Genomic DNA, 130,916 nt, shown 5'->3' with positions numbered 1-130,916 from the left:
ATTTGGCAACACAACATTACAATACATCCAGCATGGAACACTCTTATACAGCTGACATGCATTAAAATGTGAGGATTACATGACATCTTCAATTACTCTGGTCAACCTACAGAACAACAATACACTTTCTTGTCCCCTTACTCATTTAAAACACCATCTGCTCCCAGTACACAAACACACCCCACTACCCCCTTTCCCACCGTGCAGTACAGCGCACCACAACTAGCCTGCACGTTCCCTCCCCACCTCTTACATGGCCAAAAAAGGTAAGTCAATGACTGTCCAGGACAGCCCCAACCCTGGTGCGGTGCAGCGAAACAGCCGAAAGGCTGACAAATTGCACCGAACGTCCGCCTTGGGGCTTTTTGACTGCCCCGCACCAGGGTTGATAATCATCACGGAGATGATTGACAATTGAAAATGCTATGAGGTGGATGACTCATACGTCATCCGACCTAAATGCAAACCTGACTGATTACAAAAGTGCAAACAATACAGCAAAAACATTCAATGTATTAACATATTACTATATCTATCTACGAAAGGTGTCAGATGACTGTCTGTCCTACTGAACACAGATATAATGTGTTGACTATATCTATCTAAGTGATCCCCCATGGCAAAGACACAAGTGATGTAAAACACCCAAAACGTTACACATGACACTACAGATGTCAACAATGACTTCCAACCACTTCAGCATGTTACAAATATTAATACCCCAAATACCAGTATCCTCAAATACTTGTACATATTACAAATCTCTACACAATGACAAGCCCATTGCTCCATTACAACCTAGCCCTGAAATTCAGAAGACGCTTCATATCAAACCCAGAAACACACATTATACATTTTAGCTTCCAAAAAAAACAAATACAAAAAGAAAGACACTGCAGTCTTCTCCTACAAACACTCATATCACAGGGCGATCTTCAGCTTCAAACTCCTTACCCCTGCAATGACATAAAACATTTCTCAACACCTGCAACCACCACACGGCTGCTGCAAAACATATCAAATACAACCAAATACACAACTGTGATACCCACTGCCATGCACCCAGTGGAAGACCTTAACTGTGCCACACACAAACATCAACATCAATACACATACACACTTAGCAAACTACTCAAGCGATCCATGACCACGGAACAAACTTCATCCTCAGCACACTTCCATTTCACCTGCTCTTTCCCAGAGTTCACCACATCATCTTACAGAACCTAGAAAGACAAGACACATCATGACAAAACCCTTGAAATTGCACAACAGACTCCATGCACAACCACTCAAATCCTCTCCAATTATAAATATGAAACCACACTTTCAAACATGCCCTTATCCCTTTCCCCACACTCCAAATAGGATGCTCACGTCCTCTCGAGGCAACCGGCACCGAGGGGAGGACACCACAGGGAGGGACCGGACACCTGTGATTCAAAGCCGTGGTGGGGAGGGGGGGGACCTCAAAGAACGGAGCATCTCCACTGACCCCACGCCCCTTGGCCCCGGGAGACAAAGGCCACACACACACACACGGGCAGCCTCGCCCGAGGCATTGCACTGGGATGGCTTGACCGAGCAGGAGCGCGTCTGCACACACGCAGTGACGCCAGGACGCACGGACATCGGCTTCACAACCCTCACCATCGCAGGGCGACTCATTACCGGAGAAACAAATTTTCACGTACAGTTCCACTCACGAGGCACAACACGCAAGGTAGGCAAGGGGAACCAAGGCGTCGTTCAGACAACACATCCCCAGCCAAACATCACCGTCCCCTCGGACCGCTCCCCACCTCCCTTCCCTAAGTGGGATGCTCACGTCCTCTCGAGGCAACCGGCACCGAGGGGAGGACACCACAGGGAGGGACCGGACACCTGTGATTCAAAGCCGTGGTGGGGAGGGGGGGACCTCAAAGAACGGAGCATCTCCACTGACCCCACGCCCCAGGAGACAAAGGCTCCCCCCCACACACACACACAGCCCCTCAACCTCAACAAGGGCTCGGACCTGCCAACCCTTCAGCAGATACGTATCTTTTACGTGCGGAGAGGGGCAGCCTCGCCCCAGGCATCGCACTGGGATGTCTTGACCGAGCGGGAGCGCGTCCGCACGCACTCAGCGACACCTGGACACAAGGACGGACAGACATCGCCTTCACAGCCCTCGCCGGACCACTCACTACCGGAGGTGGCGGACTCTGCAAACAAATGGAAGGGAAACAATATTCACGTTATGCTCCGCTCACGAGGCTCCACACGGCACAATACGCAAAGTAAGCGACGCGAATCAAGACGTCGTTCACACAACACACCCCCGGCCAAACATCACCGTCCCCTCGGACCGCTCCCCACCTCCCTTCCCTTAGTGGGATGCTCACGTCCGCTCGAGGCAACCGGCACCAAGGGGAGGACACCACAGGGAAGGACCGGACACCTGTGATTCAAAGCCGTGGTGGGAGGAGGGGACCTCGAAGAACGGAGCATCTCCACTGAGCCCACACCCCCTGGCCCTGGGAGACAAAGGCCTACCAACCCTTCAGCAGATACATATCTTTTACGTGCAGACAGCCGCGGCTTTGCCCCATGCATCACAGTGGGGCATCTTCACCGAGCACAAATGCCAGACACGTAAATACAGCAATGCCAGGACAGACAGATATCCTCTTCACAACCTTTCCCGTCACAGGGCGACTCACTACCGGACATGGAAGCCTATGGAAACAAACACAGAAAGAACAATTATGAACAAGTTTTGAAGTTGATCTTCACTCACATGGCTCCACTCAGCTGAATATTCAATAGAAGCAAGGGGAATTAAGTCACATTAAGAGAAAACACTCCAATTAAACATTACTGGACCTGTCCCGACCAAATGCAAATACTCCAACCCATACAGAAGACTGCTATGCTTTCACAAAAGTCCCATGCTATTGACATATTACTGATATAGCTTCTGTTAAAAACACATTTATAGTGTCAGAAATAACCCACAATTTCCCTCCCCCCAAAGAAAAACTACATAAGGCATTAATCAGGCACAGTGTGCCCCACCTGAAATCATGGAAAAGTACACTACACACAACTAAAGAAACACATACATTACACTATCTAAAAACACATCCCATATTCTAAAATGACAAGAACAACACATGCCACCTTCAACTGCTAACCCACAACAATACTTTCCAGAACACCAAGTTCCATATACATATCTCGTTGCATCTCCTTGGAGCACCAAGAGGCTGAATGACTCCCTCTCACAGGAGGCCAGCTTAAATACCCCTCAAGCTCCACCCCAATTTCCCAGCATACCTTGCAAGCCAAAGGAAGCTATAAATAGAAGCTCATGGCACACAGAAACCCTTTAGTTCATTCTTACATCAGCAGCAGCAAGATGTGCTCACCTTCATTGCAATTCAAATTGACAGAGCATTTAAACATTCTCACCAGGTAAGACTATAGTTACCTTATTTCATACTTCCTAAAATGAAGACACTGCCAGCACCATGGGGTACAGTCAGGGGTTGCCACAAGGCTTTGTTTGGGATTAGGGAGGGGAATGACTGGGGCAGGGTGGGGGAAGGGGAGTCGTGCTCTGTGGGTGGAGGAGCATGACTGGGGAAGGATGAAGGAGGGGAGCAGTGACTGGGGCAGGCAGGACAGGGTAGGGGAAGGAGTCACTGGGGGCAGGATGGGAGAAGGGGAGCCATGCTGTGTGGGTGCAGGAGAGTGACTGGAGCAGGATGAGGGAGGGGAGCAGTGTCTGGGGGGGGGCAGGATGGGGGAGGGGAAGCAGTGACTGGGTTAGGACAGGAGAAGTGGAGCCGTGCTCTCTGGGTGCAGCGCAGTACTGGGGCAGGGTGGGGGAAGGGGAACTGTGCTCTGTGGGTAGAGAGGAAGCAGTGACTGGAGCAGGAAAAGGGAAGGATAGCATTGACTGGGGCACAACAGGAGAAGGGGAGTTCTGCGGTGTGTGTGTGTGTGGAGGGGAATGACCGGGATAGGATGGGGTAGGGGGAGCAATGACTGGGTGAGGACGGGAAAAGCGGAGCCATGCTCTGTCAGTGTAGGGCAGTGACTCCGGCAGGGTGGGGGAAGGGGAGCACTGACTTGCGCAGGACAGGGGAAGGGGAACCATGATTGGGGCAGGACACGAGAAGGGGAGCTGTGCTGTCTGCGTGGAGGGGAGTGACTAGGTCAGGATAAGGGATGGCAGCTGTTCTCTGTGTGTGGCGGGGGAGCAGTGTCTGGGTCAGGACAGGAGACGGGTAGCTGTGTGCTGTGGGTGCAGGGGAGTGACTGGGGCAGGACAGGGAACCGGTAGCTGTGCTCTGTGGGTGGAGGGGAGTGATTGAGCAGGATGTGGGAGGGGAAGCCACACTCCATGGTTGGGGGTGTGATTTGGGCAGGACAGGGGAGGGGGTCGGGCAGGACGTGGGTGGAGAGCTTTGCTCTGTGGGTGCAGGGGAGTGACTGAGTCGGGATGGAGGACGGGGAGCAGTGTCTGGGGCAGGCAGGATGGGGGAGGGGAAGCAGTGACTGGGTCAGGACGGGAAAAGGGGAGCTGTGCTCCGTGGGTGCTGGGGAGTGACTGGGGCAAGGGATGGAGAGCTGCGCTCCAGGGTGGGGGCTGAGTGGGGAAGAATGGGAGAAGGGGAGCCATGCACTGTAGGTGCAGGGCAGTTACAGGGGAACTGTGGGGGAGCTGTGCTCTGTGCGTGGAGAGGAGTGACTGGGCAGGATAAGGGATGGCAGCCGTTCTCTGTGTGTGGAGGGGGAGCAGTGGCTGGGTCAGGACAGGAGAGGGGGAGCCATGCTCTGTGGGTGCAGGGCAGTGACTGGGGCAGGACAGGGGACGGGGAGCCACGCCCCAGGGATGGGGGTGTGATTTGAGAAGGACAGGGGAGGGGGCTGGGCAGGACGGGGAAGGGAAGCTGCGCTCTGTGCGTGGAAGGGAGTGACTGGGGCAGGGTGGGGAAAAGGGAGCTCTGCTCTGTGGGTAGAGAGGGAGCAGTGACTGGGGCAGGACAGGAGAAGGGGAGCAATGACAGGGGCAGGACAGGGGAAGGGGAGCTGTGCTCTGTGCATGGAGGAGAATGACTGGGGCAGGGTGGGGGAAGGGGAGCTGTGCTCTGTGGGTGTGAGCCATACTGCAGAAGGGAAGGGCAGTTTTGCTGAAGAAAGTCACCAGCACCTGCCTCTTCACCCAGCAACAAACTGGTACAGGCCTTAGGCACACACATATCCCGGGTGCAGAGCAAGTGGCCCACGGCCCCACAGGACATGCCTGCCTGGGGGTCACCCCTACCACGGGGAGACGGACGGAGAGGAGGTGCCTGTGCAGGGCACAGGTGCACTAGGGTGAGATACACGGAGCCCAGGCTCACAGCACAGCCCAGCACAGCACAGAGCAGGCGGTGCAGGGACCGAGCCGCCCATCCCCGCTGCCACAGGCGTCCCGCCCAGTGGGCCCCAGGCACCGGCCACTAGCTGGGACAGAGCCTGATGCAGCCGGGGGAGCCGGCCCCAGGCCAGGCACTAAAACGGCCCCGAGCCAGGCACGGCCCGCAGCAGAGCCCGCCCTGCCCGGGGAAAGCAGCGCCGGGGAGTGGCCCAGGGCAGGCTGCAGAGCCCGCTCCGTGCCCGGGGCAGTCCGTCCTCCTTCCGTCCGGGGCGGGGCTCGGCCCGGCCAGCGGCTACAGGGGATGCGCCCGGCGCTTTGCCAGGGCAGGGCCGAGCCGCGGTAAATCTGCCCCTGCCCTGCGCACAGAGCCCGGCAGCGGGCACGGGCAGGGACTGGGAGCGCGCGCGCCAGCCGCGGAGAGGAGAGCTGGGCGTGAGGGGAGGGCACGGCCAGCAACGGCCGCTTAGCTCTGGCCTCACAGCCGCACGAGAACTGGCGGGGTAGCGGGAAACTACGTCACCCATAGTACCTCGGGCCCCGCACTGGCTGATGGGAGAGGACGGCCGAGAGAGAGGGGGAGAGAGAGAGAGAGACTACGTCTCCCATAGTGCCTCGGGCCCCGCACTGGCTGATGGGAGAGGAAGGCCGAGAGAGAGACTACGTCTCCCATAGTACCTCGGGCCCAGCAATGGCTTACTGTTAAATTACCCACAATGCCCTTGATCGTGCCCTGTCTCGCGCCCACCGCAGAGGCGCGCGGCGGTCTGCGCTCAGTCCCCGCGCGGCTCGCTGGGGTGTGTCGAGTTTGGCGCGGCTGCCCGCGGGACTTAGGGCAGGAGCTGCGCGGCGCAGGCTCAGGGAGAGGGCGTGTGAGGGCTGCGGCAGTGCTGCACGTGGCAGCCCCGCCGCTGAGTCCGGCCGGGAAAGGCGCCAGGCCAGGCAGGCAGGCAGGCCGGCCGCGGTGGGGCCGCCGCCTGCAGCACGGGGCAGCCCGTAACAGCCGGGAGCCGCCGCGAGCGCGCAGCGGGGGCGCTCGGCTCGGGCCCGCAGTCCCAGGATATCGCGCTCAGAGAGGGCAGCGCGCTCACTGCTCCCCGCCGCGCTCCGGCCGGGTTTTCCTCTCGCTGCAGCTCCTCTGCCGCCTTCCTCCTCCTGCTGCTGCCCGGACTCCGCTCAGCCCCTGCTCCCTGCAGCAGCCTTCGCCCAGCAGGGCCTCGCTCTGCCCGGTGTTTGTAACTGCTCCACGCGGCGGACAGACGGGCACATGCCCGAGGGACTGGACGGCGATGTTGCCAGCCTGCCCCGCCCCGCCCCGCCCCGCTGCAGGGTTTTTTTCTATGTTCCCACCATCCCAGGGATAAATGTTCAGTAACTGACGGACTGGCCAACGTGCAGCGCTCTCTCTTGGAGCACAATTAGCTGTGAAAAACAGATCTTAGAACAAACCATTTTGCAAAGAGACTATGGAGGGTAGGAAATGCAGGTGATTAGCAGCGTCTGCCTTTGATACAAAGATCCTGCTCCTCTGCCGTCCCTGTGAACTAACTTTGAGATGTAATAATTAGGAGAGGCTCAGCCCCTGAGGAGAGGCTGCTGCCGCCCTACCTCCTTGTGCATTCTATGGGATCCTTGTTTTGAACTAGTAACACAGTGGAGTCGGGTGGGCCTGCGTCCCCCTTCCCCAACCACACTGGTGACCCTTTGAACTGTTTTGCTGCCCCGCCAGGGGGCCCTGAACTAGGTAAAGCTTGGGGCCTGTTCCTCCAGCCCCAAGCTGGGACTACCCCTGCTGAGGCAGCGTAGTGAGGGGGTGCAGCCTCCCTCCCAGACTACCCGGGTGGGCTGACTAAGCCCGTCTACACTGAACCCTCACCCTTAACCCTAATTCTAAAACCCTAACAGTAGCCAAACCCCAACCCTAACCCTTAAGCTTTCTAACCCTTAACCCCAACTCTGAAACCCAACCCTTACCCCTCAACCCGAACCCTAATCCCAACTGCTTAATCCAAACCTTGAACCCTAACCATCACCCGAACCCTAACCCTTAAACCTAAACACTAACCCGTCCCAACCCCGACCCTTAACTCTAACCCCAAACCCTAACCTCTAACCCTAATGGATGGTGTTTGGGTGCCCTGAGATGGCGGACAGTGTGGGATGAGCTGAAGGTTCTTTTTGGGGCCTGAGTATGAGGGAGTGGGTTGGGTTGGGCGAAGGGATAGAAGCTGAGCCGTCTACCCCGTTGGAGAGAAGAACTGGGGTCGGGGCCTGAAAAGGGCCGGGCCGGGCGAGCTGTGTGGAGGGTGGGGCTGAGATGTGCAACGTGTCCATAACAGATCACACAGCATGAGATTGGAAACTACAACTCCCATGATGCAGCGCTCATGATGGCATAAACTCGCCGGGAACAAAGACAAATGTCATGGGGCACCGAGGCCTTCGGAAGCCGGAGGGTCACGCTTTGGTCCCAGCGTCAATTAGCTCCTCTCAAGAACAGGGCCGAAGCCTTCTGCGCCTCTGTCCGTTTCCTAACGGCATCGTGTGTTCTGAAGTCACTTCCTTTTCCTTCAGCTTCCGTTTCCGGTCTCCCTGCAAACCGGAAGTTGTAATGCGTAAAATGTTTCCCGGGTCCCCGCCTAAACGAACTCGGCTGGGCCGGAGGGAGGAGTCACGCACAGACACTACTTCTCCCGTGATGCCACAGGCGGATGGTGAGAGATGCAGTCGGGAGATACCCTCTGTGTCTCACAAGGCGCCGAACCCGGCCATGATAGGGGTTTAGGGACCATGGCTGGAGATGGACGCCCAGGGTAGGGCGGGCTTACGGAGTGGAGTCCTGGCTGGGGAGGATGAGGGGTAAAAGACGGGGACTGGTGGGTGCGGCGGGATTGAGGCTAGATCCATCTGGGGAGACCATCCCAGATTGGGACCCGCTAGGAGTGTTTGGGCAGGAGCAGGAGGGATGCAGGGATAGGATTTTGAATGAGGCGGAGAATCGGGAGTGGGTGCCCGGGAGGGGGGACGACACAGGTATCAGGGGCCTTTAGCTAGATGATTGAGGGTAGAGATGGGTGTGAGTGCATGGGGATAGGGGAGCAGGAGATTAAGTGGTTTCAGAAGGGGAAAGGAGCATGCAGAGGAAGCCAAGTTGATTGGGGGGGGGCTTAGTGTGGGACACTCTTACGATCTTATTGCCCAGTCTTGGGCTAGGTCACCACTCTCCGTGTCCCTTACCGTATGGTTGACTCCTCCCATTGGCAGCACAGCTCCTGGCTGCTCCAGCTATAACTGGTGTTGCACGGGTTGAGGGGAGTTCTCCTGGCAACTTGTGCATCCCACCACTCGTGAAAACCAGATGTTTCTGGCTCTCCACTCCATGGTAGGAGAAAGCACAAAAGCTATATAGGCCAGGGGAGCCCTACCTCTCCCACAATGCACCACTTAACTCCTTTTATTCTTTTTCCATCCAAGCAGCTTCTTAGTGCCAGCGCAGACCCTTATCTCACTGATCTTTGCCCTTGCTCCTGCACTAACATCTCACCACACAGATGGGGCAAAAGGGCACCTGCAGAGACCTTGGGATTTCTCCCCTCCAGTGGAATACATGTGGTTCAGAGTGGAGGGGATAGGGAAGAACCTGCCGCCTCCTCTTTCTGCAGGTTTTGTCGTTTGTGACGCAATAAAAACTGCTGTGGTGGGTACATGGAGAGAAACCATCTCTGTACTAATGGTCACATGTAAGTGGCACAGTTAGGGCTGTTGGAATTAGAGTTGCTAGACTGCACAGTTCTCCACCATCACCAATTGGTTAAAAAAGCCTCAACCAACCAAGGAAAGAATGCAGGACAACCTCAGCCCCCTTCTTCTCTTCTGCAGACTAAACAAGCCTAGTTTCCTCAGCCTCTCCTCATGTCATTTTCATTGCTCTCCACTGGACTCTCTCCAATTTGTCCACATCCTTTCTGTAGTGGGGAGCCCAAAACGACACACTACTCCAAATGTGGCCTCACCAGTGCCAAATAAAAGGGAATAATCACTTCCCTCAATCTGTTGGCAATGCTTATACTAACACAGCTAAAGATGCCGTTAGCCTTCTTACAAATAAGGGCATGTTGTTGACATATCCAACTTCTTGTCTATGGTAACCCCCAGGTCCTTTTCTGCCAAACTGCTGCCTAGTCAGTTGGTCCCCAGTTTGTAGCAGTGCATAGGATTCTTCTGCCCTAATTACAGGACTCTGCACTTGTCCTTGTTGAACCTCATCACATTTTTAGTTTTCTTTGGCCCAATCCTCCAATTTGTTTAAGTCACTCTGTATCCTGCCCCCACCTTACTGTAATCTGCAAACTTGTTGAGGGTGCAATCCACCCCATCCTCCAGGTCATTAATAAAGATATTGAACAAAACCAGCCCCAGCACCACCCCCTGGGGCACTCTGCTTGTTACCGGTTGCCAACTAGACATTGAGACATTGATCACTAGCCGTTAAGCCTGATCTAGCCAGATTTCTATCCATTTTATAGATGGATAGGTGATGACCCTTGCCTTCTCGCTGTTTGGGAAGTTCGACTGACCTGATGGTGGAAGGCATGCAAAAGGAGTGGGTCCCATTCCCACCTTCGGGAGTTGCACCATGTGCACCACTCATAGATGTTTAGGCTTTTGCCACAGTGCTACCGTGTTGCTGTGGTTTGGCCTGCCATGTGCACAGAGCCCTGGGCCTGCACCCACAAAAAGGAACCTCTGGGCCGCCTTCCCATGTGTAGCATGCAGCCCCTGCTGGCCACAGTAAGAACGAGGCAGAAGCTGCCGTTTTGCTGGAGTTGCTGCTTTTATTAGTGTCCAGTGCCTCATACAGCTTGTGCCTCTTCCCTGCCCTCAGCCAGCCCCTCTCCGCTGGCTGATCATGCCGCACCATGGCCATCATGCTGCGGTGGACTGCACTTATTTCACGCACTCAGCACCAGTGGCTGCTGTTCCTCTTCCAGCTCTTCAGGGGCCGGAATCTCATATATGACACAGAGGGAAGAAAACAAGCAGCCAATGAAGGACACGAGGCTGGCAAAATACATCACACCATTAGCACTGCCCACCATTGATGTTATGGGTCCCATCACTATAGAAACAAGGATCTGAGCTAGGAAATACTGGCAGCTCAGGAGAGAGATATCCATGCCCATCCCCCTCTTGGTACCATCAACAGTCGATCCTGCGAACTGTTCAAAGGAAAGAAAACCATGTGAGAAAGAGAGAGTAGTTTAGCAGAATATTCAAACTGATAACATGGTAAAAGAATATGCTAAAGGAAAAAACATTCATATGCCGTATTCCCTACATTTAACAGAGAAGGACACATTTTCTATACCTAGCATAGTAGGGAATTGTTGAGAACATGGCTGGGTTGAAGCAGTGGTTTTCAACCTTTTTTCATTTGCAGACCCCCTAAAAAGTTTCAAATTGTCATGTGGACCCCTTTGGAAATCTCAGACATAGTCTGCGGGCCCCCGGAGGTCCGCAGACCACAGATTGAAAACCACTAGTTTGAAGGATTCCATGAGTTAATTACGTCATGGTGTTAGCGTACTAATATCTCTTCTCTGCCCTAGTTTCTATATATTCCCTTAATGCTGGAACACCAAGGCAATGCTATAAGAGAAAGCAGTTCTGCATAAAGGAAACACGGCTCAGCAGAAAGGCAAACAATCTTCTCTACCTTTTGAAACTAAAACTTCCTGAATTGGTCTGTTGAGGAATCTCTTCTCCCCTTAATAGAAGTATATAAGTACCATTGATGCTACTAAAAGTTGTCTCTCTAGTCAACAACAAATGGAGAATAGCCTTCTTAATATGATAAATCTCCTGGTGAAAATTCTGAATGTGAGGTTGATCCTGATACCACTGAAGTCATTTGTAAAAGTCCCATTAATACCAGTAGGAGCAAGATTGGGCCCAATATGTACAGCCAAACACTTACTAGCTAAACAACAGAAGGATAAATACAGGACTACTCCAACAGACACCTGTAGCCCATTAGCTAGAAGAACAGTGACTGATCATGTTAATACTCATTACTTGAAAATCCACTCACTAGCAACGAGCACAAAAGTCCGAGTGGGAGGGAGCTATAGTCATCCATTTATTGCAGATTTTAAGCCTTCATTTAATAAAACAAATTTTTAACTCTTGCAGTGGAGAAAATAACTTCCAAATGAAAACTGATGCATTTGCTGTCTTCCTGAACGTGCAAACCAACAGCTCCAGTGTCTCTGCTCCTGTTCCTATCTTTTCTAATAAGCAGTAGAATTAAATTAATAAGACTGGTCTGTTTTTAACTGATGTTACACAGAACCCTGTACTCACAAAGATGCTACCAGAATCATGTCCTTTTTGCTCTATAGATGCTTAGGAAAGCTCTCAATTCTCTAATACATGTCCAGTTAATATTAACAAGGTTTGAAATACTTAACATAGTAAAATAGGAATATATCAAAAAAAGAAACAAGACTTACAATTTATAATGTATAAAAATAAATTTAATTCAAGTTACCTAGGAATCTGAATTGGACAGCTGCCCTAACAGATGATTCCAATAAGCATAGATTTTGAGAGTCTCGGTTACTATTGTATAAAGACCCACACTTTACTCAGTTAATGTTTTTGTGTAAATGAGGAAACATGAGAATTTAACAGTGGGATGCTAAAAGAACTAAATAGATATTTTTGAGTAAAATAATTTAAATTGTAAATTGATAAATTGTCTAATGTCCTTATTTAATGCCATAATCTGCTTGAGTGAATGATTTTTCCCCCTAAATTTTTGCCTTTGTTTCTACATCATGTTTGCTTCTTTATTTACATGCTAGGAATTTTCGAAAAATATTTGTCTAAAGAGGAGAATACAGCTGTGTGCTGTTCAGTTCATACTACTTGTAAAATTAATGCAGGAGAACATTTACTGACATTAAATTCCAACTGTTTGACAGTATTTGACACAAGGATTTGTGTGAGCTTTAATTGGGTATGTCTGTTTATCCAATAAGCATACGGTTCCAAGACAGCTCATGTCAATACTACTAAATAAGGCTTGATCCTGTAAAGAGGTACACCTGGCATAACTTTCTCCCAGTGGAGTTCCATTACTTTAGTGCTTTATGATCCCATATACCCATGGTTCTCAACCAGGGATACACACACCCCTAGGGGTATGCAGAGATCTTCCAGGGGGTACTCAACTCATCTAGATCACTTTTTCTCACCCTGGGGGTTATGGGACAGATTTGTTGGGGGTCACAAGTGCAGGTCCAGCATTAGAGGTGACAAGCAGGGCAGTTTCCCAGGGCCCCACGCTACCGGGGGCACCAGGAAGCTAAGTTACCTGCTTCAGCTCTGAGCCATGGGGCTTGAGCATCAGCCCACTGCGTGGGGATCTGACTTCAGACAAGGTTCACAAGTGAAAAACAGGCTCAAGTATCACACTGAAATATAAGTACTATACATATATATATTCTAATTTATTTATAATGATATGGTAAAAATGAGAAAGTAAGCACTTTTTCAGTAATAGCATGCTGTGATACTTTTGTATTTTTATGTCTGATTTTGTAAGCAAGTAGTTTTTAATGATATGAAACTTGGGATATGCAAGACAAATCAGACTCCTGAAAGATGCACAGTAGTTTCGAAAGGTTGAGAACCACTATGTGTACAATGCTTTGCGCAACCAGGGCCTAGTAGTTTAGCCTTGAGTAAGAGGCAATGCATTGTTGTCCTGCCCCCAGAAGTACACCACAGTCTTGCCAACTATCACAGTTTTATTGGGAGTCTTGTGATGATTAGTGTTGTCAAAGCTTCTGGGGTGAAATGAATATGTGAGAATCTGAGCTTGTGTGCATGTATATATAAAGGACATTTCTAGCCCCTACCAAATTTCATATTTTTGCCTCCAAACATTGCTAAAACTGTTCATATAAAAGTTGCATGTTTTTTTAATCTTTTTAAATACTGATAAAAGTGTATCTTTTTCACTCTCCTCATTCTCAAAAATGGCTGAACTACTTTAGTGCAAACAATAAAACAAATTTATCCTTGGGCAGAAATCAGAACTGGAAAATTCAGCCTTAATAACACAAATTTGAGAAAGTATGACTAACTGAAAAAGGATTTACGATGGAAATGTTTAGGCAACCTTATCGACAGCTGTAGTAAGTGCTCCAGCAGTAATGAAGTTTGCCTGAGATTAAGGTTATAGCATCCAGCTGGTATATATCACCTGCAGGAACAGTATTTCTGTTTAGACCTGGTATTTCCTTTTTGCTGTATAGTGCTGCGTGTCAAAACCATTTTTAGAGATTCCTAGGCCCAGATCCACAAAAGGGATTTAGCCATCATGAGGCTCCTATCTTTTAGGTGCCTAGAAAATCACAGGAACACCACTGCGGTCCACAACGCCTGAGTGGGGCACCCAGGCTCCTATACAATGAATGGGGAGAGACTGACACCATAGAATACAATCCACAAAGCCTGCCCTGCTAGGCAGGGAGCCACCTAAGCTAGCCAATGGGAGAGGTCTATGAGAAGGATGCATGCTAATCCCTGTCCCACTTTTGAAGTTTGGTGCCTAAGTCTGGACTGTAAGACCATACCTACTATCTCTGCTTGTGAGTCACAACTCAGGGGAAGATAGGCATTCGGCTGCCTTTATGGAGTGCGGGGCCCAATCCAGCAGGTAGCCTCTCAGCATGCCTACTTTTGCCTGGATAACGTTAATTTAAACCCGCATGCAAGTTCACACAAAACAGCTGGAGAAGGTTCTTCCTTATAACCTTTAGCTGAGCGGTTTGGGTACACCCAGAATGTGCTCTGGGGCATAGGATTAAAATTCAAAATTATCTGGACAAACTGGAAAAATGGTCTGAAGTAAATAGGATGAAATTCAATGAGGACAAATGCAAAGTACTCCACGTAGGAAGGAACAGTCAATTGCACATAAACAAAATCGGAAAGGATTGCCTAGAAAGGAGTACTGTGGCTAGGGATCTGACGGTTATAGTGGATTGCAAGCTAAATATGAGTCAACAGTGTAACACTGTTGCAAAAAAGTCAACATTGTTCTGGAATGTATTAACAGGAGTGTTGTAAGCAAGACACAAGAAGTCATTCTTCTGCTCTACTCAGCACTGATAAAGCCTCAACTAGAATATAGTGTCCAGTGCTGGGCACCACAATTCAGGAAAGATTTGGACAAATTGGGGAAAGTCCAGAGGAGAGCAGCAAAACCTATGAAAGGGCTAGAAAATGTGACCTATGAGGAAAGATTGAAAAAATTGGGTTTGTTTAATCTGGAGAAGAGAAGACTGAGGGAGGACATAACAGTTCTCACGTACATAAAAGGTTACAAGGAGGAGAGAGAAAAATTGTTCTCATTAACCTCTGAGGATAGGATAAGAAGCAATGGGCTTAAGTTGCAGCAAGAGAGGTGTAGGTTGGACATTAGGAAAACCTCCTAACTGTCAGAGTAGTTAAACACTAACAAATTCCCTAGGGAGGTTGTTGAATCTCCATCATTGGAGGTTTTGAAGAGCAGGTTAGACAAAATCCTGTCAGGAAAGATCAAGTTATTATGTAGTCCTGCCTTGAGTACAGGGACTGGACTAGATGACCTTCAAGGTCCTTCCACTCCTATGATTCTATGATTCTACCTGAAGGGGAGAATGGACTTGAACAAGGAGCTGCCACCTTTCAGGTGAGGGCCCTAAACAGTAAGCTATAGAGTAATTCTAACCCTTTCTCAGCCCAATTAATATTTAATTATTCAATTATTTAATTAAAGTGGGACAACTTCAATAGGAGATACTGAGCCCTATATCAGAATATTTTATAGCCTCCTATTCAAATCTCTTCTTATCAGGCAGAAGGGGACTATACATACAAAATGATGGGATCTAAATTAGCTGTTACCACTCAAGAAAGAGATCTTGTAGGCACTGTGGATCATTCTGTGAAAACAACTGCTTAGTGTGCAGCGGCAGTCATAAAAGCTAACAGAATGTTAGGAAGCATTATGAAAAAGATAGATAAGACAGAAAATATCATACTGCCGCTACATAAATCTCTGTTATGCTCACATCTTGAATACAGTGTGCAGTTCTGGACACCATCTCAAAAAAGATATATTAGAACTGAGAAGGGCAACAAAAACGATTAGGGGTGTGGATTAGCTTCCAGAAGAGGAGACATTAAAAAGACTGAGACTGTTCATCATAGAAAAGAGACAACTAAGCCAGTATGATAGAAGTCTATAAAATCATGAATGGTGAGGAGAAAGTGAATAAGAAAGTGTTATTTACCTTTTCACATAATATAAGAACCAGGGTTACCCAATGAAATGAATAGGCAGCAGGTTTAAAACAAACATAAGGAAGTACTTCACACAATGAACTGTTAATCTGTAGAATTCAGTGCCAGGCAATGTTGTGAAGACCAAAAGTATAACTGGATTAAAAAAATAATTAGATAAAATCACGGAGAATAGGTCCATCAATGGCTGCTAGCCAAGATAGTCATGGATGCAACTTCAAGCACAATGCGTAATTTGTAATGAAAGAGGTGCCAGGGCTCAAGCAATCTTTTTACTTTTATAACTGATGTGGGAAGCCCAGAGGTGCCGGGGCAACAATCCACCAAGTCCTGGCACAAATTAAGCACTGCCTGTGCTCTGGGAGTCCCAAATTACTGGGATTGGACAACGGGATGGATCACTCAATGACTGCCCTTTTCTGTTCATTCCCTCTGAAGTATCTGGCATCAACCACTGTCAGAAGACAGGATACTGGGCTAGATGGACCATTGGTGTGACCCAATATGGCCTTTCTTATGTTCTTACGCTTCCTGATCAGATTCTGCCAAACACCAGTATAGGAGCATTAATAGTGCCCTGGCCAGCACAGACTGAGCTATGAACAAATAACTTAAAAATAAATCTTCAGCTTCTCAGCATTATGCAGCAGAGGGCAAGGGAGAAGGAAAATAAGCATCAGAGAGAGTTGGGAAGAGGAGAAGGGCAAAGAAAGTGCAGTAGAGATGAAAAAGATTCAGTTCCTTTTCTTCACATGGCTGGCCACACAATAGAAAGGTTTTTAAACAAGTTAATTCTATCTGATTGTATGTGCAGCAGAAAAAGAAAAGGAGCAAAAATTTCTAGTTTAACATGATCGTTCCTGGCATCTAGAAGGCTAAGTCTTAGCTGTGGATAGCGTAGAAACTTCTGCACTTTATGGTTTAAAAAACATGTAGTATTGGGAAACTTACCTTTTTACTCTGGTAGTAATCACACAATAGAGAATAAGGGAGCGTGCAGAGTGTTGAAAATAAAATACCATAAGTTATGCATAGAGATAGAACCACATAGATATTTGTGGAGAGTGTAGCCAGGCCTGTACCAAGTCCAAAGGCAAGGTATGCTATGAAATACAGGGTGCGAATACTGAAGTATTCTTCCAGCTTTTCTAGAACAGCTGTAAAACAGAATTTAAGAGAATAAATTGCACAGAAATATATAAACAGATTCTGTTTATTTTTTAATTTTCTGCTGTAACTACATCCCAGTTGCCCTGGTCTTTAACCTTCTCAAAACATTAAAATTATTGGTTTATTTAATTATGAGAAATAACTTTCCACAAACAATAAAGGGAACTTGTGAGATAGTATGCTTCTTTTTCTTAAACTAATGTCATGGTTTTTGATTTTGCCAGTTGTTCTGAATTCTGCTTTAATGCAAATACTTGTAAAGTTAGCATATGAGATACTGCATAAGACTGGAGTGATCAGCTTCCGGTACTGTCAGCTTTTCAGATCAGGCAGGATAGGATCTTTCAAGCAGAGCATGTCAAGAATTATGAACTGAAGAATGGCCTATGTCCTTCCTTTTATGCACATTAGGGCTTTTAAGGAATATATCCCCGTATTCTTCGAACCTTGTATTTTATAAATCTGTGGTTTATGGATACAGCTTTAACAGCTATGAATGATTCTGCCATCTTTCTTCATGTTGAGTAATGCTTTACTTTGCAAGTAGTCCTGTTGAATCAATGGCACTTCTTCTGGGGTAAGGTACTATCACTCCTCAGTCTGAGAAAGGTTGGCAGAATTGGACCATAACAGATTATTTGAGAGGAATTAGTATAATGAATAGGATTTAATTGGAAATATTTTATGTTGTCTATTGGACTATTTATGTTGGTAATAAGTGTTGTACAGATCAATTCCCTTATTTAAGGGGACTGAGCATACAGGAAAGCTGTCCCAATGTGTGTTTGACATTCCAAGCATGTGAGTAACCAAAAAGTATACATATTTCACATGGTAAGTAATTTATATAGGCTAGATGACCAATACTCAATGTCACAGGGTGGACAGGCCCCTTTAAGGGAGTTTGGGCACAGCACCTGGGCCTGTTTTTCCCCTGATGCAAGGGACAGAAAAACCCTAGGTGAAACCCTGACCAGAGGGAGCATATAAACAAGGTGAGGTCACAGGACTAGAATCAACTGAGTACAGGCCGAAGTGTCACCTGCTTTTTTAAAAAGGGGATTGCCTTATCTTAATTTAGGTGAGATTCAGGGTCAGCATATGATCCGGAGGGAAGTTCTCCCCATCAACCAGGTGGAAGGCCTGTGAGAGATACCTAGAAAGAACAGAAATGCTGGGAGATTTTCTGAGGGCTAGAAAGACTGCATGAGCCCTGGGAAGGGCAGATGGATTGACTTATGAAACCATGCTAGCCAGGTAAGCACTGATTGTGCCGTGGATGGGCCATGTAAAAGGTTTCAGTTTGTTTTGGCTTAACAAAACAAGCCCCAAGAGGGGGAACATGAACTGAATCACCTATTATGCAGTGGCTGAATAGCTCTGGGCACAGGAAGGGAAACTGACATAGCACTGTATCAAGAGTGGTGAGAGAGCTGTGCCCTGTGACTCATGTCAATTACTACACCAAATAGTCCCATTGATTTAAATGATATTACATGTGGGGTAACATACTACTCATTGTGAGAAAACGATATCCAGCATATCCTATAGGAAATATAAAAGATCATTCACTAGCAGTCCTATGTCAGGCAGGAAAGTGTAACTATCTCCATTTTACAGAGGAGATACTGAGAAACACCAAGCTTAAGTGATGTGCCCAAAGATTACAGAGTAAATTAGCAGCAGAACCAGGACTGGAATACAGAACTGCCTGTCTTCCAGGCCTGTGCTAAAGTGCTAGACCACACTGTTTCCCAAGTATGGACAGTATGAAAATCAATTGTCTTGACTGATTCAAGCTTGCTGAGTTGCCTGGTACTGGGATTCTTGAGACTCAAGAACTGTGTATCACAGTATTGCTAAGTCTTGCAATAATTAGCGTTTTCCTTAAAATCCAAGCTCCTGCAGTCAAGTGAAAGTGAAAATCTGAGCTTTCATGTATATAAAAAAAGTTTCTAGCACTCATGACTGCAGAGAAAAATTGGAAAATGTAACCCTAGTGTACCCTAGAAAGCAAAGAAAGAGAACAAATTCATGATTTTTAAGCCAATCTCATTATTTTTGGGAGGCTGACTCGGGATTTTTAAATGCTTGGAGTTGGCAATGCTGGTATTGTAACAAACTGTGTACTGCCTATGTATCTAACATTTGATATTAGATTCTGCTAAGGTGTATTATTCTTACTGTTGCTCTCTTATTAACTTATGGTAAATTATTATCGTATGCTATTTGTAAAGCACTTTGCACACATAAGACACCTTATTAGTGCTAGATATTTTAGCCAATCTTACCCTAATAGTATGTGTTCCCATGGGTGAATTGAAAACATGTAATATGTGACTATTAGACTCAAGACAAGAGGATAATAAAACACAAGTGTATTAAAAGAAAATAGTCTATATTCCTGCATGCTTGCGTATCTATGGTAATGTAGAAGTGGCAAATCTTTACAAATTTCTAATTCTTCTCTTGCAGTCACAGGGGTTTGGAACTGCACATTTCTTGAAGAACTGCCACTTCTAGAGCAAAATAACTTACGTGGAAAAAATCAAATATATTTTAGGGGCTCTGTATGTTCTCTTCTCAATGTGTATGCATAATTATTTAGTGTTACTATTTGCCATTACACAGAATTCTACTCCCCTGCCCTGAGGCAGGACCAAGTATACCTACACCATCTCTGAGGTGTTTGTCTAATGTGTCCTTAAAAACCTCTAACGACGGGGATTCCATAACCTTCATTAGTAACCTATTCCAGTACTTAACTATCCTTAGAAAGTTTTTACTAGTATCTACCCTAAATCTCCCTTTCTGCAGGTTTAACTGATTACACTTCTTGTTCTACCTTCAGTGGACACGTAGAACAACTGACCATCATCTTCTTTACATATTTGAAGACTATTATTAAGTTTCCCCCCTCAGTCTTCTTTTCCCAAGACTAAACATGCCCAGTTATTCTAATCTTTCCTTATAGGTTTTCTAAACATTTTATCCTTTTTGTTGCCTTCCTCTGGACTCTCTCTAATTTGTACACATCTTTCTTAAAGTATGGTGCTCAGAATTGGACACAATATTCAAGCTGAGGCCTCACCAGTCCCAAGTAGAGTGGGACAGTTACCTCCCCAGACCCACATAAGGCAGTCCTGTTAATGCACCCTAGAATTATATTAGACTATTTCACAACTGCACCACATTGTTGGCACATATTCAATTTGTGACCTACTATAACTCCCAGATTCTTTTCTGCAGCACTACTGTCTAGCCAAGGGGTCAGCAATGTGCGGCACACATGCCAAAGGTGGCACGTGCACCAGCGCTCTGGTCAGAGCCACGCCACTTCCGGCCCCAAGCAGTGCTGCCCCCCACGCCCATGTGGCCCTGCCCCTTCTCCACATGGGCCAAGTGGCACCCCTGGCCAGGAGTGGCATGGCCCCTGCAGGAACGGGTCCTCAGACCTGCCCTCCCACTGCCGCTGGGAACAAGGCTGCAAACACACACACCTCCGCCTCCACTGCCACCAGGAATGGGCCTGCAAACCCCTACCCCCCGCCACCACTCCAGCACTGCGGGGAGGGGCGGAGATTTGGCATGGCCCTTGCTGAAGGTTGCCAACCCCTGGTCTAGCCGGTTATTCCCAATTTTATATTTATGCATTTCTTTCCTAAGTGCAGTAGTTTGCACTTGTCTTTACTGAATTTCATTAAGTTGATTTCAGATCAGTTCCCCAATTTGTCAAGGTCATTTTGAATTTTAATCTTATCCTCCAAATTGCTTACAATTCTTCCCAGCTTGATGTCACCTGCAGATTTTATAAGCATACTCTCCACTTCATTATCCAAGTCATTAATGGAAATATTGACTAGTGCTGGACCCAGGACAGACCCTTGTGGGTCCCCACTATTAATATCCTCCCAGTCTGGCAGCAAATCATTGAAAAACTATTCTCAAAGAGTAGTTAATCAATCAGTTGGACACACACATCACAGTAATTTCATCTAGCCACATTTCCCTAGTTTCCTTATGAGAATGTCATGTGGGATGTCTCTGAGAAATTACCATCTCTCCTGGACTCCTTTTGCACTTAGATTTTCTTCCATGGGACCATACATACCAGTTCTCTGGGTCTGTTATAAGTCTGCTTTTGTGTAGTCCATTGTCTTATTATGCTGCTCTCACTCCTTCCTTTCCTTGGAATCATGAAATCTTTCATTTCATGATCACTTTCACTGAAGTTCCCTTCTACTTTCATATTCACTACCAATTCCTCCCTGTTAGAATGACGTTTAAAATGGCTGCCCTCCTGGTTACTTCCTTCATGTTCTGTAACAAGAAGCTGTCCCTAACACATTCCAAGAATTTACTGAACATGTTAACACCCTCAGTGATTTATCTCCCAGACAGAAGAATAATTGGGGAGAAGATGGTGGGGAGAGGCATGGAGGGAAAGAAGTAAGAGGGTACACACAGCTGCCATCACGGGGAAAAGAATGGAGGATCCTGATATGGGTGGGGAGATGAATGCAGGGCACACAGAACCTCTAGCAGGCAAGTTACAGTGAGTCCCTGCAGTGTAATGGCAGCACACAGGGAGCTTATGTGGGGAAATGGAGGGATGCAAGGAACCCTTGCTGCGTTCAATATGCGCGGCTTACACAAACTATGAAGTTGCAACCCTCACACACCCAGTTCACCTACCTCACAATAGTGTTGTGAAGCTGTGAAGTACTTTATGAACAGGGCAATACAATGGCAATTTTTTTAGTTTGTCTGTGCTGTCAATGCTAACAAGTATTAACTAACAGAGACAGTATATGGATGGATAAGAATTGATAATAAAAGAAAAAGATTTTAGGGCAGAAAAGCCTCCAAGTAGCACATTAATCTGCAATATAAATACCAAGTCCAGAACAACGTTCTATACTGAAGAAGCAGCTTTTCAGAAGCAGTTCATTCTTCTCTCAGCAGTATGGAAGAAAACTTTGCTTAGTACCTGAATAGAATGCAGCACTGAATGCATAGATACACATTCCCCAACACCCCATGGTGACCCCAGCATTGTATTTTCGATATTCATCAGAGTTGTGAGGGGCTTTAGGATTGCCTTGAAACACCACTTCTCCCATGAAATCTGTGTAGAACAGCAACATTCCCTCAAATGAGAGCCAACCTAGAAGAAGCCAGAAGCAATATTTGTTTATTTAAATTTGAACAGTATCTGTAAGCTCCCACTCCAAGCTCTGGGTGCTCTTGGATATTTTAGAATTCACAACAGTAAACAAACTGTGGAATATTCTATAATACACTCCACAGCTTGCCCTTATCTTCATGGGAGTTACCTGAGACACTGTCTTTCTCTCTATACTATACTCTTGATCAAATCTTGATCAAAGTCAGTCAGCGTTTTAAAGGTTAAAGCCTACTCACTGAACACCACCTGCAATCCTCATAGGCAAACTGCATTAGTCAGATCGCTGATCAGAGCAAGAGAAATTACAAATGGGTTACAGAATTCTGAACTAGCTTCAATTTCTGGGTGAATTGAAGATGTAGCTTCACATAGAGCACATCATAGTGGTCTAGTCTTGAGATGACAAAGTCATGGACAAGTATAGCAAGGTCTGAGAGAGGTAGTTGACTGAGTTTTCCAAAACCAGATGGGAAAAGTGCTCTTAGGTATGGCAGCTAACTGGGACTCCGGCAGCAGCAGCCACCTGTTCAATTAAATTCCATAGTTGCGAATGCATGTTGCAAATGATGGCTGTACTCCATCCTTCAGGGATGCAGATGCAACAGTTCATCTGGGTTCTTTCTGCCAACCTATTAATATGAACTCAGTCTTCTCTAGACTGAGTCTGACCCATCAAGCCTTCTAAAAGCATTTGATCACTGCATCAACAGATGGGAGGTGATGGAGCTATAGAACTGAGTGCCATCAGAATACTGTAGACACCACAGCCCATGTCTCTCACAACCTTTCATAGAAGCCTCATATATGCATAGAACAGGAGTAGAAAGAGTTGAACCCTGTGTTGCCTCACGTGAGAGAGTGTCTTCAGCACAAATAAAAGAAAATAATCACCCATCATTACTCTTACAGCATATCTAAACACTGTGTGGCAAGCTGGGGTAGAAATCTACAGAGCGCAGACATACCGCACACTAACTGTCAGTGCACAGGGACCACACAAAAAGTCTAGGGAATGGACAGTTAGTGGATGGCACACTGGAACACTGAAGATTTACACCCCAGTTTGCTGCACCATAAGTATTCATTTAGAAGTGCCTTTAGAGGCCTCTTGGCAGATAAACACTCATTCAACAAGAAGTGCAATACCAGAGGATGATGTCAAGGAGGCTAATTTGTACAATAAATTTAATGATAGAATTTTCAATTTATAAATTCTGCTCCTAATTCAGTTTCTTGTGTGTCCCAGTACATATCTGAACCTAATCAGAGGCAGGTTTCGTTAGTGCTGATTTTAAAAAGGAATTATTTCCTTGCTAAAAATAAAGGCATTAAACATTTATTCTTAATTTCTATCAGAAAATAATCTAGTTATAGAAGAAACATAAGAGACTTTCTGGAGTTTGCAATACTATCAGTCACCTCAGTGGAGAAAATTAGGTCCCAGTTAGTCAGTAGAACCTCAGCAAGGGACAATCACAGTAGAGCAAAAGCTTTAAAATATTAATCTATACTGATTCTTAAACCATTTTCTACTGAAGGAAAAAATGATTAATTTCATGGTGAGAAAAATGTGACACTGTGCAGGTTTACCTAGAAAGTGATTGATGCAGAGATTACGCAGAGCCTTGGGCATGTGGCAGATAGTTGAACAAAGCAGTTTCATGGAAAGTGGTTGCTCAGACATCTCACCTGATCCATTCAGCTCACTCTCATACTTCACACCATTCAGCAAAATATTAGCAACCTGCACCAGAAGAACTCCAAATCAGAAAACAATATAGAAACATCTACAAAGAAAACCATGTAATATTACATTTCTTTTTGGTCACTGAGAGGATTAAATGTGTAGCCATAAAAAGTAAACTTTGAGAATAAAGATAGATTCAGTGGGGATGCAAGCAATGGAGTAAGAAAGTTAATCATAAAACGTGTGTAAATTGCAAAGTCGTGTTTTGTGTACTGATCTGGCTTTCAGTGGATTTGAAACAAGTACTTTACACTCTCTGGAGTTCTTTGGGAATCAAATTTAGTAAATAAGTGGATATGAATCCCATTTAAATTAATAGGAGCTGTACTCACCAAAGTGCTGCATTTGGCCAGAGAAGTACAGGTTGTGCAGACAAAAGGGGCCTGTTCTAATTTATACACTCATGTTCGTTGCTTTTCCTGCTATTCCCTACACACCTGGGGTGAAATCCTGGGCCCACTGAAGTCAGTGGCAAAACTCCCATTGACTTCAGGGAAGCCAGGATTTTACCCATTATGGTAAATTGCACTTATTTTGCACAGCCACTGAATGTCTGGTTGGACCATGTTAAAGTACTTCCCATGTGCACTTTTTAAGACCAACTTACATCTAGCATGTAATTCACACCACCATTCATGTCATGCCTGAATTTGGCGAAAAGATTTCCATTGGCATTGCACCTGCTAACATCAGGCTGTCCTTGGCTGAGGTTGACTCATGTGTACAAAGGCCTGCCAAATGCATTCCCTACACAAACAAGCCTATTCACAAGCCTGAAAATAGTAATGTGATGGCATGTGTAGTAATCTTCATAAAAGGATGCTCACAGAGAAATCCACCCTCACCCACAGGAAGGGGAAGATATTGGTTCTAGATATTGAGCAAAGTGCAATTTTCACCATCACGTTGGTTATCATTTCATGGGCTGTGAAACAATTGTGGCTAACATTATTAACCTCAGAAATGCTGATGCGGAAAGACAGAAAATTCGCCTCTGCACTTTATGTCATAGTGCCTGTGGGGTAGGAAAAGGCCCACATTATTCTCAGTACTTTGGGCCTTATGCAGGTTCCCTGGCAGAGAGTCCTCATCATAAATAATTTTCTTCAATCTCTTACTAATTTTTGTTCCCTAAATCCCCACCCTCTTATCAATATACTCATATCATGAGTTCAGATATTGTATACCGATAATAGCTTTCATAAACAAGCTGTTACAAAGAGCCCTTCATCACAAATGCGTATAGACAAACAAAATGAGAAGTTTACTCACCTTGTGCAGTAACTGACGTTCTTCGAGATGTGTGACCCCATGGGTGCTCCACTTTAGATGTCAGCGCGTCCCTGCATCGTCGATTGGAGATTTTTGCTAGGAGTGCTCATCCATGTTGCACATGCACCATACCAGTCTCACACGCCGTTGGTGCCTTTTTCGCCACATGCGTTCCGGCCCTCCTCAGTTCCTTCGCTACCGTGGAGCGCTAATAATTGACTCCAAAGTAGAGGGGAGGCAGGCAGGTAGTGGCGCACCCACAGGGACACACATCTCAAAGAACTTCAGTTACTGCACAAGGTGAGTAACCCTCTCTTCTTCTTCAAGTAGTGTCCCTGTGGGTGCTCACTCCACTTTAGGTGACTCTCAAGCAGTACCTTCAGATGGCTGGAGGGACTTTGGAGCCACTAGGTCCAGTAAAGAGATGTTATTTAGAACTCTATGCTCTTTACCAAAAAAGGTTGTCCTGACCCCAAAGGGTCAGTCACATTACCAGATCAATATAAGTTTGGATCTTATCCAAAATACCACGCTGCTAACCAATCCTTTAGTAACTAAAACTAAAGGTTTATTATAAAAGGAAAGAAATAAACTATAAGAGAAATGTTAAATGATTAACGCAATCAGATACATACAAATGATTTGAAAGTCCATATATATATATTTGGTCTGCAGAAGAGAAGAATGAAGGGAGATTTGATAGCAGCCTTTAAACTACCTGAAAGGGGGTTCCAGGGAGGATGGAGCTAGGCTGTTCTCAGTGGTGGCAGATGACAGAACAAGGAGCAGCAGTCTCAAATTGCAGTGGGGGAGATCTAGGTTGGACATTAGGAAAAAGTTTTTCACTAGGAGGGTGGTGAAGCACTGGAATGGGTTACCTAGGGAGGTGGTGGCATCTCCATCTTTAGAGGTTTTTAAGCTGTGGCTTGACAAAACCCTCACTGGGATTATTTAGCTGAGGTTAGTCCTGCTCCTGAGGTCCCTTCCAATTCTATGATTCTATATCAGGTTTCCAATAGAATTGTGGAGTCACAGGCTTCTATAGTCCCTCTGGTGTACATCCAGTACCTGTATGGGTCTCAGTCCTTTGACTCACAGCTTCAGTTGCAGATGAGTTGATCCAGAGGTAGGTGAAGGCTGAAGACTAAAGACTGACTGAAGAGAAAATGGATGTATGTACAGCTGCCTTTTATGTCCCTTGGCTTTTTCCATGCTGCTTGTGGAAATTTACAGAAATAAGATGGAGTCCAGGGTCACATGAGTAAGTCCTGGTGACTCATCAGGTGTAGCCCTGGCTTCTCCCCCTGGGCCCCTTGTACCTGTGAGTTACCTTAATGGGCCATTAAGCAGGCTAGTGCTGCAGCCATCCTGTCTGGGATGTCGCCTAGAAACACAGCATAAGCTGAAATACAGATACATCAAACATATCCATAACTTCCAATACAAATATGACACATGCACATAAACATTATCATACTAAGCAAATTATAACCTTTCTAATGCTACCTAATGTAGTAGAAAGTAAGAGCCTGAAACATAAGGCCTAGCATAACACGCCAGGTATGAGGCCTGAGCTAAAATAATGGTCAAGTCCCTTATAAAACAAAGTTAGCAGAAGCCATGCTGTGAAAACTGGCAGGCTCACAGTAATTGGCAAGAACAGAGCTTGTGTAACAAACATACATTCCAAAAAGTACTAAGTATAAGCACATTCCAGAAAGGTACCAGGACATCCTAATACCCCAGAGATAACGAGGGTGTACTGACCTCCTCAAATGACACTCTAATGGATAGAAATGTCTTGTTAATATGATGAATAGGAAAGTTTTGATCAAATCATCCAGTACAAGGTAATGGGTGGTGGTATACTATGTCAGAGGGTGGCAACTACATACATCAGAGGGGCAGAACACAACTTGTCTGTAGCAATGTATAAAAGAACATGACAGAAGAAAAGACTTTGTCCGGCTGAGGGGGATAACGGAGAGTCTTGTCATTAACTGAGCTGTTCCATTGTGATGAAGCATTTATATGTTAAGTGTACCTGTAAGATATAGGTCGCTTCTCATCGTGCTTCATTGTAATAAACCTGGCCGGGTGCCTTCGTTGCTCAGCGGATCCGTGGTCATGTCAATTCATTCAATTGTGGGTGTTATCTTGGTTACCTGCACAGAGCCAGGACAGCACATATGCAGGGGACACACACACGCAGCCAACAACTGATAACACCACAACTGACAACACCTGACATGGTATGTCTCATGAATTATTGTAATTTTGACATATGAATGTTAAATAATATCATAAATGGTTCCTCTAATCCAGCCAGTGTCACACTTGTCTCAATAGGTACTCATGAGATGGGTCCCTGAAGAGGGACGGGAAAGGGGTTTGGGTAGTAGGTGTGGAGATGAAAGGGATAGTGTATCCAGATCAGACAGACAAATCTCCAAGACCCATTTGTCTACAACCAAGAAGTTCGGTGATGGGTGGGTGAAAAGGTATTCTGTGTCCTTGGCAGGGACATAATATTTTTTGTCATCCCTTTTAGAGGTGGGAGGAATGGTAGTCGGTGTTTGCCAGATGTTATTAGCAGGCTCAATCAGGGTGTCATCCATAGGGAGAGCAATTTTCGAGGAGGCTAAGATTTGTAAGATTTTTACGAGCTTACGCTGTGAATCAGCTACTTCTTGGCGTGGGATCTCTAAATTATCGACCACTCTTTTAAACAAGTCCTGGAATTGTCGAAAGTCATCAGCAGTGGTGGTCGGCAGAGGGATTATGGCCTCATCTGGGGACAAGGATGAATTGTGAGGGGGTGATGTTGTTTCCTTCAGAATACTCTCCCCTGTGACCTCTGATGGCACAGGCTCAGTTGCTGTTGGGGCGGACTAAGGTGGTGACCTGGATCTACACCTATGGGAAGTGGAGAGTCTGCTGCAGGAGGAAGAATAAGAGGACCATGTGTCCCATCTTGGCCACTGCATATGGTAAGCCGTGGGTGGCGCAAACCATGGGGGCCCAAGTTATGGGTGTGGTGGCATTTTGAGGTGTGGATGTTGTTTGACAACCTGCCCCTTAGGAGAGGATAGCTGAGGGGAGAATGCTGCCTCTTCTCTGTCATACTCTTTGTTACATGAGAAAGATATGGTCGAAATGGGCTCATCCTGAGAAAAATGTGTAGGAGAGGTATCCGTGCAATACAGAGGAGATATGGAGGAGGATGTTAGAAATTCCTTCTCATGTTCATGGTGCCTGTGCTTCTCTGTATGTTTCCTCAGTGCCATTGCAGTTGGTGCTAGGATCTTCTCAGTGCCAGAGGTTGGTTCAGAAGGGGCCGTCGGCACTGTTGGCACCTTAAGGTGAGATTTGGCAGTTGTTGGTGCTGTGACTGGTTGGCGCCAAGATTTCTGACGGTGCTGATGTTGGGATGGTTTTAGTTGTTTTGTGGACCGTTAGGTTGCGGCTTTGCCATGTCAGGGTGGGGGAAGGGGTACCCTGATTTATCCGTCTGCTCCGTACCGGGGCGAGAGGGCTCTTTAGGCACTGTGCTCGATAATATACCCGAGGAACCTGTAGCCTCTTTGGTACTTGGTCATTTAGCCGCTAGAGTCCATGATCTTCTTTTAATGTGTTCGATGCCAGGTGGGGTTAAGTGCCTTTTCCTACTGATCTTATGTTGTGAGACCGATTTTTCCAGACCAGGACTGGAGGCAGGTCTAAGAGATCTCTCCATTAGAATTAGCTTCAAACGGAGGTCTCTGTCCCGCTTGGCTCTCGACTTTAGATTTTTGCAGTGGGGACATTTCTGGGAAACATGTTCCTCTCCCAGGCATCTGATGCATTCAGCATACCTGTCAGACACTGGCATTGCGTCCCTGCATGAGGAGCAGTGTTTGAAGCCAGGAGAGCCTGGCATGACGCCCAAATCCATATGGGAAAAAACTAAATAACCTAAGGGTAAGTATAAAGTTTTTTTTGTTTGTTTGTTTTTTTAAAAAACAGGTAACTAGGGTAAAAACTAAGTTAAATTTGAGGGAAAAGCTAACTAAATACCTATAAAAATAACTAGAAGGATATTTTGGACAAGCTGTGAGGAACTGCTGGAGGCTCCATCTTCGACCACGGACAGTTGAGAAGGAAATGAGGGGGGCCAGGGCACCAACAGCACCGCAAGACAGGTACAGCACATGCGCAACCCAGTCGAGCACTGCTAGCAAAAATCTCCAATCGATGACGTGGGGATGCGCTGACACCTAAAGTGGAGCACCCACAGGGACGCTACTCAAAGAAGAACAGTCAGTTATTATAATAAAAGTGTATATTTAAGCATTTTAAAAGAGAGGCTAAAACTATCTCAAGAGACTAAGTGAATGTTCAAATTATACAGTCATAACATTGCTTCTGGAGATATTTTTTCCACTTACCTGTTGGCTGAAGGTTACATTCCTTCTCCTGCTACTTTCTGGAAAATTTCCTGTTACAACATCTGGAATGGCCAAAGTCTGAGGCCTTTTCAGAATTCCTACTGACGGTGGCTTTATTGCATCCAGTGAGCCCACCCTTAGTGCATCTCTATCTGGCCCTGGATTTACAGAATTCTCTCCTTGGTCCAGGATTCCACTTTCTTGACAGTAAAAGCCATCTGGCACCCTGGGAAAGCTGACACTGATTGCCTGTCTAGGCAAGCTAGCTGGGATTGCTAAATAGCCATCATACCCTCCTGTGAAGCAGTCTATGAGCACACTGTCAATATTTGAGGTCCCAAAAGATGATGCAAATTCATTAATTCCTGTCAAGGAGTTGTCTCTGCTGATAAAACTGCCATATTTGGGTGTGAGTGGGCTGAGAGGTGAAATTGGACTTGTAAAACTTTCATATAAATGAGCTGAGTTATGAGAACTAAGGTTTTCATTTACCACTTCCTCAAACAAAAGAGGCGGAGAAGGAGGAAGAGGAAGACTTGGACTCTTCATCACTTTTTTCTTCTTTCTGAAAGAATGCAGGGGTCTTTCTGGAATGCTAATTAAAGTCAAGACAGTAGTGACAGTCAATATTATTGCTGTGAAGACATAGATGACACGAAGCTGCCCTCCCACAGCTCTTCCAATACTGGTTTTATCCCAGTTTATTCCTCCAACAACATAACCAAAGCCACCTCCAAGACCTGATGGGAAAAATAGATTAAGATTACCTTCCCCAACAAATCCCTAAAGAAAAAGGCAATGCAGCACAGCACCATTTGAATCATGAGTTCTGAGCTAGATTCCCAATTCCTAGCTAATCACTTTAACGATTTGTATCTCTTAAATACAATAAGCAATATAATATCCTGCATCAAAAGCACAGAAAAGATGAGACAGAGAGGGGAAGGGTGCTGATGCTGCACAAGTAACTGATATAAAGAAATGGAAGCCAGCTCTATTTGCAGATTTGCCAGCTCATTTTAGGATAAGTCACTTAACCTTTGTGTGTCTCAGAGTCCCCATCCATAAAATGGTAACAATGATGCTTAACTGCCTCATGGAGTAGCTCTAGGATTGAGTACATTTCTCCTCTGAAAAATGAAGAAGTTAAAATTGATCTTTCTTACTCAATAGGAATCTGTTCCCTGTGTGTATTCAGAGTCAGATTAGCTCATTTTACTGAATAACAAGCTGGCTACACATTTGAAATGGCAATACTGTTTAAAACAAACTCCATATACATTATACAAGCTCCATTCATGTGAGGACAGCCTTTGGCCAATGTTCTTTCTTTCATTATACACATATATCGGATAATGCAAAAGTGTGTTTTATAAATCTGAGGAAAGAGGAAAACTAGATTGTAGAGTCTGACAATGACAATTCTCTAACAATGAGAATCAGGGTCAGCAGGTTTAGGACACCCAACAGGATTTGCCTCCTCCAATAAAGCTAGTAAAAATGGTATGTTCTCCTAAATACAGTACACTCACCTCCCTCCCTCCCTCTGTGAATATTTTTGCTGCCACATCTGTGTGAGTGGGACCTCATGATAAGCTGCTCAATAATTTGTTTTATTTCTCTTTTTACATTTGTTGTGAAACTCTTTGACAATAAAACCCAAACTGATAAAGGACAAAATATCACAAACTTAGTATGATTTACACACTCTTTATGTTTTAAATTTCTGAAGCTACCTATTGAGTTATGCTTATAGTAGAGGAAAAGAGACAGTTCCTCAACCCAAAGCTGTATGTATCATTACAGTTCAAAGACCTATGGTAGATGCATTTGTGCCATGCTATTCTATATTGGGCTTGTCTGCTCATAGCTAAATGGCTACATACCATGCAAGAATAAATAAAAGCACATACCTGCTAATGAAGCATGGATGTTAAGCCCCTTGTCTTGATCCACGGGGCTACACACATCCATCATGTAGGCATGACTGGGATTGTCTGCTGAATCTGCACTAAAGTCCATTAGGACAACCCCACAGATTGTAAGAATGATCCCCCACTTATGGTTATTCACAGTGTCAGTCAAGGTGCTGCCAATGTCCCTTCCATTCAGCATAAGTGAGAGCCCCAATAATGCTCCTAGGAACAAGGAATCAAATTAGATCAACCAAAAGGAAAAAATCATGAAGGCTGCATCCTTGGCCACTTTCGACTGTTATGCTACCCCAAACTCAATACAGCAGGTAGCATCATTCACAGTCCGATTACCACAGACCAGTGATTCTGTGTGTTTATGGAAAGATTTTGGATCTCTGTTCCTGACCTTGTTCAAGCTAACTGAATTATTTGCTCCTTATACCCACTAATGAGCACTTTCCATAGTTTGTTTGTTTGACTGGAGCATTTCCTTTCTGCTGACAAATCTTCACATAGATCTTTGAGCAGACAGGATACTTCCATGCATTTATCTCTAGTTGCCCATTCAGGAGGCAGTGGGAGAGTGGCACCTGAGGCTATGTCTGCACTATAAGCTAGGAGTGTGGTTCCCAGCTCATACACACATTCTCACACTAGCTCTCATCAAGCTATTGCAGTTATAAATCATAACATAGCCACAATAGCACAGGCAGTGGTGGCAAGGCTTAGCTGTACTATGTACGTACCCATCAATTTCCTGCAGGATGCACTTGGCCTGGCTAAGCCATGCCTCTGCTATGTTACCCATGCTGGCACGGTTACACTACTATTCATAGGTGTGCGTACAGGGTGTGCCCAGGCACTCCCTAACGCAGGGGTGTCAAAGTTCTGGGTCGCGAACCTTATTGATGTGTCCCACGGCGCCATCTCACTGGGCGTGAGGGTAGAGCTGCCACTGAAAGAGAGTAGGGCGTGCGATTTTTCGGCAGACGGCAAGACAGAGCGAGTTGCTGCCGAAAAAGAACATGCCGCAATCTGCCATCGAAATACTACTGCTTGCGATATTTCTTGGAGGAGGCTATGACACGGCGCGAATTCCACCGGAGGGTAATTCAAATGTGGCCCGCCAGTGGAATTGAGTTTCACACCCCAATAAAGACCATGAAAAGTCCCTGGGTGCACACCCTAATGAAATGTGCTGCGCATGCCTATGCTACTATTTAGACTTGTGCTAGCTCAGTGAGAAACAGTACAAGCATGCGTACGTGAGTTGGGTATCACAGCACTAGCTCAAAGAGTAGCCTCAGTGGCACTGTTCCACCCTCCTCAGAACCCTACAGATGCCCCTCTACGGTGGCTCCACCTGGAAGGAGCTTCATGGTAGGCTGCGGGCAATAGCAGGGGACTGCAAAAAGTGCTGCAGATAGAGGAGGGAATGCCGTTTGAAGCATTACCTGCCTCTGGTTCCCTTCCTACCTGCTACTGCACAACAGGAGGCAGACGCAGCTAGTGGCAAACTGGAAGGCTCCTGCTCCTAGAGTTTACTGGGGGTTTCACTCTGGGAAAGGCCATATGGGCAATAGTCTATTTCTCTGTCCAGTGATAAGCCCCTTTTGCTTTTGACGGAACAAAAAGCAGAGTTCAGCAAATGGGATGAAGTGTAAAATGTAACCAGAACAGCACTGCACGTGCTTTCTCATTTTCAAACACTAACCAGCTAAAATGCACAGCATGCTTCTTATGCAGAAAAGAAAACTGGGGTAGAGAAGGCCAGAGACTTTCCCAGAGCCAGATGGCAAGTGTCAGGGCTGGAATTAGAAGTCAAGAGTTCTTAGAGCCCAGTCCTATGCTTTGTTCACCAGATGTGGCACTCACAGCCTGCACAGCTGAGGGGAAGGAGAACAGATTTTGGATGGGGCTTTTCAGCTCAGTGCACTGCACCAGTAAGGGTTGGAGAGAGGACGGGAACAGGGCCTGTCACTGAGAACACGGCCATGGTTGAGTGGAAGAAGAGGTTATCACTGTCTGTTTTACATTTTTTGAAATGTAAAGTTAGGGGTTTTTTTAAAACACACCTATTGCCAGGACCAGAATGAAGGGCCGCCTCCTGCCAAATCTTGATGTGCATCTGTCACTCCAGGCCCCCAGCAAAGGCTGCAGCAGAAATCCTGAAACAAAAATGACTCTCGAGTAATGGACACGTCTGTTACCATCCTGTTTCAGAAAGACTTCCTAATGGGAAATTTAAAAGGCAGGTCGTTAAGGCAGCATGTGACCTTCTCAATCAATAGCAGTGCCCAGAATTTTGAAAGGTAGTAAACATTGCTGTGCCTAATTGATTTAGGAACCTAAATCTTATTTTCAAAAGGGATGGAGGCACTTTAAATTTTGGCTCCTAAATGCCTAAACCACTTTTGAAAATGAAATTTAGGCTCCTTATCAGTTAAGTATTGCAACGATGAGCATTTAAAAATCTGGGCCCTAGGCTTTTGCACTATTTACTTCTTTGAATTTCTTCGAGTGGAAGATGTGAACTATAGTACATTCTGTGATGTTCGATTGATACCAGCCTGACCCACTTCAATCCACTTCAAACTAATAGTGGAGTTTGACAAAAAGTATAAAATGAATGGGCAATTATTTTATCCTGTAAGTTGCTCTGTTCTATAGGAACAACTTTATCACATTAAACTGCAACTTCCTTCGGAGGTTAGCCTGGATGTAGCAGCAGGTCAGTATGTAAGTTTGAATGCTGCCTGGATTACACTGGGCCATGTAGGAATTCAGTGACTGAAGAAAAGAATTATTGCTTCTCTTCTTCTGAAATCAGTTTTAAAAGTACAGAGACAGAAGGATGTTACCCAAGTTGCGGGATAACCCTTTTTGCTGCTCTTCCTGTACAGAAGGATACATGTATCATACACCTTCCACCCCATGACATGTCTGTGCAGAGAAATATGCCACAACCCTAATAGAAACTAAAACTGTGGACAAAGAAGAAGATTTACTTCATTCCTGGGATGCCTTGTTTAACGCAAAACTACCCCCACCATCCCACCCAGCGTTCTGACAGGCCCAGAAGGGGTTAGTCTCCATATTCTCCCCCTCTTTCTGTTGGGCCAATAGAGGTTAGTTCCTTGACTTATTTTTAATTAATTTTTATATATACAAATAGTGTCGCCAAAATTCTGGAAGAATGACAGCTGCAAATAAGAGATAGATTCAGAAATCAGTAATGAGAAATCTCTCTTTGGTCACATCTAGCCCACCCCACCTAGGGCTAACAAGGTATATTCTCCATTTTTTTCTCTGAAATTATGGTAGCGGTCCCAACTTCCACATCACATGTGAAACCTGTATAGTAAATTAAGTAGGGAAGAAAAGAAAGAATTCAGTGACAAACTAATCCCTTGTGAAGTGGAAAAGCAGGAGGGTAAAATTAGTGTAAAGAAAGATTACCTAGTATTGGGCTGACAAACCACACCATTCCATATAACTGATCTGGCAGCCCCATCTGAAGCAGCACAGGGGTCACATAGGCTGTCTCCATGGCATAGCTGAACTCAATCCCAAAGAGAATGCATCCATTAAAAATCAGTTCTAGGAAAGATCTCTGAGGGTGGAGATCCCCAAAGTCAATCAGATCAATAGGGCATGGTGTATTTGGGGGTGGGGGAGGGGAGGGGCGGATGTGTTTTCTCCTCTTTGGGTGTCTTTTAAAGTTGTTAGCACGATGACTGATGTGGCGAGTGACAGATCCAGAATAACCAGAGATCTGTGACCTCCAGAATTCCTGACAAGACAGGCTGGAAAAAAGCGAATTGCTGGCAGGTGTTGCTGCAGCTGAAGGCATCATCGTGGATATTCCTGCAAGGAAAAGAGCTGAGGTTCAGTACTGGTATGAAAGAAATGGAACCTGATTTTAGCTGCTGAAGTTCTAGCCCATTTCTAATCATGGAGCATAGTGAATGCCTCAGCCTTTCATAGGACATAAGATTTTAATGTAGAAAATGAAGGCTGCTCGATTCAAGAACTTTCTGTGCTAATAACCTAGTAGGACACATACTGACCCCTACGAGTCTTTCCCCTCACATTGCCCTGGCAGGTCACTACAGTTTATGGATGATAAGGAATCAATACTGTGAGGGGGAAGGAAGTTAGATTGCCAGTGATGAAGACAAGTCCCCACTCTGACCAGTTGCAGTAGAGCTATTTGCTATGGTTATCATGGAAGCTAAGAGGTTGTTCATTTCCTCCCCCACAGCATTTTGTGTCTTCCTTAGATTGTCTCTCACTCACACGTGCATGCATATGCCTTTTTATTTTAAAATTAAGAAAAACAAAGAAAGGACAAAAGTATCATTCATGAGAGTACAGCATCTCTTCTGCTTCATAAACTGGCAGTGTGATGTACAGATACAGTACAGAGAAAATAAAATCATAGCAGAACCATAGACAGACCACACTCCTTTGCTGTTCATTGGATTTTAGTTTTTAAATTTATTTTTGAGACAGGATTATGTGTGGATTATGACAGACTGCATTTATCAGGGAAGGTGTTTGACACCTCCTCTTGCAGTTCCTCAACTTATTTTGAGATTCACCTTCTACAGTAACATTTTAATTTACTTCTTCAGCTCTGTAAAGCCCATAATGATTTTTTCACAAAGTAAATGGAAATCGGCTTCAGTTTCAGCACCTTTTCTGCTTTTTGAACCTTTACCTTATTTCTTTATTCTCTTCTCTTTTAACTCTTCCCGGTGTGGCACAGGTCTCAACACTTTTATGAAAACAGGAAGGTTCCTGGATTCTTTGTTGTTTTCCATCTAGCTTTTTGTGTGCTAAATATTGTCTAAGCATAATATATAACTGACTTCAGAAGCAACCTCCGTTTGAGGTGTCTGAGTGGTAAACTCTGGTGCAGACCTATGGGAGGAGAGAATATTTGCAATACAGTGAATTGTATTTGCAATACGATGTTCTACCCTCCTTTTACCCTAATGCCCTTTTAGGTACATGTGCTTTGCTAGCTTATTTGATGCCAGGTGAAAAGTATGTGCACCGATTCTTTCCTAAGGAATTTCAAATATATCTTAGAGATTGATCACAGACTGTTATTGCTATGACCTCTTCTGGCAGCAAACATTCTGCAAGGCCTCGAAAGACTTAACAGCAGAGGAGTTTGTCATACTGACATTCCAGGTAGCTGGAAGTAGAACATAAGTACACTTGCTTATTTTTCCTCTCAAATTCAGTGCTTTTTCTGCTCTGCTTTGTGGGTGCAAAGGGAGACAAGACTGGCTGCAGTTCCTTGCTGAGGATTCTCTTGCCCACAGGTATCTCCAGCAGATGCAGAACCAGTGGGTCCAGCTCTTAGGCTCTCCTCGCTGCAGCCCTTGGTGCGAGGTGTGTGTTAGAGGTAGGGAGCAGTGCTGGATCGAGCATATGTGTTCTGTCAATCCCCAACTAGCCAATGGCCTCTTAGGGACTAAAGCTAACTGGCATGAGTTAGAGAAGCAGCCAGGTTGTTCTAACCAGCACCTGAAGCCAGGTAAAGAATTAGGGAACTGTAACTGACTCCCTGACAGTCCCCTCTTTTACCCCTTGCTTTGTTGAGCCCCTTAGTCTTTGCCAGTCTTTAGTTGCTCACTTTGGCAAGGAGCAGTTTCTGGCATGTTTTGGTGGCTCCTACATAATTCACTGACTAATTTCACTATCCAGGCCCTGGACTAAGCAGGCTAGCAAAAATAACTTCTTGTCAAAACTTTTCTATTTCACTGTGCCTTGGTGATATTACTGTAATTCAACAGCATCCTTGCAGGTCAGCTTTTTAGTATCAATACCCATAACACATAAACAAATGACTTTCTACTTACAATCTAATTTTTATAGAGAATGACCAATAGTCATCTACCATCTGGTTTGAACATCTCCAAAAATATAGCAAACCAGAATCTTAACCAAACCAGGGTATTTGAGCATCCATGGCTCTTCTGTTTTAATGGGAAGGTGTCATATGAAAGGAAATCTGTGCACTAATTTTAGTGATAGTGATGTCTTTGTTTTCAAAGCTTCTGGGGTAACAAATCATTAATATGGCCCTCTGAAGACCTGTAACTGACTTATTACTGATACATAGCTAAGCTCACTGCCTACATTTGCATCCTGGCTACTGCTATTGGAATGCCTTACATTTGGATATCTTTACCAGGGGCTTATCACCAGTGAAAAAGGTGAATTATGTCTTAATTAAATGTGATTACGCACAAAATGCTGCTTAATGCTACTTTCTCTATTTGAGAGTAATTTCTTAGCCTTTGATGATGTTATAGAAATAAATGTTATGGATACTTCTTTCACATCTTTGCTTATGTGAGAAATTACTGCTTCCACCCTGACTGTCCAGGCATGACATACTAACATTAAGGATTAAAAGATACCAGTGCTTTGGAAATTCCTACATGTGCTTTTGCCACCTTATCACCCATGTTACAGGTTTTTTTTAACAATGCAGAAAGTGGGCTAGTTAATGTTGATACATTTGGAAGGGCAAAAGAAATTAATTCAGAAGTGAGTTTAAGTGACTCCAAACACATCTAATTTGCTGTAGTTCACATTTTATGCCAGTATCTTTACTGAGGGAACCAGGTTAAGCCCAGAGCACCAGAGCTGCATGACTGCTGGCATGGATGGTGCTCAGGGGGACGAGGGAGAAGAGATGTCTCAGTTTCTGGATGTAGTTGCAAAGGGCACAGTGTCCCTAATGCTGCTGCCATTGTCCCTGGTTCAATGGTGGAATGGGTAAAAATAGGAGTTAGTGGGCCCACTTTTCCCCTGGCACCATCTGATACTCCCACTGCTGCAGCCTTGCCTATCAGAAACTTATTTCCCTTCTGGAAGAGTCCATATAACATGGAACGTTGAGCTATGGGAGGTGTACATCATGCAGTAATTAATTATTTCAATTACATTGAAAGAGCAGCTTCAAAATGCTTAAATAAAAAAAAAAAAAAAAAAAAAAAAAAAAGGAGAACTGGGAAGAATTAGAGAAGGGGAGAAAGGGAACAAATTGAGAATCAAAGAGGAAGAATTGGATATAGCCAAACCCTAGACCAATTAAGAGCTTTAAAAATCAATAGGGCCACCTTAAAAATCAATCCTCCACTTTCTAGGCAGCCAATTTAAGAAAGGAGGGTGAGCATAATATGGTCAAGATACTTCAAGCCAATGATTCAGCTGCTGCATTTCAGTATTGCCCACTCATGCAACCTTATTTAGGAGTATCACAATATTTGGTGTTTTTCCTTAATGTTCCAGGTATTCTCAAAGTAATGTGATTGTTTTTAAGCGTACTTTTTTCACATGGCGTTTCTAGCCTTCAATGAGGAGAAGGTCATGAGTATGTGACCCATAAAAGTTCAAAAACCAGAAGGTCAATAAAATGAACCCAAAATGTATTTTTTTTTTTTTTTTTTTTTTTTAAAAACCATGATTTTAAAGTAAATCTCATAACTTTTGGGTCTTGATTCATTTTTGAAAAGCTGGGGTTGGCAATACTGAAAACACTGGAGAAACCCTGCTAGAAGGGAATGAGTTTGCTCTACACGTCTTCAAAATTTCACTTGTACTGAGCTGCACACAAGTTCTTTTTGCAGCTGAAACATAATGCTCACTGAATTGTGGACATATAATGAGGAGACTTGTGCAGTGACCCTACTGGGAGGCTGAGATTGCCTTTCTGAGATCACAAAAATGAGAAGCAATTTAAGACTATTAAAAGCAATGTAAGCCAGGGTCTTTGGAGGACATCATAGCTGTTTGATGGTGTTCTCATTCACTATATAGTGCCAGGTATTTCTTGATCACAAATTTGTCTGATGTAACAATGAACAAAAGCAAAAATGCATTTTCCCCCATTTTAACTAAGAGTGCATTCCATTCATGTGACTAATAAATGGTTTTAAAATAGGCTACAGAAGCCAAATGATTCCCTTCCCACCCCCGACCGTGAGTCAATCACAGGTAAAGCCAATTCCATTGCTATTATGCAGATTTTTAAACAGTGTGATCTGCCTCAGCTCTGCCTGCTTTTACTTTTCCAAAAAGTAAGTGATAATGATATCAGTTTAGAATGCAATGACAGAAACCTATTAATATTGTAAAATTATTGTTTCAAAGTGGCCATTACAGAGCAATTTACTCTCACTTTGGAGTCTTCTGAAACTATTTCTTTACCACTGATCCCAGAATCTCTGCTCCCTAATCTTCAGCCAAGAGGTCACACCAAACACTACAGGCTGGATGTTCTTCCATTGAGTTCAGTAGAGCTATTCTATGCTGTGAAATTAGAATTAGTCCCAGTGTTTCTTGGAGATTAGGTCCCAGGGAGACTTCATGAGCCTGGGATCTCTAAAGAGAGCACTGTTGAGAGCTAGGACTTAGCTGATAAGAGACTGGTGCAGATGACTGGTAAACTGATATAAAGCCTTTCACCTTTAAGTCATCAATCTGATTCCAGCCCTTGTGGTTAGTGGCCAAAAGTTGTTACCATGCTACTCCCCTTCCTGATGTTTGACGGCCTATATGAAATGAGGTTATGGTCTCAGCCTAATTCCTGGAAGGAAAGTACATATACCATAAACCATTATCAACACTGGCAACCTCATCAGCAATTTTAAAAGTTTAAGCACTGAACATCTTCTTGAGTCCTAGAGGCGGTCCCTTTTTTAATATGAGTTACTTGTACATGGCCAGCTACGTTTAGCCAATGCACTTTACTGCAGAGAGTGAAACAGCAGAATAGGTTCATCCTGGTGTAGAGGATGACAGATCTGATGAATTAACTAATCCATTGTGATTTCTTGCTACTTGCTGCCAGAACTCCAAACAGCTCAAAAGCAAAATCTGACCCCATGCTGCCTTCCCTGCCTGCAGAATCCCACTTCAGTGGGAACTGAGAGCTACATGGCCTCAGTAACCTTTCTGAGGGATAATTAAAAATAAAAGTAGCACCCAGTACAGTACTCTCCTATGCAAAACCAATTTAATATTTAGTTTTCCAAGACACTTTTGATGAAAGAATCTTCCAACTTTCTAACACTTATATTACATAGACCCAGCCCCACTTCCCACTGAACCCCCCACATCTTATACACAAGCATCCTTCAGCCAATGTTTTGCCTAAGCTATAGTCTTGTGCTGTGATCCCATCCATTCTAAGTGTAAGAAATCTATGGCTGTTAATATCCTGACAATACATTCACCTGCTAAACTGCATATGTGACATGGAGAGAACTTAGTGCCATCTCCCATGACAGAGTTAACAGATGAAATCCTGACCCCACTGAAGTCAACAGGAGTTTGGCCATTGAGTTCAATGGAGACAGGATTTCACACAAACTTTATTACTACTTTGCAAGTCACCACTAGCGGGTGACACTCAAACGCTTGCACAGGTCTGATTCTATCCAGTAGAGGGCAGTAATAAGCAGGTAATAGCCAGCACATTATAGACGCAAGATCACACTAGATCAGGGTTCTTGGACAAGAGACCTCTACGGAACACCAAGTGCTGCAGGCAATGCTGAGTCAGTAAATGGCATGTGCACCACCGAATAGTGCTGAGCCAACGTCCAGCCTGGTGCTAGAGGCTCTGTGCTGCTGGAAGTACAATTATTTGGATGATACGTAAAACTGGGGTCTTGATTCTTTGTGGCTATTACAAAGTTGATTATTACCATTACAGTTGTATACAAAACATCAGTTTATGGGTGAGGTGCACAAACAGAACAATTCCTGCCACAAGAAGCTGTCTAAAGAGACTGCAAGTACAATACAAAACCAAATGTATGAAGAATGGTGTGAGGCACCAGAGCGGAAATACATCACAGAAGATTGGGATTTAGGCAGCTTTTGTAGGAGGGGAGAGGTGTTGAAAATATTTTAACAATGGTTTTCCACAAATTTTTCCTCTGCAATCTGTGGTAAACCCCATACTTTGGGCCCATGTATTGCAGAAAGGCAGGTGAGTCACTGAAAAAAAATCTCTATTCATATTTTGATACTCAATCAAGGCAGGAGGCAACTGCACTTGGCAAAACAACACATTAAGCTGAACTTTTCTGAGAAAGTTTATACTTTGTCCTTCAAAAATAGAATGACAATACTAATAGTACAGTGCAGACCTTATAGAAGATGCCTAGGGCATCATTCCATTGTCATCAAACTACCTGCAATTTGATGCAATCTGGGCATTCCAAAAGCAGTCTATTTATTCTTCAAAAGAATCTTTATGAACCCCAAGGATAAAAATTATCCCTGGTAGAGAAGATTTGACTATACTGAGGGAGTTGCCAGCTGCCACAGTGATGACCATAGGACAAATATCTAGACAGGCCCAACCAGAGGCAGGACAGTTAGTCCAACACTCCTTTCAGTTTGGTGGTATAATTTAATACAAGTCCTAGCAATCCCCCTCCAGCAGTGGGATGCCATGGTACTATACCCTCCCCAGCTAAGTATTATTATTGTCTCCCTACATTGCCCTGCAGTGTCAACTAGACACTGGATTCCATTTCATTTTTTGGTTCTGAACTGTTCTATAATGTTGCTGTGTATACCAAAATAGATGTAACATTACAATCCAGAGGTGACTGCATTTCAGTGGTGGGTGAAGTGATTCTCTATATAACTCAAAAATATGTAATGCACTTTGAGATCATTTGGAATGAGAGACTCCACATAAATAGGAGATATTATTGGATTCAGCAGCTTTCAATTTGAATGTCCTTTACTTATGGAGTTTAGGAGGCTGTGTCCCATCACCAATAGTAAGATTGCTTTAACCTAGAGTTTCAATTCAGCTCCATCTCACAAGGGGTAGAACACATCCTCCTCAGCACTAAATTCCCTAAATTAGCAAGTCAACAGGTGACATCTACCTGGAAGTTAAACACTTTGGGGGATAAACTGCTGTTACTGTATCTAATGTAATCAGCATATAACTCATTACATTTTTAATTTTTAAATATTTTTTTAAATGGACAATTTTTTAGTGTTACAACTGTAATGAGTATTTTACCCTTTAGAACCATGCCATTGTCCTGTGGGCCAGGCTCATGAAGGATGCGTGTATGTACATTATATACATAGGTTCTTAATACTCCATTTAACCAAAAAGGGATTTGTTTTTTAAATTGGAAAATTCTCTTAGGCCAAGACTGAGATTAATTTTCAAAGCACTGAATGTGCATCTAATATTCATTTCACATGAAAATGTCAGTCTAGAGCTCTGTGCAATGGACTGAAAATACCTCCATGTTTCTAGTTTCAGTCGAGCATTAAATCTACTATCAGTGGTATAGCAATGGAAAGGCTGAGAATCCATCACTCCAGTGGGGGAGGGGAAGGCAAATGAGTCTAACTGCAGATTTGCCCAGACTGCTAGGTTAATTAATTTTTTTGTCCATCACGCAAGACAAGCTTTGAATTGCAAATATAAAACATAATATTTCCCAGAACTTTGTACAAGATATACAAGGGTTCTTAATCCTTTACCAAATGTTCTGAAATATAAGGTTTGTTGATCAAAATGTGTGACTGAATAAACAGTTTACTAGTAAAATCCATTCCGTCACTCTTTCTATTATCAGGAAGGCAATTTTGAGCCCAGGTGACCTGTTCACCAACATGAAGCATTTGAAGCAGAAAACCACAAACCATATCAGCCCTTGTGAAATCTTTGCAGTAATGGCCATCCTGCCTTTACACTGAAATCCATGTCTTTCCTTTTTATGAAATTTAAGTCAGGACATTCTGGCTTCTGAAGGCTCATTCTCTCTGGACTTCCCACAACAGGAGAGCAATTATTCAGGGAACTGCACAGTGATCTTAGCACTAACTGCAGAAAGAGATGCGACTAAGAACAAAAGGTATCACCCTGTCCCTCCCACTCCTTCTTTAAAATGTCACCCCACATACAGTATTTGTAAGCCTTACTGTCAAAAGGCCCTGAAGCAAATGCCCAGATCAATGAGAGAATGGATTGGTATAAGGATCCCAGAAAGCAGCCCGCATTTATTCCATATGAAAGAGTGTTACCTGCAATTATAGATGGAGCAGCATCCTTTTCCAAACGCTTAGCTGTGCCTGGATTATCTGAGGTTCAGTTCCTAGGGCTGTCACTGCTGCTGTTGCTGAATCCTCCCCTCCCTGTACACGGAGCCTGCGTTCTGGCTGGGATGGGTGGTGATGTCATCACTCCTCTTGCCCTCCTTTCTCCCCAGCCTGCTGGGGCTCTGCAGAAACCATCAGCTGTTCTCGGTACCTCAGCTATTGTTTCTTAAAGCGGCAGGCTGCAAGAAGAAGCTGCCTGTATTGCATAATAATGGGACAGATTCTGACAGGAGAAATAGCTGCATTCTCTTATTGCTAAATATTTCCAGGCTTTCCAAGAGAAAGTTTTTGTCCCCACATAGGGTTTGTAATAAAGTAAGATCGTTTTTATTAGGAGGCTGCTGGCGTGTTAGCTGCTGTTTCAATTTAATGGTTTAAATTAAGTTATATTTAAGTTATATCAAAGGCTTCTAAAGTAAGAGTTGCCTTTTTGTATATTTGATAGGAAATGTATATAAACAAAGTCATTCACTGAATTAGCAACAATGCTTTTTGCCATAAAAAGTGCCTCTTTGAAATTACCCAGTACTTAGATTTATCACCTTGCTGGTCAACTGGCTTTTAAAATATCCTAAAAACAAATTATTGGCAATTTTAACTTGTATGCAGCAAGATTTTCAGAAGTGCTGTGCATCTGCAGTAATACACATAAGATCCTTTTAGAGCCTCTCTGAAAATGTCCAAAACCTAAGATGGCCAAGAATAGAGTTCTTAAAAATTTGACTTGAATGCCTACAGAGATGTCATTGGTTTTGGAATTTACAGAAAGTGGTACCCAGATATTGCTATATTCACTGTGTGCCAATGGACAGAGTTTTCCTACACTTCTCTGGATTCCCAGCACTTACCAGGGACTCATAACAGGCCTGTGGAATAAAAACAGGGTTAACCAGGGAATCTGCAAACATTCCAAAAGCATACAACACGCGTCAGCTGCTCAAGGGGCTTGGGTTGGAGGGGCAAAACCTTTCTTCAATTTTAATATAATTACTTATGATTACTGAAGGAGAAATGTTGCCCAGGAAAGAATGAACCCAAGGAAAGGAGCTAATTCAGCATTCATTCACCACTTAATCCACTTTAAGGAAATGGAGGAACACTTTAACAAAAAATGTTTGCCAGCATCAACTGATCTCTGAACCCTGATCTCAGTCTGAGTGAGGCAGGGTGGGATACATCCTCCTGGCCACCCATAGATGGAAATGGGCATTTTTCACATCTCTAACTACATGGGTATCCAGAAGCACTTATGTGTCCCGGCCAACACAGACTGTGGGCCATCTTACTGATCTGAGGACAGATGCCCTCAATGGAAGGTCATATTATGGAGGCGACAATTGTTCAGAATACATCCCTCTCACCAAGATCATCTCAATTTTTCCTGGTTTTCAGAATGTATAGTTAGATGGGAGATCCCCTTTGGCAAGTCTGTCACTTAGATTCTTTAGATTAGACTGTGTATATTTCTACTGGTGCTTCTAACAATATAATTGTGCACTTTATACACAAATCTACATAAAGATACATTTTTTATTTAAGCAACAGTCTCAATTAGTCTCTTATTTCTCTGGGAAGTTTGTCTTGCAAATTTGTTTTACATCATCATTATTATGCTCTGAGCTTCTGCATGTTCTCACTGCTCACAGTAAACAAAGATTGCCATTCATTATTTAATTCACCCTGCATAGCTTTTTTTTTTTTTTTTTTTTTTTAATAAGATATAGAACTCAATCCAGAATCCTGCATTTTATCTCCGACATTTTACATATGGAGATGGCTATAACATCACACCATGGAAAAGAGAAACAAACAAATTTAAAAAAATGAAATCTGAGATCGTGTTGTCATCACATGATCCCATGAGCTCTAGACTTGTGCTTACTATGCCCACACTTTACTTTGATTCTTTTTAAAACAATATTAAAATTGATGGTCTAGGTTTACTTGGTCCTGGCTCAGCACAGGGGGCTGGACTTGATGACCCCTTGAAGTCCCTTCCAGCCCTACATTTCTATCTTTCAGTGAGTGCTTGTTCAAAATGGAAGTTAAAATGAGAATGCTGCATACTGAACTATTGGAGGAGCTGTTGATTGCACGTCTCTTCTGGCAACCAACAGTACATGTCTGGGATGTACAAGGTAGAGTGAAATACAAAAACCATTTGGGACATGGGCAGGCAAGTAGGCCTTCCAGTGAGACTTGAGGAATTTTCCCTTGAATAGATGTCAGCTTCTCACATTAGTGTTTCTGAACCTGTATGTTTTTCCTAAACCTTCCATCTATTCCAAAGAGTGTATACATTCTGGTGGCCCCCAAACTGAAGCATACTGAAATGATTAAGATGTGCAGACCATTTCAGACCATTCTCTTGCAGCATCCTCAAACTTCCTAATTCTTCAACAAGTGATTCCTTTTGTCACTCCTAAAAGCCCCATACAGGTGCTTCCTCACCTCCATTTTTGCTTGAGAGTTTAAAGCACAAAGAAAAAAGTCACTAATTTAGTTATAGAAGCACTAGAATCTAGAAGAAGCTATGAAAGAACCATTTGGAATCTAAATATTGTAATACTGATGATGGTTAAGATTGACACCAAATGTGTCAGCTCTAATTTTGATTTTATAATGTGCTCTAACTTTGGTCTTCAATGTGCTACTTTGAATTTCTTTTAAAATATACATATATATCCTGAGATTAAAACATTTGTAGGATGATTCAGGCCATATATTTTTCATGACTAATATTCCACTAATCAATAGAGTTTATGCACATTTAGGTCAGTATATTTTTTCTAATTACACTTTTAGTGGAATATATTCTCTTTTAATATAAATTTCAGAGTTTTACATTAAAGGCAGAAGTCTTGCAGGCCCCAGAGAGAGAACATATCACTCATCCTGCAGAAACAGCTTTTAGAATAGTCAAAAGTGGATTTATCATAAAGGGTTATACTTGAACTTTGGGGCAGTGTTTTGTTTTCATTCTGCTCTTATTCAAGGTGAGAGCCACACAGTACAAAAGTTGCTATTTTAAGGGAATTTTTTCAATCCATCAATTATTCTATAATAGGGATGCCAAGATAACAGCTAGAGTAGCATTCCTTGGTTTTCTAAAATTCAGCTATGGATCATCACGTAGAGACCATCCCTGCTGAAATCATGGATTTCTAGATTTTCTTTAAAGCCCAAGGGGATCATTAGAATAATCTACTCTGACTTATTGCATAGCACAGGTCTTAGAAGTTCACCCTGTTATTCCTGTATCAAGTCCAGTAATGTGTGGCAGAACTACAGGATCTTTTAGAAAAACACACAATGCTTTAAATAAAGACTTCAGGTGAAGGAAAATCCAGTACTTCCACGGGTAAGTTGTTCCAATGGTTAGTTACTCACTATTAAAAGTTTCCTTATTTCCATTCTGAATTTGTGTAAACTAGCACTATACAAAATCATTACAGTATTTATTAAATTGATTTTTAAAATGGTTAACTGCTGAGTCTCAAATTGTTGGCAGTGTTGTTGTAGTTGTGTTGGTCCCAGGCTCTGAGAGAAACAAGCTGTGTGAGGTAATATCTTTTATTACATTATTGTAATGGAATGCTTGGTGGGTTAGGTGGCCTAATGGTTAGTGGCTTGGTCTTACAATCCAGGCCCTCTTTTAATCAGAGGTGTGGGGAGGTGGGCTGGTGGTTTGGGTCTCTCCTGTAGAAGGGGCGGTAGCAGACTCCACCCCAGGGCCATGGGAGGGGCAACGTGTCTAGTCTCTGAAGATGCCCTCTGAATTATCCTCCCTGGGTCACCTCCTACTGTCTGCTTTTCTCCCCCAGCTTCCAATTTGATAGAAGGTGAAAAGAAAAAGCAACCAAACTGTCAGCACTAACCAGACTCAGCATACAGTCTCATTCCCTAAGGGAGGCTTCCCCAGCACGCTTGTCAGGAGCCTTCAAGGTAGATCTGTCCTCCTTAGCTTTTCCACTTCCGAGCTAGGTTGCACCCTTTCTCCAACTGGGACACTCTGCAGGGCTGGAGAGACAGAGCTACCTGGTCCCACTACTGTGCTTTAACCTTTTCTAGCCATGGGTGTAGTTTGGAGGGAAGGAGGGAAAACGTTGCCCCCTCCCCAAACTGCAAGCCTTGGGCAGGTGTGGAATTTGCGCCCCCCCCCCCCCACGTGGCTTCATTGGCCTGGCTGAAGTTGTCCCCCCCCACCCCCCCAATATAGAAGTCAAATTATGCCTATGCTTCCAGTCCAGTATAGGCTGTGTATACACCACCACACATTTATCTTTTAAAAGATTGACCTCACACACCTTGTCTCATATTCTGGGACAAACACAGCTACAACTACCTTTTAGTGGTGAGGTGTGATAGGGAGTGGACTTCATCTGGTGATGTCAGCTGCAGGAATTAGCAGTGTCCACCATGATGGAGTTGGGAGGAGGAGAAGAGGAATTTGGTCTCCCTTGCTGGGACATAATATTTTTTGTCCTCCCGCATGCAGGTAGGTGCCACCAATGCTGGGGTCTGCCAAATGGTTCTTTCTGGGACTAGAATGGCCTTGTTAAGAGGTAAGCTGGTGGTGGCATAGAGATCATTGGTGGTGCCCGTGGGTGGCTGTACCAAGATGGTGGTGGAGCCATCTGAGGGTATGCTCAAGGGCCCTGTTGATATTGGACACTGTAAGGAGCCTGGGAGGAGTACTGTGATGCCACCTCCAATTCACTGTCCAAACCCTCACTAGAGAGCCAGGGAGCAAGACTTGATGCGGAGGTTGCAGCACCAAGGAGACTCCAGTATGTCAGATACAGTGAGATCTCTCGGGTGTCAGAAATCTGCTGGTACTGACTCAGTGCCTCTGGCGGTGCCAGGGAGGACTGAGATCTTGTCAGTACTGGTCACTCTGGTGCTGGATGAGGCATTGATGCTGGTGCCATTGTAGGATCACATACCAGCAATGCCGTCTTAGAAGAGTGCTTGCTCCTCGCTGCCCCTGCTCATTGGGTCCAGAGGCTTGTCAATGGTACCTGCCGCTGAGCACTTCCCTGAGCTCTGGGTACTGGACTGGACAGGTCTCAATGCAGACAGTACTGAGGATACAGAGCATGCTGGACAGCATCTGTGGTTATATTGGGACACACTGTGGGGACTTCCCACTCCCTTTTTTGACAATTTGTGCGAGGAGTCAGAGACTTGTTTCTTCAACTTGCAGCCTTCACATGTTGATGGCTATGGGGAAGACGTGCATCTGCCAGGTGACTCATGGAGAAGGTGTGGAGAGGGCTGGAGAGCCACCTCCATGAAGATAATCTTCTGTGTGAACTCTCAATCCTTAGGAGACTGGGACCTGAGTTGCTGGCAGAGATGCTTTTGTTGAATGTGGCCTTCCCTGAGGCAGTAAATGTACTGGGATTGCTTGTCTGAGACAAGGATTGCCTCTTTGTAAGAGAGGCATTTCTTGAAGCTTGGTGAACTGGGCATACCCTACTGGGGGAAGGATTCCCAACAAGGAAAAGAAGCAGGGAAAAATAAAGGGTTTTCTTCTTTTATTGTTTGAGGAAAAAAAATAAAGAAAAATGGAAAAAACACAACTATAACTACACTAAGTACTAAGAAGTTAACTAACTATAGAAATGCAAATACAAATCAATGGTTGTAATGGACTGCGAATAGCTCTGTCTCTAGCCTAGGGCGATTGAGAAGAAACTGAGGGGAATTAGCCCACGTGCTGGCTACCCTCCTGGTGGGGCATGAGGAGAGACAGCACATGTGCAGGCCTACCAGACACTGCTACTGAAGTTCTCTGATCAGCAGTGCAGGGATGCAAGCACACCTTCAGTGGAGCACCCATAGGGACACTACTCAGAAGAAACTGCTTTTGTCACCTTGTATTTGGAATCATAGACATCCAAGGAAACTTCCGGAGGAAAATAAGTGAGATTCTGCAAGTTTATGGGAGGTTTGAGGGGTAACAACAGTTCTTAAGGCAACTGATGCTGCTGGACTAAAATTATATAAAGAAAAATGAATGCAAAGCTAAATACAACTGCAGCCCTGAGAGCATGTGATCCAAAAAAAAAAAAAAAAAAAAAAAAAAGATAAAGGGAGTCCAAGTTAGAGTTGAAATGCAAGCACCTAAAAATTGTATTAGGACTGATGCATCTCTAACAATACAAATTGGGAGCAACATAAATACCAAAAAATCTCCCCTTTAAGCAGTTCATAAAGAATTTGGCTTTTAACAATCTCTATGTGGATCTGGAACATTGCACAGGAATCTATTTATCTTATCCCCATTTTTGGCACTCTGATGTCTCCAACTCTACAGCCATTTAATAAATTATTTTTCCTGCAGACCTACTGATTTGGGATGCGACTTCCAGGATCTATGCTCTAGCCATCTTCCATCCCACTTCAGTCCACAAAAGATACCTGTATACTATGGGGACCTACGAGTATAAGGCACAGGAAGATGATGTTTAGGAGCCACTTTGTTGGCCCAATCCTATTTTTATGAAATGCATGAAAGAACAGAGCCACAAACACCTCCCTCCCCCTTCCTACCAAAAGGCACTTCAGCCTGATACACTGTACCTTTAATCAAAAGCTAAAACTTCAACTGACTCTTATTGTCCTACCCTTTAAAATGTTCACTTCAGTCTTTTATTATTGCTATTTGCTGATCAATAAACAGCCTATTGGGCTTTCAAAGAGATCAGTAAATATAAATATTGCTTATTATTGGTAAAACAGCAAGAGTTCTGTGGCACCTTAAAAAAACTAAAGTTTATTTGGGCATAAGCTTTCATGGGCAGAATGAAGTTTCCATTTCATGCATCCGACGAAGTGGGTTTCTGCCCACGAAAGCTTATGCCCAAATAAATGTGTTAGTCTTTAAGGTGCCACAGAACTCTCGCTGTTTTGCAAAAACAGACTAACACGGCTACCCCTCTGGAACTTATTATTTGTGTTATGGTAGCAGCTCGGGGCCCCAACCAAAACTCAGGGTTCCATTCAGAAAAGGCACTGTACAAACTTTTAGTAACAGACCATCCATCCAAATAAACAGAACTCACAAAGTCTGGGATGGGCCAAAGGAAGGATTATTCTCTTCATTTTATATTTAGCTAAATGAAGCCCAGAGAGATTAAGATATTTGTCCAAGGTCACATAGGGAGTCTATGGCCAAGATAGAAATTTAATTTGAGTTTAGTACAGTGCCTTTTGCACAGGCACATGCACTAGCATGTTACCAGGATTCCAGTATTAGTACTTTGGAGTATGTAACCAACTGAAATGTATTAATAGTGAACTCTGCTAAAGTTATGAGGCCTTCTAACTGAACTCAGCAATGTGTATTAATCTGATCATCAAAAAGTGTAATACTTATTGCATGGCAGAAGTGCTAGATGTCTGAAGGTGAAGTACCATATTTTTCATTTCTTGGATGAGGTTCAGTTAATTAATACTTATTACTACTTTGGTAGCACCAGCAGCCCATCTTGTGCAGGCTGATCACAAACATCAAACATAACTTTTGAATTCTAAATAATCACTGCTTTGGTGTTCATTAGAAAGCAGAAACTGATTTGCTTCCAATTCACTCTGTACAGAGGATGAAAAATTAGGGTAACTAATGAAAAGTAGACTCTCCTATAGTCATGTATATCTGACTCGAAACCATCTATCTAGTTGTGCACATAACTGGCCTATACGAACACTTTCTTACCACTGTGACTCATCCCTCCCATTTCTTTCTGTACTTTGTGTTATTTTCAATTGTGAGCTGTTCAGAGCAGGGACCATCTATGTGTTTATACAGTGCCCTGCACAAAGGGGTCCCCAAGTCTGATCAGGGCCTTTGCAGAATACCATCATAAAATTAAATAGTAATAGTGACAATAATCCAACACAAATCAATCAGGATTGTTTTCCAGAAACTTTTTCAGACTATAGGACTATCTGAATGGCACCTCCTAGCTGTTCTCATGAAGTCCTGATACAAAGGTAGAAGGTCAAGGTCACATAGGCACTAGGCAGAGGGATATGGCATTTTGAAGGACTTTGTGGCGCCCCTGATCAGAGGGATGAAGGTTTGGACTTGTTGTTTACCATGGAAGGGAAGGACTTTTGGTTTGGTTGGAGACTGTACCAGCAGAGGGAAGGAAAGTGAGGCACAGAAGCAAGAAAACAATTATAACAGGGAAACTGAAGCATGGACTTGCTTGTACAGTGGATGATGCATGGAGGATGAATGGCTACATTAGAATGTTATAAAACTAAACTCTCCTCTCTGCACAGCTAAAGTGAGAGTGAAGTCCTATCCAATCCATCTTCATAGGCCATTAAAGGAGTTAAGGAACTGTGTTCAAACTCAATTTTAAAGTGATCCCAGTTAAATGGATTTGTAACATGACAGGGTCAGCCAGCATGAATAGGTGCAAACTGTATTAGAATCCTGTGGTGTGGCCTACAGAGAGGTTGGTTTTATATCATTTAAAGTGGGGCACATGTTTAAATGCAGTTTGAAGTCCAGAATAGCTGAGACCAGAGTGACAAGCCTTGTCTACACTAAGAGTGGTTCAGTTCCATTGGCATTAACAATGTCACGAGTCCTAGTGCAGACCATCCACAGGCTGCTGCTGCTAATGATTGAAGGACTGTGTCATGCACTTCTGCTCTGAGCAAAGTGAGTTGACACTGTGATCAAACCTGATGGCAGTCACTGGCCCTATTCTAATTTCAAATGACACCAGTGTAAATCAATGGTAATACTACTAAAGTCAGCTGAGTCACCACACTCAAAACAGATGCATGTAGGAGGAAAATCATGACCTAATATTCCTGTCATTGCCAACACTGGTGGAGATGAACTTAGGTGCATTCTCAGTGAGGACAGTGTGGCTCTGAAGCAACAAGTAGATTTCATGGCCACTGATGCACCTACTTCAGGGGAGAAGATGGGAAGACCCCTATATACAAAGATCTTCTGGCCTCAACTATCAAATAACTTTCTCAGGCACAAAGGTGCACAAATCTCCCCATACACAGTGCCCACCTGTGCATAATCTCAAACCACATTCCTTTTCCAAAACCTGGATGGAAATATCATCCTGCACTACTATGCTCCTTGCCTGGGCATACACAATCCCAAACAAAAAAGGTTAAACACTCATTTTTAAAACATAGCCCTACCTGGCATACTGACTGTTAGAGTTTGAGAGAAACATCTGCTTTAGGAGGTATTTTCATGGGAGTGTCCCCATTTTCCAAGGGAAGTAGAACAGCACAACACATGTCAAAAAGGAATCCCACGAAAAGTGGAAACATGGACAAATGGTTAAAGATAAGTGAAAAAAGAATAGCACAAGCATGTAGGGACAAAATCAGAAAGGCTGAGGAACAAAATGAGTTACTCCTAGCAAGGGACATAAAAGACAATCAGAAGAGGTTCTATAAATAGGTTAGGAGCAAGAGAAAGATGAAGGAAAATGTAGGTCCATTGTATAGTGGGAAAGCAGAGTTAAGAACAGATGACATCAAGAAGGTTGAGGTGTTTAATGCCTATTTTGCTTAAGTCTTCACTAAAAAGGTTAATGGTGACCAGATACTTAACACAGTTAATATAATAAGTGGGAAATGTGCTTTCCCCATTTTGGCTTGCATAGGTTAAAGAATATTTAGGTAAATCAGATTTAAGTCAGCAGGGCCTGATTAAATGCATCCTAGGATACTTAAAGAACTGGCTGGAGCAATTGCAGAACCATTAGTGATTATCGTCAAGAACTCATGGAGGATGGGTGATGTACCAAAGGACTGGAGAAGGGCAAACCTAGTACCTATTTTTAAAATGGGGAATAAAGAGGACCAAGGGAATTATAGACCAGTCAGCCTAACTTGGATAACTGGAAAGATATTGGAATAAATTATTAAACAATCAAGTTATAACCACCTACAACAGGGGTGGGCAAACTTTTTGGCCTGAAGGCCACATCTGGGGCAGGGGGGAAGGGGTGGGGCTCTACAGGGGAAGTGGCTGCTGCAAGGCGCTGCTTGGGGCCAGGAGCAGTTCCAGTCAGGGTGCCGCTGGGCCCACATGGTGGGAGAAGGGCGGGAGGGGGTAAGGGGTAAGGTTGGGAAGCGGGAGTGAGTATGATGAAATACTCAGACAGGCCGTATGTGGCCCATGGGCTGAAGTTTGCCCATCCCTGACCTAGAGAATAGTAAGGTAATGAGAAATAGTCACCATAGATATGTCAAGAACAAGTCATGCTAAATGAGCCTAATTTCCTTCTCTTACAGCGTTACTGGCCTGGTGGATAAGAGGGGAAGCAGAAGAGATGATACATCTTGATTTTATCAAAGCTTTTGATACAATTCCACATGACATTCTCATAACTGAACTAGGGAGAGAATGCATATAAAATTTGCAGATGACACCACACTGCAAGGGAGGCCTGGGGAAGGGAAAGGAATTGCTAGCACTTTGGAGGACAGGATTAGAATTCAAAACAATCTTGACAAATTGGGGAATTGGTCTGAAATCAACAAGAGAAAATTCAATAAGGATAAGTGCAAGGTACAATACCTAAGGAAAAATCAAATGCACAAATACAATATATAGCTTGGTGGTAGGACTGCTGAAGAGGATCTGGTGGTTACAGTGGATCACAAATGAGAGTCAACAATGTGATGCAGTTGTGAAAAAAGCTAAGATTCTGAAGGGTATTAACAGGAGTGTTGTATGTAAGACATAGGTAAGTGCAGAGGCCACAGGGTCACGTTCCCCCCGTGGCCCGATTTAGGCCCTGCACCCCGCTGCATACCGCCAGAACAAGTTGTGATTCCCCCTCCCCCCCACCACCAACAGTTACGTGTCATCTCTGGGCAAGTGTCGCACTCTTCTGGGCACTGGTGAGGCCTCAGCTGACATACTATGTCCAGTTGTGGGCTCCACACTTTAAGAAAGATGTGGACAAACTGGAGACAGTCCAGTGGAGAGCAACAAAAAGGACAAAAGGTTTAGAAAACATGACAGAGCAAAAGGAGTGAGAGGAAGTGAGGGAACTGTCTCTTGCAGCCTGGAGCAAGCATGTTAAATGACTCATGAGCTCAGAGAGACCTGGTGCAGAAAGGGAAACGCAAGCTGCTGGCTTGTTATAAGAGAACTGAAGCAGTTGTTTGGGAGAGCTGATTCTGAGAAGTCTACAAGGAATTCTTCTCTGAGCAAGACAGCTGCAAGCCAAAGATAGGTTCTGAGGTAAGAGCCATGTCTCAGAGAACAGATTTTTGGGACTTGAGTTTTGAGTTATTGTCTGACCAAACCCAATCACCAAAAGGGTGGAAATAGAACAAGCAAGTGTGTGCAGTATCTGTGAAGGAAAGGAGCCTGGAGGCAGAAGGGGCCAGTAAATTCTTCTGCAATGACCTATGAGGAAAAGTTAAAACTGGCAGTGTTTCTTCATGAAAAAAGAATACTGGGGGGAGGGGGGGAAGAACCTGATACATGTTCACATATTAAGAGGATGGTGATTGATTGTTCTCCATGTCCACTGAAGGTAGGATGAGATGTAACCAGCTTAATCTGAAGCAAAGGAAATTCAGGTTAGATATTAGGAAAAGCTTTGTAACTGAGGGTAGTTCAGCTCTGGAATGTCAGGGATGGTCTAGGTGTACTTGGTCCTGCCTCAGTGCAGAGGAGGCTGAATTAGATGACTTCTTGAGGTCTCTTCCAGGCTTATTTTTCTTTATCAGATCTTACTCTTTAGGGGCTCACTGCTGGAACATTGAGCACTTTAACAGAACAACCACATGTGCTTAAAATTAATCATATGCCTAAATACTTTCCTGGATCAGGGCTAGAGTGCATAAGACCTTGCAGGATTGAGCCCTATAAGACGACAACGTGGCTATATTTTACTCAGCTTTATTTAGGAGTTTCTTCACCCCCTTTGTATCAGATCTGTGATTTTTAAAAGGTTATAAACCAATCATTTGTTTGTAAAAAGGCTCTTAGTCCTGTGCAGTTCGTTAAGCTCTCGAGAGCTGTTAATTATTACAGAAAACATTTCATCTTTCCAGGGTGCTAGGAAACTACATGACAAAACTTTTCTCCAAGGGTAAAGTGCTAAGGTACATGCTGCAATAACTCAGTGCGCTGTACATGCAAAAAACCAGGTAGCTAACATACGAATGAGCAACTGTCACTCTCTTCAATTAACTGTTTACAGAGATGGCAAATTTTAGGCCATAGTTGTCTTACTTTCGCTCTCACACTTTACAGTGTCCACTCGCTCCCTAATAGCCACGTTAACCTCTGAGCATGCCTCAGTCGGTTACTACTTAGAATTAATATAGTTTTAAGTGTGCAATGCATATAAAGAATGACCAATGTCCTGAGCACACAGCTTCATACAGACAGAACCAGTCCTGCACACTGAGGAATGGAACTAGTTTGGTTACTGTTAATCTGAAGTTGCCATGAAAAAAGGTACTTCCCAATCACAATAAGTCTTAACCAAGTAGGTTCCAGGGTGGATGGTACATTCCTCAAGTGGTGGGTTCATCTTCTCATTCTCAGGCCAGAAGGGACCATAGCCATCATCTAGTTAGCCCTCCTGCACATCGCAGGCCACAACACCTTGCCCAGCCACTGCTGTAACAGACCCTGAACTGCCGGCTGAGTTACTGACCGCCTCAAATCATGGTTTAAGGACTTCTCGTCACAGAGAATCCACCAACACTGAATTCAAAGCAAGAGACAACAATTAATATACAGCTTGAGAGCGACAAGTGATCAAGAGAAACACTGCAGTTTTAAATTATTTTCTGAACCATCCAAAATGAAACCTCCTGCAAGAGTTTTCTGCCTGGTGTATGTTCCTGGGTGAGATGCACATCTGAGATGGCTCTGTCAAAATATTGAATGATTGCACTAACAACGTATCAGATGGCCACAAATCGTGGAGGTGTCAGAATGGACTTTTAGTCTCTTGCACCTGGTATCAAGCAGATCTTTCTAGATCAAAGGAAGACTTTCTTCAGAGATTTTTTTTTTTGGGCGTATACTTTGTTTTGCATAATAGTGAGAAACTAACAATCCAACAAAAGCCAAGAAATTCAGAGTGAAGACTGCTACCTGTGTTGAAGGGGGGAGATAACATGCGTCATGTTAGATGCATCAGCCACAGGCTCAGTCTGGCAGTCTCCAATTGTATGACCGCAGTAACTTTCACAATAGGTTTAAGCTCCAGCAAACTTACACACTACAGAATAATATTTTGCCTGTTCCCTTACTGGCCAGTATCTCCATGAAAACCAGAATTTCTCTTCAGTAATGTGGATTACAGTATACTTCGTGTTTAAAAGTCACTTACTTGTCCACTTCTCCCACAAGAACCTTTGAGCTCTCTCTCATGCTGTCCATTATGCAAAAATTATTTCACAAAATATACATAAAGCCACTGGCCTATCTGCTTTCAAGTATCTAGATAATATTTAGTCCTGCCTTGAGTGCAGGGGACTGGACTAGAAGATCTCTCAAGGTCCCTTCAAGTCCTATACATCTATGATCTGAAGGCTCATTTCTACCATGATGCCTAAAGAACATGGTGAGCTGATAACAGCTAAGCAGCTGGCAGGATAAGACTACACCTACTGATATGCTTACTTTTTGAGCCCTGCCTTCTTTCACAACACACTTTTACTAATCATGTCCCACAGTCTTCTACCTATTAAACCTGAAATTTCACTCCACTTTGTATTGCATGTATGTGCACAACCAGTAGGGTCCTTAAACATCTATTCAACATTTTTCCATTGATATTTTCAGGTATGCACAGTGTCAATAGAATGTTGATATCCTTAATTCAATCATTTAACATAATTCAGTCTCTATGTGCAAAGTACAGTTTTAAATCCCTGTAACTGGGCTAAATCAAATCTGATTTGCAGTGAGCCAATTAAAGGCACATCTAACAACCTAGGCTCTAAGTCCCTGTCATATTTCAAGTTTCCCTCATCTGCTGATGAAGTGCTAAAGCTACTCAGAAAAAAAAAAGTTACATTCTTTGTTAGCAGAAAAGCACATCTTTATACAGCTTCTGGTTGAAAGTGGCTCAGCCATTTTTCATGAAAATTTCAGACTGAGTGCAAATGTGTCCAATGTCAGGCAAACAGATAAAACATTAAGTTATTAATTGAAAATGACCCTTTAGAATTAAAATGTTCAGGCAGTTTAAACCATAAGTCTCTCTACATACACTGCCTATATTTCTAATTCCAGAGAAGCAGCTCAGCTATTCAGCTCCCTGAAACAAGAGCATTGCTATCAGATGAAAAAGAAACATTTTGCACACTCAATCTGCTGAAAAAAAAAAAAAAGTAATCTGCCTAGTCTTTGGGTGAGTTCAAGGACACTGGAGAGCTGCAGAACTTTGATCAAAAGGAGTCTTACAGTTGCTTCATATTAGCACCAAATTTGCATAAAACATTTCTTAAAATATATAGGTATATTTTAATATAGCTTGTTCCATCTCACATTCATCTTAATAATGGGGTTCTGTTCAACTCAAACTTTCTGTAACCTGCTAATTTATGCACTTGTCTGTAGGTACCAGGCAATGCTAGTACCTCTGCACTTCCTGTGTTCTGTCAGCAGGATGATTATTTCTAAGCCAGATGAGGAAATTAAAAGTAGATAAACTATGGCAGATATTAATGGAGTCAGAATTCAAATGTAGTCTGTACTAGTTGTGCTCAATGATAAAAAGTCATGGGTCCTGCTGTGCTATCTGATATTTTGCGGTTGCTGCAAACATACTGCTCAAATGAGAACTTTTGAGACTCTAGCATGCCTAGAATAGAAAACAATACATTTCTAAAACAACCTATTTTATCTAGCATGTTTTAACTAGTATGACTTTAAACAACACTTTGCACCTACTGTAGAGAGGGTAAGCTTGTTTAAAAAAAACATACTAGCTGGTCACAGTTAAGCTTAGAGGGATTCATTTGCAATAAGTCTGCTCTACATGTTTAGAATCACGACAGTTAAAATGTGTTAGTTAGCAAGCTGCAAAATACAACCTACTTTCTGATGTAAAGGTGGCTTATGGCCAGTTACTTGGAACTGAGAGGATTATAAAATAAAAGGGCCTGCTTACTAGAGTAGGCCCAAAGTCAGAGCTGGACAGTGGTAAGAGTCACCCAGGGGGCCTGTGCTGCTGTGGGGAGCTGTGGATCCTCCACCTGCCCCGGGTGGGTGGCAGGGTGCCTCAGAGCAGTCCCCAGCCCGTGTCCCCACTGCCGGGGTGCCCTGTAGGGCTACCCACAGCGGCCCTGGCTCCCTGGACAACTACTGCCCAGCTCCAGCTTCTGGGCGGGGCCTCAGGGGAAAGAGGAGGAGTAGGAGGCAGAGCGTCATGGCAAAGGGGAGGGGCTAAGGCCCATCTGAGACCCCACAACCCCTACTGGGAAGAGGCTGGCGCCACCCAGAGCCTCAGACAGGCATGGAACAGTGCTGCAGGGAATCCAGGACAAATGCTGTCCCAGAGTCATTCAGCCTGGGACCAGGACTTGAAGCGTATATTTTGGGAGTGTCCTGCCCTACTAGAGACAATTGGTCACACTACTGCTTACATGCAACAAAAAGCTCAAGAGGCATCTATCCTGGCACTTCCACTATTAACCTTGAACCCCAAGATGTCTAAGATGAGCTATGGGTACAGAGGAGACTGAGTAGTGTTTTAGTGAGGGCTCACTGAGAAAGATCCATATTTGCAATGTAAACCCTGTTGTGCTATGTTTGTTTTGCTGCTGTGTAAATGTATATGCAGTGTAGTTGTAGCTGTGTCTCTCCAGGCAGTCATGGGAGAGAGCTGCTGACACAATTTACCACTCAAATACAATAGCTGTTGAGTAAAGCAGTTTAGATGCAATAAGTGTCAACCACTTGAACAGCTTTAGAGAACACACTAGCAGTACAGAAAGAAACTCAGTACAATCCACTTACTGAGAACATTTCATAACATGATAGCACTCTAGGAAATGGTCTCATTGCTCATGGGAGAGATACTTCCATCTGCTCAGACTCTAAATCCCAGAAAAATCACCTACCAGTGGAATAGTCAACTGACACACCTCTTTTAAATTTCAGAATCCAGAGGGAAGACAAGTAGAGCTGTGTGAACAATTCTTTTGGCACCAAGAAATTAAAAAAAAAAAAAAAAAAAAAAAAAAAAAACTCATTTCAGATCAAACAATGAATTTTTAAAAGCTTTTTAGCTAATTGAAAAGTCTAAAGAAACATTTTCAGGTGGAACTAAACATTTAGCATAATCCCCAGAAGTTTAGCTTTGAATTAAGGTTTTTAAGTGTTGTGGCAGATGGCCGGCTTCCCCCAGTGGATCTTATGCTTTGCTCCCATTGGGGGGCCAGGAAGGTGCCCATCATCCCATCTTCCCTGCGGGACGGGGAGAGGGACCCAGGCCCACCCGCTCCTCCAGGTCTCAGCCCAGGGGCCCTATGAACAGCAGCTGTAGACTGCTGGCTCTGTATTTTGGAGCTGCAGCCTCTTCCCCTGGGCTACTTTCCCCCCCCTCAATCCTTCTGGCCTTCTCAGGCCCTAAGTCCTTGCCGCCCCTTGCTGGGCTCAGTACCTCCTTCAGGGGTTCCACCACTCTCCCACACTTTGGTCTGCTGCTCCGCTCCGCTCCGCTCCGCACAGCACCGCACAGCACAGCACAGCACAGCACAGCACCTCTGCTTCCTCCAGCTTGTGCCCGGTTGGGTTTGGGGCGGAGCCCTTTTATGGAGCACCTGGCTGATTCCTAATTGGCCTCAGCTGGCTCCTAATTGCCCCCTCATGACTCCAGTTAGGCTGCAGGGAATAAAGCCCTGATCATCCTGGGGCTGATATACCTCCCTTTGCCTCCTCTCCTGCTGCTCTCGATATATCACAGTGTTCAATTTTGAAAATTAAAATTTAATTTTAAAACAAAGTTGTTTCACACTGAAAAATCTAAATCATTCTTCCCACACAATTCAGCAAAACCAACATGAATTTGCAAAACTATCAATGTCACCCAAATTGCTTTTATTTTTTTGTCTAAAAATTTTGGCCAAAACATTTCACACAGCCCTAGACACTAGCATGTGATAAAGACAAGACCTTGTTTCAAACAAACAATGTAAATATACCTGTTTCTAATTAACTTGTTTCTAATTTCCCCAAGTGGCTGAGGTAGCTCCTGATCTCACTTGAATTCTTAATGGACAGGACTGCAAATCACAAAAAAAAAAAAAATCTCCCTTATTGGCACACACTGGCACATTTACTGCTGGGCCCAGCAGAGTGGCCAAGAGTGGTTATGCACATTGAACTCCTCACCCATAAGCTGGGGGGGTGAGCAAGGTATACTGGCCAAGAACAATGTGTGACTGGGGAGCTTGCTTTGCTGGTGCCTGGATGTACCTAGTCCCCTGAGCAACTAGCTAAAGGTGCAAAAACAAGAAATTCTTTAAGTACTGCATATCACAGAAGGCACGTTGCCTGCTGGATCACCAGGGGCTAAAGAGATCAATTTAGGAAAATTGCTGAGAAGCTAAATTATTTCTTTCCATCAGTCACTCCAGAGATGGCTGGAGAAATTCCTACCCCAGTCCTGCCCTTTTCTAGTATTAAATAGAGATTGAGGTGTCAAAAGAGAAGTTGCTTGAGCAACTTGATAATTAAAAAGTTACCAGTGGCCAGATTTTCAGGGGATTTTCAGTAACTATCTAGTGGACTTCGCAAAGCGCCTAAAAGCAGGTTAGGCAGTTACTCTCATTAATTTAAATTAATCAGTTCAGGAAAGGGACTGGGCCATTATTGTAGGCCTTTCCATGAAAACATGTGCTCAAAACAAGCCCCGGTCAAGAAAGCAAGCAAGATGTTAGAATATATAAGAAATGAGATGGAGAATAACGCAGAATATATTCTAATGCCATTACACTAGGACTTCAGAGTTATGAACACCTCAGGAATGGAAGTTGTTCATAACTCTGAAATGTTCATAATGCTGAACAAAATGTTATGGTGGTTCTTTCAAAAGATTCCAACTAAATATTGACTTAAAACAGCTTTAAAACTTTACTAAGCAGAAGAAATATCCTGGTTTTAACCATCTTAATTTACACAAAACAAGCACAGAAATAGTTTCCTTACCTTATCAATTTTTTTTTAAGTTTTCCTTTATTTTTTTTAGTAAGTTTACATTTAAACACAATAGTGTACTATGTTTATTTGTTTGTGTCGCTGCTGCTACCTGATTGTGTACTTCCAGTTCCAAATGAGGTGTGTGGTTGACTGGTCAGTTCATAACTCTGGTGTTCATAACTCTGAGGTTTTACTGTATATAAATCAATGAGAGTCTTATTTGTACCATTGTTTGTAGTACTGGTCACCATGTGTCAAAAAAGATATTGCAGAATTAGAGGGAGTTCAGAGACAGGTGACAAGCAATTAGGGGCCTGGAAAAACTCTTGTATGATAAAAGATTGGGGGAAAATAATGGGGATACTTCATGCTAGGACAGGAAGGTATGACAGGGTTGCTTGTGGTGATAGGGGCCAGAGCTTGGCTCGGCTCGGCTCAGCAGCCCTGGAGGATCCCTGTTGGTTTACGAGCTAGGGACCAGGTGCTGCAGCTGAGCTAGGTGCCAAGGCCTCAGCCAGGTTCTGCAGCCAGGCCATCAGGTGAGGCCAGAGCAGAACTCCGGGCAGAGCAGTGATAGACCAAGAAGGGAGAAATCTGACTTTGGCTCTGAAAACCCCTTCTCTGGTGGTGTGAGTTTGGGACCCTGCCCGTATCTATCACCGGGAGTGGAATGAAGGAGGCCTGATCCCGGATGACTTCACAAAGAGTTTTATTCAATGGGTAAACAAAAAAATAAATGTGCAACAGGATTCCTAAGGGGAAATAAACCTGAATTAACTAACCACGTTACGGTTTATCTTCATCCTCCAGGCCGCTGACACCCTGTCAGGGATAAGGGCAGACGTTGTCCTCCCCAGGGTGATGGTCTCAGCCTCTCAGGAACACTGGACAGGACAGCCTTGCCTCTTCGTAAGCCCCTCGTTGTCTGTGTACCAATAGACGGGACACGCACACACGACTGCCACTCACATGGACAGCAACAGCCTTTGGGGCTGCTCTCCTTACAGACACTCTTCCCAGTGAGATCAGACCCATCTGATCACAGGGATTTTTCCCGCCTTTCTAGCTGTTACTAGGCAGAACAAAGCTCTTGGCATCCTGCCAGGCAGCCTGAGATATCTGCCCTGACCTCAAAATGCAAAGTCACTAACCCGAACCATACAACTTCTAGCCTCCAGCAGGCTGGGTGGTACTCCCTCCCACCCCCTGTGGGAGCTGGCCTGGACCCTGCTGCTTCCCCCTGAATGTTCCTCCCTGCCCCCATAGGGGGGGGTGCACCCCACATGCTGGGATCCTATGCTCGAAGGGGTGAGTGAGTGCTCTGAGGTAGGTTCAAAAATTATTTCAGGTGCTCCAGAGGGCACTAGCGCTGGCACGATGGGTACCACAGGGAAAAAGCTTCGGTGCCCATGCACGCGTTGTGCACACCGCTGGCGTGGACTGGATGTGAGAAAGCACTTGAAGAAGGAATTTTCCCCAAGGTCAAACTGGCAGAGACCCAGGGGGTGCCTTCCTCTGTAGCACGAGGCCTGGGCCCCTTGCAGGTTTGACCTAGTGTCATTACTGGAGTCCCTGGAACGTGAGGCCTTTAAACCGTGCTGTGAGGCCATCAGTAGCTTAGCCAGAGGCTAGGCCAGGAGTGGGTGGGTGAAGGGCTGTGGCCTACGATGCGCAGGTCAGAGGAGCACGATGGGCCTTTCTGACCATGTGTCTGGTCACCAAACTTGGCTGTCCAGAGGCCAAAGCCAGTTGGCATGTGGGAGTGTGGGACCCTTTTCGCACTCAGAGCAGAATCAGGTGGGGGTAATCTATGCTGTAACGCAACAGGGCTTGAACCCGGGTCGCAGCTTGACTCTGGCTCAGCCCCGCCACCCCATGCTGGGCCCTTGGGTTAGCACGTGTTGTGTGTAGACAGCCCAGTGGGTTAGGCCCATGCCTGGGTTTACAGTCCTGTGCCAGTTCAGGGCTGTAGTTTCGATGCACAGCCATTAGGTGTCAGCAGAGGCTCAGAAACGGCAGCGGCGGCCCCAGGCCGAGCCTGGTGCAGGGAGGAGGAGGAGGAGGAGGCGGAGGAGGCAGGCCCGCGTGCAGCGCCAGTGCCCGGCGGTTGCGCCATCCCCTGCCACACTGACCCCGACGGGTTGTCACCGGGGGGGGGGGGGGGGGGCCGCTCTCGGCTCAGGTGCCCTTCGTGTTCAGCAGTCCCTCCGCGCACTGCGCTGACCCCTGGCATTTCCCCCCCCTCCCCCCCCCCGCACAGGGTCCCTCGCCCCCTTACAGTGTGTGTACTGGGGGAACCATGCCCACAGCCCCCCCACCCCCCGAGTTAACCCTTTCCTAGGCAGCCAGAGCCCTGCAGCTGGATGGGCGTTCCGCCGGGGGGGTCAGCCTGAGGTTCCCCACAGCACCCCGTTATTGCAGGCAGAGGGGGCTGCCCCACCTGCGCAGGACACAATGCCTGGTGCTGCCAGCAGGCCAACGCCGCGCCCCACGGATTCACGTGTGGCACCACACGCAGCCTAGGCCCTGGAGGTCAGAGATCAGAGGCAGGAAGCCGCACGAAATCACCCAAGCAGGGCAGGAGGGTTGTCCGCAGTCCAGGCGCCAGGGGCTGCCCTACTTTAGCTGAGATCGGGCGAGGCCACCCGGGAGCCGGCTCCATGACTCAGGCGCTCTCGCTGTGGTGGTGGGTCCCTGTCTCGTTTACCGTTACTGGCAGTCCTGGCACTGTGTGAATAGCTCTCTCTGCTTGGTGCGCTTGTAGATGGGTCCAGCAGCCCCTGGCCTAGCCCCTTTAACCCTTCCCCCATTGTCTCTGCTCCTTACCTCTGACCCGCCAGATTGTGCCACCTCCCTCCAGCACCGACGCAGCCATCGCCCTTGCTCCATGGTGTGAAGCCCCCTGCCCGCACTGGCTCTCCATTTATTAGCATGGCCCAGGCCAACTCCAGCTGTTGTATCAGACCCGTTTCTAAAACCATCCACCTGGAGTGGCCTGGCTTGATTTTCTAACCTGCCCCGCACCTGCTGGATCATTCCCTGAGCCCTTGTGGTGTTTGCAGCCTCCCAGTTTGTGATCAGCTGCTAGGTTAACACTCCCCCATCCCTGTGCCTGGAAACACTGCATAGCACCAGAGACAGCCTGGATCCCGGCCGCACTGTGACCTTCCCCATCCTGCATCTCCCCAGCACACCAGGAGCCACAGTCCAGAGCCAATGAAATCCAGAGGGAGATTTAAAGTGCCTCTAAACTCCAGCTGGGCAGGTGCCAGACTGTATTCTAACAAGGTGCTAAGCTCCCCACTCCCTTCTTTGCCCCACTAGCAGTCTTGTGATGACCCTCGCAAGCAAGCAAGCGGTGGGGTGTGTGGACAGATGGTCACTGAGCCAGGACTGGGGGTTTTTGGAGCTGTTGGCTGGATTCTGCAGCCAGTGAGCAGCATCTGCTCCCACTGAAGTGAAGGGGAGCACGCAGCACCTCTGCAGGAATTGCTGAGGGCAGGCATTAGCCATCTGGGCCCTGCAGTTCACCAGTAGCTCCCCGGTGGCAGGCGCACACTCAGTTCCTCTGCTCTGCAGCCTGGGAGAGCACGTCAGGGCAGAGAGCACACGCTCCTTGCTGGCTGCCGGAACCTAAACCGCTGCCAACAGCAGCGAGAGCATGTGAGTGGCACCCCAAGGGAGGGGGGCTCCAGGCTGGGATGGGAGAGAGCGGGGTTCTGTTCCCTGCTTCACCAGGGCCTGCCTGTGGGTAAGACACAGCAGCCCAGCTCCTCAGAGGCATTGAAGCACCTAACTTCCATTGGGCTCAACACATTCGATACCTTTGGGGATTTGCACCTTACTCGCTCTGTGCCTCACTTTCCCCTCTGTACAACAGGGGTACCAGCCCTGCACTGCCTTACACATCCGTGTGAAGCTAGACCCCTTAAAGTCAGGGAGGAGCTGAGATAGCATCTGCTGGGGCCCATGAATACTGCGCCCTGAAGGAGATGGGCAGGGCACAGGGGAGCTGTTCGAATATTTAGCCAAGAAACAGGCATTTGTCACAAACTAAGTTTGAGCAACCAGGGGGTTGCAGGGTTTTCCCTGACACATGGGAGGAGGCTGCTCCTGTTTGTTGCCTGGCAGAGGCTGGGCATTTTTTCATGGGGTGATTGCCACATTTTTGTCCCCCTCCAGTGCCACGGTAGGTGGCTGGCAGGGTCACCGCTGCCACAAAATCCAACTTTGTGGCATGGAAGTTTCTGTTTTGAAAAATATTCTCAGATGTGAAAAGAATGGCAGCGCTGGGAGCTGCCCAGCACCAGAAACCACAGCGCAACTGCTCTCCACATGCCCCTGCCTTGGGGATTGCCCCAGCTCCAGCCCAGGCTGGGTCCAGTGGGGCTGTGAACACCCCTCCACTGCAGTGGGGGGAGGGAGGGAGACAACAGTGGCTCCTCCTCCCATTTCCAGCTCTGCTCCCGGTGGACCTGAGGCCCAGCCCCCCCAGCATCCAACCAGCACTGAGGCAGTGGGGCTCCAGGGGGTCACGGTGCACTCCATCCCGCCGCGAGCCCCTGCTCCTGTTACTAACCTTGCTCCTAGCCCCTCCACTAGCTCCCCCCCACTGACGTTTGGTTTTTTTTGTATTTTTTTTTTTTAATGTTTATTAAAAACAACAGGAAAAAAGGGTTTTAAAAAGACCTTCCCAGCCCTGCCCTGGGGAAGCAACAATCTAGCCCCAGGAGCTGCTCCCTAGTGCAGGGGGAGGCTGGCATGTCTCGTCCCCTCTTAAGAGAGGGATGATTCTCGCAGGCACCTAAGCAGCATTAGGGCAGCTTGAGACGGGCTGAGGAAAAACCAGAGCTGGCCCCATGGGGAGGCCTGTGGCCCCCAGCCTTAAACCAGTTTAGGACAGGGCTCTGCGCGTGCAGGCATTAACCAGCTACGGGGGCGCTGGGAGGCTGAGGGACACACCCGGCTGCCACCTCCAGCTAACAAGGACGGATATGCTTGTGGTACGCAGCCGGGGTGCCACGCCCCAGGAGCACAGCAGGCCCTGCTGCAATGCAGTGCCCGGCCAAGGGGTGCGGGCTTCTCGTGCACACACAGCCGGCCAGGAGCCCGCTCGCCCCCGGGCTGTCCCAGGTGCAGGGCCCCGCAGCCCAGGAGACATCCACACTGGGAGACGCTGGCTTTCGAGGTAACAGTCTGAGCCAGAGGATAGGCTGCCACAGCCACAGCCTCTGCCCCACGTGGCAGATGGGACCTGGCTGGCTGCTGGGGGGGGGGGGGGGGGAGGGAAGATGGACGGACATGACACTGCCTGGCACCTCACCCACACCCAACTTTAAGGCAATCATCCTGTTTGGCATCAAGAGCTGGTGGCTGGGGCCAGCGAAAGCCCCTCAGCCTCTCCCGGGGGTAGCAAGGCTGCGGTTTGGGGGGGGGAGGGGGGGAACTGCCCGCTGAGGAGATGGAGAGGGGCATGGGGCATATCACAGCCAGTGAGTAGGGCGGCCTCATCCCAGCCCTGCCTACTGCCAGCGACCGCCCCTGTAACAGCCCCTCCCCGCCCACTGCAGGGCAGGCTGGGATTGCAGGAGGGGAAGCTAATGCTACGGAATATGTACAGCCCCATAAGCCAGAGTCCCCTCACCCCCCCCAGGGAGGTGGGAAGAAAAGGGCTCTCCAGGCATCAGACCCCAGCCACAGGGAGCTCGTGGGCCTAGTGTTGTCCCCCCCACCTCCTTGTGACGGCTAAAGCCTGTCCCCAAAGGGCCTCCATAGGCAGGTGTGTCTGCCCTGCGTGGGAGCGTCCGGGCGGGCTGCCCCATGCCAGGCATGGCTCTATGAGTCCTTAAGCATGCTAATGCGGGCATAGATCTTCAGCGCCGGGCCCAGCTTGATGTTCATGGCACTCATGAGGTGATCCTCCTTCAGCAGCAGCAGGGCCTGCCCGTCGATCTCCTGGGCACGGAACTCCTCCGCGATCTCCTGGCACCCTGCAGGGAGCCAGCCAGATAATGAGTGCAGGCACCAGCCCAGCCTTCCACTGCCCCACTCCCAGCACATGCCCCCTCCCCGGGGCACCGCTCTCTCCTCTGAGGAGCCATCACCACCTCCTTACCCCCAGCAGATCTATGCTAGGGCAGGCTGGACGGGAGCTGTAGGATGCCTGCCAGGGGGTGCTGTCCCCTCTAAGGCTGCCTCACTTGTGCTGGCACCTTCTTCTTAGCAGAGAAATAAAACAGATCCTGATAATGTTAGCTCAGGCACCATGGCCACACCCCAGCTCAGGTGAGGCATCCCTGTGGTCCCGTGGCAGTTATAAATGCCTACAGCGTTTTTCTTCCCGTCCAACTCTGTTGCTGTGAGCTGTGGAATAGCTCGTGTCCCACCCCAGAGGTGGCTGCAGTTTAGCAATGGAGCGTGGGGGTGTACAGTTCATAACTGGCACGTGTCTAGTGATGTCAGGAAGGACAGAAGCAGGGTGTGTGCAGTGTCATGATGCCTCCCACTGGAAAGGCAGTAAGCACGGGTTGCCCGGGGCGCCTCGCTTCCGGCAGGGGGAGGGTGGGAATACTCCTCTCCCCCACAGTGAGGCCCAGACTAACCCCCTGCCAGGCAGATGCCCACGAGCTTGTTGTGGGGAGCGTCACAGGTGTAGGTCGGGGCATCTCACAACGAGCATGGATGTGACAGGTGGGGACAAAGGAGCGGGATGGCAGGGGGCTCACGGCAGAGGTCCGGAGAAGTGAAGGGGTGGAGGAACGGCCCTGGGCAAACCCTGCAGGACAGACTGACAGCAGGCTGGCAAGTTCGGACAGAGATCAGCTTCCTCATTGGGGAGAGCGGGGGAGGGGAGGGGCAGTGGCCTGTCCAAGGCCCTAGCGATGGAGGCAGGCTCTCAGGGTCAGCGTAGGAGGGGAGGGCGGGAGGGTTTTTCAGGGCCAGAAACTCTCTCTGATTTGGGGACAGATTGGTTTGCTCTAGCTCAAACCTGCTCACTAGCTTCTCCTTTGGAGTCAACAAAGCATGGCTCCCCTGGGCCCTTCACCCCTTGCATGCTAACTTCCAGCTCACCCCTCCTCTTCCCCACTGGGTAGCACAGAACAGCTGCTATGCTCCACCCCAGAGCTGGGTGCATGTCAGCAGTGGGCAAAGCAACCTCCATACATGCAGGCCTCAAAGATCCCGCTGGCCCAGGGCCCATGTGGCCAGGTAGGGGGCAAGGCCGTGAAGGTCCCTCACCTGGCAAGGAGCGGATGAATTCATAGACATCCTCTACGTTCCACTTGGTGGGTTCGCTGGGCAGGAAGTGGTGCCCGATGCCCACCAGGTCCCGCATGTGCATGTCAGGCAGCTCCAGGTCGCGCTCGCCCTGACGCCGGCGCGAGGTGGATGAGCTGGCTGAGAGGGGAGACAGGGGCTCCTCGTAGCTTGAGTTGTCGGAGCAGCGGCTGGAATCCTCCTGGTTGTGGTTGAGCTGGAGCGATGCTGTGACAGAGAGCGGCACCGAGCCCGTCGAGAGGGAAACTGGCGTCTGAGGGAGGGCAGGGAGACAAGTCAGCCTGGGGGGAGGGAAGGGGGCAAACACCTCTGTGCAATGCTGGCCTTCCCGGACTCTTCTTCTCCAGAGCCTATTGCTCCCCCTGGGAGGACGGCCGTGTAACGGTCAGAACGGGGCAGGACTCCCGGCTTCTACTGCTGGCTCTGCGGGGAGGGCAGCCCAGTTGTTGGGAGGGTGGAGCCCGAACTCCTGAGTTCTGGTCCCAGCTTCAGCAGGGAGCCAAGTGTCTGTCAAGAGGTTCTCTTGGGTTCTGATCCCCAATGTCAGACCCCCCCACACTCCTCCCACCAGGCCCTTACTGCTCCTCCCAGGGCCAGCTGGGCAATGGGGCTCACTGATCTTTATCATCTTTCTAGCCCCATCTGCCCAGGCCCCTCCCCTGCAGCACTGATGGCCCCCCGGGGGCACTAGCAGGGCAGCGATTTGCCAAGGGTCATGGAGGGATAGACAATGGCTTGGCTCCTGGGGGAGGGAAGGATGTTGGGGTCACCCCCCAGGGTCCCCTCGTGCTACACTGCAGTTCACCTGTTTCTTGGTGTCCTTGCTGAGGACAGGTAAGGCTCCTTTGCAGGTGCGGCGGCGCCCGTGCGGGGCCCCCCCCGGTTTCTGAAGCTTGCTGCGGTCGGGGTGGAAGAGCCCCACCCGCTTCGTGCACCCCACGTTGTACCTGCCGGGGGAAGCCAGGAACGGGTCAGTGAAGGGGTCTCAGTTCAGCGGCCTCACATCCCTGCCCTGCTCTCCACGGTGCGAGGATGAGTGCAGATGGTGCCCAGGGCAGCTCAGGACCAGCCACAGCATTGTCCTGCCAGCACGTTGTATGGAGAGCCCATAGCCCCACCATGGGGCAGATGATACAGAGAGGACTGGGGAGCAGGGGAAGGACTCAGCAGCTTTGCTCCACGGTGGAGATGACCTGGACAAAGAGGTTGGACAATACGAGGTGGCCTTGCCCTGCAGTGGCGGGGGGCCAGGGCAATGCCCAGTGGTGGTTACCTCTTGGCACAGGCCATGGAGCAGAAGCGCTTGGACCTCTTGAACTTGTAGGCGAAGTCAACACGGCCGCACAGCTCACATTTCAGCTTCGGGGGGTTCCCCTCCTCTTTGGATTCTGGGGACACAGCGGGACACACGGACCAACACAGACACACCCAGCTCTTAGTGACGGCTCGCACACGCCTGGCATGCAGCGGGCATCAGTCACTGCCTGGACAGCCTCAGGGACATGGGCCAACCCCACCCCTGGCGTAGCCCCCAGCCCCACGGGCACCCCACCTCCCCCGGCACAGCTACTGCGCAACATAGCCAATACCCCACCCCCCCCGCAGGCTCCTGGGCACACGCAACCCCCCCCGACCCCCTTCAGCACAGCCAACACCTATGCAGGCTCCCAGGCACAGGCTCCTCTCTCCCCAGCCCCACAGGCACAGCCACCCACCATAGGCAAGACTGCTCTCCTCCCAGGCCACACAGCCCCTCCCCCCCAGCAGGCCGCTCTCGGTAGGTGCCTCAGTTGCTCCAGGTGACGGGGTTAATGGCCCTGAGGTTTCCCTCCCCCTCAAAGGCCAAACACGAGGGATGCGGCTGCCCCAGAGAAACCCCGGCTCTCTGGTTACCGGGCTCTTCTGTGCCCTACGGGCCAGCTGGGCACCCCAGGGTCCTGCTCTGAGTGGGTGGGCAGGTGAGGAGACATGAGTGTCAGTCCCAGTGCCTGGGGCAGCATCACCTGTGGGTCTGGCCTATGCAGGGACCCCAAGATGTTCTTGCCTCTTAACCCAGCAGCCTTGAGAAGCTGGAGAACATCAGGGTGTTGTGGCCCCTCTACCTCTATGTGCGCGTGTGCGCGCGCCCCGCCCACCCCCCACTCACTTTCCCATGCTGCTCAGCAACCATTTGCTAGTCAGCTCCAATGACTCCGCCCATGTGTCCTTGCCCCTAACCCGCCCAACACCAGGCTGCCAGGCCAGGGACCCTGGAAAGGCCCCAGGGGAAACAGGCCCTGACCCCCATCCCAGAAGCCTAAGAGCTGGAGGCTCCCCCAGCACAGCTGCCCCTCAGTTCCCTGCCTATCTGCCCCCTTCTTTTGCACTTCCCTTGCTCTCCACCTTCAGCATCTTTTCTCACCCCTGCCAGGGTTCTGCAGCCTTCAATGAGCCCTTAGGGCCCCTGGGAGGGGATCAGGATCATTTCCACTCCCCCATCCTATGGGTGGGGAAACTAAGGCACAAACAGGAAAAGTGACTGTCTCAGGGTCACCTAGGAGGGTAAAGGCAGAGAGACAAACAGACCCCTGGTCTCCTGACTCCCAGTCTGCTGCTCTAACCACTAGCCCCTGCTCCCACTGCCCTAGTCCCTGCAGTCTCCCCCTGCTTTCCTCTCCTCCCCCTCTCCTCAGTGCACGGGGGACAATGCCAAGGGCTGCCCTGCCCTCCCCAGGACAAAATGGCCATCCCAGAGCACCCCCTCTGGGGGGGGGGGGTCAGTGGGGTAATTTGAGCCTCAGCACCCACTGGGCTCCCGAGGGAGCAGGCAGCCCCCGACCCCAGCTCTTGACTAAAGCGACGGGTCGCCCCTGCCCAGACTAGTGGCGTGGCAGGGGCAGCAGCAGGCGGCACCGCTCTCTAGCGCCCCTGCTGGCCGGGGCCTACCTTGCAGATAGGGCTCCTCCATTTCAGAGTCAGTGGTGGTTGTATTGTCCTGCTGTGGGAGTTTCTCAGCCAAGAGGCCTTGGGCATACTTCTTCTTGAGATTCCCCACGAGCAGTGAAGAGCGCCCCACCTGGAGAGCCGGAGACACAGGGCAAGATGGGTTAGAGGGCTGCAGCCTGGGGCCGGCACTTGGCAAACCTCCGCGAGCCCTGGGGTAGCGGAAAGGAGGGGGCTAGGCAGCACTCCCTGCAGGTGTGTGCCCGGACTAGAACACTGGGCCTTCAGCTCCAAACACACAGGCCTTGAGGTGTGAGCTGCAAGAAAGCTCCCCTAGCTAGCAGCAGTGGTAGGTCTGCGAGCAGCTCTGTGACGCAGCCACTGAAGGGTGACAGCAGGGACCCACAAAGCCAGGTCGCTCTGCTGGGCCAGCCAGTGGGGTGGGGGGGATTCACTGCTGATGCAGAGCAAAGCATGGCTCCTGCTTCAGGACCAAGCACACTGCCTGTGTCATGCTCCTTGCTGCCCCAGCTGGCTCTCCTAGCTCAGAGCCCTGTCTCCTTGGCAGCGTAACTCAGGGGCACAAGCCCTGGGCCAAACGCACGCAGCTGAACCTGCTCTAGAAGGGATGCGGAGCTGGACGTTTGAGTGTCCAGGCACCCCGCCATATTGCATCCCAGGCCTGCTCCGTTCCACACGCCCCAGCTGAAATCCCAGGCCAGCTGAGTAACAATGCTCAGCTTGCCATATGCAAGCACGCAGGGCACGAGGCCAGCTCGCAGCCCAGCTCTGCCAGCTCACAGCAAACTGGCATTAGCACGTGCAAATTCCAGAGGCTGCAATAATTTGCCCAGCCCCACACACCTGGGGAAAACCACCCCTCTCCTGTGCCTCCACAGTGCATGAGGGCAGGGATTCCTCCGCACAGAGTGCAGCAATCGGTGCCTCATCCCAACCTGCCCCGCTGCAGCGCCAAGTCTGCACGCTCCATGCAGCCTGCTTCAGCCATGCAGCATACACACTCAGGCCCTGATCCTGCATTACCCACATGCTGCAAGCAGGCCCGGCACAGTTGTGCAGGATTGGAGCCCTAGTCAAAGAACCACATGAATGCACAAGCATTGGTGAAATCCACCCCAGGCAGCACAAGGCCTAGGCACCCCTTGCATCCCACTTAGGAGACCAGGTTTAGGAGGGGGAAGTATCTCATGCTGGGCCTCTGTGTGGGGGTGAATTTCATCTGCTGCAATTTGCAGAGGCTCACAACTCAGTCAGGTCTCTGCTGATTTTCCCCAGTGCCGACTGATTCCTGCCCTGCCAGGGAAGATGGTGGTGAAAGACGTTTTATTTTTGTTATGAGGGAAAGTTAATTTTATTCCCTAGCTCAAAAACAGCACAACCGTTTTTGCTCTAACTTGAATATTCCCCTTTGGACAGAGACCAGACCAGGCTGAGATGAGACTGAGCAAGCTGAGAGGCTGGAATGGAAACCTTTAACCACAGCAGCTGCTGCTCCGGCTCAGGAGCGTTTTCCACCATGCACATTGCCTGCTATTTTGTCTGCACCCAACCCAAATGCTTTGGCAAAGTGGGGAGGGGTTCTTTAGAAATAAAATGTCTATCCTCAGGCTGAAGGTCTGATTAGAATCCCCCTCACCTTCCCAGTTCTAACAGATGCCAAGCACTTCTGAGCTCTCCTAGGAAGCCAAGGAGGTTATTTACAAGAACCTATACATATATAAGTTAACAACAGAACTGAAACCGATGCCAGAAGTGTCCCCACCGTGTCATTCCCTGCCCCTCTCAAATGGAAATCTTGCCATTCTGCATTTTCACCTATAGCATACTGCGAATCCAAGGGTTTCAAAGCACTTTTGAATAGTTCGAATCATAACGCTTTGGTTAGTGCTCCTCCCCCCGCCTCACAAAGCCCTTCCCAAAGTCTCATTATCCCCATGGCTCACGTGGGAACACAGGCACAGAGCGGCTAAGGCCCACATTTTCCAAAATCAGCCATGGATCTTGGGGCCTTAGTTCCCAGGTGCCCCAGGGGACACACCAAAGGCCTGATTCCCTGAAGTGCTGAGCACCCTCCGTGGGCGCGCAGCACCACAAACACAAGGCCCAAAGTGTCTAAAACTGGGCACACAAATTTAGAGGCCACTATCGAAAAGTAGCACTTATGTAACCCACCCAGGATCACACACGTCAGTGGTAGAGCTAGGAATGGAACCCAGAAGCCCTGACTCCCAGTCCTGTGCTCTAACCATTAGCCCACCCAGCCAAGCATAACACCCTGCTGCCAGGGAAGGGTCTGCTTCCCTCCCAGCAGATGTGAACGCTCCCCTCCCGAGCTGACTGCAGTGCTGTGCTTAGGTGGAGACTCCTGCTAGTGTCAGGAAAAGCCTGAGCTGGAGCGAGATCTGTGCGTGCGTCCCAGCAAGAACACAAAGAGAAGAGAGCGCAAAGAGGGGAAAAGAAGAAGGTGCGTACCGGGAACGGCTCTGCCCCCTCCTGGATCACAAACCCTTCGATAACATGCGTCAGGACCTGGGGCTTCACAATGGCCTGGGGTGGTTTATTCTCACCATTCTGGGGGGCAGTGCCAGCGACGGTAGAGGCAGAGTTTCCGGTCCCTGATGTCATGCCGGGGCTGCTGGGGTTGTTCTGCACATGAACACGGTCCTGTCCCGTCTCTGCAAGGGGGACATGAGATTGAGCTGCATGGGTAGGGCTTGCACAGAGAGGCACAAATACACACAACTAGCGACACACACCCCCACCGATGCACGCACACGGCCCCCAAGCAGAATGCAGCCAGCTGGAGAGCAGTGACCCACACTGACAGCACACACAGCACTAGACGCATGCGCACACATGCACAGGAGGTAGCAGGGAGACGGCCAGACCTCCCATCCCCTTGCTCTCCCCGGTGGGGTGGGCATGTGACCAGGCGGTTGATCTCAGCCAGATTAGCAGCCTGTGTGGGATCTGCCCCTCTGTTCCATTCAGCCCCTGCACCGTTCAGCGGGGTGGCTATTACCATACAGCTGACTTCCCGGCTTTCCCCCGGGGCAGGATGAATGGGCCTAGCGCAGCGAGTCACTCCCCTCCCTCCGCCAGCCGGCACACACAGCCTGGATTGTGTGGAGCCGAATACGCTCCACGAACCCCCACGGGCAGAGTCAATGGACAGAGCACATGTCCGTCCAGCTGGGACTCTCCCAAGCACAATGAACAGAGGGGAGCACCAGGAGATTTTTGGGCTGCCAACTCCACTGTGCCCTGAGGATCTGGGATTAGAGGGGCCCAATCTCGACAGAAGACATACAGAAATACACCAGACCCTGCAGAGGCCTCCCAACCCCCACCGCCTGCCCCATCACCCATGGCACATAAGCCAGGATAGGCAAGGCAATGAAATATGGGGACCCCATCCTCCACAGGGCCCTGCTGCCCTTCCTTCTCTGAGCTTCCAGGGGCCTAGGCAGATACCAGAGCCCTGCTCCCCAGCCCCAGGCGGCAGGGCTCCCCAGCCCCATCAGCTCGGGGCCTTTGCTGACCTCCCCATCTGACACTCAGCACCCAGACTCTGAGGGAGGGCTCAGCTGGACAGGGCAGGGGGCTGGGAGAGGAGGCAGCTGGGATGCGGGTAGGAGCATTTAGGTGCTCAGGGGAGGCTCCCGCCACAAGAGCAACCATCTTAATGCCATGTGCAATCCAGCATCAGTGGGATCCCTGCCAAGTCGGGGAGTGCTTCCCCCTCCGCTGCAGCCCCTGGATGCTGTCCCCAAAACAGGAGGCCTCTGAAGGGCAGGGCTAGGCCAGCAGCGTGGTGCACTGCAGAGATCCTGGGCTGAGCCAGACCACAAAGCTGTCCAGGCAGCTCTAGGTTACGATGCTAAGGTATCACAGAGGTGTAAGAATCTGTACAGAAGAGAACAGGAAAGGTTGCGACAGGAGAGCAGGGCTCACACGACTCAGGGGCCAGGAACTGGCTACGGAGCCTTTGGCTGCTAGAGAATGTGTCTGGGCCGAGCCCAGACTGGCAGCACCTCCTGTTCACCGTGGCTCTCTGGCCCCACGTGAACCAAGTTTGGCAGGTCTCAGCCTAGTCCCACAAGGGCAGGTATCTAGTAAATGCCACCACAGGGAGCACCAGCACTCCCTCCTCAGCCATAGCAGCCACAGCCTGGAGGCTCCACAAGGCCAGACTCTCAGCAGAAGAGGCATGCTGGGTGCAGAGCCCTTATGGAACCGGGGCCCATGAAGTCCGACGGCGGCTCTTCTGGGTCAGAGCTGAACCAGAGCCAGATGAGGCCACATGCGTGGGACACCAGACCCTTTAACAGAGGCTGCCACACTGGGGAGAGCCCCTGGGACTTGAGGGATCCAACATGTCCCAAGAGGCTGCTCCGGCCACCAGGGCAGGGGTGAAAGCTAGGAGAACAGTGTGAGCAGGGCACAGTCAGGGGATCTCCCGCACCAGAGCACAAGAGGGCTCTGGGAGAAACCAAGGAAAACAGACAGCATCTGCCTCTGTCTTAGCAGCAAGGAGCCCACATGGGCCACCCTTCCCATGGCAAAGCTGTGCCATCCCCCAAGTGACCATGGCACCCAACTATGGCGCCTCTTCTCACTATGACTGCTCAAAGAAACACAAGGGGCAGCGCCGGGCTGACAGCCCCACAAAGCAGCTCCAGGGGCATGAAGTGCCAGCGCTTCTCTGAGAGAGATTATGAGAGTCCTTCTCACTGCAGGGAGTCTGCCTGGGACTACACTACCCAGAATCCCTCACAGGAAGCAGTGTGGGCTCAGAGGCCATTAACGCAGCAGCCCACAGGCAAACCTTGTGCTCAAGCTGGGTCTGTACAGCGTACATGTCCGTAGCACAGCCAGCTCTCTCACCCACATCACTGTGGCACCAGCACAACTTACATCCATGGCAGCGGGAAGCACCAGCCTCCTTTCATCCCCCCCAGCACATGCACCCTTTCCCACCCAGAGTGCGGAGTTTTCTCCTCCCCCCTTCACAGGGCAGAAAGGGATTTGCTGACCTGAGCTGGTGACACTCTGGCAAGGCTTGTGGTTTCACCCAGTGGACTCTAAAGCAGGTCCCTTTCCGCTCCCCCACTCGCCTGTGCTTGTCCCTAGCACCTCCCCGCCCCCTTCCCAGCAAACATCAGTCACTGAACATTAAACACATGCACAGGAGGGGCCCAGTGTGGCTGGGAGCAGGAGGCTCCCAGAACCCGCATGCGCTGGCTGGGCCCTGCCCCGCTAGAGTCTCATTGGCTCCAGTTAGAGAACAATGTAGCTAGGCCACGGGGCAAGCAGGCTGTGGGGTAACTCAGTGCCCCTGGAGAGGCTGCAGGCTGGGAAAGGGGTGGGAGTTAGCTGGTTGCCAGCCATGGATCTGGCAGGGGTGGGAATGCAGGGAAAGTTGTCTCAGTAGCTGGCTGGGAGTATAGTCAGCGCATGCAATGCACTGACAGCACGGTGCAGCCTTCGGCGGCGTGTGCAGGTAGTGTAGCACACAGGCTGCGTGTGAAGGGAACGGACGGAAGTGGAGTGGGCCGAGATGGGGCAGCAGGAGGCAGAAGAGGGGGCTGAGAATCCTAGAAAGGTAGGGCTAGAAGGGGCTTCAAGAGATCATCTAGTGCAGCCCCCGCATTGAGACAGGCCCAAGAAACCACCACCTGTGCAGTGAGAGGGCCCCCTCCTCTGCCCAATGGCTGGAATTGGGGGTCCTCTCCCTACTGCTCCCCCACATACAGATGCAGCCCCACTCCCCTCTCAGGCTGGCCTGCAGCCCCCATCCCATTACAGCGCAGCGGGTAGGACAGGGTGCCCCGGGGAGGAGAGCAGCACAGGAACACAGACCGATTCAAGGCTCCTGAGTGCAGGCTAGGGTCCTCTGGGCTCCCTACATCTCAGCCACACTCAGAAGGGTGGGGGCCGCAAGGAAGCTCCCCTCAAGCACCCCGGGGCAGGCAGACTGGATGGAGCAGCCCTCTGGTAACATGAGTAATGATGCAAGGCTCAGGGTCTGTGCCCTGGCGGAAGACAAGGAAGAGGAGCAACACTTCAATCCCATAATGAAAAGGAAAATTCACAGGGAAGCCAGCTGAGGGTGGCTCCCAAGGGGCAGCAGGATGGGGACACCAGCACCTGTCTGCTCCCCAGAGAAGGGCCCGTGTGATCAGAGAACAGGTGGGGTGACTAGAGAAGCCAGAAGGGGAAACCAACTAAGCCTGGAAGTGGCTGGGAAGCCTGCAAGGTTGGATGCAGTGTTCTGCATCACAAGAGACAGAGTCCAGCCACAGCAGGGCCACCATATAGACCATGGGGTGGTGCTGCTGACAGGGTGACAGACCGACGGCAGAGGCAGGAACAAGTAGCTTCAGGGCCACGGATCATCTGGAGGCTCCTGGGACTGGAGCAAAGTGGGAGCCTGAGTTAAGAACAATGGCACTGAGGAGCCAGGATGAGGAGGGAGTCAACATGCTTCAGGGGGGTTTTCTGGAGCAGAAACCAAAGGAAATGGCAGATGGGGATGGAGGGTCCAGGAGCGAGTCTCAGGAGCTGCTGCACAGGGGGTCAGCCCCACAGAGGAGATGATCCAGGTCAAAGCAAGCAACAGGACACTCCAGAACGGTGGGCACAGGCCACCCAGACCCAGGAACAAAGGATGAGGTATTAGCAAGTCCAGAAGCAGACCGAACTCAAGACTCCAGCTGCTCCAGAAGCCCAGAGAGATCAACTGCATCAAAAGCAAAGCTGGCAGCGATGACGTTGTGAGAATATACAAGGTGCTGGCCACCCAGGAAAGTGGTTTGGGGGCAGGGGGTGATTCTTGTTGTGCAAAGGGTGCTTGGGGCAGGTGGGCTGTGGTCACCTTCGGTGCTGAAATGGAGCATCTCTGCAGCATGCCCCAAGGGGAAAGCAGCATTTGCAACTGGAGCTGATCGGTGGAGTCCCATGCCACATGCTGCTGCGGACAGCCCAGGCTGGTCAGTGCTCGGAGACAGTGGGGGTGGCCACACAGCCAGGACACTAGGGACCTTTGGTTTCTCCTGTATGCTCCTTTAACTGCAAAAAAGGGCCAGAGGCCTCCATCCACTGCAGGGGCACAGCACTGCTCCTCCCTGAGCTAGTGTGCCCCTCCCGTAGCAAGGGGAGCTCAGTCTCCAGAGCCCACTCATCCACTTCCTTTCTGCAGAGCCTGCCAGACTCGTGGCCCCAACAGCTGCCAGGGTGGATTTGTGATGTAGACACCTGTCTAAGACCCCTCAACTCGTTGCACACAGAGGCTCCTCTGCAGCCATTCGAGAGCAGCACTCCTCTGTCACTACCAGCCCGGTCTAAAAGCAAGACTCTTTATCCCCCTGAAGCAGCAAGCCCCACCTCCCTGCCATATGGTGAGCATTCCAAGGGAAACCCCCCTCCCCCAGACCAGAAGCAGAAGGGACACAGAACAGGGATCGTTTGGGGCCTGGGAAATCCTCACCAGAAGATCCATGCTCAGCTCACTGCCTCTCCCATCACCATCTGTGCAGCAGTAATGCAAAACACACAGGCTGACCTCATTCCACCTAGATATGCCAGGCTGGGAGCAGAGGGAAGAACAGGGCCTGGCACACATGATATCCCGGGCCTATGGCCTATCCTGCCCCCTCCAGGCCTGGGTCACACAATGTAGCTCCGATCACAGTTTGGCTGTTTCACGCAAACTTACCCACCCTCTACTTGGAGGTTAGTGTGAGGTGCTGGGGTCTTGATGGCTCCAGGGTTTTCATCCACTTAATTACAGTATGTCCAGGCCTCTCGGGCCTGTGGCTCACTCTGCATCAACACTGACCACTGACTACTTCCAGGGCCCAGGCCGGATGTTGCTGGGTGCCCACAGTGCCTGATGAAGTCACTGGGAACTATGGATCTTCAACACCTGAGAAAGCCAGGTCACAAATGTGCACACACACTGGTTCCAGCAGGATCCGGATCTGGGAGTCCCCTCAGAACCCGCTCCATCAGGAGCTGGATTTTTCCTGCGTGCCGGTGCCAGCTACAGCTTCCGTCTAGCCAAGATGCAACAGGCAATCTACCCACCCGCCTGCTCACCTGACCCAGCAAACTCCAGCGCACAGCCACTCTCCCCGCATTGTCCTCTCACTGCACAGGCCGGGACTGGCGCTAGCAGCTCCCAGGGGCAGCTGGGGTCGGCTGAGCTGAGAAACTTACCTGGCTCCTGCACCCCCCGCCCCCGGAATCAAAACGCAGAGCCCTGGGCAGCTGGGCTCCCTGCTCCACACCCGTGTCCTCCCCTGCTCCGGGCGCCGCCGAGCCGAGCTAAGCTCGCTCGCAGAGCGGCCCCGCCCCGCTCTGTTTACCCGGAGCCCAAGAGCACTAACCTGGGCGAGTCAAAGGCGCAGCGGCCGGTCCCGCGATTCCGCCCGGGGGCGGCGCCCCCGCAGTCCCATCGCCTGCACAAGCTCTCGGCACAAACAAAGGCCCGGCCCGGCCGCCTCGCCCTCCGCCCTGGCCCTACGGCGGGGAGGGGAGCTAGCTCCGGCCCGGGGCACCCAATGCAGCCTCCGGCCGCCTGCGCCGGGGCATCGGGGGAGGCCGAGACAAAGGATCCGAGCCGCCGCCCCGGCGCTGGGGGCAGCGGAAAAGGCCCCACGCGGCCCCGGGGTCCGGCTCTGTCCGCTCCGCGGCGCGCTGCGCTGCGCTCCGGCTCCGCGGCGCTGCTTACGGGGCGCACATCACCGGGCCAGCGGCCCGCTCGGAACCCCGCGTCTTCGCCCCGGCAGCGGGGGCGGCGTCAGGCCCGACGCGGGCGCCGAGCAGCGGGCGCTAGCGGCCGGCACCGCAGTCCCCGGGCCGGGGAGGCCGCGCTTGGTGGCTCCGGATCCGGGCGAGGCGGCGGCGGCGGCGGCGGCGGCGCAGACAATACGAGTGCGCGCAGCCTGCGCCCGGGCTGCGGGGGGAGCGGGGCGGGCAGGGCGCGTCGGCCGCTCTTTGTAAGGCCGCCCGGGCCACGCACGGCGACGGCTGCCATTGGCCGCCCGGCCGGGTCCGCCTCCAATCCCGGCGCGGCGAGCCGGGAGCCTGCCCCCCAAGCGCCGCCTGCGAGGGGGGGCGGCCGGCGGTTGTGGGGACAGGCCCAGTCGGGCCCCGGAGGCGGCTCCGCGCAGCAGCGGGGCCCGGGACGCACCGGCTGGGAGCAAAGGAGGGTCCCGGACCGGGCGGGCGGGCGGGAATAAAGCAGCCCCCCGCGCCGCACGGAGCGCGCACAGCCGGCAGGCTGGGGCCCAGACCCGGGCCAGGAGGCGCTGCCTCTCCGGCGACGGCTCCCGGCCAGCTGCGGCCCGGGGGCAGACAAAGCTGAGAGGCAGGGACAGGCGGCGGCTGGGGAGGGGACAGGGGCCGGGCCGGGCCGGGGGCGCACGGACGCGGCTGGTACTTCAGCGGGGAGGGAGGGAGGGAGGCAGGGACCAGCCCTGCCACATTCCACGCGCCGTGGGCAGGGCCCGTGTTGGAAGCGAGCAAGCGGAATGTCAACGCCGCGCGTTTCTGGGCGCCCCCCGCACGGCAGGCTAGCCAGGCTGCAGACAGACAGACAGACCGCGCCGTGCTGCTAGTCAGTTGTGAGGAGGGGATTGTTAAAAGGATTTTCAACCACATGACTACAATTTAATTGTATTATGTCTTGTCAACGTTAACAAAGAAACGACTGTCACGCACACCCCCCATACACAAATCCACACACATGCGCTATACAAACTCTCACACCAAGCCCTCCCTCCCTCCCCCCCTACACACACTCTATACACATACACACTGACATGCACCATTCTCAGACACATTGCACAACATAGATGTCAAATCCGGCACTTGCAGACACGCACTTTACAGTTCTAGTCTATCCGCTCCGGTGTGGCTCTGTCAGGGTGTGCGGCACCTGCTAGCTGTGGTGGACATTTTGTTCATAGAACAGTTGACCTCCCGGTAAAGTGAAGTCACATGAAACTTCCACTAGCTTCAAATAGAGTTGTGGGTGCTCAGCACCTCTCCAAATCAGGCTCCAGGAGTCTCAGGTTGGGCAGCTGAAGATGGAGATGCTCAGAATTAGTTGGTGCTTTTGGAAATGTTAGCCTCAGTGATGTACCCAAGACCAAGCAGCAAGTCAGTGGTAGATTTATCATCATGTGATGGTCTGAGCACAAGGCTGGGAGCCCTGGACCCCCGAGTTCTAAATCTGGCACTAACCGTGGCTCGGCTCCCCTGGATAACCTAGAGCAAAGCCCTCTTCTGCTCTGAGCCTCAGTTTCCCCATGTGTTAAAGCAAATATTTGCAGAATGCTCTGGACTTTGTAAATACACTTTGTAAATATACTGAAGATTACTGTGTATTATAAATCTAATGGAGCTCTGTCTTTGGAATCCTGCCTTCCTATTGGTTCCTTTACCAGCCTGACTGCTAGGAAACAACCCAGACTGTCAAGGGGACACTGTTTCTGTGGCAATGTGTAGTTAAACTTTGCAGTGTTTCCTACATAAAGAGAGAGTTATTATAGATGAACAATAATGATCTCTGAGCTGGGCATACCTGGTTAAAAGGCCTCTGCTAGTGCCTATTTACTGTACAATTTGGATTGTATAAAACAAACCGAAATAAATGTCCATGGCTTAAAAAAAATTAAGTCCAGTGGAAACAATGTTTTTATATTTCCTCTGCAGAGTTTACAGCCCAAGGCTGCAGTGCTAAGAGCCTTGAAATGAAACTGAGGTAACCAAAGGGTGCCACAGGATGCTAATGTTTGTTTTACCTGAACAGTGAGAGATACTGAAATAAGGACAAATCAGAGGTTTTACAAGCACTTTCCCTTGTAATGATTTCACATGGTTTTAGCCACACAAGTAAAGCAATGGCTGTTTGCAATACACAAGGTGCCAAGGGATTTAGCTATTGCTCTTGATTTTACGTGGAGGGTGCCCAGATACTATGGTAATGGGCAGCTGGATAACATCCTAAGGGTTGGTCTACACTTAAAAGTTTTGTCAGCATATTTATGCCATTAAAAACCCTAGTGTAGAGTTATATTGGTATAGAAGTGACTATACCAGTATAGTTGATGCCAGTTCCCCGATATACACATCTGCACTAGAGGGGTGTGGTGGTTTAACTATATTCAGATATAGTTAAATCGGCAAAACTTTTAAGTAGTGTAGACAAGGTGATGGATTAGATTAGCTAGACAGGATCTGTCTGAGATGTACTTGGTGAAGGACCTGAGGTGGTGGGCAAATAAATGTAACTGGACCCAACCTTGGTGACTCCCCAGACCTGTTGCAGGCCCCGTGTAAATCAAAACAGCCACAGCGTTCGCTGATTGACATCCAGCCACTCACTTGCCTCAAGGGGTATTCCCGTAGCCAGAAGCAGCTGGAGTAGACAGGCAGTATGCTTACACCGCCTTACCCACAGCTACGTCCCTCACTTATGCCAGGAGAAAAGGGGGGTGGGATAATTTCATCACAGAGTGTCTGAATTTCAGTGGTGGATAAGGCAATGTACATACAGGGCCTGATTCTGAGTTCACATACACCTGTGTAAATCAGGACTAACTCACATGAAGTCTGTAGAGTTACACTGGTGTAAGGGAACCAGATCAGGATCACAGGCCATTGTGTGTCCTGTATTTTTGGGTCCTTCAGAAGGGGAAGCTCCATAGCAATGCGAGGAAGTAAGTCTTTATGCAGTGACTACTGGTGGGGAAGACATGGTGTCTACCCAGAAACCATTGCAATGCAAAACAGCCTAGATGCTCAATTCCCAGTGGTAACTGCCAATATCTTGCCTCACTTTTGGGTACCACGTTTGCTTCTCTCCACTCTAGCAGCATCTCTCCCATTCTCCAAGACTTCAGTGAAACACAACGTCTTTAGTTGGTGCCTCAAGGGGCTCTAGATGGGCTGAATAAATCCACCCAGGCTGAAGTGTGGCCCAGACACAGGGCTAACACTCCCTCTGCTACAAAAGGAGCCAGATGACCTTAAATGGCTGCAAGAGATTATAAAGAGGTAATGTATCAAGATCTCCTGTCCTTTCTGCTCCCGGCCCTCTTGGTGTGGAGCTGGGGGAACTCTCTGTCTCTCTCACATCCATGCTAACACTGAGGTTAGCAACCACATTTCCCAACCAAGGTGCTTAGCTGGGTTGCTGAGTCCATACAAGGCCCCTAAGAGAAGGGCACATTCCAGAGTTTTAGGCTCCCACTTGATCTTCAGGAGCATCAGTTTCTGGCAGGAAAAATCCCCTGGATTCTCTGGGCCTGTTTCTGTTGCTTTCAGTTCCTTTATGCTGTTTTGGAGGCAAAAGGGGGCCTGAAGGCACCCCAGGGAAACATCTGTGAGGACTCCAGGCCAATGCCTCTCCCAGCCTGTGCTTTCAGGGAGCTGTGCAGGCCTGGAGGGGTGCGCCCGGAGCGCTCCTGCTCTCCAACTGTTCTCTGCTGTCCGTGGCCAACATGGGGTTGTGGGAAATTAGCATAATTCAGAGCAGCCCAGAGTCTGAGAAGCATGAATGTGGCTTAAAGCTTCCAGTGCCCCCCCAATCTGTACACAGGAAGGGGGTAACAAAGCTGGGACACAAACTTTTCCCCTTGCTCCTGCTGACAGCCCCTCCAAGGTCAGGCTGGGGCACATCAGGGCAGTTGACTAGACACTGCACTGCCACCCCTCCTCTCTCCAGCTCCAGCTCCACCTGAACCTGACCTGGCCCCACAGGTTTAACTGCAGGAATCCTCGCCCCTTGCAGGCCAGACCAGCCCCCAAGCAAACTGAGTCATGCAGGAGGGAGTGAGGGGGGGGGACACTGTTGCAGTGGCTCAGCCAGCAGCTGCGGGGGCTGAGCCCCTACTGCCAGGTCCCCGCTCCTGGTGCCAGTGGTAACCGGGGTGCGGGGAAGAGGCAGTCAGTGGGATGAGGGGGCAGCTTTGCACAGCCTGGCTGGGATCAGTCTCCACCCAGGCCATGCCTGAATTCGGCTGTGAGTAGAGCCTGGCGGGCGGTGGAGGGGTTGCTCCTTTTTGCTTGTTTCAAGGCCTAGAGGCTGCAGCTGGAGCCTGTTGCCTTTTGACTCCAGTGCAGGCAACCTCCCCCATGCATTGCCCCTATCAAGGTGCCTCAGCCCTGTCTGGCTGCGGGTGGCTCAGTCTGCAAGGCCAGCTCAGTCCTCAGCCTCTCTGCTGAGGCTGCCCATGAGGGGGCAGCTAGTGCCCCCAGCCAGGGAGGACACAACAAATGCACTTCTCAGAGGCCCCCAGGCGCCGGCAGATGGGAATGCCTGCCGGGACTGGGTGGGGGAGGGATGTTGTGTGTAACCCAAGGGGGTTTGCCAGCACAGATGTCCCGTCCATAGCCCCCCCAGCATGTGGCTGTGGGCTGGGCAGCTCCCTGGGGAAGTGGGGGAGTTGTCTCAAAGTGGAGCTGCTCCGGGCTTTCTCATTGGTTGCTGGACTCACACAATGTCCAGCCCCCGGCTGCTATTTTGGGGCTGTGGTTTGGAGTTTCCTCAGGACACAGGAAAGCTCCAAAGAACGCCCCGGGGCAGTGAAGTGGTGGAGCTGAGCCAGTACCCCAGCAGGACCTTGCAGGGGGGCTGGACTCTTTCAAACAAGATGTGCGCCAGAGACTCTGGCCACCTGTAGCTGGTCCCATGGCACTTTGCCTGAGCATTACATTAGCTTGGGTGTCCTGGCTGAACTCCACACGCCTAGCTACAACCTGTCTCTCTAAATCTCCAGATGCAGTTTCAATTCATTGCACTCTTCTACTTTGCTTCCTGTCCTAAACTATTGTGGAGCGATTTTACATGTCCTACCCCAGACACAGCTGCATTCAGCGCTCACTGGAGGGGTTCCTGTATAGATGTGAAGGAAGGCGTCTTATCTAGTAACTGGAGTTAGGGACTGAAGTCATGACTCTTGGGTTCTCTTCCCTAGCCTTCCACAGGTTCATCATCTGGTCTCAAACAAGTCATTTCCCCACTCTGTGCCTCCATTTCTCCATTTATAGAATGGGGATAAGACCATTGCCCTACCTCGCAGGGCTTTGGGATCCTGCAGGGAGCTCTAGAAATGCAAGGTGGATGGGGTGCGCAGGGCCTGACCAAGCATGGGAAACCCTGCAGCTGCCCGCACTAAGTGGGGACTTTACACACTCCAAGGGTCCTGCATGATTTCCAACAGGGACGGGCAACACAGGCAGCAGCCTGTGCTGGGGAATACCCGGCTAGCTGGGGACGAATGTGAATCCCACAATCATCCCATCTCTGGTAGAGAAGAGCAGGTGAGAGCGAGCTGGGTAGAGGTCAGGCTGAAAGCACCACCTCTGGGAAAGATGCAGCTGAGCCTACCTCCAGCCTCTCTCATCCGCCCTCCACCCTTGGCCCAAGCCTGAGCCTTGTCCTTGGTCCTGCCCCAGGAGTGAACCACCATGGAGCAACCACTCCCTGTATTCTTGGCAAAAGCCCTTTTTTCCGTCCCTGCCTGGCAGAGAGCAAATAGCCTCGCTGGCTGGAATCAGCGTTGCTGATGCACTGTTCAGGAAACCAGGAGGCCCTTGTCTCCTGAAGGTTCCTTCTCCCAGTCTTAGTGCAGCCGCCTCTTCAGGGAAGCCAGGGATTAGGGCTCCTCAGATTGGTGCAGTCCAGCTGAGAAGCAAGCTCTGCGGTCTGCCCAGTGCTGTGGGCTTGATTTTCCATTGCTCTGAGCCTCATTTGCACCAGTGCAAAGTGGGGGTGGAAGGCCTTCCCTGCACTTTGCATCAGTGCGAGGGATGGGCCAAGCTGCAGGGCCGCAGGGGAACGCTGGGGTATTCTCCTCCAGCTCAGATCCCCTCTGTGTGCAGGGGGCACTCTGCCCCAGGCCCAGCCAGGGTTTGCTCAGTATGATCCCTGCTGCGATCACGCCTGCACACTATCCCTGACACCCTTGCACCCCACACACACAATCACACGATACACAGGCCTCCAGGCCCACTACAGTGGGCAAAGAATGAGAAATGGAGTCACTGGGGCAGTTATATTCCAACCTGGGAAAATGACGCGGAAAACATGAGTTTGTTGGATAAATGATCAAACCAGCTCTGCACAAAGAGCTCCACACACCGCAACACAGTGCACAGCCCCATAACACACCCGACCCCTTCACAATCCCACACTCACCCACCCCTCCGAGACACACCCATCCCTGCACACCCATCACGCTCACAGTGCAAATCCCACAACACACCCCACTCCTCTGAGACACACCCACCCAGCCCTGCACAATCCAACACACAGTGCACAGCCCCATAACACACCCCACCCCTTCACAAACTCACACCCACCCCTGCACAGCTCCACAATCCAGTACATGACCCCCCGACGCACAAACTCACAGTACTTCCCCATACAGGCCCCTAAGGATGAGAGCACCCCTTGCCAGAAGCATCTGCTGCTGTGATGCCCCATCCCCTTTCCCTCTGCCGGGAGCAGAAGCCGCTGCGCCATAGGAGGCTGTGGGGTTGGGTTCAGCCCAGTGACTCTGACAGACGGGTTCACGTCAGCCGGGTCTGCAGCCCAGGAGAACGTCGCAGGGGCTTGATGTCTCAGGGGAGCCTGGCTCTACTTAGCGGGCAGATGGCATTAATGAGGCTGGCCCCATGCTGAGAGCGCCCCCGGCACTTGGCACGCAAGGGCTGACTGTCCAGGGGAACGTAACGTTTCCACCCCAGGCCTGTCCGCTGACTGGCTGCGAATCCAATTGTTCAAGACAAGCCAGGGCGGGGAACGATCAGACATTGGAATAACGAGAACATCTGGGTGTGGGGAGAAGAGCCCTCCTGCCCCAGGCACGTGGCAGCTGCCCTCCGAGGGGGTGATCAGACTGCAGTGGTTCTGGCTAGGGACACTGGACTGGATGGAGGCCTCCTCTGATCTCACCTGACAGCTCCTATGGCCATTTCCTGCCCTTTGTTATTCGTGCTGCTTGCCGTCACTGCAGCACAGAGGGCATCTCAAATCTCGTGCCACATCCCTGCCATCTGAGTTGTTGCTGCCCATAGGCCAATTGGTCAGTTTCCTCGCCTGGCTCCCACGCACTGGCACAGTGCTGTGATGGCGGGGCTGGAAATGCAGAATCTAACCCCACGCTCTTTGCATTGGGATTAAAACAAAATAAAATCCTGGCAAATTTTCTGGGTTTATAAAATCAGCCAGACCTAACTGTGGGGCCAGTGAGCCATGGCAGCACCCTTTAATGATGCACTGGGCACATCTCTGCCTGGGCTTCCTGCCCTAGAGAGAGAGGCCTCTATGCTTAGCTGTGCCAAACGCAGGGTAGGGAACAAGGGATTCATCACAGCTTTCTGCTCTCAGCTAGGCTGCAGGAGGCCTGGAGTTAAGACGGGCCTAAGGCAGGTTCCCCCAGGCTTCTCCCACCCTAGCCAGCCGTCAGGGGACCTTTCTCAGTGGGTGCCATGCAGGGTCAGAGCAGCAGTGCTCAGTGCCGTGGGGAAGGTGATAGTTTGAAGGTGAGTGGTACCTTGCTCCCATCTCTTGGTGTAAAGCACACAGCTGGAATCCACCCCTCCATGGCACTTCTACAGCACTCATCAGCACGGCATCTCTGTGCTGCGGCCCTCTCTGCAGGGTGAACTGGGCCCTGGCTCCCCAGAGATGGGAGCTGCCAGCTCGTGGATGCGCTGAGCACTTGCACCAGCACCAGTGCAGCTCCCCTGGGCAGGCAGGACCAGCATCACCAGTCGGGGAACCCGCTGCACCCCTAGCATTGCCTGGTGATGCAGCTGGTGCCACCACCCATGCAGGCCTGCTACACTGCCAGCATCACCGCCTGGGCACGGCAGCCACAGCATTGGGCTTGCCATGTCAGGGTGCCCCTCGCAGCACTGGTGTCACACATGACCACGCAGACAGGCCCCCACATGACTGAGCCACTGACCAGGGGACCGGCCGCACCAAGCCTTCTCCTCTGCAGCTCCCTTGGTATGGCTCTTCACCTCTTCCTCCCGCCATCCATCTCTTACCCCTTTGCCAGCATTCCTCTCTCCACTAGGCATCGCTTGAGTGCTGCACCTCCTGGAGGTCGGCAGGGGAGGGGCACAGGGGAATTTACAGCTCTGCATTCTGAGCTGCTCCTGGGGCTGGACTTGCGCTGGGCTGGGACCCGGGAGGGCTGTGTGCCTTGTCTGCTCTGGGGGAATTCTCACTGATGGGCCCTGTGCGCTCCTGGAGTGGCACATGGGGATTGAAAGGGGGAGGGAAGCTGCAAAGACGCTTGGGATACAGTTTATTTCCAAGGTGCTGCCCACACTCAGGAACCTCCCCCCACGCCCCAGCTTGACCCTGAACACTTCAGCTCTGCCGTTTCCTAACCAGGCCCCTGCACCTCCTCATCGTCTAAGCCAAGCCATGTGAGGTCTCAGAGCAGGGGACAGACAAGGCAGCTGCTCCTGGTAACACCCCACTGCACAGCCAAAGCTCCTTACCATGAGTAGGGGGTCTGTTGCCCTCAGAGACCTCTGGGTCTGGGGACGTGGCTGGGGGCATCAAGGCAGCCTGTGGCGGCTGCTGCTGAGCTGGCAGGGTTTCCGCGTTCTTAGCAGCAGGAAGGACGTCTTTCCTGGGATTCTCCGGGATGCTGAGCTGAGGCTGTGAGGGAGGCATGCAAGAAGGAGAGTGTAACAGCAGCCAGTGCCCTGAATCCTGGGCAGTCCCAGGGCTCCCAAACACAGGGAGCACGTTGCCCAGCAGTGAAACATGGGCTCCTCTGGGGTGGAACATGGCGGCTGTTTAACAGAGCACAGAAATGTCCCACAACAGTTGAGGCCAGGAAGCGAAGAAGAATCCTGTATCCAGCTGAGTGGGACACTGTTAACAATCAAACATTTAAAATAAGATACCTGGGTTTCCTCCTCTGAGTCACAAGCAAATCCAAACCCGTTTACACTAGGAGGACGGTTCACATCTCTCCGACGCCCCCCATGGATGGCGCCACACTCACCGTCCCTACAGCTGGCTGGAGTTGCAGGATCACGGCTGAGGCATGCTGGAACTTGCGCTGCATGGCATGATTCAGGCAGCCAGCGTGTCCGTTCTGAGGCCCGCCGTCAGACGCTGGCTGGGCCGGGCCCACGGCTTGGAGCCCAGGGGCGTGCAGGGTGGGCTGGCATGGTGGGTTGGCACTGGGTTTGTGCTGACTGGAAGCTTGGCACTGCGGCGGGTGGGGCAGGGGGGCCAGGCCCTGGGGGGCAGTGTGGCTCTGGAGCTGGACCTGCGGGCTGGGCTGCACCGCCAGGCTGGGTGTGGGCGGGGGCAGCGGCTGGAGCTGGGTTGAGGCGCCGGCCCCACCCTGGATGAGCTGAGGCTGAGGTCTGGGCTGGAGCTGCTGCTGCTGCTGGATCACGAATTGGTGCTGCATCTGCTTCTGCTGCTGAATGAGCTGGTGCGGCTGCAGCTGGGCGTATGCTGGAGGGGGAAGCACAGCGCAGGGCGTCCGTCACCACAAGGCCGGCGCGCTCCCAGCTGCACAGGGCAGCCCCTGCTCATGCACGCAGAACATTCGCCTCTTTGTTCCAGACACCTGGACTTGCCCCACCCGCTAGCCTCATCCAGCTGCACAGGGGGCACAGCCGCCCCCACCCCGAGGGGCCAGGCATGAGGCACCTCACCCCTTCCATCCCCCTCCCCCCACACAGCCAGGGCCAGACTCCCTTTGGGGAGACGCCTGAGGCGCTGGACCATGACTTCGGTGGCTTTATTGTGTCTGCCTGAGTGGCGCGCCCCTCCCTCGCTCCCCCAGGCACATTAGCAAGCCCCCACGGCTACCACGGGGACAGGCATGAGGGAGAGAGCACAGGCACTGCGGCGTTTGAGCCCCATGGATGGGGATCCCGGAGTCCGCTCTGAGCCCGTTTTACCCATGGAGACAGTGGCAGTTGCTTGAATCCTTGCTGCTTCCCTCCGGCCCTCTCCCCTCCTCAGCTGGGTCCTCAGCTGGGTCAGGCAGAAGAAGCTGCACATTAACGTCTCTAGCCCTGCTAGTCAGGAAGGAAAACTTTGGGATGTGACCCACTGCAGTGACATCTGCCTGAGCCTGCAGGCTGGAACGCTAGAGGAACGGGAACCACACAGCTCAGCGATGGTCACTCTGGTGCCTAATGATATCAGTGTCAACCATTTTGCTACAAAATACTTTGAAATATGTGGCAATCCTGGGATTGTGGGCGGAGCTTGGATTTTGGGACAGAGCTTGAGTACAGCACCATTCCCTATCCTGTCTGAAATCAATCTGTGTGGGAAGCAGAGGGGTCTCTCGGGGATAGGGATACAACAGCACCCTAGGACTCCTGGAGGGCAAGTGCAGTATGTTGGTGAGGCCCTGCCCCAGTCCTGCAGGAGGGAGCGCTCAGTGACAAGGTAAAACGGGGCTTTTCCCCTCCACCTCTCTGCTGACCAATGGACTGGCTTCCCGGCACAGAGACACGGTGATTCCTGCCAGCCTTGCAGGGGGTGGACCACTCTGCCTTCTACATCATCACCCCAGAGCCCGTCCCCAGTCGGGGGGCAGAGGCAGGAAGCACTCAGCTGGGACTGCAGATCCCAGGGGAGCCAGCCACGCTGGGCAGCTAGAATCATCTTCCAGTGATTGGGGAATGGAGCCCATTGGAGCTGGGAACCACAAAGGGGAAAAAAAGGGAGCGCACTGGGCATTTGCATGGCTACTCGGCCAAACTGAACGGCTGTCAGGGAAGCAGGGCATTTCGCACCTGGCTACAAATGGGGTGCTAACCCCATCTCCAGCACTGTGTGACCTTGTCAATGCTGCGGTCTGTGCCTCCGTTTCCCCTCTGTGCAATGAGGATAGTAATGTTGTCCCAGTCCACTGGGGCTAGGAGATCTCAGGTGCTTTGAACAGGGCTGAGGGCTCGTCTAAGTCCAGGGACACATCGCCCAGCCTTCCTCTCTCAATGGTATTCCGAGGGCACCCAGTGCCTGGGCATCCAAGCAGAGGACCTAGCCTTGAAAGGGCAGCCTTGGATGGTTTTACTCCCCGGAAGGGGCAGCTTGCCAGGTGGGTGCCACCTGCAGACTGGCTGTGTACAGAGGGTTGAGAGGCCCACAGGGAGCCTGGCTGCTGTGTGGCTCTGGTGTGGGGTGCTTCTCAGCCAGCCCAGTCTCCCTGGCAGTGACCCACTCGCAAGCTGACCTCTGGCACTGGGTCTGTGGGCTTGAAGCAGGAGGCCAGAGTGGGTGAGGGAGCTGGGAAGGCGCCAGGGCCCAGGTACTGGATCTAGAGATGCGGCCAGAACTGGAATTATTGACCCCAACCCCCCTGGATGCTGTGCGTTCAGCACACACATGCCCCAGAACTGAGCCTGGGACGAAGCTCTTCAAAACCTGGCAGCCCCGGCTCAGCCCAGCTCCCCGGCCGAACAGGGCAGAGAATGCAATGAGGCTGAGTTTACACGCCCTCAGCAGGGTAAAGGTTAAAGCTGCTGCCTCTCAGCAGGCAGGGCTTGCCCTTGTTTCAGGACCGCTGCTCCGGCTGCGAGCTGCCTGCCCTCCCACTGCACAATTATCCAGCAGCCGGGAACTAAGTCTGCAGCAGATGGTCCCCTCTGAGCCGGCACTTAGCAGAGCCATTCTGCGCCTCGGCCCGGCATGGGGGATGCAAAGGGCGGCCAGGCCTGACCGCAGGCTATGCTGCAGCAGCTCTGGGGAGCTCCTGAAGCCTGAGCGGAGTTTGGGGGAAGGAGGGCAGATTTGGGACGTGGTGTAGCGGCAGGGCAGGGCAGGGCAGAGGCCCAGTTCAGTCCTCGCATGACAGCCTGGGAACTGAAACAGGGGATGGGGCCACATTGAACCTGCAGCCAAGCCCCTCAACCCTAACCAGTGCACTCAGCTGCTGCCACATGGGGAAGCCCCAGAGCACTGAGCTGGCTTAGAGCCTGGCAGAGAAGACCAGACAGCCCCCCACAGACCTCCCCTGGCCATGTGCTCCCAAGCTCTGGTGGGGCAAGGTGCTGCCCACACTCCCTTGCTGGCTAAGCTGCGGCTCCGTGAGGAGGCTGGCTGGTAGAGCTGACTGGCGCAATATTTCTTGCATGGACCTGGCCAAAGTGCCCCTGATCCAGACCCAGGAGCTCCAGTGCCAGGGGCTGAGACTCCAGCCCCATTTCCAAAAACCATTCTTCCTTCACCAGGCGACATCCAGGCAGGAGTCAATGCCTCGGGAAGGGAATCGGGGCCCTCCCAGGCAGCACCACCCCGGGCCCTCACCTCCGGCTGCCACCAGTGGCCCAGCCAGGGGCCCAGCCCCAGGGCAGGCAGGTGCAGTTGCAGGAGGTCAGGCCAGGGGTTAAGGTTGTCTTGGGCCCTTTGGCTCTGCTCCCCTCACACCCGCCCTCATCTTTTTAAATGCAGATTTGGCTTTTCTGCTCAAAATGCCTACCCAAAAAGAGAAGTTGCCATGGCAACCCCAGGGCAGGAGGAGGGGATGGTGGCTTTTCTCCCAAAGCTGCCAGGTCAATGAGCAGGGCCCCATCTGCCCTGGAGACCACAGCCCTGTCGGCCAAGCGCAGATGGGGACAAAGCAGGGCCAGGCCCAGGGAGCGAAGCTGGCTGCGATTTACTAGTGTGGGTGAGAAAGCTGAGGAGGTGGCCCCTGGCTGAGAGACCCTGGGCAGCTCCAGAGCTCCGCACCCACGGCACAGCATAGGTCCTGCAGTCCAGCACTGCAGCATGGTCTCCACTGCGCACAGCACAGACCCCAACCCAGCACTTCGTCCCCATATCCAGAGCCCAGCCCCCCCAATCTCCCGGCTACCTTGCTGTTCCCTGACACTTTGGTAGAGACGGTTTTGCTGGCCCCACTGAACCAAAATCTCTGTATTAAACTCTTGGCTGCCGGGCAGCAACCAGGGCTCCTGCACACACTGTTTAGAGCAGTCCCGCCTGGCTGGGCCTCAGCCCCACAGGCTAGGTAATAATCCGAGCGATGCAGCCAATCCATGACTGCCTAGGACCTTCCCTCTGCTACGCACAGCCAGCGCACATAGCTTCATGGCTGCAGCTGGGGAGGAACTCACAATCTCCTGCCCCAAAAAGCACCGAGAAGAGAGTCTCCATTTGCCTTGCAGGATGTATGACACACAAGCAACGCTGCTCTGTACCAGTGGAAGGCCGTCCGTCTCTCTCTCTCTCTCCCTCTCTCACACACACACACAATTAGAGTAACAATTAGCATTTATGCAACACTTCTCAACTGGTTATGTCAAATATACGCCCAAACCATTTGAACTCCCAGCATTCTTTCATTGTGTTTGAAGCTGCTCTATAATACTATGTTAACCTAACCATGGCAGAGCCACCTGGAGCCGGAACCCAGAAAGTTTTGAGCCAACCAAGGGAGCCTTTCCACTCCTTCCAGATATTTTGCTGTAGTCAGGCTCAGAGCGTTATTAACCACAGACACCTCTTGCTCCTAACCCAAGGTACAGAAAGACACTGTGCAGACAGGTGGCTGTATGGTGAGAGCAGCAGCCATGTAATTAAGTGTCCTGGAGTTTATGCCCCTCTTAACTATGGATGGGGCAGTTCATAAGACTGGATGGGGCCACTGTGATCATCTAATCTGACTGCCTGTATCATACCAGCCACAGGACTCCCCTGACTGCATTTCAGTTTGAACTAGAGTGTAGCTTTTAGAAAAACAACCCATCTTGATTGAAAGATTTCCAGTGATAAAGAATCCACCACAACCTTTGGTAAGTTGTTCCAATTGTTAAGTACCCTCACTGTCAAATATCTATGCCTTGCTTTCAATCTGAATTGGCCAGGCTTCACTTTCTAGCCATTGGATCATGTTAAGCCTTTGTCTGCTAGATTGAAGACAAATTTCTGTTCCCCATGTGCTACAGACTGTGATCAAGTCACCCTTTAAGCTTTGCCTGGATAAACTAAATAGACTGAACTCTTGAGTCTATCGCTATAAGGCATATTTTTCAATCCCTTAATCATTCTAGTGACTCTTCTTTGAACCAGCTCCAATTTTTCAACATCCTTCTTAAATTGTGGACCCCAGAACTGGACTCGGTATTCCAGCAGCGGTCCCACCAGTGACCAGTACAGAGGTAATAGGACTTCCTTATTCGTACCTATTTCCATATATACCTCTGAGGATTGTATTAGCCATTTTGGCAACAGCGAGGAACTGGGAGCTCATGTTCAGCTGATTATCCACCATGACCCCCAAATCTTTTTCAGAGTCGCTGCTGCCCTGGACAGAGCTCCCCCATCCTATAAGCATGGCTGACATTCTTTGGCCCAGACCCTCAAAACTATTTAGGCTCCTAGCTTCCATAAAATACCTTTGAAGATCTGGGTCTTTTTTCTTAGATGTATGATTTTGTATTTGGCCAAACTGATGCTTGCGCCCAGCTTACTAAACGGTCCAGATCTCCCCATATCAGTGACCTGTCCACATCATTATATTCCCTCCCCCAATCTTAATGTCATCTGCAAACTTTATCAGTGATGAGTTTATGTTTTCTTCCACATCACTGATACAAATGTTAAGGATCGTAGGGCCCAGAACCGATCCCTACGGGACCCCACTAGAAACACACCCACTTGATTTACAGTTACATTTTGAGACCTGTCAGTTAGCCAATTTTTAATTCATTTAATATGGGGCAAGTTGATTTTGCATCACTCTCATGTTGTGCTGTTCCAAGTTAAAAGCCTTACAGAAGTCTCAATGCATTACATCACACACAACCTTTATCGACCAAACTTGTCACCTCATCAAAAAAGATCCCAAGTTAGTTTGACAGGATCTAGTTTCCCTAAACACATGTTGATTTGCATTATTTATGTTACCCTCTTTTAAATATTTATTAATTGAGGCCTGTATCAACTCTGTTATTATTTTGCCTGGAATCGACGTCGGGCTGAAAGGCCAATGATTACATGGGTTACCTGCCTTTACTCTTTTTAAATACTGGCTCAACCCTGGATTTCTTCCAGTCTTCTGGAACTTCGCCAGCACCTCACTGAGATTGAAGCCTCCCATCATCACGCCATATTTTCCCCTACACATTATAGATAGCTGAGTAAGAAGCTGGTCATCCTGTTCCTTACTGTGGTTTGGCTGTCTACAGCAGACACTCTGTGCTTTATCTGTCAGGACACCGATCCATAAAAATTCAAGTTCATCTGCATCCAAGCTGTCTGTGACTCAGAAAAAGGTAATACCATTTTTGATACAGAGTGCAACCCTTCTCCCTTTTTGCCAATAAATCCTTCCCCGCTCTGTGACTCAGTTTCCCTATCTTTATAACACGGTTTGAGGTTGTTGAGTGCAAAGAATTAATGAGCGCAGTAATGATGTCCCCTAACGATCACTCCAGCCAGGCCTCTGGCCGCAAGCAGCAAGGCCCATCTGTCTGGGAGACACCGCGCCACTTGCAAGCCAGCTAGATCCTCGCTTGCCCCTCCAAGCAACGAGGGAATTCTATGGTCAGCCCAGTGCCATCTGTTGCTCAGGGAGCCCCTCTGCCCACTCTAGCTCGGCCCACCTGCGCACATCTGCGGCTCTTGGCACTCAGCCCCTGCTTATGTTGCCCCCTTTAATAGGTCTGCTTTGAGGTCAGACCCCCAAATGCAAGGCCCCTGCAGGGGTGTCTGCTGTGACCACTCCCCCGCTTGCTCAGGTTTGCAGTCATTGTCTGCAGGAACTGAAGCCCAGCTGCCGCCAAGGCAGGAGGCGAGCATCTTATCTCCAGGCGGGGCAGATGCTGAGGCCGAGCCCCACTCCTCACCAGAGCACAGATCCCATTGTCTCTGCCCTGGCTACTAGCCAAGGCCTGTGAAAGCCCCATCCGGGGACACAGAGACACAACCCCATGGGCTCTGGAGAGGGGATACCCCCCCACTAACGGGAAGGGCAGCAGGGACCCAGCTCCCCCAGGGCCCCTGAGAGCACAGTCGGGTGGGAGGACTCAGGAGTCAGAGGGGGCTCACATAGGGCTGGTCGATGCACCCCCCAACACACACACTTTGCCAGCTCCCTCTGTGCTCAGGCTGTTATTTATTTATACCCCACAGCAAAGCCGCTGTTTCCATAGCAACCAACAACCACATGGGAAGAGCGGCGACCAGAAGCCAATAACGGCAGGTGGGGGGTGGTGGCGGGTGGGGGAGGATGAAGGGGAAGGATGGGGGAAAACAGGGAGGGGAGAAAGCACAGGGATCAGCATGTGCAGAGAGCATGGGGTGAATGGGGTTACAGGGAGTGAATGGAGAATGGGGGTGAGTGGGGTCACATAGGGAGAATCAGGGAGCACAGGGAGGAAACAGAATGGGGGTGAATGGGGGAGAAGAGTAAGGCAAGAGCTGGGGTGCCAGCCCAGTTCAAGCAGCAGCATGTGTGCCTATCTTCCCCCAGTTCCCCCTAGCACGTTTAGATGCTGAGCTGTGCCCTCCCCACCCGTTCGATTGCTCTGGGAGATGGGACAATGGGGTGGCCCCAAACGGTGCAGGAGCTGGCACAAGGCACAGCTGGACCTGTCACCACTGGGCTGACACCACCTCTTGGGGTTTCTCAACCCCCTTGTCCCAATCTCGCAATCAGCGGCTTCTCTCACACTCCATGAGTTGCAGCATTTTCCTCTTTCTGGCTTGGCCTTCCAGACAGGTCACTAGCATTTCTCCCCTGCCAGGGTATCAATCTCTCTAAACAAACTGCCTCAGTTAGTCTTCAAAGTCCACCGCCCTGTCTGTGCCACCCCACAGTGGCGGGTAGGGGAAGCCAGGCCAGGCCTCTACACTGGGTTCCAGCCTAGGGACCCTAAAATCAGAAGCTAAGGCCCCTGCGGTCTCATCCTTTGTTGCTGTTTTTCCTATCTCCTTCCTACTCCTTTCTCTCCACCCTGAGAGGGACAGCCAACTCTCCCCGCTGCAGCCCCTTTCTGCTCTCCTCTTCCTGGCTTTAGACAAGCCCAGCCTCTTCCTGCCCAGCAGGGCTTCAGGTTCAACCAGGGCTGTATGTCCAGCCTACACCTCATCCAGATGCTGCCCATCCTGCCAAGTAGCCCTTCTGAGCCATTTTAACCTGTGGGGTGAACCCTCTAGCACAGACTGGAAAGGAACTAGCACCCTACCTGTTTTGGCTGGTGGAAATTCACAGCCAGGGAACCATCTATGGCCAGTGCCCAACAGCCACTGCTTTCCCAGTACAGGGTATCTGGTAAATGTCCCAACAGACAGCAACCCTCAGCAGTCAAATCCTTGTGCTCTGCCTTGGACAATGCCTTCCTGGTGTACATGACTGTGTCTCCTTGCCTGCAGAAGGCTGCAAATTAAGAACAGCACCCGCAGCATCCTTACTTGCATCTGTGTGCAATGCAAATGGTGGTTGTGGATCAGAGGAAGTCAAAATTGATGCTGACATAAGTCTGCTTCTTAATTCCAAAAACGCTTCCTGCCGTGCACTGAGTTCCCTCCTCTGCAAGCCCATGGAGAGCTTCACTCTTCTTGTAAACCCAGCAGCTAATCTGTGAGATGAAATTAAACTGAGGAAGCCTTGCACCTCTGCTACTGAAGGTGGCTTCCAGTTTGTCCAGATCAGAGTCGCCCTCTGCAGAAACCAGGAGTCCCAAACACCTCCCCTGTGCTGCCGGGCAAAGGACACCGGGAGGGTCTCACTTTCAGCCTGACAATCTGCAGCTTCTCCAGGGCAGCTTCCAGCTTCCTCAGATGTCCATCCAGTGATCTACTGCTGACATGTGTGTCATCCAGACATGCCAGGCAGCAAGCTCCTGGTGGAGTCTCTGAAATGTACTGGGGCATAGCCGAGCCCTAATGGGATGCCTCCAAATTCAGAGCTTGGGCTAGGTAGGGAAGGTCATTTTGGCCCCACTGGCTCAGTACAGAATGGGGAACCAGCCAGGTTGTGACAGCACATCAAGCATGTTCTCAATCCCTGGGAGCAGCTCTGCGCCCCCACAGCTACCGCCACACCTCCCCCTCCCCCTCCCTAGGCTCATGGCCTCAAATGGCCTCACGCTCCCCCACCTGCCTGTCTAACTCTGCTTGAGTTGGACTGGGTCCCCAGGCAGACTGGCCTGTCCCCATCCAAGTGTCTCTCTGTGAGGTTCCTCCTGCACCTTGTTCTCTGCTTTCCTCTAAGCTGCTGCTGGCCCAGTTCCCACCTCAAGCCTCTCTTCCTTCTAGTGCTAGCTCAGTGCTAGCTCCGCTGGTGACAGCACCCGCTCCCTGGGCCTGTCCTGGCCCCACCAACTGCCTCTGCTCCCTGCTAAGCTGCTCTCCCTTGCCAGCCCCTGCTCCATCTGCGGCTTCCCCCTGCAGCCAGCTCCTGGCACACATCATCCTGCTGCCTGCCCCCAGTGCCCTCAGGTGACAGCCCTGGCCACTCTGGCTCACTCACCCTCGGACCCGTTCCTCCCAGAATGGCCTGTAGCCAACCTTGCCCTCCTCTTAAAAGCACTCTCGGGTGGAGAGTTACCTAGAAAGTCCCTCCCAACACCCTGGCCCCACTCCCAGTACACCTTTCACAGGTCCCTAGCACACACTGCCCTGCCCCAAACACTCCCCTCACTGGAACACACGGCCTGCATGCCAGGCAGTGCTAAACAGCTTCTTGCCCCGATGTGTGGACACAGGGTTTGTCTGGGGAATGGTTGCTGTGCATCTCCCAGGGAGGGGTGGGCAGGTGCAGTGGGGGCAGTGCGGCAGGGTGGTGTGCTGGGACAGGGTTACAGAGGGCAGGGCATGAACCACACGACCGAGATTTGGCAGCTCTCTGGTAGGCAATGGCGTGGCCGCAGCTCCGGCAGTAATGGCAAGAGGTCAGTAACCAATGTGACAGGGATAGGAGAGTCTGTCAGTGCAGAAAGCCACAGCTGTTTACTTTGGTATTATACATAGTTCATGCTTGGCTGTCCCCATGGCATCAGTTTTCCATCGCACTCGGGTATTTGCACTGATGGGGCATTACTGCATTCTGGGGGTCAGAGAGGAAGGGGAGGGGTGGGAGGTCTTGGCACCTGCAAAGGGGATTGAGAGATAAACACATTCACTGGCCTACAGTTTCAGGCTCTCTGCAGACTCCGGCAGACATTACCCTGCCGCCGAAAAGGGGAACTCGTGCTCAGGTTTTCAGTGGCGGGTATCACTCCTAGAAATCTCTTAAAGTGGCAATGTCAGTGTCCCCACAGCGAAAGGGCAGCGCTGAAATCTACTGATGCTGCGCCGCCGAAAATGGGCAGAGTGGCTGAAATATTCGGTGCAGAGCATTGTATGGCCCCTTCAAAGTAGAGGTTCTGTGATTTCGGCCCCTCACTTTGAGCGAGTTTGACAACCCTGCCTTAGAGTGTGCCAGCTCTCACGGGGCGCTGGTAAAGCCCATGGTGGGGGAGGGAGGAGGAGCTGCTGCTGGCCTGCGGAGGCCATCCCTGGATACTGGTGAGATCCCTCAGAAGCCGGGAGGGCAGAGGCCACTGCCAGCCCGTTGGCTGGATGAATGTGTGTCAACTGCCACAGTCCCCAGCTGCACAGAGGAGCAAGGCACTGGGGACTGGCTGTTTGTTCTGCCTCTGACCCAGCAGCCCTTGTGGCACCGAACCCCGTCATGTCAGCTGCACGCCTGTCCCCAGGGCCAGCAGCAACAGCAGCAGCCAGGGAAGGCAGGAGGTTCCTGGGGGGCGAGGGGTGCGGAGCACACAGCACCACGCAGAGCACCAGCACCAGAACCTGCACTGCTGTAGGTACCAGCACACAGCACCACGCAGAGCACCAGCGCCAGAACCTGCACTGCTGTAGGTACCAGCACAAGCACCACGCAGAGCACCAGCGCCAGAACCTGCACTGCTGTAGGTACCAGCACAAGCACCACGCAGAGCACCAGCGCCAGAACCTGCACTGCTGTAGGTACCAGCACACAGCACCACGACATCGCCACCGAGCACAGCCGCACTGGTCAGAGGGTCTGCACCGTGCACTCCGTGCACGGCACTGGCTCCCACCCTCCAGCCACGCTCAGCCAGGGAAAGCAGCGTCCTGCGGAACGCCGGGGCCTTACCTGGAGCGATGAGTGGGTGGGTGGTCATCGGTGTCACCGTCCGGCTCATGGGGTGCCCTCGGCTGTCCGTGCTGGTGGGCACGCCGCCATCTGCCTTTTTAAGGTGCTCTGCCGTCTGCTCAGCCTGGCCTCCCTTGGCGCCCGCAGCAGGAGCCGGCCCTGCGGCCTTGCCCTGAGAAGTGTTGGAGGCTGGCTGGCCGCTGCTTGGAGCTGGCTTCATGGCTAGGGCAGGGAGCTGCTGGGCTGGGGAGGAAGCCACTCCTTGTGCTACTGTCTGCTGGGCTCTTATGGCCAAATTCTGTACCTGGAGCAGAGGGGGCCCAAGGCCTCAGCACAGGACCCAGACACAGTGCCCCCGACACGCAGCCCAGGGGCAGGGGCAGGGCTGGCGGGACAGGCCCCTCTGTGCAGCCACTGTGGGCCAGAGAGCGATGGCAGCCCACTAGGAAATGGCCCCACACGCCTCTGGCAGCACCAGCTCAGACGCCACAGGGCACAGCTGGATTGGAACCAGTGTGGAAAGGCCCCAGCCCGTAGAGCTTCCCCGTGGCACCTGCCCCCTCCCCGTGGCACCCGGCCCTGCCTATCCAAGCTCCTCCCTGTAGCACCCACCCCCACCATCCTTGCTCCCCCCCCTGGCCGGGGCCCTTTTCTTCGTGGCAATGACATCCCCAGCCCAAACTCAGCCACGGGGAAGGCGTTTGCTGATGGAGCCTCGGCGCCCTCCGGTGTGTGCGTGAGAGCTCTGGGCACCCCAAGGCTCTCCTCACCCTCTCCCCTTGCCCCGCCAGGGTGGTGGGTAGGCCGGGAGGGGGGGGCGAGGTCTCTCACCTGAGCAGTGGTGGTGGATGGCTGGGAGGTGGGGGCTGCACCGCCCTCAGGCTGCACCGCAGTGACTGTGGCCGTAGGAGTGAAGATGAGCTGGGGGGATAAAGGAACAGCACGGCCTAGGCTCCTAGCTACTTGCACAAGGTTACTTTGCTGGGCCTGGAAATTACATGAAACGTGTTGCCTTTTACGTCCCCCGCTGCTGGCTCAGGCCGAGAAAGCAAAACCCACAGCCCCGGCTCCCCCGGGGCGGGCACAGCCATGGGACAGGCCTCGGGGCAGAGAGGGCGGTGAAGCAGCTCAGGCAAGGGCGAGGCCAGGGCAGGTGGGCACGGGGCGCTGCAGAGACTGGTTGTGTGTGTGAGAGACAGAGAGAGTGGGGTGAGTGTGTGGCTGTGTGTGTGTAACGGGTTGTGTGAGACGGTGACTGTGTGTGTGTTTTTATGACAGTGTACACATTATAGTCTTGCTATGTAAGTGCCCTACACCGACATAACTCCACCTGCGGGTGTAAGACTCTGTAGGTGTGAGTGTGACTGAGGCAGGGACTGGATGATTGTGCGTGTGTCTGGGAACCGGAGTGGGCGAGGGAATATCTTTACTGGACCAACTTGTGCTGGCGAGGGAGAGACGCTGCGAGCCACGCAGAGCTCTGCTCCAGGTCTCAGGATCAGCACTAGTATCCTGGGACTCACATGGCTGCATGGGAGCCTGACACATTCAGGTCACTGGGATCTTATTGGCAGGACGAGCTAGACAAGTGGTGCTACCGTGTGAGAGAGAGAGAGGCCTCTGGGGTGGCTGCGACCCTTTGGATGGATTCCAACCTCTGGCTCCATCTGTCACTACCGGCCATTCCCGCTGTGGGGCAGGTTGGTACCGGGACTCAAGGTGGGTGTGAGAGAGAGACATCAGCGCTGCTTGTGTGCGTGCATAGAGGTGACACTAACTGGGGGTGTGTGACCCTGACTGTGTGTGTAAGAGACCAGCTCTGTGTGTGGGTGTGCAGGCGACACTGGTCCCGGGGGAGAGGGGGTGGGGAGAGAGACAGGGGACGCACGCAGGAGACACAGGCCGGGGTGGGGGGGGAAGGGGACAGGGGACGCACGCAGGCGACATTGGCCAGGGGGAGGAGGAGAGACAGGGGATGCACGCAGGCGACACTGGCCGGGGGGGGAGAGAGGAGGGGGATGTGCGCAGGGGACACTGTCAGGGGTTATGGCTGCCCCCCCCATCCCCACCTTCACTGCCCTCAGGCTTGTCCCATGACCTGGCCCCAGGAAATATTTTTTCTTTTACTTTTCCAAAGGAAGCCCTGGCTCTGGGAGGAGGCACCGAGCCCTGTCATTAGCCAATCGCAACAGCTGCTGCCATCAATACCCACCCAGATGCTCCCCCACCAGACCATTAGGAGCAGGGCCTCGCCCAGCTGTGAGCCACCCCCTAGGCTGAATGGCACCACTTGACCAGCAGGCTCCCCGCAGACCGTGGCCGTGCCCTATTCAGACTTGGCGCTCGCTCCGGTAGCCCCTCCCCAGCAGGGAGTGCCCCACCTTGCCAGGTGACTGGTTTCTGCAAATCCTGCATCCCTGGGACCCCAACCCAGACACAAAGACCACAAATCTTGGGTCCAGGCTGAGCAGGTGGGAGCTGAGAGACCTGGCCCCCTCGGTGTAAAATGTCCAGAGCTCCCTGTACATCCCTCCAAAGGGCTGGGACTTGAACTGGAGCTTCCCAAGACCCCTGAGATAAAACCTGTCACCTCTTACCCCACCCTCCTCTCTGGGGGCTGTCCGGGGGGCTTGACCCACACCATTCAGTGTCAGGAGCATGACCCTCTGGCACTGGAGCTACAGGGGTAGTTCCACTATTTAGCAGCAGTAGTAGGCTCTTATCCTCGTGTGTGGCCCAGCCATTGAGGGAACCATTCTAGTAAGGAATTATTGGGGTCCCTGAACAGCCCTGCTGCTCCAGAGGCCAGCAGGCCCCAAGGAATGGCCCGGTGCCCTCCGAGCTCCATCCGGGGGGGGGCTGTGGAGCACTCCAGCCTCAATCCTAGGCTCCCCACAGGCCCCAGCAGGAAGGGCAGAGGCCGGAAAGCAGAGCTCTCCCCCCTGACATCTATGCAAGTGCCCAGCCCTGGGTGCCACCCATGCCCTGCTAGCCCAGCAGGCACCCCACTTCCCTCGGGTCTACTCTACCAGAGGTACTCTGGGCAACAGCAGCTCCTGCTGGGATACTGGGGAGGCCCAGGAGGGGCTCTGGAGCCAACGCTGGGGGACCCTCCCCCTCTGCATTCGACTCTGGCTCTCTTCCAGCTGGAGCCCAAAAAGGAGGAAACACGGCCCAGGGGTGGGGGGGCACAAGCAGGGTCTGGGACATGGCCAGGCAGCTAACCTATGGCACAAACACCAGGGGGGCCCAGGGCTCCCCAAGAACAGCTGTTGAAGAGACACCTGGGCCCAAGGCAGCTGCTGGAGGAGTAAGGGCTGTGCGGAAAGGGAGGAGGGAGCTGGAACGGAGGCTGCAGGCACGAGGGCTGGGAGGGGGCTGTGGCACCAGCTTGATAGGGCCTGTAGAGTAGCCAGGCATGGGGAAGCCAGCTGACGTGCAGGGGAAAGGGAAAGCAAGAGAGGGACGGGACTGGGCAAGCAGGGGCTGCCCGTCGGGACTGAGGAGCATCGGCAGAGCTGGGGGGAAGCTTGCCCAGCACTTGTCCTATCCCTGATGCTAGCTGGAGTGTCAGCCTCATTCACTCATTTCATGAGCTGTGAGTTCCCCTTATGCTGTAGCTAAGAAATGGTTTTTCCTTCCGTTCCCCCCATGATGCCAGCGGCTGAGGCAGACAGACTCGCAGACGTGGTTAGATGCACAGACAGCCAGACTCACTCCCACCCTGACTGCCATGAGATGGGGGGGGGGGGAGTGGGAGGAAGGAGGAGAGTGCTGAGGAGCGCAGGCAATCCCAGGAGGAAGGGGGCTGTGGCCTGCTCCATCCTGTCCCTGCACGGCCTCATCTGGGGTGCGCCTGAAAGACTCCCAACACCCAGCTTGCTACGTGTCACCCCTAGATCCACCTCCCAGCACATGGCTCTGGGAGCCCCTGGCCATTGCCCTTCCAAGGGGCATGGGGCCAGCACGGGACACAGCGGTGGCTGGTTAGTCCACTTTCCCTGGCACATGTCCAGGCCTCATGGTGCTTCCGGCCGGGAGCGTGTTCCCTTGGGCTTTGGAGCCGCAGCAGCCACAGGGCTGGCCCCTCACCTGCCATCCCACTTCTCCAGCAGCACGGCACCATGGGGGCACCAGAGTCAGGGGCATGGCAGGGACAATGGCAGAGCAAAGGGGACACGAGACACAGGGGCTGCCGGGGCAGGATTCAGGGCTGGTGAGGGTGAGCATGAGCGAGAAACTCCGAGCTCAGCCCTGTGCCAGCCTGTCACCTGGGGGGCCGTGGAGCTGTGCGCCAGCATGTGGGGCTAGGACCAGAGCAGAGGGCTCTTGAGAGGGTCACTGCTGCTCTCTGGTGGAGAGAATTGGAACTGCTCACAGGTGTGCCTCACTGCTGCCCTCTGCTGGTAGGAGTCCGAGCTGCACGTAGGGATGAGGAGGGGGCACTATTCCAGCCCCATGGCAGGAGCAGCAGGGCCGTGACTTTTGATCCTGGGACAGGAGGGTGAGTGCGAGTTCACACTAAGCCCCCGACCCTCCTTGGTGTCTATTTAAAAGCAGCGGGGGGTGAGGGCAGGTGGTGCCCGCGCACGGCACATTCCATGCCTGCCTCTTACCATCTGGGCCCGGAGGTACATCTGGGCCTGGCTGGCCGTCAGGGCGGGAGAGGTGGCGTTCCCCAGCAGCACGGCCTGCTGAGTGATGCCCGAGGCGGCTGCAGAGTTCACGCTCTGAGCTCGGTTGATCAGCTGGGCGGCGGCAGGGGACGTGGTGAGGTTTATCTGGGGAGAGAAGAGGAAGCATTGGGATGGGGCCCACTGCCATTCAGACCCTCCCCTCCCCCAGGGATCCCCCTGTCTTTGCCCTGCCATACATGGCATCCAAGTGCTGATCCCAAGAGACCAGGGGGCTAGAGGCCATGCCCAGGGAATGGGTGCCCCAGAGCCTCTGGCCAGCACGGGAAGGAGGGGGCAGCTGTAATCAGGCCCCCTGGATCAGGATGCCAGCCCAGTAGGGAGGGGGTGGGGTGCTATGGGGACCCCTATAGGGGCTGAGACCCTCTTCCTCCCCAGACCCCCCAATGCCCTTCTGCCAGAGGGCTTGGCCCCAGGCCCCCCCACCCTCTTGCTCCCCTTTGCTGAGGATGGCTGCACGGCCAGTGCCCACCCCTGGGAACGCACAGGCCAATTCATGGCAGCTGAGCCCTGCCCTGCTCTGCCTGACATCCTGCAGCACAGACCGGTGCGGGGTGAGGAACACACGGCCAAGCTCATTTCTGCAGCTGTGGAGCTGGAACGGGCAGCCTCTGCTCCGGGCAGCTGCTGGTAGCACTGCCCCAGGAAGGGCTGGAGGAGCCAGGGGTCCCATCAGGGGTTACTCGCTCCACCAGGCCCAACGCTGGGGGCAGCCACAGAGAAGACGAGCACTGGCTGGGGCAGGACTTACCGTGGGTTGCTGGGATGGTGTCTGCGGGGGGGCATTGCTGCCAGAGGAGCTGCCCTGCCTGTTAGCAGCCAAGCTCGCCTGGAAGAGAGAGCAGAGGGTGGGTCACCCTTCCCCAGAGAGCCCAGCCCAGGCGGGGGCCTTGCACCCACAGCCCCTTGGTCCCCACTTTCAACCGAGCCAGAGGTTCACAGAGCTTTTCCCCTGGAACGTTTGCTCCCAAGTTTCCTGGCCCTGGCACAAAAAACCAGCCTCAAAGCCCCATTCACAGCTACTTCCTGAATGAAACCTGCCGTTCAGCACGTCATTTGGGCCGTGACCCCCCCGTGCAGTGCCACCAGCCTCAGCAGCGCAGCCAGGCACGGGCTCACAGCCCATCGGGAAGGACTCGTGCCCAGAGCCAGACACTGTCCCCCATGGCCAAGGCTGGCATCACACCCGGGCAGCTGCACCAGGGCACAAATGGAGCCAACGTTCGAAACACTCCTCTGGCTGGCGCCCGCACCCCAACTCTCTGCCGCTCGCCAGCCCCGCAGCGGTCAGCAGAGCCCACTCCCAACTTCTCTGCCCAATTGCCTCTGGCTTGGGGGCAACATCACAGCCACCCAACTGCAGCCGCTCCCGAGCTGCACAGACCCTGGAGATCCCTGTCGCCTCGGGGCTTGCCCAGCAGAGTGCTGTGGTGCGGCTGCCCACCCGTGACACAGCCCTTTGGAATCCACGGATGGCACCGAGCCCCTGGCGATGGGCACGTGAGAGAGAAAGAGGTGCGCGGGGAGGGACAGACAGACGGCTGGTGGCTGAGCATGGGACAGAGAGATTCAGCACATAAAGGAGAAACCCATGTCCCTGTCCCCTGCCCACTCTGGGTCCAAGCATCAAAGCCAGCCAGCCGTTCCTGTACCCAGCCAGCAGGAATGCCTGATGCCAAGCTGCAGGAGGGGAGACCCAGGCGTGGAAAGGAGCCAGCCAGCCGGCTGATGCGGCCCCAAGCCCTGCACATTCGCCCCCGTGCGTGGAACCCGTGTGTGGAACCCGTCCCCCCCCCCGTACCTGTTGAACAGCAGCCAGGCTCTGGAGCTGGGCGCTGCTGAGATGCTGCTGCTGCAGGGCGGCCGTCTGCAGCATGAGGTGCTGCTGCTGCGCCGCGTACATCTGCTGCAGGTACTGCGCCGCGGTGCTGGGCTGCCGGTGCAGGGCCTGCTGGATCACCTGGCAAGAGGGGCGGAGGCGTGAGTCCCTTGGCAAGCCCCACATCAGCCCCACGGTGCCTAAGCCTGGGCTGGGCCCCTCCAGCCAGGGCTGACTTTTGCTCTCGGAGCAGAAGGGGAGCGGAGGGGAGGGGAAGGGAGCTTCTGGGCCGGGTGGGAAACCAGGAGCTGCCCCTGGACCGTTCCACCCAGCAGCGTGGCTGGAGCTTTGCGAAGGGCAGGGCAAAGGTTACGTGGGTCAGAGAGCTCAGGCAGTTCTGCTCTCTCGCAGAGGTTTTCAATCTGCTTGGGAGCCGCCAAGCTGAGGGCCCCCATCCATCAGGGCACAGGGCCCGCCCACCCTGCTCAGATCCCTGCCTCTCCCTCAGCTATCCATCACCCCACACAAAGCAGACTGACGGTTCTCCTCCTCTGGCCATCCTGCCTGGCATCTGACCCAGGCCTGGGGCCGGAGGGAGGCTGGCTGGGGAAAGGCAGGGAACTTACGGCAAATGATGGGGCTTTGGCCAAGCAATTTCAGCTCCGTTATAGGAGGCACCTGGGTGTGGACGGGCCCTGCACCAACAGAGCGCTTAAGGCATGCTTCGCTTGCACAGCCACCAGCCCTCGCACAGCCACAGACACCCCTGGGCGTGAAGCTAAGCAGGCACGTCTCTCTATGGCCCTTAGCCCTGCGGCATCTGAGCGCCCCAGCACCTTGCAGGACCCAGTCTTTGCTGTGGTTTCTCCAGTGCTCCCAGCCCAGTCCCGGGCTCAGGGGCCAGTGACCTGCCAAGAGCTTTCTAGAGGCACGGAGTTCTTTCGACTCCAGTTCCTGTCAGTGAGAATTGAGTGCTCAGCACTTCCCAGGATTGGGCCCTTCACGGGAAGGCTGAGAAACAACAAACACGGTTTGAATGAAGAGCTGAAGCTGGGGTCCTCTTGACTTGCCTGCCAGGACCTGAGTCTAGCCCCCAGGTGGCACTTCGCAGCAGCGAGCGCAAAGCGGCTTGCACAGGTCAGGAACATTGTCCGCATTGGACTCAACGCGGGGAAGTGGAGGTGTGACTTAGAGGCAGAGCCGGGAGTGGAATTCCTGCCCCAGTGCTTTATCCACTGCATTCAGGGGTCCGTATTTACCTACCCCAGCTAATGACATGCACAGATGGCCAAGCAGAGCGATTGCTCAGCTGCAGGGAGCACCACCCAATCCTGGCCTCACGGCCTGGCAGGGGTGTGGGGCTGGGACTGTTCCAGCTTTGTTTGGTGCACTGCACCTTTAAATGTCTACAAGTCCAATGTCAGCAGGGGCAGCTGCTGTTCTGTGGCGCAGGGTCACTGAATCATGTTACCGAGGAGATGCCTGCACTGTGCTCTCTCCCAGAGCCTTTACTTTGGTTCTTTCTTGTCTTGATTTCCTTTAATCCAAGTCAAAGTGAAAGGCTAACTTTGATCTTAGTGTATGGAAAACACAGCAAGCTGTACAGTGCCTGAGTCTACAGACAGACAAACAGTGGGACAGATTCCCAGCTGTTGCCCATCAGCAGATCTCCACTGAGGTAGGCTGATTTACACCAAATCAGGGCTGGAAGCTCTGAGGGAGATGTTAAGTTTTCCTCTTTCATTTCAATGGGGTGCTCACAGTGACTTGCAAAGAGAAAAATAAAGAGTTTGTGCCCGTTATTGCAGCTGAATGTCTGGAAGGGTTTGCTCTTTTTAAAAGACCTTTTTTTGGTCATCTTCTTTTCAGAAATCCAGCTTGTGTGATCTCTGTTCCCTAGGAGGCTCTATGGAGGACAGAACTAGTGGCATTATGACATCACACATACCATGAGAGTGAAACTCGGTTCCCCCAGAGGGAAGAGCTGTCTATTCAATTCCCTGGGGCTGGTTTGTATGTAACTCAAACACCTGCCATATCGCTGTCAGAAAAGAATCCAAACATCAAAGACATCAAAGATCCAACATCCCAGCACCTTTGATTAAAGAGCGAGCTAATTCCCACCCTGCTTCCCAAGTCTTCCAAGGTGTCGTTCAGCCACATCAGGGATGAATACCCTTGGCAGCTTTGAGCTACCCCCAAGGGATAATAAAGCCATAAAAAGAACCATCCAGACCTTCTTTGTGCAACAGAAAGAAGAAAAAAGGCACAAGCCTCTTTCTCTCTATGCAGCTCACCTCCAACTCTGAGGCTTAGTGGCAAATGACACAGTCACATTAACTCTTCCACTCCTCCCACTCCCCCAGCAGGCAGGCAGGCAGGGCAGGGCTGTTATCCCCATTGCATAGGTAGGGATGGAGGCCCAGAGAGACTAAGTGACTTGTCCAAGGTCACCCAGAGCATCTGTGGCAAAGGAGGAACTTGGCCCTAGGGAGGATGCTCACATCCTAATGACTGGCCCATCCATCCTCTGCAGCCCACCTGGGAGCCAAGGGTGCAGTCTGGATTTGGGTGGAATAAGCCGTTTTTTATCTCCACAGTGACTTTGGACTGAATGGAGCAGAAACGTTCCATTCCATGTTAGATCCTAGCGTACTGACCATGCTGTCCTGCCATCATGGGCACAAACCCACCCAGCAGCTATTAATAGCCAGGAGACACCTGTAACCAGAAGATCTTGCAGCTCTTCGCAGACATTGATAAATGATACCTCAGCATACACGCTGGGACCGAGGCAGGTCAGAATGATCATCTCCTTTCACAGATGGGGAAACTGAGGCACAAAGAGGGGACATGCCCAAAGCCATAGACCAAGTCACTGGTAGAGCAAGCGACAGAAGCCAGGAGTCCTGATTCCCAGTGCCCCTCTCCAACCAAGCTGGCCTTAAAGTTGAAAGTAGAGATTGCTGGCTCAAAAGTGAAAATCCTGCTGAGAACATTGTAGGGCTCAAAACAAAGCCTCCGAGAGGCAGGAAATCCAGAGTTAAGAAAACACCAGGCAAATCTCTGCTCGCTCCCCTCTGTGCCACACCCATGGAGTGCATGCAGCACAGGCCAGCTGCAACACAGCTCCGCGGCAGCCCTGTTCCCATGGGCCATCTTGAGCTCCAACCTCCGGCTGCAACCTGACGGCAGGTGTCGGACACACCCCAGAGCCCTGGCACAGAGATCCCCGATCACCCCCAGCACTTGCCCGACTGTTTGGGGGAGATCTGCAGCTCACCCCTGCAGGCCCAGAGCATCGCAGCTGCCATGGGCCAATCCGAGTGAGGGCTGAGCAGTTCATCCCTCGCCCCTTCTCAGAGTCCATCTCTCCCGCTACGCGACACAACAAAATTCATCCAATGGCTAAAATAAAGGTTTACGAATATGCACCGAGCCAGCCCCCTCATCCCCTCCTCTCCCCATCCCTGCAGCCAGCCGGGCAGACCCCTCCCACACTGCCCATTCAAATCACTGCTGAACCATCATCCCTCCCCCGCCTTCCTGCTCCCTAGACCCCCCCTTTACACCACCTCAACCTCCAGCTTCTCGGCATCACCCACACAGCCCCTCCCGGCTCTGCTCCTCACCCGCTTTCGGCTACTTCTGACATCTGTCCGCTGGGCACTGCCCCATGGTACCACAGCCATGCCTCAAGGCACACGGGGCCAGCCCCATGGGCTCAGCCCAAGGCCTGGGTGAGCTACGCCCCCAGAGGGCCACGCACGTGACCTTCTCCTGAGTTGCCAAATGAGCCATCTCTGAAGCAAAGACCAGGGGCCAGAGCTGTATTCTGACCCCACGCAAGGTGAAACTTCCATGTGGGGGGCCCTCGGGGTGCAGCCCCCTCAGACAGACCCCAAACCAGGTTCCTAGGAACCTAGGGCTGGATGTGCAAACAGCCTGGCAGGGCGGGGGCAGGCTGGCTGCCGAGCGTTTCTGGAAGTCTGGGTCCTGTCATCGGCACCGGGCCATCGATAACGTGGCCCCAAGTTTCCTGCGCTGTAACACACAAACCGCGGTCGGCCGATGAAATCAGCAGGCAGCAGGTTTAACACAGACACGGGAAGTGCTGTGTCACACCACACAGCTAACCCCTGCCAAAGGCCAAAAGGAAAACTGGGTTCAGAAAAGAACTAGACATTGATGGACCATGAGCCAAGATGGTCAGGGATGCAGCCGCATGCTCTGGGTGCCCCTAAACCTCGGGCTGCCCGAAGCGGGGAGTGGAAGACGGGTGGATGGCTCCAGAACTGTCCTGTTACATTCACTCTCCCTGAAGCTCTAGTACTGGCCACCCGGAGAGACAGGACACCGGGCCAGCTGGGCCGTGGGTCTGACCCAGACGGGTTACTGATAGCAATGCCCCAGTCATAGAATCATAGAATATTAGAGTTGGAAGGGACCTCAGGAGGTATCTAGTCCAGCCTCCTGCTCAAAGCAGGACTAACCTCAGCTATATCATCCCAGCCAGGGCTTTGTCAAGCCTCAACTTAAAAACCTCTAAGGATGGAGATTCCACCACCTCTCTAGGTAACCCATTCCAGTGCTTCACCACCCTCCTAGTGAAAAACTTTTTCCTAATGTCCAACCTAGACCTCCCGCCCTGCAACTTGAGACCGTTGCTCCTTGTTCTGTCATCTGCCACCACTGAGAACAGCCTAGCTCCATCCTCCCTGGAACCCCCTTCCAGGTAGTTAAAGGCTGCTATCAAATCCCCCCTCATTCTTCAGTCACAAGCAGAGGATGCAGACAGACTATTTAGGGGGCGGGGGTGCCTGGATCCCATAAACAGCCAGGGGGGGGCAATCAAAGCTATTTCTTCCCACCATCTATTCCTTGCTGCTCAGTGGCTGCGTGGGGCAGCCATGGGCACGGGAGAGGGGATGAGCAGCGACAGGCGGCGAGGAGGTGGGTGCAGGGCCCCGCCTGTGCTGAGGCCCCGAATCAGAAAGAAAAGTTCCACCCCCGCCCGCGGCCCCGCGGCTCCTTCCACTCCACCCCGGCCCGGCCCCTCGCTCCTCCGCTGCTGGCCGCGGGCCGCCACCGTCCTCACAGCGGGAGGCCCGAGCTGCGGGCAGCCGCCCCGCGTCCCCTCCGGCGGAGTCCGGCCCCGGGCCGGGCCGGGCCGGGCGCGCGCAGCCGCCGGGGCCCCGCAGCAGCAGCCGGGCCGGCACCGCCGAGTCCCCGCCCCGCGCTGGAGGGCGCCCGCCCGGCCCGGCCGGGCCGCAACAAAGGGGGCGGGCCTGGCTGCCCCTGGGGCGGGAGGGACACGCGGCCTCCGCCCGGCCCGGCCCGGCCCGGCCCCACCTTTGCCGCGCGGTTGGCTGTGGGGCGGCCGCAGGCCAGAGCCCGGGGAGTGGCTCGGCGGCGATGCCCGAACTCGTCCCCATGCGGCTCCCTCCGGGTGCGGGACAAAGAGCGGAGCCGCCCCGGCCCCGCGCGGAGGAGGGGAGGCAGCCGCCCCTCTCCAGCCAGAGCCCGACCCCCACCCCCGCCGCTCCAGCCCCATCGATGATCTGCCTGGGCGGGCGGGCGGGAGCCCCGGGCTGGGCACCACGGGGAAGTGGGGGGCTGGGGGGTCCCCTCCTATACACACAGGGCACGGCTCGGTTCCCTGCCGCTCAGCACCGCCACCCCCAAACTGTCTCCCGCCCCCCGCCCGGCGGCTTCACTGCCCGGCCGGCCAGGGAGGCCCCGGTAGCGCGGAGCCCCGTTCGCTGGTCACGGCAGAGCCGCAGCGCTCGGGGCTGGGCTGCGCTGGCAAAGCCCCGGCGCCAGGGGAGGGGAGGGGAAGGGAAGGGAAGGGGCCGCCCCATTCTCCCGGCAGCGAAGACTCGGCGGAAGGGCAGATTCTGTGGGCAGCACCCCCGGGAAATCCGGAGCCAGAGCAGACTGGGGCGCGTCTTCCCGAACCAACTCCGAGTCTGCAGCCGCGGCTCCCGCTTACCGCCTGTGGAGAAGTTAGCGACTCGGGTCGGGTTCACCCTGCTGCTGGGGGCAGCGAGCCCCTGGCCCCGCCTGGCACCTACCGTCTCCGGCCCCCCAGAGCAGCTTCCAGCTACGCCTTGGGAGCAGGTTTTTGTCAAGCCCTGGCGGTGGAGGAGCTCCAGTAAGTCAGCGGGTCCCGTCCCGAGCCCTCGGCCGGCATCGACTGTTCTCACGTCGGCCAGGACTCTGCCTCCCCCTGGTTTTGTCCCATGTGACCAGGGCAGGCTCCCCCGCCAGGACACAGCCCAAGGTCTGTCTGCACGGTGCGGGTGCAGCTAATTCAGGTAGGGCGGGATTTTTACCAATCTCACTGTACCGCTGCATGGCCCGCCTCGCATACACGGTCGTGGTTTAAGCATCTTTATACCACACGGGAGGGGAGGGGAGGGGTGTGGTGTACTGTACTGTACTGCTTAACTCTACCGGTATAACAAAGCGGTACAACTTTCTGGTGTGGACACAGCCTAAGACATCACCTCTAAGGGAGCTCTTCTGATATTAACATTTCCCTTTCCTCAGCTTCATCCCACTACTTCTTACCGAGAGAGCGATTGTGTGATAACCTGCAGTGCGGCTATGGCGAGCCAGAGTAGTCTGGATCCTTTGTGCCAAATCAGGGTCAGATTTCCCCCAGGGGAGAATTTCTATTCCCAGACACCTCCCTGAGCACTTCCTCCAAGCCAGTGATGCCTCGCACCCCATTCCACAGCCAGTGTGTAGCTAAGGTGCAACTCCTCTTCATGTCGCACTGCTTCACAGCAGGCCCTTACCTGTCTGCTGCCTGCAATGAGCTAATAGGAGCTATTCTTTTCCCTGCGAGCTCTGCCTCTCCCCTTTGCTCTCCACCCCTTTGCTGGTCTGTGTCCACACCGCACCCAGTCCTGCTAAATGCTTGTAATGCTTTAGCACCTGGCAGTCTTGTTTGCATGATGGGTGGGCAGCTGCTCCAGAATTAGAAATGATTCAGGCAGAGACAGACTCAGGCAGAAGAAGGCCACTCGCTTCTAAAGAGAACTGCACCACTGCCAACAATAAGCATGTCTCCAAGATCTAACTGCCTATTCAGTCAGTGAGACAGAACTTGTAGGGCTGTGTGTAACAGCGCCACCTGGTGACTTTAAATAATATTACAAGGCTGAGCTTCCCTAGGTCACCTTGTGAGATTTGGAGCTAACAACTGGGCCTCCTGAACGGAAGAGAAGGAGAAAAAGGAGAAGCCAGTAGAAGAGAGGAAGGACAAGGAGAGATGGCAGCACCTATTCAGTGTCAGGGCACGGTGTGAGGGAGGGCCAAGGCTGGGGGGACTGGAGAATGCTCACCCCCAAATCTGTTATGGGGGGAGTCCCCCACTGAACAACTGGGAATGCAGTCTATCTGTTGCACAACTGGGGTTTATTTCTGTTACACTAATTTCAGTCTCTCTCTAGTGAGCTGGAGTTCAAGTGACTGCCAAATCAACCCTTGTGAGAAATGGGAAGCACCAGAGGCCAGTCCCAACCGGACAGATGCCTGGCTTCTTCTCCCAGCCCGAGCTCAGGGCTATAGCACATCACCAAGAGAAGGGAGCACTGCAGAGGCAGCAAGGGGGAAGGAGAGACCCTGACATTTTATTATATAATAAGTTTCATTTCTGCAGAAGTCCATCATTCAAGACCAACCCTACAATAACAAAGCTGTATGCACATCGCACTGCTCATCAGCAACCCTACAATAACACAGCAGCGGGTGCATGGCAGACTGGAAAGGCCGCGTGTTTCAGTCCCATGGATTATTTTGCACATAAGCAGTGGTGGGACACAATGATCTGATGGGTTCTGAGGAATGGCGGCGACTGGCTCTCTCCTGGAGTTGCAGTCCCCAGGGGTGGCATCGGAGGTTACATTTCCAAATGACTGGCAGCAGCAGGGCAAGGATTAACTTCAGTAGGGGGAGGGGAGCAGGTGGCAGAAGGGGATGTGGAGGGGTCTCTCTTGGCAGAGGGGAACACTGCTCAGAAGTTCCACTCTGAGGATTACAGGCTGGGCCAGCTGGGGAGACAAAAGCCCCCCTGGTGGTTTCTCCTGCATGAGGAATAACAAGGTAACTGAATCCCTTCCCCCACCCACATCCCCCCTCTCTCCTCACACTTCTTCATTCACATTCACCCTCTCCCCACCCAGCCCCCATCATTACAGCTGCCCCAATACCAGGGGAAAACAAGTTTGTGGGAAATCTTCAGGTTTCAAAGCGGTTCCCATTGTGTGGGCTGAGCGGGGTCCATTTCCCGCGCTAATTCTCACCAACATTTTTATCAGAACTGTTTTCAAAGTTTTTCCTTTGCTGCATGTCTCTGGCAGGAAGCTGGGGTTTTGGTCAATGAAAAATGATTCTGATCATAAAAAAAGACACTGAAAACTAGCACTGATGCTACACTAGCACTGATGCCTACAAAACATTTGTCTCTCAGGGTGTGAAAAAACACACTCTGACTGACCTAAGTTTTGCCAGCATAAGTGCTTGTGTGGACAGTGCCATGTTGGTGGGAGATGCTCTCCTACCGATATAGCTACTGCTGCTCATTTCGGTGGTTTTATTATGCCGGCAGGAGAGCTCCCTGCCAGATGACATAATGGGGCCACGAAAGCACTCTTACAGTGGCACAGCTGTATGGATACAGCTGTGCCGCTGTAAGTTATAGGTGTAGACAAACCCTTATACACAGAACTTCTGCCAGTTCAGCTAAGGCCAGGTCCACATGACAGACATGGTTAGCATAGATCTGTCTGTCAGGAGGAGTGTGATGACTTGTGATCGCTAACTCACAAAGCTTTCCTAGCATAGACCTGCACTCGGGGGTTGGATCGGTTTAATGAAACCAGTGCAACTTTGTGGGAGAAGAGTGTATCACTGTAAGTCTGGTGTAGATCAGTTTAATTTGTCCCTCTCTGGGTTTTTCTGCATGGGAAAGATGGCTCAATTTCACCTAAGGTGTGAAATCAATTTAGTTAAAATGGTGCAAACTCCAGTGTGGACGCTCTTATGTCAGTTTGAGGGTGTGGAGGAGGTTTTGGTTTAGCTTGTCATTCGGAAAGATATCTAAGGGCACAAAAATTGTACCACTTTAACTTACACCGGAATGGCAACAGCAGTACAACCTTCCGTAGTGTGGATGCAGTCAGAACTGTATAAACTCTGTCCTGGTCTACTCCGCTCTATTCTCTATTGGTTCTTCTCCCACCCCCATCACTGTAGTATGTGAGCCCCTTCCAGTTGTGCATTAAGCAACGTGTCTAACAGCTAACACATAAGGTTCACTGTCTTATCTCCTCTCTCCAGGAGAGAATTGTCTGTGCAGCAGGGAGCTTTGTTTTGGTAGGGTTTTGTTTACACGTTCACACTGCTCTGGGTTTATATCAGTGAAGGCAGGACGAGCAGCACCTGGCCCTGGAGGGGAGGTTCAGGATGGTCCTTAGTCCCCATGGGAGATTGTTCCCTAGTTTGGGACTGGCCCCAAGGAAGCCCTGTTGATAGCAGACAAGCTCAGCTGTATTATACAGAGTTCCACGGGGCCTGTGGGGCAGTTATCGACCACGGTCTTCATCCCACAATGTTAGGCTCTTTCAGCTATCCTAGCCCAGGCTTAGTGCACCTTGAAGATACGGACTGAGACTCTGGCCTTGACTCTGTTCTGTGGGAAGGTAGCAGCTGCATCAGTGCAGGAGCTGGGTTTGATTTGATACACTCGAGGTAACCTGTGTTGCTGAGGAGACAGGCTGCACACTTCTGTACTAGCTGGATTGATTGCTGAAGGCTTCGCGCCTAGCTCTGTCACTGCTGTAGTCCAGACGGAAGGTGAGAATAACAGGGGCCAAGTCCTCACCCACTAGGATGGGACAGCCCGAGATGGGCGGAAGTGTGACCCACAGACACTGCCCTGGGAGAGCTCAGGCTCAGCGATGAACCAGGCCCTGAACGGGCCAGTTGTGGGTGTGGACATGCTATCAGAGGCAAACTCCTCTGCCCTGAGCATCGCCTCTGTCACCTTGGGGTCAGGTACAAAGGTGCTTATCCAGGATAGCTATTCTCACAGGGGGGGAGGGGGATAAGCTAGACTGGTGTAAGGCACCTTTATACCAATGTAAGTGCATGCACACAAGGGAAGCTTGATGTGGTGTGACTATATCAGTAAAAAATTGCACCCCAAACTGGCCGCTATTCACTGGTGCAAAACTGTGTGTAGAGCAGGCCTAAGCTACACCAGAAAGTGTCCACACAGGGGCTGACTCTGGTTCAGCTAAATTGGTTTAAATCTAGAACTGATTTAGGTTAATCCAGTGCAACTTTCCCATGTAGATAAGGCCCATACTTTACAGGGGGACCTAAAGCTTCAAACCCAGTTTCAAACCACTCTGTCTGTGTCCACACAGCAGGCGTCTGGCCCAGTTTCCAACCGCTCTGTCTGTGTCCACACAAGGATCTGCCCCCGTCTGACTAACAGGCTGCCAGACTGTGTGTGGACAAGGCTGAAGGCAAAAACTGTCGCTTTGAGGGGTAAAGCCAGGATACATTTCTGCAGCTGCATCCCTGAGCCCCCAAGAAGCCTGACAGCCCCAGCCTGCTCTTCAGGGTCACTCCGGGGTATTGGGCCGGGGGTGACGGATGGCTCGGACCAGGCGAGAGGCTGCACAGATGGAAGTGCTCAGTGACAGGAAGCCTGTGGAAGGAGCAGGCTCAGGAATGAAGTAGTGGAGTGGGGGAGCAGAGGGGTGCAGCTCTCCTCGAGCACAGGGCACCCCCCTGCTCCCCAGGCCTCCCCTCTCCTCTGGCTGAGGCAATGAGCACTCCCCAGGCTGGGGTGTTTCTGGAGCTCCCAGCGTTTCCGGCCAGCACCAGGGGCCTCCCTCCCCATCGGCAACCCCCTTCCCCCCTCCACCGATCTCACATTACATCTCTCTTGGGAAATGTCCTAATGTTCGGAAACCCTCTAACCTGCAGGAAGGACATTCCTGGGGGCGGGTTGGGAGGCGGGTGTGAAAGACCACCACCTCCCCCTGGTTACCTCAGGGCAGATTCTCTATCCCAGCAGAAACTGGGGAAGTAGCACCAGGGACGTGCCCCTAGACACGCTGCATATGCACACACGCTACACACAAACTAAACACACACACACACACGCTACACGTACACACGCACTACACACGCACACAGAGAAGTTACACACACGCTGCACATGCACCCTATACACAGACACGCTGAACACATACATGCTACACACAGACATGCTGCGCACACATGCAGTGCACGCAAAAACTTCAGACACACACACCACACGCACACAGACATGCTGCACACTCACACATGCTACACACACACAGACTCACTGCACCCGCATGCAGCATACACACAATGCATGCAAATTTCAGACATACACGCTTGTGCACACACATACTACACAGACAGGTCGCATGCAGACACTGCACACACACAAACTGCACACACATGCTGCAGACACACACTTTGTGTGCATGCACACATGCACACACTACACACATACCGAACACACTGCGTATACACACACACACAACGTGTGTGCACGCACACGCACACACCTGATGCACACACATGCTACACACCTGGGTGACCAGTAAGGGCCTTGCCTGGGGAGTCGGGCACATGAACACCGTCACTTCTCCTCCTGCCCCCAGCCCAGGCCCGGTCACCCCAGCATAATGACATGGAAATAAGTAACAATCGGAGGAGCCCTCCACCACCTCGCTGGCTGTCCTGGGCTGAAGCAGCACCCCGGGCAGTGGGGTGGATCTGTCACCCCAGGCAGGGTGTCAATGTGGATCTTTTGGATATTCTGGGCTACCTCCAGCACTTGGCCAGCATTCTGGGCCAGCTCTTGGGGCTGCCTTTTAAACACATTAAAGAAATACATGGGCCCCTCCAGCAAGTGCACACGCCTCATAGAACTGATCCATCCGCCTCCCCCCAGGCCCTGAGGCCGCAGAGCATGACCCTCCTGCCCACATTTGTGTAAAGTTGGTTATAACAGCAACGGCCCTTTGCCGCCTCCTCTGCTGCCTGCAGACAGCCAGGGCTTGTGACCCAGGGCCTCTATTTGCAACAGCAGCTCAGCCACTCTGTACTTATTCCTGGGTGTACCTAGAAATCCCGGCTGCGTTCAGGGCCTTGCCCCAGAGAGTTCGCAGGGAGGCAGCCAAATAGAGCAGATGGATTATTAGCCCCAATTGAAGGAGGGGGAGGGAAACTGAAGCACAGAGCCAGAATGTGAAGTGTCAATAGCAGAGCCAGGGCTGACACCCAGGGGCATTGCCTGAGTGGTAGGCCAGTGCCTGAACCTCACAACCATCACTGGCCTCCAAGGATGGATCGCCCCACACCCTCTCGGGCACTTCTTCTGCAACTGCTTATCAACTTCTAATGATTATCCCCCTCCCCCGTTGCTTCCCCCTCCCTGTGTTGCTTGGGGCACTTCCCTCTCTTCCCTTCCTTGGTTAATTCCCATCCCTCCCCCTCTCTTTCACTCCTTTGACTTCTGGGAACCCATCTGGCTCTGTTGGTTTGTTTCTTCACTACTCCAGGCCTCAAGTACCCGGCTTTCATCCCCTACCCCACTGTTGTCTAGGCCTTTGGATATGTCTGTGTTGCCTCCTCTATATGTTGCCAATATTTGCTGTATTATTTCTACCAACTGCACTGAGGAAGTGAGCTGAAGCCCACGAAAGCTTATGCCTGCTGAAATTAAATCTGTTATTCTTCAGAGTGCTACAGAACCCTCAGTGTTTTTGCTGCATACAGACTAACATGGCTACCCCCTGGAACTTTTCACTCCTTCGTTACTGTCCAGCCCACTCTCCCCTTCTGCTCAACCTGCCCCTCCCTCACTCCTCCCACCCAGGAGAGGCGGCGGAGTTAGAAGAAAAAACAGACCGAAGGGCACAGGGCAGCTGGGAGTCAGGGCTGACCCGGGCCCCTTCACCTGGGTGCAGGGAGAGTGAAACTGACCCCGGGGGGGTTCCCAGCTCAGACACAGAATCACTTCTGGGAGCTCAGGGCACAGGATTCAGAACTGGCCCGGGGCTGAGGCACTTCCAGGGCTGCTGGGGAGGCCAGGGTAGAGCTAAAGGGGGCAGTGGGGACGACTGCCCCCCGCGGCCTTTCGCATACGTGTGGCACCTTTCCACGGGCTTTACACAGCTGATTGGTGGCGGTGGATGACAGGAATTTTCACTTGAGGCTGGAGAGCAAACCCACCTCACATGCACTTGGTAGCAACTGCTGTCCGGTGGCTGGGCCTGGCTCCCTGCTCCGCCATGACAGAGGGGTGGTCAGGCCAGAACCGAATGACTCTGGGACCCCGTGTGCCAGGTCGTAATGCCCAGAGCCGACCCAGCCCCGCAGGACAGGAGCCATGACTGACAGGTGAGCACACAACGGGCTCACTCTCCAGCCATCCCCTCCACACCGGGCCGGGAGTAGGGCTGTGGTTCTGGGTGCGGGTGCTGCTGCACACTGTAGGTGGGCATGGAAGAGGCGGGGGAGGAGACGTGCACCCACTGAGCAGGGAGGCACCACCAACCCTGTGTTGCTTGGGTGCAAAACCTGGCCCTGCTGCTGCTGAGCTGCCCTCACGTGTCTAATGCTGGGCACCCAGCCATTGGCGTACGTGAGCTATGGGCCCCTTGGCGGCCAGCTCTCTGGCCAGGGGCCTGGAATCCAGTAGAGGGCACTGCTTGATAACGTTTCTGCAGCCTGGTGAGGGCTGCTGCATGCAGTGGGTCCAAGAGGTCCTGTGATTATCCCTGCTCCTGCAGCAAAGGCCGGGAACCACACAAAGTCTGGAGCTGTGGTGGGAACCAGCGGGGACTGGGAGCACAAGGCCTTCGCTGAGACTGGGAGCTACCTGATATTGTGTGTGGGTGTTGTGTACAGTGCGTGTGTATATGCATGTGCTCTGGGTGTGGCTGTGCACATGGATTGTACATGTGTGTGCAGCACATATTGTCCTCTGGGTGTGTGTGTGTGTGTGCATGCTCTGTGTGTGTGCACATGTGCTCGTGTGGGTGTGCTCTGAGTGTGTCTGTTTCCCCAGACCCTAGCTCAGGGCTCTGCGTGCTGATTGTCCCCTGGCTGGGGACAGCTCCCTGGGCAACCAGGGAGAAATTCCAAGTGCACAGGAAGAAAAGCGACCCCAGGTTTCGTGAGTGGGAAAGTCCCTCTGGCTCCAGCAGAAAAGCTGCCCCTGGATGCCCCAGCTACAGAGCCTAGCTGAGGGAGCCCACTCGCAGCTAAACCTGTCAGGTCACAGAGTCATTTCTATAGCAACCTGTGGAGCTCAGGCCTATAGGACTTTTCCAAGCCCCAGCAGAGGAGAGAGAACCAGGATGTGGTAAAGACCCTGGACTAATAGAAGTGACTACCCAGCCAACCCCACGTCCTCATGGAACGACGACGTGTCCCTCATCTCACTTGGGAGGAGGCGCCGAAGGGCTCAGGTGCACAGAGCCCCATTGGTACCAAGGGATCATGAATACATCCCGTCAGTGCTGGGTCTTCAAGAGGCCATGGGTAGGATCATGGGGGTTGCCTGGTATTTTCTCCCATCCCAACCACTCAGGAGTGACACTCTCCTAGGGCCCTCCGGATCCTGCCCGTTCCTTGGCACCGTTCCACTACAGCAGCACAGCCTGGCTCCCTCCCCCACCCTGCAGCCCCTTACCTGGACGGTCTGGCGATCCGGGATCCCGCTGTACACAGAGATCTGGGGCCCTGGCTGACGCCCACTACTGCTGCTGCTGCTGCTGGCGGTGCTGGTGCTGCTGGCGCTGCTGGAAGAAGGCGGGACCTGCAGTTGCTCATTCTCCATGGTAACGGTCCTGGGCACCAGTTGGGGCAGGAAGAAGGAAATACCAAGGCCAAGGTGGTGGGAAAGGGGATTCTGGCCAGGTTAGAGCTGGAAGGAGACAAAGGCAGGGTCAGGCTGCGGGCAGGAAGGTGTCCCAACGCCTCAAACCCCAGCTGGTATCACCCATCATTGGGGCACTGACCCCTCCTGGCAGCCCACAGCTGATGAGATGATGCAGCCAATGAGGTGCTCTGGGGCCATATTCTCTGCTGCATGCAGCAGGAATGCTGTTAGATCAGATATGGACCATCTCTGGATGCAGGTAAGAACAGCCTTGGGGCTGCTCTAAACTGTGCCAGCTGGCTGTGGTCCCCAAGTAACTAATCTGCTCCGGCCACTCTCTCTCTTTGGCCCTTCCTTCCCTCAACATGTTCCCCAGTCCCCCAACACAGACACTGGGTCTACCATAAGAAAGATGGTTGTAGGAGCTGATTCCACTGGCTCCTTGCTGGCTAGGGACCCGAGGATCTCAAAGCACTTTGCAAAGAAAAATGAATCCAGCCTCTCCAGCCTTCAGGGATGCACTGTGAAGATAACTCACCCCTTTAAACAGAGGGGGAAACTAAGGCACATAGATTCATAGATTCCAAGGCCAGAGGGACCACTGTGATCATCTAGTCTGACCTCCTGGATAGCACAGGCCAGAAAACTGCCCCCAAATAATTCCTAGAGTAGAGCTTTGAGAAAAACGTCAATTTTGATTTGAAAATGGTCAGTGATGGAGAATCCACCATGACCCCTGGTAAATTGTTCCAGTGGTTAATTACCTTCATTGTTAAAAACGTATGCCTTATTTCTATTCTGAATTTGTCTAGCTTCAGCTTCCAGCCATGGGATTTTGTAGGCCAGTGGTTCCCAACCTGTGGCCCAGGGGCCAAAAGTGACCCACCAGGGCTTGCAAAGTGGCCTGCAGCTCCCCTCCTGGTGGGTGCAGAAGGGAGCCGCTGTCTAAGGACGCAGGCGAAGCGTGTTTCCACGGTGCTAAAAGACTGGTACAGGCTCTTTGTTGCAGCCAAGGGGACGGGAGATCAGCGCTTCCCTCCCTGTCTGTAGCAGGGAGTATGGCCAAGCACTCCACTTAGGTCCATAGGTGCTGGTGTCCCTGCTGGAGCCAGAGGGAGGGGAGCACTGATTTCCCGTCCCCCTGGCTGCAGAAGGGAGCCACTGTCTAGATACCCAAGTAGAGTGCATGGGGCTACAGGATGCGTGCGGTTTCCCTGCTGCAGCCAGGGAGACAGGAGATCAGTAAGGAGGGAGGGAGCCTCTTCGCCGAACTCCTTCTGTATGGCTGCATTGGGGGACAGGGGGAGGCTTGCTGGTGGAGACTGGTGTCTGTTCAGGGTTGTAACAATGATATCTGTGGCCCTCAAGTCAGAAAGGTTGGGAACCACTGGGGTAGACCTTTTCCTGCTAGACTGAAGAGCCCATTATTAAATATTTGTTCCCCATGTAGATATTTATAGACTGTGATCAAGTCACCTCTTAACCTTCTCTTTGTTAAGCTAAATAGATCACACTCTTTGAGTCTATCACTATAAGGCTTGTTTTCTAATCCTTTAATCATTCTTCTGGCTCTTCTCTGAACACCTCCAATGGATCAACATCCTTCTTGAGTTGTGGACACCAGAACTGGACACAGTATTCCAGCAGCGATTGCACCAGTGGCAAATATAGAGGTCAAAATAACACATTAGCTTTCTTCCAGTCTCCTGGAACTTCCCCACTGTTCCAAGACTTATTGAAAAGCAGCATTAACTGTCCAATTGCCTCATCAGCAGCTCTTTTAAAACTCTTGGATGCAAGTTATCTGGACCTGCTGATTCAAAACTGTCTAACTTCAGTATCTTCTGTTTAACATCCTCCAGAGTTACTAGTGGAATAGAAAGAGTATTATCATCACCATACATTGAGCCTATATAATCTGCTTTTTCCCCAAATAGAGAACAGAAATATTTATTGAACACTTCTACCTTTTCTGCATTATTGATAATTATACCATTTCCATCTAGCAATGGACCAATACCATTGTCAGGATCCTTTTTATTCCTAATATATTTTAAAAACTCCTTCTTATTGTCCTTAACTCTGCTGGCCATAGAGTTTTTCTTGTGTCCTTTAGCTTCCTTTATCAATTTTCTACAGTTCCTAACTTCTGACTTATATCCATTATTATCAATTTCCCCTTTTTGGCATGTGTCATATATTATTTTTTTAATTTTTACAGCTGCCTTCACATCTGCTCTTAGCCAGGTTATTTTTTTAACCAGTATGGCCTCGATTGCGGCTTTTTGGGCATCTTGTAAGGTGTTCTTAAATGATTCCCAATTATCATTCACATTTTTTTGATTAAATTCTTCTTCCCAACTGAACTGGCTCAGAATTGTTTTCAGCTCTGTGTAACTGGCTTTATTAACACACCAAGTATATATATTATTTGTCTCGTCTTCCTTCCTTCCTTATACATGTGATCAAGTTGTGATGATTTATACTTCAGCTACCATTCATTTTTAGTTCCCAGTGGTTGTCCAGCAAATTAGTGACAGCAGTGGGACTAGAACCAAGCTGTTTTGCTACCCAATCATGTGCCTTCACCACAATCCCAGCCTTCTCAAACTGCTTGTGCAATCCATGCTAACACAACATGGCTCTTTGTCACTCTCTGAGTGACCAGTTTATGAGGCTGCTACAGGCTCTGACTTGCTCAGTTTGTCCCCTTAGCTCAGGCAACAGAGGGTCTCTCGGCTAGTTCCAGAGGGTTGGGGTTCAATCCCTGCAGACAAACCAGCCAAGAGTGTTGTACCAGTGGCTTGTGTGAAGAGAAGCCTGGGGCAGTTTGGCTTGGCTGGCTGGAGGGCATTGCAGGCTCCTCAGAGGGTTTCCTGGGCACAGTCCGTGGAGCAACATACAGCATGAGTTCCAGGTTTATAAGCAGCCCTATAACCCGGGGCCTTATGCTGCTGCTGGAGACACCAGTGAAGCTGTGGCATGACTCCGTTGCCTGCAGTGGAGTTCCTGTGGATGTGCACAGAATCCACCCAGGCACCTGTTCTCACCCAGGTCCTGGAGAGAATCAGGGAGGGGGAGAGACCCTGTGCCCTGATGAATCTCCCTCTATACAGTCTGTGTTTCATCTGCTCGCTGGAAGGACATCTCCTCTCACAAAGGGTGGAGTCACGGACCTTCCCGGAGGGAGAGGCGTTATGGGACCCAGATCCTTGACTGAGGCCAGTGCTAGCTGGATTGTCCCTGGTCCCCACTGCTGACTGTAAGGATCTGGCTCTACAGAGCCTGGGGCAGCTGATGTTCCTACAGTGCCACTGGAAGGCCTTGCAGAGCGCAGCCCGGGAGCACTGTGGAGAACTGGTGCTGCAGAAAGTACCGCCCACAAGACCCAGAGTGATAGTACCCTGCGGCCCTCGGATTGGCCAAGTGCCCCACTTAACCTCCCGGAGTTGGCCCAGGCAGGTGTCTGGGCAACCTCACAGACCTTGTCCTGTTGCTGTGCTGAAGTTGGACTTTGCCTCATCTCCTGATCTCCGGTCTCTGACTCCAGCCTGCGGTCAAGAGAGGGGCTTATGGACTGAGTTGGAGAACAAGCTGGGACAACACATGAGCCAGCCTGGCCCTAATCCTGGATGTTTGTCTGTATGCAAAGCATAGCCACGGAACTCACTCCTTTGCTCCCCTGGAATTTCAGTGGGATCTGGCACCTCGCTCCCATAGACTCCTTGGGAAATCCCCGTGTCAATCCACGGGGCTTCTTGTTTACATGAATGGAAGCAACATAGGGACATAGCAGTGGAAGGGACGTCCTGAGTTAGAGTCCAGCCCCCTGCTGTTACAGCAACCACATCATATCATCCCCTTCAGAAAGTTTTCAAGCTCCATTTAAAAACTACTTAAGTTGTTTGACCTCCCGGCTGTTCCAGAAACTCCCTCCTCTGATCACTAGAAACCTTCTTCTAATGTCTAGCCTAAATGTATTCCTGGTCAGTTTGTCCCCATTTGTTCTTGTGCCAGCATGGTCTTTTAGCTTAAATAGTCTTCACCCTGCCTGGTGCCCCCCAGGGTATTTATAGACCACCTGCGTTCTGCTAGGCTAACCACGCCCAGCTCTTTCAGTCTCCAGCTCAGCTCTCCATGCTTCTGATCATCCTGGCATCTCTTCTCTGCACCTCTTCCAACTTGAATTCATCTTTCTTGAATACGGGTGACCAGAATAGTACCCAGGGCTCCAGACTAGGTCTGACCAGGGGCCTTATACAATGTGCTTGCAACAGCACAAGAACAGAAGCAGTTGCACCAGTGCAATAGAGCAGTAATATAACCTCCCGACGCCTCCTCCAGCGTCCCTTGTTTACACATCCAAGAGCAGCAACGGCAAAGCAGAGAAGAGGTGCTTGGACCCCTGGCCTGACCTTGTGGCCAGTCAGCAGGCCTCTCTCCTGGCACCTCAGTGAGGGGGTTGCATATGGCTGGTTTCCAAGATCAGGCAAGCCTTGGTGCTAGTGTCTGGCTAACCCAGCCTTTTCCCAGACAGGTCCATGCACAACTTTACCCTGCTCCTTCCCTGACCTCGCTGAGATTCCAAGTGGCTGCCCAGCTTTAGTCCTGAGCCACGATCTGCTCCCTGTGCACAGGTGACGCTGGCTATTTCCGCATTAGTCCCCTAACCCCCAGGGAACTTCCAGCCCAGGCAGAACAAGCAACAATTCCTCAGTCTTCATATTTCATAGCAGCTCCCCATCCCCGTTCCTATTCCCACCAAGCAGATGCTGCCAGGTAACACATGGGGGAAGGAAGGATATAGCCTATGCTGACAGATCCCCCATGGGGCATCTGGGGGGATTCTCAGTGCGTCGCCCATGCAGCTCTGCCAATCTCTGGTGTCCCTCCCCCTGCCCCATGTGGAAATGGAGATTTCATGGAGCAGCTCCCCACAATCAGCTTTTGTTTCTATGGTGAAACATGGTAAAACCAAAACCACACAGCCCCCTGGAAGAAAGGGCTCACTTGGGGGCACTGGAGCCGAGGGAGCGTGTGCCAGTCAGGCAGACAGACGTCCCTCTCACTGACATGAAAACTGGTTCTACTTTGGAATCAGGAGTAAGCAGTGGGACCTTGCAGCGACTGTGATTCGGAGGGTGGAAACCTCCCCTCGCTGCGATGAGCTGAGGCCATGTACTGCACCACCAGACCAACGTCTCAGGGAGTTTGTCAGGGATTTCCCTGGCCCTACCTGATGTGGCCAGCGTGGGACTAAGCAGGTAATGCTGGCACGGAGCCCCCAGGCACTTGGGAGGTTTCCCAGGCCTCGTTCATTCAGTTCCCCCTCCAACAGTAGGTTACCACCAGGGGCCACTCCTGCAGCTTGTTCAGTCCGTCCCCGGGCCGGGCTCCTGTTGACTCTGGTGAGCAGAGGCTGCAGGCTCAGGTCCAGATCTATAGTTCCTTGCACTTTTCCCAGTGACATCTGGTTTCCTCCTTTATTCTCGGTCACTGAATTGTCATGGTGCAGCAATAAATGGGCCAGGGAGAGGTGGGGAAATTGGGCTCCAGGACATCCTGGGCAGCAGGGCCATGGGGTTTGCTTGCTTGCCTTTTGCCAGTGATGCCAGGCAGAATACCAGTTCATTGTGCAGATCTCAGCCTTCAGTGTCTTCCCACTCTAGCCTCACCCAGGCCCTGGCTAGCAGGACTAGTAGCTGGTCCTCTGCCCGCATGCCGCACGGCACAGCAGGGTACTGCCCCACCTGGCCAAGTCCTGTCAAGCTTTGCCCCAAATAGGGCACCTGCGTCTGAAACAGTTTGCAGATTTGGAAGAAAACAACCAGTAGTTTTGCTGCAGGAAATACTTTCAGTGAGAATGGGGCCAGGCATCCGGCGGTACACAGCAGGTGGGGACTGTGCTTCCCGATCCCCCCTCCTTCACCAGCACAGACGGAGGCATTTCCCATCGTGCGGAGCTCCAGAGGATGGACATGCCATGCCAAAGCTGCGCTGTGGGGGACGTGCCCTGGCCTGGCACAGCGTACTCCCCCACAGCACGTTGGCACAGCTCTTCTGTGTGTGGGGGAGCCAGATTCTGCCCACTTCCACCACTTGCATGAGGAGGGGACGGAGCAGCTCTGCGGATGCTGCTCTCCCCCCAGGAGCCTAGCAGAGGAAGGTCTAACAGGATCCAAGGGCTGGAAGTTGAAGCAAGACAAATTCAGACTGGAAATAAGGTGTACGTTGCTAACAGTGAGGGTAACTAACCACTGGAACAATCTACCAGGATTGTGATGGATTGTCCATCATTGACCATTTTTAAATCAAAGCTGGATGTTTTCCTAAAAGATCTGCTTCAGGGATTATTTTGGGGAAGTTCTCTGGCCTGTGCTAGACAAAGGTCAGACTGACGACATGATCATAATGGCCCCTTCTGGATTCGCAATCTGTGCATTACCAGGATCACCCTGTTTTGCTTTTTGGAAGCTGCGTCTCACAGCTGCCTTTGCCATCTTATTGGACCCCTCTCATTCCCCAGGATTTCTAGAAGCCTAATAATACCTAGCTTTTATCACATGCTTTTCATCAGCAAACCTCAAAGCACATTACAAAGGAGGACAGTATCATGATCATTTTTACAGATGGGGAAACTGAGGCACAGGGCGAGGAAGTCACTTTTCCTAGGTCACTTTCCAGGCCAAAGGCAGAGCTGGGAGATCCTTGATCTCCTGAGTCCCAGTCCTGTGCTCTGTCCATCGGTCCACACTGATTCAAAACTCAATATCTGGAGATGTGCATCACCCAGCTGTGCTCATTCAGACCTGTTCAGTTCCAGGTCGTGTATTCCCTACTGTTTATCAACAGCTGCATTTACAAGCAACTCGGCCCTCCTCTTCTCCCTGCCACTCACTTTCTTTGCCTTGTTGGGGATCGATATTCAGGGGCACTTTCCACATCTCTGATTTTAGAGCCATTGTTAATTTCACCGTTGTCCTTGTTCATCGGTGGACCAGCTTCCCTTCTCATAGTTCTCCAGCTGCTCTCTCTGCTCACAGGTTTTCCCCAAAGCCCTTCTTCTTCTGTTCAGCCGTGGGGCAAGTCCTGATTCCTTTCAGCCCCCAGGGTTGGCCCAGCAGCCCTTACACAAGCAAAACTCCCCTGGACTCGCTGAGAGATTGACCTGAGGATACATAGCAGCTCCAGCCGCCTTCTGTTTTCAATGGATGCTTTCACTGACTCATGAGCCAGATTCCCAGCTGATGTAAACGGGCATAGCTACAGTAAAGGGCTACTGAAATCCTTGAAGCTGCGTCGATTTACTCCATCAGAGGATCTGGAGCCATAGATCCTCCTTTGGTTGCCTTTCTCCTTTTTCATTACCAGTGCAGGCTTCTCTCTCTGTCCTCAGATCTCCGAGCCCATATCTCCAGAAGCCTCATTAGCTGCTCCTTTTCCCTTCGCTGAAGCAGACACTTTCTCCACTAGGCTACATGGCCCCCAGAGCCCTGCTGAGCTTGGCTGAAATTGAAGCCGGTTTCTTTGCCCCACAGCCCAGTCCTGGCTCCCTTGAGTCTTTTATGGGCTCGAGCAGACAAATGTTGTTGTTTTATGGGCAATCCTGCTGCAATTGGCACGCCCACTGGAAATGGCCGTAGAGATGGAGTTTCTGGCTGGAGAGCTGTGTCAGCCTGGGGAGAGGGGATTTTACAGCTCCAGAAACTGCTCTGCCGCTAGCAGCCAAAGGCAGGTAAAGAGCCATGAGCTCCCCTTTGATATATGGCATGGCTGTAAATCTCTTCCTCTCTTGCAGTCCTCGCTCCATGCCATGCACCTTTAAACTCTCCACCCGGCACCAGAGTGTGTGTCCGCTTAGCAGGGCAGGCGGCCTTTGGCCCAGTCAGCCCAGCAGAGTGGAGATCTCTGAATGACTGACAGGAAAGCTCCAGGCCCCAACCCCCCCCCAGCATCCAAATGATGGCCAAGCAAAGGCTGCTCTGGCATCTTACTGGGCACCCATGGGCCATGCTGGATTGGAGCCAAAGGGAGCAGATTGCAGTCACCCTCATTTTCAGCTGAGACTCATGATCTGCAGAGATCCAAATGCCTTCAGGATTTTGGGGCTTTCCAATCCAGGTCTGAATGTTGCAGCTTGCACCTATGGCTTATGCAGTCCGTGGAGAGTACAGGGCCCAGCATGCCATGCTCCATCTTGATCCAAGCAGAGGCAGAGTGAAATAATAACAC

General features: G+C 51.0%; 2 protein-coding genes and 1 long non-coding RNA gene across 11 annotated transcripts; all 3 read right to left on the bottom strand.

Annotated features, from left to right (window-relative positions):
- Positions 1–471: 471 nt before the first annotated feature.
- Positions 472–2,714, bottom strand: LOC137165630 (uncharacterized). Its single transcript, XR_010923441.1, has 4 exons — positions 2,543–2,714; positions 2,018–2,207; positions 1,121–1,226; positions 472–956 (listed from the first exon to the last, which is right to left on the bottom strand). It is a non-coding gene; the product is annotated as an uncharacterized lncRNA (long non-coding RNA).
- Positions 2,715–9,991: 7,277 nt separating this feature from the next.
- On the bottom strand, positions 9,992–60,401 carry SLC45A1 (solute carrier family 45 member 1). Of its 5 annotated transcripts, none has more exons than XM_067566332.1 (11): positions 60,316–60,401; positions 43,589–43,842; positions 36,213–36,415; positions 34,949–35,356; positions 33,565–33,657; positions 31,487–31,711; positions 29,574–30,313; positions 23,718–23,871; positions 21,930–22,106; positions 16,721–16,926; positions 9,992–10,629 (listed from the first exon to the last, which is right to left on the bottom strand). In XM_067566332.1, exons 4-11 carry the CDS (start codon positions 35,343–35,345, stop codon positions 10,363–10,365), a joined length of 2,259 nt encoding a protein of 752 aa, XP_067422433.1. In that variant the 5' UTR covers positions 35,346–35,356; positions 36,213–36,415; positions 43,589–43,842; positions 60,316–60,401; the 3' UTR covers positions 9,992–10,362. The 5 variants fall into 5 exon arrangements, with proteins under 5 accessions (XP_067422433.1, XP_067422431.1, XP_067422436.1 ...); XM_067566330.1 differs by lacking the exon at positions 60,316–60,401 and adding an exon at positions 59,774–59,789 and having other exon boundaries at positions 43,589–43,859; XM_067566335.1 differs by lacking the exon at positions 60,316–60,401 and adding an exon at positions 59,774–59,789 and having other exon boundaries at positions 23,817–23,871; positions 43,589–43,859.
- Positions 60,402–65,357: 4,956 nt separating this feature from the next.
- PHC2 (polyhomeotic homolog 2) lies at positions 65,358–122,701 on the bottom strand. Of its 5 annotated transcripts, XM_067566329.1 has the most exons (16): positions 122,496–122,701; positions 107,720–107,878; positions 106,670–106,747; positions 105,841–106,005; positions 104,263–104,370; positions 103,568–103,582; positions 102,056–102,211; positions 101,225–101,528; positions 90,125–90,588; positions 89,610–89,772; positions 74,547–74,749; positions 72,057–72,186; positions 70,405–70,519; positions 69,937–70,078; positions 69,093–69,384; positions 65,358–67,843 (listed from the first exon to the last, which is right to left on the bottom strand). In XM_067566329.1, the coding sequence occupies exons 1-16, from the start codon at positions 122,640–122,642 to the stop codon at positions 67,689–67,691; spliced, it is 2,796 nt and encodes a 931-aa protein (XP_067422430.1). In that variant the 5' UTR covers positions 122,643–122,701; the 3' UTR covers positions 65,358–67,688. The 5 variants fall into 5 exon arrangements, with proteins under 5 accessions (XP_067422430.1, XP_067422426.1, XP_067422428.1 ...); XM_067566325.1 differs by lacking the exons at positions 103,568–103,582; positions 104,263–104,370 and having other exon boundaries at positions 102,056–102,145; positions 122,496–122,699; XM_067566327.1 differs by lacking the exons at positions 89,610–89,772; positions 90,125–90,588; positions 101,225–101,528; ... (5 more) ...; positions 107,720–107,878; positions 122,496–122,701 and adding exons at positions 79,564–79,604; positions 80,465–80,983.
- Between the last annotated feature and the right edge of the window lie 8,215 nt (positions 122,702–130,916).

The sequence above is a fragment of the Emydura macquarii genome, unplaced genomic scaffold (genome assembly GCF_026122565.2).
Source record: "Emydura macquarii macquarii isolate MOO-44397 ecotype Brisbane River unplaced genomic scaffold, CSIRO-AGI_Emac_v2 contig_2768, whole genome shotgun sequence".
In the NCBI taxonomy this organism is placed as follows: Eukaryota; Metazoa; Chordata; order Testudines; family Chelidae; genus Emydura; species Emydura macquarii.
The sequence above is the reverse complement of the archived record's forward strand: the minus strand, read 5'-3'. Positions and strand labels throughout refer to the sequence as shown.

Coding starts and splice junctions, on each gene's coding strand:
- SLC45A1 (XM_067566332.1), bottom strand. CDS start 35,345: ATGATGCCTTCAGCTGCAGCAACACCTGCCAGCAATTCGCTTTTTTCC. Junction 30,314..31,486: donor CATCCATGCTTCATTAGCAG/GTATGTGCTTTT, acceptor TTTTCCCATCAG/GTCTTGGAGGTGGCTTTGGT. Junction 10,630..16,720: donor ATTACTACCAGAGTAAAAAG/GTAAGTTTCCCA, acceptor TCCTTTGAACAG/TTCGCAGGATCGACTGTTGA.
- PHC2 (XM_067566329.1), bottom strand. CDS start 122,642: ATGGAGAATGAGCAACTGCAGGTCCCGCCTTCTTCCAGCAGCGCCAGC. Junction 90,589..101,224: donor CCACCCACTCATCGCTCCAG/GTAAGGCCCCGG, acceptor TTCCCCCTCCAG/CATACGCCCAGCTGCAGCCG. Junction 72,187..74,546: donor AGGGGGCAGAGCCGTTCCCG/GTACGCACCTTC, acceptor CCGGCTCTCCAG/GTGGGGCGCTCTTCACTGCT.